This window comes from Pipistrellus kuhlii, unplaced genomic scaffold, assembly GCF_014108245.1.
Source record: "Pipistrellus kuhlii isolate mPipKuh1 unplaced genomic scaffold, mPipKuh1.p scaffold_m20_p_3, whole genome shotgun sequence".
NCBI lineage: Eukaryota > Metazoa > Chordata > Mammalia > Chiroptera > Vespertilionidae > Pipistrellus > Pipistrellus kuhlii.
This window is the reverse complement of record NW_023425529.1, coordinates 57,111,113-57,255,291: the sequence shown is the minus strand read 5'-3', so window position 1 is coordinate 57,255,291 and position 144,179 is coordinate 57,111,113. Positions and strand designations below refer to the sequence as shown.

The 144,179-nt window shown below is 39.2% G+C and overlaps 1 non-coding gene across 1 annotated transcript; it reads right to left on the bottom strand.

Moving 5' to 3' along the window:
* Window positions 1-115,871: 115,871 nt before the first annotated feature.
* LOC118731003 lies at window positions 115,872-115,973 on the bottom strand. The gene has a single exon (XR_004991715.1). It is a non-coding gene; the product is annotated as a U6 spliceosomal RNA (small nuclear RNA).
* Between the last annotated feature and the right edge of the window lie 28,206 nt (window positions 115,974-144,179).

The window sequence follows — 144,179 nt, the reverse complement described above, 5'->3', positions numbered from 1 at the left end:
TTAGGGCATGACCACATGCTTTGGATGGGAACAGACTCGTAAAATTTGCAGAAGCTTTGTAAATAAATCAGTGGCCACAAATAGAGTTTTAGAATAAAAACTCTACTTGACAAAGGTCATGATTCTTATTGGAGCACTCATTTTTAAGAAAACCAAATATTTCCGGAGATCTGGCACGGTCACTCATTAGCTATGTGACTCTGACTAACTCAAAAGGTACTGGGAAGATTAAATGTAATGTGTTACCATTAATTGAAAAGTTGTGTAAATGTGTGATAGTAAAATACTAACACAATTCCAGGAAGGAGTCCTGGAATATTATGGGTGCTGAGATTCATGAACTGTATGTCATGAGGAAATGTAGCTTTTTTTTTTTTTTTTTTTTTTTTTTTTTTTTTTTTTCTCCTTGAGTTTCTTTGGGGCTTAAATGACCAATTAAAGCTGAATTTCTTTAAAACTTTTCAGCTCTAACTTACAAAAGTTGTCTTAAAGAGGATTTTGTGGTTCATTTTAAAAATGTGGAGTGAAATTGTTTTGAATCTTTAGTTCCTTTGTTTTCCCTGTATTCATTTGACTTTGGACCTTCTCTCCCATTGAAACAAACCATTCTGTGCATGTTGTCACAGAGAAGTGTTGTATCAGTGGAAAATGAAGAAAAAACAATCATCCTTTGAGTTTCAAAAGCACAGGATATTAAAAAAAAATTTATGATATAGACAATTTGAGAGAGGAAGCATTATGAACTAGAAGAACAAGGCTTACCCCTGAGAACAATCAAGGATTCCCCTGGCCAGAAGACACAGGAAGAAATAGAAAGAAAGTGATGGAGGAGAAGTTGGTGAGCTCTGGGATAACAAAGAATCTGAGATCATGTGGCCCAGAGCACTCTACCTACCTGGTCAGCCAGTTTCTGCTTGAGTAGTCATACATCACCTAGATTCACACAAGTAGCATTTTTCTAAGGGACATTTTCTTTTTTAATACATTTTATTGATTTTTTTACAGAGAGGAAGGGAGAGGGATAGAAAGTTAGAAACATCGATGAGAGAGTAACATCGATCAGCTGCCTCCTGCACACCCCCTACTGGGGATGTGCCCACAACCCAGGTACATGCCCTTGACAGAAATCGAACCCGGGACCCTTGAGTCTACAGGCAGACACTCTATCCATTGAGCTAAACTGGTTTTGGCAGGGACATTTTCTTTTAACTTCTCAGAAGTTAACTATTTCAGGCTAGAAAAATCTCATCAAATTCCACTATATGGTTTTGTGTTATATTTATCTTTTATATATTTTTGGTTATTTAAAAATATTTTTTATTTATTCCAGAGAGGAAGAGAAAGAAAGAGAGAGACGGAAACATCAATTATGAGAGAGAATCACTGATCAGCTGCCTCTTGCACACCCTACACTGGGATCAAGCCCACAACTCAGGCATGTGCCTGACGGGGAACCAAACTACAATATGATCTCATGGTTTATAGGTTGAAGCTCAACCACTGAGCCACACCAGTTGGGCTGGCTTTTTATATTTTTGCAAATATGATTGACAGTCTTTTTATTCAGTGCCACAGATACGGTTGAAGAATAGTACAATGAATGCGTGCATGAAAGAATAGAAAAAATTCACTTGCTCTTTAATCATGACAATATTAGAATTAATGATTAATGAGAACTATAAATTAAATTTCTGTATCTTTATGTAATTTACACATCCTGCTATGAGTACATTAAGACATTTATTAATACAGATAAAGAACAACAAAACTATAGATAGAGATATGACCATTCTTATGCCTGGTGGAAGCTTTTGTGGGCTGCAGTCTGTGTTTGGTAGAATCCAGGACTGTTCAGAAACCTGTTTCTTGTCATCTTCCATTCTACTTGGGGATGCCCACCATTATTTGCAAATCATTAGAATTAGGAAGGTGAGCTTGTGGCTCCTTAGAAAGTCCCAGTTATTAGCATATTCACTGAGACCTGGGTTACCTCAGCGTACAAATATATTACTTCTGAGACTTTAAAAATATACTAATCCTCTTTGCTGCTCAGATATTCTGAGGACTTGGCCTAGACTAGCGGAAATCTTTCAAAAAAAAATTAAAGCATCTGTGGTGGACTAATAAATGATCTATAATGTAAGCTGTCAGGTGCAGGGAAAATGAGTCAATATTGTGTATTATGGAAAACTTTTTTAAAAAGCTAAACAAACCTAGGGGCAGATAGTGTTTGTTACATGGTTATGTGGGTGGTCCTACTTCTCTCAGATACGTAAAGTAAGAGTTGTATTTAGCTTTGAAGAGCAGATGACATAAAATAAACAAAGATGTTTCAGCAGAACAGACTTCAAAGGTGGGAAAGTGAAGTAAGCTGTTTCAAGGGGAAAGCAAACTCTCAGTTTGCTTCAAAGTTGAGGATGCCCAGTCAAGCTCACAACTCAAAGGAAAGGTGGGAAGAGGACCAATCAGCTCAGTTTACTTTCAGTGTTTGGGCATTGAGATACATATAGGTGAGCAGATCCCATTTTTATTGCTTTCTCAAGCTTATGTAGTTTACATCATTTGTACTTGACTAGAATTAATTGAATACCTTGATGCCATGCTGTTTCCAGAAACCTGGGAAATGAGAAAACTTTTCCACTGCAGGCCATTCAAACACTATAGTTAGTTTCTGGTTAAACCAAATAGAACTCAGTATTTGTCCTAATACATATGCTATCATGAAAACAATTTACCTGAAGGCCTACTACTTATTCACTGAGTGTATCCTACCATGTGCAAAGAAAAGAAAGCCACTAAGGTGTTGCCTATTGGATCACATATACATGCAGTAAAGAGACTAGGGACATTTTAAGTTGGTGGAGGAAAAATGAATCTTTTGTATCTCACAAGATTTTACCTTGTGATTTAGAAAGAAGTGGGAAGTAGACTATTTCTGGAGGCTCTCAAAGGCATACTCAGTGTATCTCAGTAGAATCATGGCTCAAAATTACTTTAATGCAATTGTGAGCTTTCCATGAAGTTTCAAGAAATTTTCTCACATTTTCCAGAAATATGTTCTTTCCATTCAAAAATAATACGAGTAATTAAACTTGGAGCTTTTCTAGGAACTTTGTGATATTCAAAATGATTTTTCAGTACCTTAGGTGGTGAGTCATCTTTGATGTTGTAGTGAAAGTCTCTAGAGAGGACCTTTACTTATTTCATGAGGGTGTGAACAAGCCAAAGAAATTGAAAGAGGAATGCTGTCTGGAGAAGTCAAAACAGAATGATCAAGGGACAGAGAATTTCAAGCAAGTAGGAACGATGAAGTCTTCCCTTTAACCTGCAGGATAGTTTGTCAGATGAGGTCAAAAGGAGTACTGTAGGACCATTATAGAAATCAAGGAAGATAATGTATGTAAATTGTGTGGGGCAGGGGCAACTTTTTATTGCACAGAGCTGTCTCATTCATTGAAGGACTTCTAACATTCTTGGCCTCCCCCCTGTGAAATCCCAGTTGAACCTCTGGAGTCACTGTGACAATTAAAGTTGCCCGTGTACATTTCCAAAATTACTTTGGCACAGGGAGGAAGGATGGTAGGCAACACTCATTTAGCCCTAGGACCATTGAACTAATTGAATTTTAAAGAGCCTCCCAGATTTGCACATCTATAAAATCATAACCTTGCCTTTCTCTTGTTTTTAATTAATTATATATGATTGGTCACCCAGTGGATTTGGCAAGACCATTTCAAATATTTTCCATTCCATTTTTTTTCATTCACTAGCAGTACTATGCACTGAGCAATACACATTAAGGGTACTGGGTACTGGGCACTGAAAACATCAGGGGAATAAGAATCCTTAATATGAGTAACTGCTCTTGGGTGAGTTGGGGAACACCAGACATACTGGGTAGCCTTAGTTGGTTTTGTTTTCATCATTAAGTTGAAGAACCATCACCAGAGTAGAAAATGTTGCCTATTTGTAAAATGACATGTTGGAAACTCTGGCTCAGGAGCCAGGAAATCCCCACTGTCAGTTTTCTTAGGCCGACACATTGGAGTTGAATTGGCCACAGTTGAAGGGGTCAGATTCCCAAGCCACATCAGTCCACAAGTGTGCTCATGTCTATGTGACAACTGATCAATGTAGGGATAAACATCAGTGAAGGCAGCTTGTCATAATGTAGTTAAAAGCAATGATTGCTTCCCTGAGTTCTTTTTCTACTTTATTTTAATTGCTGACTCAAAACTCCACAGATAAGTCAGAAGAGCAGAAAACACATACTCAGAGAAGGCAGCAACAAAAAGGAACACACCATGAATCACTGAACAACCACAAGGCCCCAAAATGTCCATATGATTTTCAAACAGTGGTCTGGACACCTGGGACTTTGCATTTCCCCCCAAAGCATCAAGTTATTCAATTTTAACTTATGTGCATATCAGAGAGAAATGAACTGCTTCATTTAATTTTGATTGGACTTTTGTTTACATGTCAATTTTTAACTTTTAATAATAAGTCTTGTGGTTGCTGCTGTATTTCTGTTGTTTTATTCCCGTTGCCCAAGACCCAGCTTGAGTGACAAAGAAGCCAGCAGAAACCTAGAGAAATAGCTGTTGCCCAGTAACTACAATTTCCAGAATGACACAGGGACCCAGAGACACTCTTGAAGTGGGAAGAGGAGAAAAGAGGGATTAGGAGGAGATTCCAGGGCATAGTCATGGAAAGGCTTATTTCAAGGGTCTCCATTTCTGAAGTGAGAAGAGACTGCGTTAGGAAACAGGTCCTACTCTTATGAAACATTATTTTCCTGCTAGATATCTTAAAGGTCACATAGCTTATTAGCACAAGAATGTTTTTAACCACACAAGTTTCAGTAAAATGAAAATCAAATGCTACTAAGGAAACCAATTTTTTAAAATTATCTTGAACACCAAGTTAGCAAACAAGAAAAAAAAATGCAGCTTATCGATCGGGATGAGTAGCTTGAAGTTCTGAATGGCAGAACAGTGCCAGGAAAACCACAAACTGGGTTGTGTACCCAAAGGTGTGGAAATATGTTTTTCATCTTTTTTTCCTGTCTCAAAGCTGAAACCAGAATGTTGGGTGTTCCAAAACCAATTCGCATACTGCTCACCGAGACAGTGGCACCCCAAACGGCAAAACACAAAGTGACTGTCCCAGCAAGGCAAACTCTAAGCATGGCTGGAGAAGTTTCCTGGCTCTGCTGACATGAGATGGGGTGGGGGTGGGGGCTAGATGTTTACTCTCCGTCTCCTCACTAGAGAAAGTCAGTGGGAAAGAGGTAGTCTTGAAAAGATGACAGGAAACAGCTTCTCAGAAGTGAAATGAGAGGCCATAAATAGACTTATTAGGTGGGAGTGGGAGGGGAGACAGGAAAGTGGGCTGGAGGTCTACTAAAGGGTAAATAGAGGAGGGCTGTAGGTGCTTCACTGGATGGCAGGAAGGCAGGGGCAGGACAGTGTGGTTGGATGAAGTAGATCCCTCCCAGCTTTTGGAAAGACCTGGCAATTCAGGGGGAGCCAGTGGAACTTTGTACAGAGTATGTAAAATAGAGGTGCTCAGAGTACATCTGATTCCCCACCTCCTTGTTGCTGGAGGAGAGTAAAGAAGATAATGCAAGTCACTAAAAATCTTTAGCGCAGCACTTGGCACAAAATGAGCACTTATAATTGAAAGTCATTATTATATCGTTATCATTTTTTAGTTTCGTGTTTTCTGCTCAGCCAATTGGTGGGCACAACGTAGCTTCTTGATTAACACTTGTTGATTGGATGCTTAATTGGAGTAGTCACAGAGGTACTGATGGTAGTAAACACAAATCAAGTAGGTATTTCATCCCCAAAAAGGATTTATTCAGGAAAAAGAAAGGACTGCAATCTGATATGTGCAGACAGGGTTAGCCACATGCATGTAGAGACAGCATGAAGCAGCAGAAAGCCACCTTTTACAGAGCAGAAGAGGAAGTTAAGGGGAGAGGCTGTTACAACCTAGAGTTCTTCCTGTAGGGCTTTAGTGATGATATAGGGTGTGAGAGTTCCTGCCACAGGCTCTCTGATTCCTTTGTAGGTTAAGGTCTCTGTCATAATTTTGACAGGAGCAAACATTTATTTTGTACTGACGATGTGTGTATGTACTTACTATGCACCAAAAATGGTTCTAAAAGCTTCACATGTAACTCTGTAAGAGAGGTATTGTTACTATTGCCCCTTTTACAGATGAGGAAACTGAGACCCAGAATAGCTCAGTTTTAGTAAGTGGCAGAACCAGAGCTCAAATCCATGGAGCCTGGCTCCAGAAATCATATTCTCCCAAGCTATTGGAATTTTTGCACACTATATAAATTGCATGGCACCAGTCACCAATTAGTCTGCTCATATGCAAAGTGGTTAGATTTCTATGGGAAGCATTTAAAATGAGATGCATGGTCTACAATGCATTTTATTTTATGCTATCTTGTACTATCTCTATTTTATCATTCAAATGGATTATCCATTTTTGGAGAAGGACTAATTTATCCTACATTTCATGTATTCTATAAAGTGTTAGCGAAGATACTCAAACAAATGTTTCTTTGTGTATTCAAATGGGAACATACACTGAATGGCCAGATTATGATGATCTCTGAATGCATAATAATCTGGCCACTCAGTGTATATCCTATATAATAAAAGGCTAATATGCAAATTGTCCCCTTGACCAGGAGTTCAACCAGGCCGGCCAACCGCCCATGTCCTTTCCCCCTGCCACGCTGGCCAGACCCCACCCATGCATGAATTCATGCACTGGGCCTCTAATAAATATACTGAGTGGTCAGATTATTATGCATTCAGAGATCATAATAATCTGGCCACTTAGTGTAATAAATACTATGGAAAGGTTCATTTTAGGGAAAAAAAGTCATGAGGGGTATAGTCCAGGGCAATCCGGCCACAAAATGTAATGCTTTGGGGACTCCCACAAATTCAATGCAATCAACTCCAGTTATTGCCACCATCACCCGATCATTAGACTTAAGCCTCTAAGGAAATGAATGAAGTTATCGTCTATTCAACAAAGGTTTATCAGACACCTACATAACCAACCACTATTCTATGCACTGGTGATATCATCTAAGAGGTGATTCCTGAGTAGAAGGAACTCCTAATTTATTGGAAAGGCAGACGTGCAATGTAAAACTCCTACAAAGTTCACTGGTAGTTCAGGTGTGACAGAGTAGTGTTCTGGGAGAGCTGCATTGTAGCAACAGCCTCTCCAATTCACGAGTCATGTACGCAGTTGTCTCCAGCAACTTCTTTCCTCTTCAGGAAGCTTCCCTCCCCTCTCTCCAAAGAGAAAATGTGCCAATGAGACCCTATAAGTCTGTCTTTTCTGGTAAAAGATGACAAACACCTGTCAGAATGATCAAGATGATATGAAGTCTTAAGATAAAAATAGTTATTCAAGGTTTTTTTTCCCTCCAGAAAATAAAGGACCTCAGCCTTTCTTCCCTAACCAATTCTCCTTTGTAAAACAGCTCTACATTACTAACCCTGTCTTCCCAGTATAGTTATTGAATAAAAAAAAAAGGGGGGGGGGTGTCGAGATTTGATCTTAGAGTATTCTTTTCTCAGTAGGTATTCAGGACTGCTTCAAAGAACTTTCCTCTGAAATTAAGTTCAGTTATATTGCCACCATCACCCCACATTAAAATTGGCTGGACTAGAAAATAGTTACTGAGAAAAGAAAAAGGGTAATATAAAGGTAATACATGAAATTCAAGTGTTTGTCACATTCCTTTAAGTTAACACACTGTGTGCTAGGATAGTCATTTTTCTAACGCTGATTGTTATGTTGGGGAGTAATGTCACTGTTTCAATGAAGTTGTACTGGTTTATGCACCATCTATTCCAATGTTTCAGTGTTTTGCTCCACCAGATGACAGCAGCTGACTGTCCGGTATGGCAAGCCTAGTGCAGTGAGCTTCGCAGGAGTACAGCGGGGCTCGCAATGGAAGGCGAAAAACAGTATACACTTCCTTCCTCTGTGTGGGGCAGCCTGGCCCTGGCGCTTCCTGTGCTGCTGGTCAGTCTGCCCCCATATCTTCTCAATTTCCATCACTGCACACAGGAGCAGCCTCTGACCTCCCTTACGCCTCCTGCCAACAAATTTCTTTTTACTATTTTTAAAAGAAATAAGGTCTTGTGTTTACCTCAGGGTTTCTTGCTTTACTGCAGATCTAATGTTGAAAATGGTGTGGCTGTTTTTATTAGAATTGATATTTCTCTTGGCTTCGGTTTCAGGGTTGCATGGTCCAAGTGGTCTCTCCACCCCCATCTTCCCTCTTCAGATACCGTGATTTTTAGTCTGTGGTTTGAGGATTATTTGACATTACTTTATATCCTACCTAATAAAAGATCAATATGCAAATTAATCATCACTCCACTATACCACAAGCCATGCCCACAAAGCCAATCAGGAGCAAATATGCAAATAAACCCAACCAAGATGGCTACAGTCACAGAGAGCAGGAGGGAGGCTTGGGTTTCTCAGGCAATGGAGGAAGCCAAGTTTTCTGCCTGCCCTTGCCAGCCTAGGCCTCCATTCAAAGCTACAAAGTTTCAATTATAGAAGATAAACAAATCCAAACAGAAATGGCAGCAGCCACAGGAGCTGGAAAAAGCCGGAGGCTAGAGTTGCCCCCGGGCAATGGAGAAAGCCAAGCTTTCCACACACCCTGGCAGGCCCAGTCCTCTGCTTAAGGTTACAAAGTTTTAATTATAGAAGATCCATAAACCCCAACAGAAATGGCTGCTGCCACTGAGCAAGGAGAAGGCTTGGCTCCACTCCAGGCTACAAAGTTTCAATAGTAGAAGGTAAAAATTCCAGATAGCAGAGTATCCACTTGGCGCCAGGGGATGTGACCACCACAGGCCCCTTGCTCAGACTGCCTGATGCTCCAAGGGAACCCGCACCCTGATCCAGGACACCCTTTAGGGCAAACCAGCTGGTCCCTACCGATGCACCAGGCCTCTATCCTATCTAATAAAAGAGTAATATGCAGATTAACTATCATTCCAACACATAAGATGGCTTCCCCCATGTGGTCAAAGATTCTGCCCCCATGTGGACACAAGATGGCCACCACAAGATGGCCAGCAGGGGAGGGCAGTTGGGAGGGGCCAGACCTGCAGGGGAGGGCAGTTAGGGGTGACCAGGTCGGCAGAGGAGAGAAGTTGGGGGAAAACAGGCTGGCAGGGGAGCAGTTAGGCTTCAATTAGGCTGTCAGTAGAGTGGTTAGGGCATGATCAGGCTGGTAGGCAGAAGCGGTTAGGGGCAATAGGGAAGGCAGGCAGGTGAGCAGTTGGGAGCCAGCAGTCCTGGATTGTGAGAGGGATGTCTGAATGCCAGTTTAGACATCCCTTGAGGGGTCCCAGATTGGAGAGGGTGCAGGCTGGGCTGAGGGACACCTCAGCCCCCCGGCATGCATGAATTTATTGCACCAGGCCTCTAGTTGAGTTATAATAGAAAAATCTTTATTTCTTTTTAAAAGGATTTTTATTAGGAAAACTTTAAAAACATTTATAGGTGTAGAGACTATATCCTATTGAACATTTAGAAATTCATTATTCTGCTTCAACAATAATTTGCTCATAGCCAATCTTTTTTCTTTTTAATCTATCCTCTCCCTTAGTTTCCTTCCCATAATATTTGGATACAAATTCCAGAAACTATACCATTTTATCTCTAAATACGTATCTCTAAAATGAATATTTCTATAACATAACCACAATTATGTATCTCTAAAATGAATATTTCTATAACATAACCACAATTCCATTATCACCCCTAAAGGGATTAAAATAATTTTTATAAGTGTCAGTCCAATACCTGTACTTGCAATACGTGTGTGTGTGTGTGTGTGTATGACATAAATTAAAATAAAAGTTATTACTGTTAGAAAACAAAATATATTTGAATATTTTTTATTAAAAAAATCTTTATTGTTGAAAGTATGACATATGTCCGCTCCTTCCCCGCTTCCTCCCCCCCACTCCACTGAACCCTTCTAGCCTGACCCGCCTCAGGCCTTTACCACCCTATTGTCTGTGTCCATGGGTTATGCATATATTCATACAAGTTCTTTGGTTGATCTCTTCCAATCCATCCACCCATCTCCACCTTCCTTCAGAGCTTCGATAGTCTGTTTTATGCTTCAATGTCTCTAGATCTATTTTGTTCAGTTTATTTTGTTCATTAGATTCCACATAGGAATGAGATCATGTCATATATATATATATTTTTTTACTGGCTTATTTTGCTTAGCATAATATTCTCCAGGTCCCTCCATGTTGTCTCAAAGGGTAAGTTATTCTTTTTTTACTGCTGCATAGTAAATGTACCACAGCTTTTTGCTGTAAATGTATCACAGCTTTTTTATCCACTCATCTACTGATGGGCACTGGGATGTTTCCAGATCTTAGCTATTATAAGTTGTGCTGCTATGAACATAGGGGTGCATATATTCTTTCTGATTTTTTTTTTTTTTTGCAGGTTTCTTAGAATATATTCCTAGAAGTGGAATCACTGGGTCAAAAGGCAGTTCCATATAAAATTTTTTTTTAGGAAACTCCATACTGTTTTCTATAGTGGCTGCATTAGCCTACATTTCCACCAGCAGTGTACTAAGGTTCCCTTTTTTTCCATATCCTTGCCAGCACTTGTCATTTGCTGATTTGTTGATGGTAGCCATCCTGACAGGTGTGAGGTGATACCTCATTGTCATTTATTGTAAATTTGCATTTCTCTGATGATCAGTGACTTTGAGAATTTTTTCATATGTTTCTTGGCTATCTGTATGACCACTTCGAAGTGTATATTTAGGTCCTTTGCCCATTTTTTAGTTGGATTGTTTGTCTTCCTTTTGTTAAGTTGTAGGAGTTCCTTATATATTTTGGAAATTAACCCTTTATCAGATGTATCACTGCCAAATATGTTCTCCAATACAGTGAGTTCGCTTTTCAATTTTTCAATAGTTTCTTTTGCTGTTATTAAAATTTTAAGTGTTGACTCCTCTCCTCTTTTCATCTCCAAAGTGTGTTATTTTCTCTATTAAATCCAACTCGGAAAGGTATCTTTTTACTCTTTGAAGATACTGGGCAAGAAATATTGTAGCAAGACAGCAACTTATGCAAATGAGTGGCTCTGAGGCTGGAATAGTCAGTAATAACTGTGGCTTCAGCTGACAGACTTCCCAGAGGCCTCCGGGGAGAGCAGGGATCTCTCCAGGAGCCTCCAGATGCCAGCTTGCCCTCAGCAGTTTTGCCACTGAGATTTCTATGATATTTCCAGTCTTCCAAAAAGATGACCACCTTCAAAACAAAGCATTTGGGTCTTCCTATCCAGTATAAAGCATCCTTGCTACTCTCACTTTTATAATAAACAGGGATAGAGCTTAGCACTCAATTTTTCAGTTTTCCCCACATCATCTCACTGATCTCATCATTTTCTCTATCCAAAAACAAAAACAAAAAACAAACAAACAAAAAACAACAACACACTAGCCAGATATGATGTCCTGATATTTCCTCATTTTCCTCCCTGGTGTGTTCTTTGTAGACTTGCTTTTATTTTGTTTGACTCTATTTCAAAATAAGCAAATAGAAATATTACGTATTTATCTATACATATTGACTCTTATCTATCTATCTATCTATCTATCTATCTATCTATCATATATAGCAAATTCTGGCTTTAAACTACATATGCATCATTTACTAACCACATGAGTTTGGGAAAGTTCTTTCTTTTTCTCATTTGTCAAGTGGAATAGGGCTTCTGGGAAGATTACATGAGTGAACACATGTAAAGTACCTAATATGATGTCTAGAACATATTATATGCTCAAAGAAAGTTAATAATATTATTAATGATATTTTAAGTGCCCAATAAATAATAATATTGTACTTTAATAGCTACTTTTTTAAAAAAAACTTTTAAAATTGTCAGTATTAATTTATCCTCATGTTAAAACTACTGATCATGTAGTACTTTCATGATTCATTTATTTTAGCTTCTGTCAGTGGATGCTGCTGATAATAATTACTACTGTGATGTTCTAATCATGCTATTTTTTATTTCACTTACCTTTCTAAGTTTGTAAATTATTTCTTAATTATTTTTTTTCTCTACAGAAGAGTTATCCCATCTCCCCCATTTATTAATAAATTTTTTAGATCAGTGATTTTCAACCTTTTTCATCTGATGGGACACATGTATAATTTAACTAGAGGTCCTGTGCATGAAATAGGCCTGGCAGGCAATCGAAGCACAAGCATCTGGCGTGGAAGGGAAGGTCCCAGCTGACCTCTGGTCCCTGAGCAGCACCTGGGCCCCTCTCTGCCTGAGTCATCACACCCCCACCTGGCTCCCTCAGTGCCTGGGAGCTGAGCAGTGGCCCTGACTTCCTGCCGCTGGTTGCTATCTGTGGGGTGATTGGTGGGGCGATCAGGCCCTGCTTGCACCTGCCTTGGCCTGTTGCCTCCCACTCACCTGCTCCACCATCCCGCTACAGTCTCACTCTCATTGGGGCCCATCAAAGCTGACAGCACCTCCACTGCCACCTGCTGCTAGAGCCACTTCGCTGACACCAACCATGTTCTGTGCCTCTCCCTGGTGGTCAGTGCATGTCATAGTGAACAGTCAAACTCTCGGTCAAGAGGACAAGTAGTATATTAAGCTTTTATTATATAGGATTACTAAAATTTTGCAATACACCAAAAAATATATTATACTTTTTTTCATATTAAAAGTATGGGTATAATTTTGATTCATCCACACCAACAGCTGTTGTTGTTTTGTTTGACAATCCAAGGGAAAAGAGGTTAGTGTTTCTGATTAGATAGTCAGGTATAGTGTTTTAAAAACATTTGCACACCAGGTGAAAATCACTTCGTGGATACTTATTTTAGTGAGTGAGTTATAACCCAATCTCATAAAATATAATTTATTTTGTTGCTATTGTTATTTTAACTTTTGTCAGTGGGATCCCTTTCAAATTGTCTCCTGCTGTGTCGTACATATACTTTCTGGCACCACAAGCTGCTCCAGTATCTTTTCTCTGTCAACTCTGGAATCAACCAGGGCTATATCTTGTTTTTGGAGAATAACATTTAGGAACCAATATCTGGGTACTAGGTATTCTAATTGCTACTGAGATATCATCAATTCTAATTTCCCTGAATGAATAGAAGAAATGAACTACATACATATTTCTATATCTACCTGAATACATATTAAAAATAATACATGAGTCATATTCTAGCCTTGACACTTTTCTTATTTCTAATGTTTTTCCCCAACAGTGAGGAATCTTATTTTTATTATCTGCAATATATCTGTTTTGTTCAAATCAAATTCTATATAATAAAAAAGTAATATGCAAATTGACCATCACTCCAACACACAAAATGGCTGCCCCCATGTGGACACAAAATGGCCACCACAAGATAGCCAGCAGGGGAGGGCAGTTGAGAGGGACCAGGTCTGCAAGGGAGGGCAGTTAGGGGTGATCAGAATGGCAGAAGAGGGAAGTTGGGGGTGACCGGGCTTGCAGGGTAGGGCAGTTGCGGGGGACCCAGTCCTGCAGGGGAGAACAGTTGGGAGGGACCAGACCTGCAGGGGAGGGAAGTTAGGGGCAAACAGCTGGCAGAGGAGCATTAGGCATCAATCAGGCTGGCAGGGGAGTGGTTAGGGGGTGATCAGGTTGGCAGGCAGAAGTGGTTAGGGGCAATCTGGAAGCGAGGCAAGTGAGTAGTTGGGAACCAGCAGTACTGGATTGTGAGAGGAATGTCCAACTAAATGGGCAGTCGGACATCCCTCGAGTGGTCCCAGATTCGAGAGGGTGCAAGCTGGGCTGAGAAACACCCTTTACCCCTGTGTATGAATTTTGTGCACCGGGCCTCTAGTAAACAAATAAAGTAGTAGTGTTATAATTGCAAAGCCATATCCTACAAGGGACAAATTTACCAACTAGAGTACAGTGTTTAAATTCTTTTTGTTCTGAGTCTAACCTAGTCAAAGCATTGTTTTCCAAAAGTTACTTAGATCAGCTCCTTTTTACTTTATCCTCCTCCAGTGTCATTATGCTATTCATTTGTAATGCACACAATCTGTAGCCCATCTTCCCCCACATCTTTTTTAATTTATAAAGAGCAAATTTTTTCAGTGATATAGTTCTATGGGTTTTGCCAAATGCATAGAGTTGTGTATTCTTCATCACATTTCCATTCTATTCCATTTGCCTCCAATCTCCTGTGAGATCCCTTTGTAGACAACCCTTTCCCTCATCCTTCAAGGTCTGACAAGGGCTTAACACTATTTCACTAACCCTCACTTGACCTCAACCAATTAATTGATTATTTTATCTCAACTGTTCTTCCATTTGAAAAATATGAGAATGTTTTTACATGGAGTAATGAAAATCTAATTAATTAGACGTGATTATTTCTGATGGGAATTTAAAAAGCTTTATTGTATTGATAATGGTCTATTTCTTAAAATTTATTTTTTCAATTACATTTTACAGTCAATATTATTTTGTGTTAGTTTGGGTATATAGCATAGTGGTTAAACAATCATATACTTTACAAGTTGTGCTCCTGGATAATTCCAGTACCGACCTGGCATCATACTAATTATTAAATAATATTGACTATATTTCCTATGCTGTACTTTACATCCCCATGACTCCTTTGTAATTACCAATTTGTACTGCTCAATCCCTTCACCTTTGATCCCCAAGCCTTCTCATCTATCAACCATCAGTCTGCTCTCTGTATCTATGGATCCATTCTGTTTTCTGTATCTATGGATCCATTTCTACTGTGTTTGTTCATTTATTTTGTTCTTCAGATTCCACATATAAGTGGAATTACATGGTACTTGTTTTTCTCTGATTGGCTTATTTCACTTAGCATAATATTGTCTAGGTCCATCAATGTTGTCACAAAAGGTAAGATATCCGCCGAAACCGGTTTGGCTCAGTGGTAGAGTGTCGGTCTGTGGACTGAGGGGTCCCGGGTTCAATTCCTGTCAGGGGCATGTACGTTGGTTGTGGGCACATCCCCGGTGGGGGGTGTGCAGGAGGCAGCTGGTCGATGTTTCTCTCTCATAGACGTTTCTGGCTCTCTGTCCCTCTCCCTTCCTCTCTGTAAAAAATCAATAAAATATATTTTTTTAAAAAGGTAAGATTTCCTACTATTTTATGTCCAAGTAGTATTCTATTATTGGCTATTGTAAATAACGCTGCTATGAACACAGAGCTGCATATGTTCTTTCAGATTAATGTTTGGGGTTTCTTCAAATATATTCCCAGCAGTGGAATTGCTGGGTCATACGGCAGTTGCATTTTTAATTTTTTTGAGAAAGCTCCATAGTGTTTTCCATAGTGGTTGTACCACTCTGGATTCCCATCAACAGTGCAGGTGGGTTTCTTTTTCTCCACATCCTCACAAACACTTGTTTGTTGATTTATTGATGATAGTATTCTGACAGGTGTGAGATAATAATAGCTCACTGTAGTTTTAATTTGCATTTTTTAAAAAATATATTTTTAATTGTTTTTTTACAGAGTGGAAGGGAGAGGAGAGGGAGTTTAGAAACATCAATGTGAGAGAAACATCGATCAGCGGCCTCCTGCAAACCCCGCACTGGGCATGTGCCTGCAACCAAGATACAGGCACTTGATGGGAATCAAACTTGGTCTTTAGTCTGCATGCCAACACTTTTATCACTGGGCCAAACCAGTTAAGGCATTAATTTGCATTTCTCTGATGATTAGTGACAATGAGCATCTTTCCATATATCTATTGGCCATCTGTATGTCTCTTTAGAACTGTCTATTCAGGTCCTTTGCCTATTTTTTAATTGGATTGTTTGGGGTTTTGTTTGTTTGTTTGTTTGTTTTTGGTATGGAGCTGTATGAGTTCTTTATGAATTTTGGATATTAACCCCGTATTAGAAGTATTATTGATGAATAGCTTTCTCCATTCAATGGGTTGTCTTTTCATTTCATTGATGCTTTCCTTTGCTGTGAAAAACTTTAATTTGATGTGGTCCCACTTATTTTTTCTTTTGTTTCATTTGTCCTGTGAAATATATCAGAGGAAAAAAAAACTACTTAGAGAAATGTCCAAGATTTTACTGTCTATATTTTCTTCTAGGAGTTTTACGGTTTCAAGTCTAACATTTAAGTATTTAATCCATTTTGAGTTTATTCTTGTGTATTGTATAACAAGGTGGTCTGGTTTCATTTTTTGTTTTTGTTTTTGTTGCATGTATCTATTTTTCTCAGTACCATTTATTGAAGAGACTGTCTTTACCCCATTGCATATTTTGCCTCCTTTGTCAAATATTAATTGATCACATGGTCATGAGTTTATTTCTGGAATCTATATTCTTTTCTATTGATCTACAAACATGTCTGTTTTTATGCTAATACCATGATGTTTTCATTACTATAGCCTAGCTTCACAGAATGATATCAGGTACCATGATTTCTCAAACTTTTGTTATTTCTTAAGATTGATGTGGCTATTGGTATTTTTGTATTCTTTGTTGTTGTTGTTCTTTGAAATACGCCATTTGCATTCTCATAAGAATTGCCTTCAATCTATAGGTAGTTTTGGGAAGTATGGACATTTTAAGGATGTTAATTCTTTGTCTCCATGAGCACAGTATATGCTTTCATTTATATCTATCTTCTTCAATTTCTTTCTTTTGTGTCTTATAATTTCCGAGTTGCAGGTCTTTTACCTTATTAGTTAAATTTATTCCTAGGTATTTTAATTATTTTTGCTGCAATTGTAAATAGAATTGTTTTCTTAGTTTCTCTTTCTTTTAGTTCATTATTGGTATAAAAAATGCAACCAATTTCTGGATTTTTTTTTGAACCCTGCTACTTTATTAAATTAATTTATTAGTTCTAGTAGTTTCTTACTAAAATATCGATATATTTATTTAAAAATATATTTTTATTGATTTCAGAGAGGACAGGAGAGGGAGAGAGAAATAGAGATACAACAATGATGAGAGAGAAACATTAATTGGCTGCCTTCTGCACACTGGGGATTGTGCCCATATCCCGGGCATGTGCCCTGACCAGGAATCGAGCTTTGACCTCTTGGTTCATAGATTGATGCTCAACCACTTAGCCACGCTGGCTGTTGGAATCTTTAGAGTTCTCTATATACAGTAGCATGTTATCTGCAAATAATGATAGTTTTACTTATTCCTTTCCAATTTTGATGCCTTTTATTTCTTCTTCTTGTCTGATTACTGTGGCTAGGATTTCTAGTACAATGTTGAATATAGTTGGTGAAAGTGGACATTCTGTCTTGTTCCTGATCTTAAGGGAAATGCTTTTAATTTTTTTTTTCTGTTGAGTGTGATATGGGCTATGGTTTTGTCATACATGGCCTTTATTATTTCCACTTTGCTGAGAGTTTTTAATCATAAATGGGTATAGTTATTTATCAAGTGCTTTTTTTACAGCTATTGTATGATCATGTGATTTTTATCCTCCATTTTGTTTATTCAGTATATCATGTTTATTGATATGTGGATCTTGTACCAAACTTGCATCCTGCACTAAATCCTACCTGATTTTGATGTATTATCTTTTTAATGCGTTGGTGAATCTGATTTGTTAATATTTTGTTGAGGATTTTAGCATCTATGTGCATCTGGGATATTGGCTTATAATTTTCTTTCTTTGTAGTGTCTTCATTTGGTTTTGGAATTAGGATAATGCTGGCCTCATAAAATGAGGTTGGGAGTTTTTCCTCAGCTTACATTTTTTGAAATAGTTTGAGAAGGATAGGTGTTAATTCTTTGAATATTTGTTAAAAATCTCCTATGAAACCATTTTGTCCAGGACTTCTGTTTGTTGGGAGTTTATTTATTTATTTATTTATTTATTTTTTATGTTATCGCTGCTTCAATTTCACTATTTGTAATCTGTCTATTCAGAGTCTCTGATTCTTTTTGATTCAGTTTTTGAAGAATGCATGTTTCTAAAAATTTTCCATTTTTTCCAGATTGTTCCACTTGTTGGCATATAGTTGTTCATAATATTTTCTTATAAACTTTTGTATTTCTCTGGTGTCAATGATTACTTCTCCTCTTTCATTTCAGGTATATATATATATTTTATATTTATAAAATATATATATATTTAATTTGGGCTCTCTCTCTCTTTTTAATTAATGACTATGTTTAAAGATTTATTATTCTTGTTTATCTTTTAAAAGAACTAGCTCTTGGTTTCTTTCTCTTTTTTTGGTATTGTATATTTAGACTATTTTATTTCAGCTTTGCTCTTTATTATTATTTTTCTTCTACTTACTTTGAGTTTGTTCATTTGTTTTTCTAGTTATTTTTTTTAAGTGCAAGGTTATATTGTTTATTTGAAATTTGTCTTGTTTTTTGACATATGTCTTTAATGCTATGAATTTCCCTTTTAGGATTGATTTCACGTGTCTCATAGATTTTAGATTGTTGTGTACCTGTTTTTATTTGTCTCAAGGTTTTTTATTTTATTTATTTCTTGGTCTTATTTTTAACCCACTTATTGCTTAATAACATGTTATTTAGCTTCCATGTTTTTGTGTGCTTTTTAGTGTTGGGTTTTGTTTTTTTTTTAAATATATTCTATTGATTTTGAACAGAGAGGAAGGGAGAGAGATAGAGAGTCAGAAACATCGATGAGAGAGAGTCATCGATCAGCTGCCTCTTGTACACCCCCTACTGGGGATATGCCCGCAACCAAGATACATGCCCTTGACCGGAATCGAACCTGGGACCCTTCAGTCCCCAAGCCGACGCTCTATCCATTGAGCCAAACCGGTCTCGGCGGGTTTTTGTTTTTTTAAACTAATTAATTTTTAGTTTCATACAATTGTAATAAAAAAAACATGCTTGATGTGATTTCCATCTTCTTAAAGTTATTGAGACTTGGTTTGTGTCCCAACATGTGGTCTATTCTAGAAAGTATTCCATATTCAGTTGAAAAGAATATATATATTCTGCTGCTTCGGAGTGAAATGCTCTGAACATATCAATTAAATCCATCTGATCTAGTGTGTCCTTTAAGTCTGTTGTTTTATTGTTGATTTGCTGCCTAGAAGATCTACTAATTGATATCAATGGGATGTTAAAATCTCCTACTATGACTGTATTACTGTTAATCTCTCCCTTTATGTTCTTCAAGAATTGCTTTGTATATTAGGTGATTCTATTTTGGGTGCACAAATATTCACAAAGGTTATATCCTTTTTTGGATTAATCTCTTCATTATTATGTAGTGTCCTTCTTTATTTCATATTATAGCCTTTGTTTTAAAGTTTATTTTGTCTGATGTAAGTATTGTTACCCAGGTTTTTTATTTTTTTATTTTATTTATTTATTTTTTTTACTATTATCATGTTTTAAAGTTTAAGAACTGATATAATAATTTTATCTAATGTAATGTCCATATTCAAAATTTCCCAAGTATCTTATTATCACACACACACACACACACACACACACACACACACACACACTGGGCACGTACCCTTACCAGGAATTGAATCCTGGCCTCCTGATTTATGGGTCAATGCTCAACCACTGAACCTCACAGGCTGGCTGACTGTGAGGACTGACCCCAACCACAGTGTACAAGTGCTGAGCTGTGGTCACCACACAAAGTGGAATTTACCTCAGCAGAGTCGGGTGCCTGCTGAGATCTCTCTTTGATGTGCTGCTTGTGGAGCTAATTGGATCCTGCTCTGATATTGTGTGAAGCCCATCACTGGGTATGCTGGTTCTGGGGCCTCTTGGGAGGGACTCCATTTCAGGCCAAAGTCAGAATCTACCTATGATTTGCCCTGGGCAACCTGTTGGAGCTACAAAGGGACCACAATTTGTGGCTGTCTCTGCTGAGCCTGGGTATGTTGTGTGAAGAGCAAATTCTGCCCCAAGGGTGGCTTTCACAGCCCTGAGGAAAGGGGCTGGTCAGCAGAAGACCCAGGACCCCCTGATATTTGCTTTTGCCTGCCTCCACCTTCTGGCTGCCTGGTAGGCTCAGTCGCAGGAGACTCTCATAGTACACAAATTGCATGAGGTAGGTTTTCAGTGAGTCACCAGATAGTGATGAGTGGTGTTCACTAGATTGATACAGATTTAAACTCAGTGCCAATGCTGGGTCTGAGGTTACTCATAAAATTCCCAGGGTACACCAAGGCTAGCTATCAGCAGCCAGGTGCCGGTGAACCTGTGCTGTGTGTTGGGGCCTCAGGGAGCAGTCAGGGAAAGCTAGTAGAGTTTATCAGGCCCAACCAGTTGGTCTATTTCTTGGTCTATGTGATGACATACTTATCGTATTATCTTTAATGTCCTTATACATATTTTAAAAAAACACATACAATTAAATGATAAGTAAACACAACAAAATAAAACTAAGCTGTAAACCTTAAAAAAAGCCAATTAAAAATAAATATGTGGGATATTTTTCTCCTTTATATATACCTGCATTTTTATTATTTTTATTTATTTTTTGTTAATACTCACCTGAGGATATTTTTTCCCATTGATTTTTTATTATTATTATTATTATTATTTTTAAGGAGAGTGGAAGAGAAGGGAGAAACACACAGAGAAACATAGATGTGAGAGAGACACATTGATTGGTTGCTGCCTGCACATCCTCCTCCCTGGGATGGGTATCGAGCCTGCAACCAAGGTACATGCCCTTTACTGGAATCAAACCTGCGGCCCTTCATTCTGTGGGTTGACTCTTTACTACACAGCCAAACCAGTCAGGACTGCAGTATTTTAAATTAAATATTCCTATATTATTGTTATACATAGAAGACAAAATGTGTTTTTCAAAAAAGTACAAGCACTAGTCTTACTTTGTAATTACTGGAATTTCAGAATTTTACACATTTCAGTTACCGTTGAATATGAGAGGTCTTATAAAAGCTTCCCTTATTTATCAAAATATCAGGGAAACCAATTATTATTACAATAAAGGGTCAAAACTGAGGCAGAATTTGGGGTTAGACTGATGTGGCAAATTTCCAGAAAGTCACAAATCTTGGGTCTACTTGAATCATTTCCCATGAGAAAACAACATGTTTTGGAGTCAGAAATACCACAATGAAATCTGATCTTCCTTTCTCACTATGCAAAGTTAAGTTTCTCTCCATTTCTATTGTTTTTAGCTTTAAAAACAACTTCCTTGTATAATTATTTTGAAGTTTATAGATATTTGACATATGTGACCCAGTCACACCCCTTGCTTACTGTGTTCCAAACAAATATTCCTCTTCTTTATTTCTTCAACTGGCCTAGCTCATTTCCACCTGAGGGGCTTTGTGCAAACAGTTCTCCTGGCATGGAATGCTCTTCCTCCTGCCGGCCCATGACTGCCTTCTCTTTATCACTCAGGTCTCAGTTCACATGGCATTCCCCTTAAAGAGACTTTGCCTGACTCCCAGTGTAAAGTAGCTTCCAAGTTACTCTCTGCCTAGCAACACTTACTATTCTCTGATATTTTCTCCTTTATTTAGTTGCTTCTCATCCATTACCCACCCTACCCCAGCTTGGCCGGCTTGCACTTCGAAGAATACTTGCACCAAAATAAAGAGTCAATGAATGTGGAAAGAAAAATGAATAAATAATAGTCATCCTTCTTTTGTTAGAAAAGTTCTTAATATTGATTGGGTTCTATAAGATGCTTTCAAGAAATTGGAGTTACTCCTTATTCTTTCCATATCTATATATTTTTTCCTACAGTCTTTTGAAAATAGTTTTGATCAAAGTCTTTTTCCTAGAATACTATATAGAAGTAAACTTTTTCAGGCAAAGGACTTGGAATGATGTACTTGGAAGGAGCCAGCCCAAGAAATGATCTTTCTAGCTGAAGCCTGGAGGTAAGAAGCAGAGAGGCCTTTTGCTGTCATATAAATCATATAGCCAAGTGAGGGAGAGGCAGGAAGCAGGAGATGGAAAATAAGCGAAGGAGAAGAATTGTAATTGATTCAATATAGCAGTTAAGGGATAATGAGGTTTCTGATCTGGGCCCCTGGATGGATAGTAGTGCTATTTATCAGGATAGGAGGATAGGAGCAGCAGGAAAGGAGAAGCAAGAGCTGGAAAATTGAGGAGTTGTAGGTGAGGATCTCCAGGATGTAGGGTGATCTGCTAAGTTTGGTGCTCAGGGTCTGGCCTAGACTGATAGACCTGGGGTCTGTTATCCTTCCGGTGGCAGTTGAAGTCATGTGAATGGTTACATCACTAGGTTGTGTGTGTGGAGTGAGAGAAGAGGGACGGAAACTGAACCTACCGCTAGAGGCAACATTGAGAGCCAGAAAGACAAGAGGAGGCTGAAAAAAGGTAGCCAAGATGTCAGGAGAAACAAGGGAGAAGCATCACAGAAGCAAAAAGAAGAGGGTGTGGTGTGGCTGGTGATGGTAAATGTTAAAAGGATGAGTCCTACACTTGGAAACAAGTCCACTGATTTGCCAATCTGAGGTCACTGGTGACCTTTGGCAGTCACAATTTTAGAGGTGTTGGGGTGTTGGTGGTACAGAACTTACAGAGCAGTGGGCTGAAGAGAGAGGTGAGAGAGAAGAGACAGATCTAGTTTGTCTATGTTAAGATTAGGTAATCTAGTGCATGAAATTTATCTCTCTTTTTATTATTTTTTTATTTTTATTTTTAAAAAAATATATTTTATTTATTTTTTACAGAGAGGAAGGGAGAGAGATAGAGAGCTAGAAACGTCGATGAGAGAGAAACATTGACCAACTGCCTCTTGCACACCCCCTACCAGGGATGTGCCCAGTAACCAACATACATGCCCCTGACTGGAATGGAACCTGGGACCTTTCAGTCCACAGACCAACGCTCTACCTCTGAGTCAAACTGGTTTCGCTCTCTCTCTCTTTTTTAAACCTAGGCAGGCTAGTGTCTTTCTGTCCAGAATGTCTATAATTGACTATTAAAAAACAAAACAAAAAACAAATGCAGGTCTTTAACATTCATCCCTTTCAATAAGCTCCTTGTTAGGTTAAGCCAAGTTTCCTAAATTCATTCTGAAACCTGATTTCACCACTAACCTCTTTATAGTCCTGCCCCCGGGCCCTCCTCTTTGAGCTTCCTGCACCTCTCCCTGGGGAACCGGAGAAGGGGATGCTCCTATTACTACAAGAGAAGAACTGAGCTGAATTTCATTCCAAGGGGGAAAACAACTAAAAACAAAACAACTTTACTAGTTGAAATGTAAACCTGAACTGGAAACCAGCTAAAAGGAGGTTCCTCATAGCAAATTACTACAAATCAAAAGACATGCACCATTTAATGTCCTTGACTAACTTCAAGATCTCACATCCTCGAAACAAAACCCATCATTATAATGTACTTACTCACTGCGTGAGTATATTTTAGAAAGATTTTTAGGAACAGGTTAGAAAGACTTACATTTGAAAGCCAGGGCACCTGCTTGCCTGAGCATTCCATTAATGGAGATTTTACTCTATCTAACGTTGGAGGTTTGTTGTTTTTGTTTTTTAGTTTCTCAAAGCACCATGAAATGATGGTCCCTGAGAGGTAGGTGGGCTACTCTCATTTTCCTCAGAGAAGACCGAGGTGCAGGCAGTCAGTAGGACTCTGTCCAAGGAAGAGAACTCAGATCATGATTTCCTCCCAAGAGCTTTCCCATGGCCTTCCCAGCGCCTCCTAAGATATCTCTAATACACAGTTTTACAAAGTGTTAGGTTCAGTGACTCAAGGAGAAAAACATAGGTGGGAGCAGACAAAACCAGTTTTGTACACAGCTCAGCTGATCGTGTGAAGTTGGGGTCATGAAACTGGGGGACCTGGAGGGCTGGTTACAGCGAGGCGCAGTGTGGGCAGCAGATGCTTCCTCCGGGCAGCTCCGGCGCCCTGTTCGTGCAACAACCACCTCTGCCTATCTGGTTTGTTGTGTAGCAGACACAGAGGATGCACGGGGAAACGTGGGGCAGTGCAGACCGCCCCCCCCCGCCCCCTCCTGGGCGCACTGCCAGCCCGCAGGTTACTGGAGCAGCAGCCCCAGTGTGTTTGGGAACCTGCAGCCGGTGTACACAGACCAGTGGCCAGGAGGCTGGGGTGTGTGCTGACTCATTTAAGACCAAGCGATTGAGAGAGCTGCCGGGCGTGGGTGTGAGGCTGAGCTGTGGTTGATTTTCCAATAGATGGAAGTGGCAAGTGATGAAGTCAAAACACAGTGAGGCGCTGCTCAGAATCTAAACAGTTATTTCCGTTCCAGGTCTGTCTTGTTGGGATCTCCCAGGGGTCAGCACCTGAATCCATACATATTTTAGAAATGTTAAAATAGGAAGAATTAATATTTACTGGTCACATAGCATGTGCCAGGTATTTTTTTTTTTTTCTAAATGTTTTGGGTTCCTTAAGGAACTCCCTGCTTACAGCCTCAGCAGGAGCTGGGATGTTCATTTTGTGGTCAGGGCAGCTGAGCCTTTCAGGATAACTACCCCCAGGCATCCGTGGTGGGGCATGTTGTTCAAACCCAGGTCTGTCCCCAGGCTTGTGTTTGGAACTATGAACTACTCCAGAGGGGTTAGTGCCATTAAGTAGACCTGGGTGTGCTTAATGTTTAGTAGGTGTGGCTTCTGCACATCTTCCTGATTTTTTGTACCTCCATATGTACAAAATAGAAGGAAGTCTGTCTGTTTACTCTGAAAATGGGCACCACATTGTGATTGAGTCAGGAGTGTGAGGAAGGGACTGTACTTTTTATCCCTGTGATGGATGGATGAGTTCCTTTTATCTTTCCAGGTGGGTGAGCCCCATTCAAGGGGGTTCCAAAGGTCCGCTCTTGCTGTGGGAGGGAGAAGCAGGTTTGTGCGAGCTTCTGTGGTCTTGGCTGGGCCAGGTTCCAGGAAAGCTCCAAGTAATTCTTAAGACAGAGTCCCGGGGTCACTGAGAAAATAATTAGGAAGGAGAGGGAGCTGAAGGTAAGCAGGTTATTCCTATTGGCATAATTTCATATTTCAGAATAATATTTGATCACCTATGTCTCAGAGCTATTGCATCTTTTTTCATAGGCACATGCCCTTGAGCAGTCTGAGGGCTGGGGAAGTTAGGGGCAGAGGGCTTTGACCTACATGTCTGAGGCCTCTCCAGTATCACTACAAAATAGAGATATCACTTAAAATTTTTAACTGCCTAAATTATGTGTGTGATCTGCCTCCACTCTTTTTTGTTTTTTGTTTTTTTGGTTTTTTTTTTTTGTCCAAATGCTGGAAATTAGTGCCCCCTGCCTAAATTTTTCTCCCACTACACTGAGAGCTCTCAGTGTCTCATGCTCCCCACCCCAGCCCTTGTCCCTTGTCCTCCCCATAGCAGTCATGGACACCCTGGGGTTAGGCTGCTCTGATCACACCTGTCATCTCTTGGGGGCCATCCTCATATTCTTCTTGACCCCTCCTCTCTCGTTTACCAGCCTGACAAGTGTGGGGTGGCTCTTCTGCTATTCTTTATAAAACAACTGAGACCGAGCACATACGTGGTGAAATTTTAAATCACCTCTCGTCTAACTGTGGTTTTCATTAAAACCCTCAGACTTGCTTAGTTGCCAGTTGGCCTCCACTTAGCAGAGACCAGGTCCTCTCCATCACGCCACCTGTAAGAAAGTCCCAAGCATTAGAAACTCAGCAAAATTCCCCTGGGCCCCAGAGGCAGGAAATAGACTTCCCACATTCTGTCTAAAGCGCACTGCTCTGATCACACTCTCTGTACAGGGATTTTAATGCCCTTTCTCAACGGTGAGTATCTGGTTCCTTAAAGAAGAAGCCTACCCCTACTTGTTGGGATGTAGGTTTAACCTCCAGCTCCTGCAAATCATAAAACCTGAATCAGATATCAGTGCTTCCCAGCCTCTGGGTGCTTCTCAAATAAAGTGTTTGCTATCCTGGGTCCCAAGGCCCCCAAACCTATCAGTGTCTTTTTTATGGTCTTCCCTTCAGCATGACCACATGGAGGGAGGCTCAAGACTGCACTTCCTCCCAACATCTCAGCTCCTACGAACAACTCAAACATCAACATGCCCCACTTTGCAAAGAGGCCCAACCAGAATATAGGTTCACTAGAGCAGAGAAAATGCTTACTGGAAGAAAACATGTCTCTCTCTATAAAGTAATTCACAGGAATACAGGTTTGTCACAAGACACTCCCAGTTGACATTATCACATGGCACACCATGTCTCATTCTCAACAGTGACCATGTGCAGAGGTACTCAGCAAACATGGAGTGAATAAAGGTAGCAGCAACATTGCATTCTGGGATTCTCCAAGAAAAATGTGTGGGTGCCCACTATTTGCACAAAAACAGAATCCCTGCCAAGCATTTTCCCCTCTTTTACTTTTTCCAGACTAAAGGGAGATAAATGTAAATCTCTATCTAGAAGACAATGTGGCTTGCTAAAAGGTCAAATGCTTATTTCCCCCCATTGATTTCAGACATCAGTATTTGCTAATATTTTTATTATTTTGATGTAGTTAAAGTGGGAAGAATACTGGGTACAGATAGGTTTTGAGATTTGGGTTTGAACCCTGAGTCTGTGTTTTATTAGCTTGGTGATGCAGAATGGAACAAGGAGAAATCTATTTGAGATTCGGCCTCTTCATCTTTAAAATGGGAACAGTTATATAATGAAAATCAAATGATAATAAGTATATGATACTATTTGGGAAGAATAAAGAGCTATAAAGATGCAAATTAGAATTTTGTATTGTTGTTATTGTTACTATTGTTATCATTACTCAAGCTTTAACCCATTTCAAGGATTCCAAGTTCTTCATAATTTGAGACAAATTGCTCCAGGAAGAAAGAATGTAATGAAAAACTAACAATTCCTATTTCTTCTTCCTAGTCTCCCTGCCTTGTGCAGTCTTCATCCCAGAGACATTAGCAAAAGTGACAACTGCTTCTTTTCCTTAATTGAACAACTATTCATTAAGCAGTTACTGTAGACCAGATACTAGCCGAGCTGTTGGGGAAAATGTGATGACAGACACTGTTGCTGGTTTTGTGGGGTTATAATCTAGTTGGGAAGACAGACTTTGATCATATAATTACATAATGAACTAAGTGTAATTGAGACAATTGCTCTGGCAAAAACAAAAAGGAACTGAGGCCAGTGTTCTCACGTGGCTGGCCTGACCAGGCTCGGCTGCTGCCACTCTCCCTCATTTCGGGTCCTGGCCAGTGTCTTCTGCAGCTGCCCTGGGTCTTTTTGTCACTTGTGTTCCTACAGAAAGCTGCTGTGTCAGAAGTTCTCAGGAATTTCAACAAGTGTCTGTCAGCCCCCACGGCCTCTCTCCCTTTAAAATGTATTCTGAGTCCTTTGGATCTTGGACACTATATGTTTCCTATGCTGCTGAAGTAAACTTGTTTCTGGGCCTTCTAGCAGCAGCAGCTGAGTCTGCAAATGGTTCCAAAACACTTGCTCAGAACCCTCTACTGTTGCATGGGAGATGTCTGCCAATGTAACCCTCTGACCTGTCTTGGAGTAGAAATTAGGTTTTTTGACCTCTTTCTTGGTTCAGGGTGAGCTATCAGCCTCCCAGAGATCACGAGTGTAGTACCTAGGTTCACCCCTCAAACGCCAATCTGAGCCAGCATAATGACACTATTTTATTTTTAGTCCTTAAAACTAGTGTACTTGTTTCTCTATTCTGCTTTCCACTTTTTTGAATCACGGTGGGGATTATAAAGGCCATTTATAAGCAAAATTTCATAGCTCGTTTAAAAATGTCAGTGAAGAAGACATTTACCCTTTCAGATTCTGCTTTATTTTCTCTTTCTTTGGCCTAGTAAACTTCATTTTAGTAAGGGAGAAACAGGACGAGAGGAGGTGTTGACTGATGAAAACTTTTGGAGCTCCAGGGAGTGATGAAAAAGACTTTGCCTCTGATTGCTCGGGCTTCTCAAATTAGACCAGAGGTAAAATTATATACTTTAAGTTTGACGTATATAAAGAAAGAGTTTTCTAGCTTGCATTGAATGTTTGTTGGGAAGGTAGTTAAAATAATTTATGTGTCAATTTTTACTAATGGATGGTTAGGTTTTTCCGATAGAAAGGTGAATGAAAAAATCAATGCATAGATGCCAGTCATACTGTTGCGGGCAGCAAGGACAGCACCGGGTGTTAGACCAGTGGGGTCAGACTGGACCTGAGTTCAGCAACTTCAATATTTGAGTCTAGCTAGGAAAGAATTCAGAGCCAAGACTCAAACCATAAGAGAATAATCCTTTCTAATAAAAGCCTAAGTGGTCGCAGTGATGCCCTCACACCATCACAAGATGGCTGTGTGCATAGTGGGCGGGCACACGCAGGTAGGTGAAACTGGGCTTGACTCTGTGTGCATGGCACAGAGCCTGCTGGGAGTCCTGCCTCCTCCCAGCTCCACGTGGCTAGGCCTGCCTGGGGGTCCTGGGGTTCTGTGCCGCAGCAGACGCAAGACTTTCAGCTCTGGCCTACCTCTTTGGGGCAATCCATCGAGGAGCCGCTGATGGGTGAGTGGGGTCTACCTCTCTGGAGCAATTGATCAGGGTGCTGCTGTACTGTGACAGGGCACAGGCCAAGCTGGGGGACCCCCACCCCAGTGCATGAATTTCATGCACCAGGCCTCTAGTTTATTTATAAAATCATAAAGGTAGAAGAAATAATCCACAGAAGATATGGGCTTAGGAAACAAGTTATAGAGGCTAAGAAAGGGCCCTAGGAACTTGGGAATGAGGAAGGCAATGGTAACTCACCTGGAAGGAGGGAGGAGGGGAGGGCTCCTAGGAGGGCGAGTGTCCTGGGTCCTCCATCCTAGGGTTTTAAGGGTGGACATCTTAGGATAGGTCCCAGGAGAAGATCTTAATAGAATATTCTGAAGCTTTCCAGGTGTGTCCTTTCAGGGTCTAAGACTCTATTGATTGCGTGGTTGCCACCAGAACAGGGGCCATTATCTAACACAGTTGGTCCTGAGGTCAGCTGGGGGGGTCTGGTTTTGCTGCTTTTCTGAGCCCAGAGCTGAAATTCAGCTGAGGCCAAGATGTTATCTCTAGGGAGGAAAGGTCAGGGGGTCCAAATTGCATGACCAGTGAAGTTAGGGATGCAAAGTCAACCTGGGGATGAGGTCTTACCCTACAATTTTCCTTTGCTAGTCACCCAGGGTTTTCCACCTGGGTGACCTTCTGTACCTGGCCCGTTGTCCTTGCTCTGCTCATGTCTAACTGCCTACCACAGTATTACATATTGATTTCTCCAATGTCCTTTTCCATATTTCCCCTTTTCTTTAGTTACTGATTTTGACTTTATACATATTTTCCTTTTCTAAGTCTTTTTTATAATTTTAGAAAATTATATATTCTTATGGATTTCAGAGAGTAAGGAAAAAGGAAAGAGATGGAAAAATCAATAATGAGGGAGAATAATTGATTGGCTGCCTGCTGCATGACCCCTACTGGGGACTGAAGCCACATAATGGGCATGTGCCCTCACTGGGAAGTGAACCATGACCTACTGGTTCATAGATCAAAGCTCAACTACTGAGCCACATTGACCAGGCATTTTTAAAATCTTGATTTGTGATGTAAATAACAACCTCATATTAACAAAGGAAACTTTTCTTGGTTTTATTTTGTGATTGTTTTTATAGCCTCAATTTTTAGTTTATCATGGAAAGAAGAACATAAAGACCATTCCAAATAAGAGTTAATTTTTGGATATGTAACTTAGTTAATTTGCTTCTGGTGGAAGCCAGCCTGTTTCAGATAATCACAGATTCTGAAACTATTCTTGATATTTTTATATACATCACTATTTTCTTCCCAAGAATTAAATATTAAACTGCAAGCATAATTTTAATCTCATGTGGTCAGGTACAGAGGAAGAACTGTGTCAGGGTTTGCCTTCTGAGTCAGACATCAAACAACAGACACTCCCTTACAACTCATCAGAGTTGTTACTGTTATAACACGGCCTTACCACCTATACCTTATTTATATTTGCACTTACACACAAATGTAAATGTGTTGATTTTTTTGGTAGTTTCAAGTAGAAACATCTCAATACCATTTCCTTTTGGGAACTCTTGGCAGATCAGTCTATTTATGATATAATATCAGTTCTGTTTAACAAAGGAAGTATCCTCTCACTTTTATTGTGAGAATTTTATAAATGTTTCTCTCCACAAAAGCACCTAAATTCTTTTTTATTACCATATATAACTTTCTCTTGCTTTCTGTCTTTTATTCTTCTTATATTTATATTCTGGAGTTTTCTCTGATTACTATCCTTCCTTAGCATCATCTCAAATACATGAGCAGCGAGCTGGTTTACCAGAACAAAGAGGTGGCATTTCATGCAGATAAATTCCACATTTATCATAGAGAAAAGCAACTTAGAACTTTAACTTTCTGCTTGACATGTAGCTGCTGAAAGGATTTCAAAGCCTTAGAATTCTAACATTCCTCCTTTTATCTAAGTCAGTTGACTTCTCCCCTCTACTATTCTCTGCCTTTCTTTTTTTTTCATCAACTTTCTCCTTCCCTTTATAAATGCAAATCAAAATGACAATGAGGTACCATCTCACACCTATTATTGATAGAAGGGCTCTCATCAACAAATCAACAAACGACAAGTGCTGACAAAGATGTGGAGAAAAAGGAACCCTTGTGCATTGCTGGTGGGAATGCAGACTGATGCAGCCATTGTGGAGAACAGTATTGAGTTTCCTAAGAAAACTAAAAATGGAATTCCCATTTGACCCATAATCTCACTCCTAGAACTATATTCCAAGAAACTAGAAACACCAATTAGAAAGAATATATGCACCCCTATGTTCATAGCAGCACAATTCCCCATAGCAGATTTGGAAACAGCCCAAGTGTCCACTAGCAGATGAGTGGATTAGAAAACTGTGGTACATCTACACAATGGAATACTACGCTGCGGTAAAAAGGAAGGATTTCCTTTCCTTTAGTTGTCTCTTGGCCTCAGAAACAATCTATCAGTTAAGGAATGCCTATCTTCATCCCTGAATTAGGATCTGAAGTGAAGTTGGGTTTAGCTTCTTAAGCAGGATGAAATTTACTTGTGTTCTTTTTGGTCTGAACTGAAGCTTTAGATTTTCATTGGAGTTGAGATTCAGTCATTCAGTAAATACTTATATAACAGGTATGTGATATAAATACTACATTCCAAGTGTTAGGCCAAATACGTGGTGGGAATTAAATGGAAAAATTCTCATATCCTCATTGGTCTGTGTTCTGGTGAGGGAATCAGATAGCAAACCAGAGTGTAAACTTGTACTATAGTGGGAGGTGGTGATGAGAGTCAGAATAACACTCAAGCAGGATCAGTTATTAGAGAGAAGGCAAAGTCTATCTGAGGAAATGAGCTTTGAGCAGAGGTTGAATGAAGTGTGTGTGTGTGTGTGTGTGTGTGTGTGTGTGTGTGTGTGTGTATAATCATTCAAATATCTGTAGGAGGAATATTCTAAATGAGAATAGCAATTCAAAGCATCTGGATTGGAGTGAGGCAAGAGTATTTAAGAACCAGCTAGGAGGCTAGTGCATCTGGAAAGCAGTGATGGGAAAATGTGTACAGAAATCAGGTTGTAGACAGCTCAGGGTCAGATCCTACCCTTGAAGAACACCAGACTGAGAAAAATAAAAACAAAAAACATCATGGATTATAGCATAGCATATAATCCAGGACAAAATAAATTATCATAAACAAGAAGCTATTAGATACTTAAAAAGAGAACTCTCCCTGTAGCTTGGGTGTTAGTGAGGAAGACTTCCTGCAAAAGGATGGTGTGAGCTGTTCTCATTCACTTACTTACCCATCTTGCATTTATTGCCAGGCTCTGTGGTAGGTGGTAGAGATATAATGATGAGCAAACCAAAACAAACTCTGTGACCATGAACTTGCTACCTAGTTGGGGAGACAGAAATAAAGCAAAGAATTACACATTATATAATTCTAAACTGTGAATAATGTTCTACAAGTACAGTGTAGCACATGGTGCTGGAAGAGTCTAAGATCTAATGTAACCTGTGGTTGGGGTAGGTCATGGGGGAGTTGACACTCAGGAAGTTACTAGATGGCTGGGAGCTGGCCAGGCAGGGCTGTGCCAGAGGCAGCAGATGGTAGGAAGGGCCAGGCCTGCTCAGGGAACCAAAATACAATCTGTGTGACTGAGAAAAGTGAAAATAGATTGGGGAGATATGGTGGAACTTCTCCAAATGGGGCTGTACCAGATCATGTAAAGTTTCAAATTTTAAATTTTATCCTAAAAACGCCAAGAAGCAATGAAATGTTTCAAGTCAGCAGTGTCATGATTGAAGGTTAAGATGCTCATACTCCAACACACACACACACACACACACACACACACACACACACACACGGTGGGAAAAATTGATAGAAAGGTATTGGAATAGGTCAGATGAGAAAGTGGGGAACCAACTGAGAGGCTATTGTGGGAAATCAGGTCAGGATGGTGCTGGCTCAGGTTAGAGTGGTGACAATCACTAGTGAGATAAAAAAAGGGCAGGTGTGTTTTTAGAATATTTTCATTAGGTAGATCTTTGGTGGTATGCAGAATTTTCATTTGTTTATATAAGTTTTCCATTTGTCTACATAAGTTAACAATGAAATATACTTTAGTTAGAAAACCAGGCATTCTCACTGTAGATCTTGCATGTAAGCAATCATTGTCTTTTATTCCTGGAAAGGCTTTGGAAATCTGATTTACTGTTTTCATGCAAGTTGCAAAATAACAATGCACTTATTTGTACAACAAATAGAACACCTACTATAAGCTAGGAATAGTTATGGGGGTGAGAGAATAGTGGGGAGCAAACAGGTGAGATCTTTTTTCTCAAAGAGCTGGTATTCTAGTAAAACTTACATTCCTGTGTATCCTTTTAGGAAATATATTCTTTTAGCCAAAATAAAATAATAATATGTTTCTTAAATACTTCAGTTTGATGTAGTAATTTTTAATGAGAAGTCCTCCAAAGCTTCAGTTACAAAATATTTTAAAGATAAATAAATTGACAGGCAAACAACTTACTGGGAAAACATTTTTCATCTAACTAATCAAAGAATAATTTATTACTAGATAAATATCTTGAATAAATTATTATATAAAGCTAAGTCTCCTAACAGAATAAAAACATATTAAAGACAGGAGAAATACTTAAAAATAAATAATCCAAATGACTTTTAAAATACTGACTTCAGTAGTAATGAAAGAAATGCAATTTAAATCAACCAGGTAGTATTTGCTCCTCTAACATTAGCAAAGACTTTCCTTTTTTAATCATAATACTTCGTGTTAGTGGGTGTTGCTGAACCTATGCAAATTGTCATAACATCTCTGGAAAACACTTTGTCAAGATGCATGATGAGTCTTAATATGTTAACTTCTTTTACTTAATTCTATTTTTAGAGATATAATCCTATATAATAAGAAGCCAGTGACCATAAGTATAACAACCAGAACCCGCTTGACCAGTCGCCATGAGGTGCATTGACCACTTCTGGGTCCCTCATCCCCCAGCCTGCAGGCTCTGATCGCAGCATGATGGGGAACCATGGTGAGCCAAGGTGAGTGGTGGCAGGGCGGGATTGGCAAGTGGGCAGAACAGCCAATCTCATGGTCCCTCCCTCTGGCCCACAAGCTCCCAGGGTGGTGATAGGACAGAAGATGGCCCTGATTGCAGGCTAGGCCTAGGGACCCTACCTGAGCACGATTTTGTTCACTGGGCCTCTAGTCTAAAATAGTCAGAGATATGTCATCAGAGATTTCTGTACATATAAGGAAGTAAAGACTTCAAGATAAGGCACATATATTGAACTTAGGAGATTAGAATGTTGACTTCTGTCCTGACTTGTAACTAGGGTTTTCAGAGCTTCTAGAGATATCATTTAGACTCTACTGTGAATGAACTGAGAAACCTCAGCAAAGACCTATTATACATCATAAGTGTTGGAATTTCCATCTACTTCTTGGTTGGGAGAAGACATTATATTGATTTATTACCCAAGCAGTACTGCAATGTTTATAATTTTCTTACTCTCTACTCTTCAGAGAGCTGCACAATCTTCTTTTAGTCAAGCCGCAGGTGAGCTGAAACACACCTGCCAGAAGCTCTCTGCTACCATCTCCAGTCCTCTCATCTCTCTGTTTTGCCTTCCAGCTCCATCCCAGATTTTAGAACTCCAACACACACACACACACACACACACACACACACACACACACACACACTCACGGTGGAAAGGTGGATAGAAATAAAACATCAGTGGATTTGAAATCAATAATAATTATTGGTAATTCCTATATAGTATATATAATATGTCAGACATTGCGTTTTAAGTTTATTAACTAATTCAAACCTTACAATAACAATAAAATAAGTGAATGGTATCATGTGCTAGATATGATTCCCATTTTACAGTTGAAGAAACTGAGGCATAGTGATTTGACCAAGGTCAATCAGCTAGTGTTGGCAGAGCTGAGATTTTTGTGTAAGTAATCTGGATTCAGAATTTGCTATTTAAATCACCATATCATCGTGCTTCTTTAGTCAAATGACTGGAATTTGTGTCCTCAGCCTCTCACTTATCAACTGCTGACTAGAAAAGATACCCAGCATTTCAGAGCCTGGGTTTCCTGCTGTAAAATGGGATAGGAATATCAATTTCACTGAAGCGTTGTCATGACGGAGTGAGATGATGGGTGTGAAGTTCCTGACCTTTAATAAACATCCAATTGTTTATGAAATTATCATTTATCAAAACACTGTTATTCCATGGAAGTCTGTACATAAACTTTGCCATAATATTTAATTATCATTTGCAAATGCATTGCAAAAACAAAGCTGTATCTTCTTGCAACATTTTTGAGCCTATTTCTTATGTTGCAGCATTTGGTAGTCATGCAGCTCACCAAAGATTTATTCATCAAGTTGTCCAGTCCATTGGGATACAGGGCTAGGAGAGCAGCAAGTTTGAAGGAAAATAGGATGAATTCAGTTCTGAACATGATGAATTACAAGTATCTGAGAGATTTACAGTTATGACTAATAGGCAGGTGGAAGCAAGGCTGGAATATGAGGCTGTGAATTCTAAGGTCATGAGGTGGTATAAAGCTACCAAGAAGAAGTATACAGCTGTAATGTTCAATACAGTAGCCACTAGTCATATGGGATCATTTAAATTTAAGCATGAATTAATTAAAATTCCACATTTTAAGTGCTAAAAGACTACATGTGGTTTATGGCTACCTTAATGGACAAGCCCAGATTATGAAGCATTTCCATCATTATAGAAAGTCCTATTGAATAGCACTGGTATACAGAGTGAAAAGCAGAAGTTTGAAATATAATGGAACTCTGATATTATTGATATTTGTGTCATCACTGAAAGAGCCCAAGAACACCAGGATGAAGAAAGAGACTTCATCCACTGGGTGATTTTTAATGTTAGTAATGTGTCTTGCTTACTTACCAGGGTATTGGAGCTTCAAATGAAACAGTATATTTGACAGGCAAACTGTGAAGGATATCTATACTAATAAGAGGGTAATATGCTAATTAGACCAGATCAACTGGACATCTTCCAGATGTCCAGTTTCCTTCTGGACAAAGCCATGGTGGCAGGGGCTAAGGCAGAGGCAGTTAGGGGTGATCAAGCTGGCAGGGTAGGGCAGTTGGGGTGATTAGGTCGGCAGGCAGAAGAGGTTAGGGGAGATCAGGCAGGCAGACAGAGGCAGTTAGGGGTGATCAGGTAGGCAGGTAAGTGAGTGGTTAGGAGCGTGCAGGGATCAGCCCTAAACCGGCCATTGGATATCCCCCCACAAAGTCCCAGATTGGAGAGGGTGCAGGCTGGGCTGAGGAACAACCACTCCATGCACAAATTTTGTGCACTGAGCCTCTAGTATAATATATATTATTCCCAAGTGATCAGACAAAGACAATATTTAAACTTCACAGATTGACCCACAAAGTTTTATGCTTTTAGAGGACATTTTGATTTGAAGTTGTCATCTCTACATATCTGGAGAATAGAAAAAATGTATGAGTGTGTGTTGAAGTCCCCCAACCCATCCTTCAAGCTTAACACTTGGCTTTTTGAAGCTGAGATGCATGGGTTTCTGTAGGTAGTTCTGATTTACTCTCTATATCTCAGTCTTTATGCTATCAAAACTAGAAGAAGGAGAAGAGACAACTTTCTCCCTCTCCAAGATGGTTAAAAGAAAAGAAAAATGATTCAAACGTACTACCAAAGAAAGCTCCGAGTTTACAAGATAGATATTTTAAATCATATTGTTAGTCAGATGAGTGTCTAAGTCTAGAATCTGATAAGTTTGTGGAAACACTTAACATTAGTTCCAGAACAAGAAAATACCATGGATTACATCAACTGGAGGAGCCCCAGAATTTTGATTTTGAAGTTAAACTCAGCTAATGATTGAGGGCAGAATGTTTCTAGCAACCACCGTGGTCTCATTAAAATGAAGATAAACATGAGGGGATGTGTATTTGTTATCAGATCACGGAAAACCTGAAAGAGCTTCTTAGGTGCTTCTCGGACTTAAACTCAGCAGCTGAACATATTTTCCTCCCAACAAAAAATAGTGCTAAGCTCCTAACTCCCAGTGTTTAAACACTAAAGTCTCTTTCCATATCTTCCCCAGGGACGTGTAAAGAGACTCCCAGGAGAATCCTTAATACTTTGGGTCAGAACAAATCAGAAGGCGTGTGAATTATTTATCAATAAGGTAATCTCTCACTGTCCTCTGAAACTTCACTAATTGGCCTCAAGGTATATTGAACCCACAGCAAGTTTACTGGAAATGTCAGTCGTTCAAGAGACATTTTACCGTAATTGCATGTTAGTGTCACACAGTTCAGACCACAGGCCCTGGCAGCCCGGAGAAAGGGTTGCTTGTTGCAAACTGTGCACTGACAGGAAGCAAACTTTTAGTGGGTCCCACCACAGTGCTCTGGCCTTCAGCTTGCAAGGGGGAAAAATTACCAACCACCACCCCAGCTATTGCCCCTGAGTTGCTCTCATTGTAACAGGATTCTGAGGGCCAAGTAAAATCCGAAGATTAAAAAGTCTTGTAGGATTTTTAAAAACCAACCCAAAATATTTGTGCTTGAGGTTTCTCATATTACTGATGAACGGTCAATGTACGGTGCAGAGGGAAATCCCTAACCCCAGTTGTTGGGGTTAGACCATCAACTTGGCCGATTCTATTTACTGACATTTTCACAGCAGTTATATGAAACTGCTCCGTTTTCAAATGTGGATTTAAGTTACTGTTTAAAGGCCAAGAATCCAAATCAGTTTGAGTTTTGGTCTCCTGACTTTCAAATAAATAGGAGAGTCAGCATCTTTGCCCAAGATAGGATGCCACTATTGTATAATGCGACTGCAATTCTTGATCAGCTGCTGCATATTCCTAGTCCTACTGGCAGGATTAATTTGGGAAGTGGTGCTTAATTAGCCCTGGTGACAATGAGTTTCTTCCTTCTGTTTAGGGCTCATCCTCCCGACTGTGTGCTTGTCCACATCTCTGACTCTGAGAACATGTTCTAGTCTCCCTTATCTTAAAACACACAGGAAAAGCAAATGGACAAATGATCCTCCTACATGTCCACCAAGAACATATTAAATATAAAACTGAAGTAGCATCACTATCTAAGGAGAAGCATGTTTCTTGTGCACTAACCAGACACTGTGCCTGCTGTATTAGTGTATCTCTGTGTCAGATGAGCCTGCATGCTGTCAGAGTGTATGACTCACACATTAACTGAGCTCAGAGTGTAGACTTAGGCTTCTTCCCTGATTCCAGCCTGTCTGATTCCTTGTATGGCAGCTCAGGGTGCCTTCTATGATGGATGGCCCACCACAAATCCTATAGGGACCAGAACTCCAGGGCCTCGATTAGCTCTTGCAAGTTCTCTTTCCATAGGCCTGGATTCTCATTTTGCCTCTGGTGGGAATGCCTGCCACATATGGAAAGATTTCCTGGAGAATACCATTGTCAGACTGACTGTTACACAAGTCATACAAAATTTCATATGGTATATCAATCATGTTATCAAAATATAGAGTAAATACTATGTGAATAATGGTATTACTAAAAAGAAAATAATGTTAGGGCTTCACTAATCCATTTTTTCCCTCTGAGTCAAATACTAAGCAAGGAAATGACAAACTTTGGCGTTCACAAGAGCTGTAGCCTTGTCTACCCCTCTGCTGGGATTGTTAGATCTGGATGACCGAGCAATTGCCATTTTAAATAAAAAAATGGTATACTGGCTTCCTTTCTGAGAAACCTACTTTGAACCCAATCCTGCTTGGAAGGGAGCCTGGGAAACTGGCCATTCCCGGTCATTGGCACAGGACAGGAGACTCTTTTATTCGAGCACACACTTCTTTTGTACGCTGACATCAGCTTGGACACCACCTGCATTTGTCATGTCTGCCCTCTTCTGTCAAACCTCAAACAAGTTTCCATCTCAAACAATTTGCTTCTCAACTCAATAACCCTTTCATGCTGACACCTGTTTCAGGTGACAAAGGAGAGAGTGCTCGAGTATGAATCGGTTTACTGCTAACCCTCAGGTTGTTAATGTCTCAGGAACTGTGCTGTGAATATTTTTGTGGTTTTTTTTTCTTTTGTTGCTACTTATCAGTATTAAAATTTCATTTTTTCTGTACATTTTATTTCCTTTTTGTTAAATTTTAATTTACATGCCCTGTCCTTTTTGTTTTTAAAGTGTTTGTTTATAGATTAAAGAAAGGTTTAATACATATAAGAAAGGATAAAACAGGGAATCATTTGGTGGTCTGGAACGGATTAATTCAACTTACATTAGTTCGAATGGGAAAAAATAATTTGGTTTTTGAACAGTCCTCTGGAACAAATTATGTTTGAAAACCAAAGTTCTACAGTATAATTTTGGCTGCCTGCAGGTCAGGCAGGGGTCATGCATAAGTTAGCTTGGTCTCTACACCCTATGCCTATCTCTTCCCAGTTTCTTCTCTTCACCACCTGTTCAGTAGGGGGAACAGGCCATCTAGACTTTTCCAGATTAAGTTCAGCATTTAAAAAACATGCAGAAAACACTTTAGTAACCAGTAAAGAGTTAAATGTAGGCATGATGATGGTATTCACTCACAGAAGATGTGCCATCATCTGCTCATTTTTAATGTATCAATAATAGCAATTAATGCCAGTAAATAACTTACATAAGTGCTAATAACTTAAATGTTACATAACTTACATGCTCTGTCTCATTCATTTTTCGTAACATGCAGTGTGTATTTATATTTTCCTTGTTTTAAAAAAGAGGACCCAAGACAACTAAGTCACTCTGTCTAAGCCATAAACCAGGGCTTACTCTAATTTTGTTTAGATTCTATTACCTAAATGCACTTTTCACTTTTACATGTATTTCTGCCCTAAGTATACAAATGGAGTAGAGTCCTCACAGGACTTGATGTTGGCTGGGTAAACAGAGATGTTTAAACCTAATTCTGAGAAGTTTGTATTTGATCCCATAGGCAATAGGTAGTTACCACAGATCTTCGAGTCTGGAGTTAATGTTGTAAAGTTTGAATACTTTAGGGAAGTTGATGGGATACCAATGCATAGGAGAGACTAGCAAATGAAAGTCAGAAGTATAAAGATTATCTGAAAGTTTGTTATAAGAACATACATAAAATCTGTTTGAAAAGGTTATAAAACTTTACATTAAAATGATTTACTTAGGCCTGGCCAGTTTGGCTCAGTGGATAGAGAATTAGCCTGCAGATGAAGGGTTACAGGTTTGATTCCGGTCAAGGACATATACCTTGGTTGCAGGCTGGATCCCCATCCCACATTGGGGCACTTGCAAGAGAAAACCAATTGATGTTTCTCTCTCTGTCTTTCCCACTTTCTCTAAAGATCAATGGAAAAATATCCTCAGGTGAGGATTAACAAACAGTAATAATAATACTAATAAAAAATAAATAAATAAATTTAAGTAACTAGAGAGATATACTAAATCTTTACAGTATTAAAATTTATAGACAAGAAGACACATCACTTAGATGTCAGTTTTTTTTTCAAATTAATCTATAAAATAAATGCAATTTCAGTCAATATTTACAGACATTTTAAATGGATCTTGACAAAGACATTTAAAAATAAATATGGCAAGTTAGGGCCAAGGAAAATCAAAACACTATGGCAGAACAACAACTAAGTGGGTTATAATATATCATGACTTGCGATATGTAATAATTAAGTGGCATTTGTGCATGGCAAAGAAAGACCAATGGCAGAGGCTCTAGCAACAAACCAAAGTATGTGTGGAAACTCGACATATGACAGTTAGCATTTCAGATCACTGGGAAGAGGAGGGACTGTACAAGAAATGTTTTAGAGACAATTGCTTAAATAGAAGTTTGATTTCTAGCTACCTTACAGAAAATTATTTTCCAGATGAATTAAGGGCTTACATATGAAAACAATGCTTTTAAATATTTTAAAAATATACGAAAAACTTCTTTTTGGTATAAAATAATTTTTTAAATTAAACCTTAAATTTCTAAAGTATTGTAAAAGCATTGGATATTAAAGGAAAGAAAAATAACTTGATTATATTAAAATTAAGAACTTCTACTCATCAAAGAATCTACAAGAAAGTAAAGAATAGATTAACTAGGGAAGAGCCACTAACTCCAGTATTACAAATACAGCCTTAGTATCTCAAATATATAAATCACTAAACTGATAAGAAAATAACTTATAAGTAAATAAGAACAAGAAAAAAGTAGGTACTTTACAGAAGAAATATTTATTGTGAATAAACTTATGAAAAAATGGGTGCTTAACCTCATCAGTAATCTGAAAAAGCAAGTTAGAACCATTGTGAGATATCATTTTACATATAATTTGGAAAAAATTAAGTCTGATGGCACTAAATGTTAGAAAGGATGTATATTAATACTTTATTGGAGAAAGTAGCCTGATCACTTTGAAAAACATTCAGCATTATTTTGTAAAGTTATGTATATTCCATGGCCCAGGAATTATACTCATAAGTGTAGATCTTAGAGAAGTGCTTCTCAAAATTTAACATTTATATGGATCATCTGTTGATCTTGATAAAATGCAGTTTTGCATTCAGTAGTCTTAAAAAAGATTAAGTTTAAAAAATTCATACTTGGACATATTGTAGAGAAACTGTAAAACACTATTTACTTACTCATGGAATGAATATTTATGAGTGCAGTGCTTTCTACAGTAGTCTCCCCTTATATTTGGTTTTGCTTTCCAGAGTTTCAGTTATCAGTGCCCAACTGTAGTCCCAAAATATTAAATGAAAGATTCCAGAAATAAGCAATTCATAAATTTTAAATTTTGCACCGTCTGAATAGATCATGAAATCTCATGTTGTCCTGCTCTATTCTACTGTGAGACATAAATCAACCCTTTTCTCAGCATCTCCATGCTGTAGACCCTCCCTGCTCATGATAGTCACTTAGTAGTTAACTCCATTTTTATCAGATCTACTGTTGGGCATCACAATGCTTGTGTTTAAGTAACCTTATTTCACTTAACTTGGCCCCAAAGACCAAGAGTAGTGGTGTTGGACTATGCAATTTTATAGCATTAAGGATACAATAATGATGAAATAGAAGGAAAAACAAAACAAGTCCCTGCCTACAAGGAATTTGCATTCAGATATGCAAAGAAAAGATGTAAAGTGCTTCCTTTATGTGAAAAGGTGAAAGTTCTGCACTTAATAGGGAAAGCAAAAAAAAAAAAAAAGTATGCTGATGTGCTAATATATATAATAAGAATGAATTTTCTATTCAGGAATTTGTGAGAAAGAAAAATAATTGTGTTATTTTTTATGTACTACCTCACACAACAAAAGTTATAGCTGCAGGGTACAAGAAGTACTTAGTTGAAGCATTAAACAAATTACCTATAAATGATTAATAATTAATATTAATGATTAATGATTAAAAAAGGCATTAAACTGTGGGTGGAAGACATGAACAGAAAATGTGTTCACAGTGATGGCAACATGTTGTGCCAGAAAGTATTGAGCCTTTAGGAAGACTTCAGCAAGGGATCCTTTGAGACAAGCGACACCAAACCTTTTACTTCAAGCAAGAGATGGTGACACAGATTCAGAAATAAGTTTGAAATGAAAAAATATAAAAATTACTGGAGAGGCATTATCTATTGATGAAGAAGCTGTTGCCACATTTCTGACAGAGTTGAAGATGTTGATTAGGGTTTGGTACTATCTGAGATTTCAGGCATCCATTGGGAGTCTTGGACCATATACCCACATAAAAGGGGGTGGTATGCAATTTTATAGCATTAAGGATACAACAACGATGAAATAGAAGGAAAAACAAAACAAATCCCTGCCTACATGGACTTTGCATTCTAGTGTGTATGTGGTGGGGGAGGGGGCATTAGGCACTAAATAAATAAATAATTAAATACATAGTATGCCTGATGGTGTGTCTAAATGCTATGCAAAATATTGAGCAGAGAAAGTGGTAGGGAATGCTGGAGCGGTAGTAGCTATAATTTTAAATATAGTTATAAGGAAAAGTCTTTTTGAGAACTTGAAAATTGAACAGGGATCTTAATGAGATGAGAAAGTGAGCCATTATCTGAGGGACAAATCCATGTGCAAAGGTGCTGAGGAATAAATATGTTTTATATGCTGAATGAATAGCCAGGACATTAGTGTGCCTAGACCTGAATAATTAAGGTGAAGAGAAATAAGAGATAAAATCAGAAAGATAGAGGGGGCCAGATTACAGACGAGTCTAGTGGATCATTGAAATGACTTTGGCTTTTACTCAGAGACAAATATAAAACCATTGAAGGCTATTAAGCAGATGAGTGGTATTATCTGATTCATAAGTAACAGATTCTTTCTGATTCCTATCCTGAGAATAAACCAATTGGAGGAAGGCCATATATAAAAGCAAGAACAACTAGAAAGCTATTGTAATAAACCACACAAAAGATGATGGTAAGATAACAAGAAGTGATTGATTTTTGTATACATATTGAATGTAGAGCTGATGGAATTTCTGAAGATCTAAACGTGGAATCTAAAACCAATAAGTACTTTTTGTCTGAAGGTAAAGGAAAAATTGCTATTAAAACGAGGAAGACTGCTGAAGAAACTTATTTTGGAGAAAGAGCTGAAAATCAGATTTGGGCATGTTGCATTTGATATGTGCTAAGAGGAGCAGTTCAATAGACAGCTGGGTCCACCAGCCTGGAGCTAGGAGAGAAGATTGGGTTGGGAGTCATCATCATGTAGTTGGTATTTATAGTCACGAGACTGGTTGAGATTGGTGAGGGAGACCACTCAAAGAGAGGGGGTGACAAGAAAAGGGGTCTAAGGCCTGAGTCCTGAACACTCCAATGTTTAAAGTAAAGGATAGTGGGTAAAAAAAAAAAGACACACTACCTAGAAATGATTAACAATTAGACTTACAGATGACTTTTCAAGAGCAACAGTGGAAGCCAGAAGAGATGGAGTAATATCTTTAAAGTACTGAAAGAAAGAAAGCAAAACTAGTGTTTTGTTTTTTTAAGGAGAAGTAAAGACATTTTTAGAAGAGCTGAGAGAGTTTATCACCTTAAGTGGACCACTCTTAAATAACTGTGGGAAGGACTCATTTCAGGAAGGAGGAAGGTGTTTCTCAGAAAAATGATCTGAATGAAAGAACAACAGACTGGCCGAGGAATAAAGGAAAACCTCAGCTTAGCTGGCAGTATTTCAAAATGTTACTTTAGATAACAACCCATTTGGATGAAATTGGAAATCGTTAGCCAGGTATAAAAACTGCGTATTTCTAGAGGCTAAGCTGCTCAGAGTATAGATTTCTAATTGATCTTGAAATCAATCCTTTGTACTGTCAGTTTTCAGCACAAGTAAAATGTTTATGCTGATTCTGGGTGTTATTAATCATTAGTTTTACTTAAGTAAGTGAATATAATTTACAAAGTTCTAAAAAACAAATTTATGGGAAGCTTAAAAATTTTATGCTAAAATGTTAACTAACTTGAATTCTCTTTTCTAATTACTTGCCTGCAGGGAAAGCATTTCCTATAAATTTTGTGTCTATTCCAAAGAAGGGGTTTGGAATAGACAAAAATCCCTGGAGAGCAAAAAAGAAGAAAAGGCAGGTGTTGATTCATACATAAATATCTACATGGATTAGATAATTATTTATCATTGTGGGGATGCAATGTTTTAGGTAACCACTTAAATAGACCATAAGTGTCATGTTAAGAGCTTGAAAAAAAATTGCAAATAGATTAATAAATTATATTAACTCTTTTGTCAAAACAATTTACTAGTGAAATTCCTTACATTAACTAGATGATAAAACAAAAATAATTTTAATCAATATGGAACAAGCATTTGTTAAACTTTAACATTTGTTCAATTTTTGTAAGCAAACACTTCTTAGTAAACTAGAAACAGAAAAAAATTCATAAAAAAGTACACCAAAAACATACAATTAGCATTATGCTTAATGATGCCACATTCGAAGCATTTCTATTATAGTTAGAAAATATGTCAAGATGTCTTGTATCACAGTTACTGCTAATATTGTATTGGAGAGCCTATACAATGTAATAAAAAATAAAAACATGCGAAAGATGCAATGGTTATCAAAAAAGACACAAGACATTTTTATATACATAACAAGTATGAATTCCAAGAGAACTAATAACAAATTTATTAGAACTAATTGGAGAGATTAAGAAGGGGTATGGATCAGCATATAAGAATCATCAGCTTTAAAAAATAGCAGCAGTGACAAATTAAAAATGTCTTTAAAAAGATTTTATTCATCGTTGCAGAAAAAACAAAATATCTATAAATAAACCCAGTAAGAGATATGTAAGGTATTCATGGAAAAACTAATAAAAACTTACTGAAGAATATAAAAGAAAATCTGACATATTAAAAATAAACATACAGCTGAAACCAGTTTGGCTCAGTGGATAGAGCCTCAGCCTGCGGACTGAAAGATCCCAGGTTCCATTCCGGTCAAGGGCATACTTTGGTTGCGGGCACATCCCCAGCAGGGGGTGTGCAGGAGGCAGCTGATCAATCATTCTCTCTCATCGATGTTTCTAACTCTCTATCCCTCTCTCTTCCTCTCTGTAAAAAATCAATAAAATAAAATAAATAAATAAACATACAATATTTGAGCATGGAAAACTCAGTATTTTACAGATGTCATGGCTACCTAAATTACATTATGAATTCAATGCAATCAAAATCCTAAAAAGAAACTTTATAGAATTTTATAAGCTAATTCTAAAAATTAATATGGAAGGATAAATGCACAAGAATATCCAAGAAAAGGGAAAAACAAACAAACATGAACACAAAGATTATACCTTACCAGAAATCAAAATAATTAACAAACCTATGATAATAAAAAATAATATGGTATTCAGTAGAGAAAGAAATCAAAGAGATAAATGTAATGGATTGAGAATCTAAGAATGAGCCTGTGTATATATGGGACAGTTAGCTATCTGTTATAGAAAATACAATAAAATTATATAAACACCTAATAGCATTTATACTAAATTCTCATGGGTTAAATAAAGAACTCTAACAACCAGAAAATATTAGAAAAAAATATAGGAGCATATATTTATGATTTTGTAGTAGAGTGATCTTTCTAAAGTAAATATGTAAATGTATTATGAATAAAATATATTTTTCAACAAATTATCAAACTTTTGAATAATACAAAAGACTACACACACAAAAATAAAAAGAATGATAACTAGAAAAAAGTATTTGCAACATACCAAAGACAAATAAACAATATTCAGAATGTATGAAGAACCAATGATAATGTATAAAGAAAAGACATATAATCCAATAAAAAAAAAATAGGCAAAGGATCTGAAAACAATTCACAGAGGAGGAGTAACAAATGGACCGTAAACATACCAGATGACTCTACTGGTAATCAGAGAAATGTAACCAACAACGTTGGCACTGGTTTACTGTATTGGAAAATTATTGGAAACTTTGATAAATTATCTCTTTTCCCTACAATGTAATATAGAACTGCAATTAAAAACAGTGGAATAAATCTATGCATATCAATACAAAAGCTTTCCAAGAACATTGTTACTTAAGAAAACTATCTAATGATATGCACATTATGTTAATGTTTATGTAAAACTTGCACACACACACACACACACACACACACACATATATATATATCTATATATATATATTTATATATATATAGATGACATATAGAAATACAATGTCTTATTTGTGTTCATAGAAGCAGAGTCTGGGATGCTGATTCTTGTTCAAGAATTACTGGGAAAATGCTCTCAGGAGAAGGGCAGTGAGAGAAGCAGGGTAAAAGAGGGCAAGGGCAGTGAGAGAAGCAGGGTAAAAGAGGGCAAGAAGATAAAGCAAGGATGTGTCCTGGGTCTGATTCCATAGGGTTGCCAGAGTGGGTCCCATCTTGAGGCCATTTTTTAATCCCTGTGTCAGTCCTTTAGTGAACAAATAGAACCTGCCCCTACCCCCTGGAGGATGGGCAATAGTCATAGCTCCTGTTTAGCCAAGGACAATTCTCCAGAGAAAAGGGAAGCTCTGAGTTACTATCAGCTAACTCTTGCAGCCCAAGAAAAGCAGATCTTGGCACATGCACACATGTGTGAGTATAGACATGTATGCACATATATACACATGCACACTGCGCACAACCCCCCCCGCCCCCATACAGGCTAAAGACTCAAGGATTTCACATAAAATTGGTAATATGGTTACTGCTAGGGACAGGCCCAAGACTGACGGGTGTTGTCAAGGTGGGCTTTGGTTTTTATATTTGCTTTTTTCAATAATCGATATATGTTATATTACTTATGTAATTAGAAAATAAGCTTTTTATAAAGCAAAATTTTACTTTCTCATATAGAAAAAAATTCCATTATCCCATCCCATCAAGTATTTCTTGACTTTCTTATATTTATTTCAAATAAAGTTTATTCAAGGAACCACATTAAGATTCCAGTGAGGTATTTTTTCTTGTATTTTATAAGTCAAGACAGTCACAGGACAGTTTTTCTTGGGCAGATGTCGTTTCAAGTTTCTATTTAATAATGTGATCATTATTCACAGTTCAATTTGTGAAATATGAGAAACACATACATATATTTACTAAAACAGAAATCCAATGAATATATAATGTTCATTCTTCCAGTACTCCAGTCCAGTCAATGACTTTGATCAGCTTCTTTTGTTGACTGTCTTGGTTAAGAACAGCAAATCATCACTTATGAATCAGTGTCCTTTTATCCTAAAAGGGGGAGGGAATCTGACACTCGTTCTTTGCCTTTTGATATCATTGTTGTGAGAACTAATTGCTCTGCCCTCTTATTTGTTTTGCCTGTTTCTCTGCTAACAATGATAAATAGGAAGGGACCTCAGCCTCTAAGCAGAATGCTCTTAGCTTCTCTACCCAACTATTGGTGTGGTTTCATCCAGTCCCATGGTTGAAATACCATGTTTTTTCTTCTCACATCATTCAAATGTAAGCCATTTAAGAACAGAGAACTGTTCATATCTTTAGCATAAATATAGAATGGATTCTGGCACATAATGGGCTTCCAATACACATTAGTTGAGTGAATGGATGAATGAATGCATACAAATACAGTCACTTTGGTAAAAGACATTGTGGGAGATTCATGATAAATATAAGTGTCTCTGTTGCATCTGGAGCTTCAATTCTGCTTGGGGGCCCAAACAATAGAGTATTACATGACAGCAGTAAACAGTATGATATTGACCATAAGTGAGATGTAAGTTCAGAGAAGAGTGTGGGAAATGCAAGGGACCTAAGTTGGGGCCTCAGTTGCAGTATTTGCATACTGCTCCAGTATGCAAAACATTTAACTGAATGTATAGAATTTCCATACCCATCAGTGTGGTTACAGCAAGGAGTTAATGGTGCTAACACTGTCCAGTGATAGGTTATGCCTCAAACATCCTGACCAGATGTTGTTGTTTTTCCAGTGCCTTCTCATTCGAATATGCTTTCGACAGAAATATTTTGAGTAGGGTTTAAGCCTTATCTGAAGGGGAAAAATAATTTAACAGACTTCTGCCTTTTCTAAACAGGATGCAGGTTTGGGATGACCTTGAAAATGTTTTTACATGAATTCTTAGGCAGTAATTAAGAAAACACAGTGAACACTAGATGATACCAATGTACCAAAGGACATTGAGATATTTCTGGGCTTTATTTTTTTCACCTAATCAGCTTACTTTTGGGAGGGGTCTTAATTGATTACACTACTCTCTGAGGTATAGTCTAAAGCTTTTTATAATCTCTTATTACGCTTTTGTTTTAGATTCTTAGAATTAAAGCCCTAATGCCATGGTTAGCCAACTCATACTCTTGTCATTTGTCCTCATGAAACTTGGTGCTCCCTTCCCAGGGAATTCTCCCTATTTTCACAATAGACATATAGTGAACAGATAGTTCCTGCCTGGGAGAAACAAGTGAGCAAGGACGACAGTGGAAGGGGAAGCTGTGTGTTTCTTTATCTTCTTTCTCCTGCGAGTGACCCTAACATGTGAAGACTTCAAAAATTTACTGCCTCTGCTTTTCAAGTAAATGACTTGGGTGTGAAAAGCAGCACATCCGCCCTGTGGTTGAGCATTTCTTTTTCTGTGAGTAGCTTGGCTTTGAACTTCTCTGTAGGGGTGGGCTGGTGGCACCCCTGGCCTCTCTTGGAGAGTCCTTTCTCACTCAATTGCTTTCAGTTTCCTGAAAGACCCCTGGATGATCGAGGAAGACGGCTGGCCTCTTCATTTCCTGACTTCGGCTGCAGCGATCACATCTTCTAAAACAGAACTCTGTTTAGGAAAGTACACCCAGATCCTATTCTACCAGGGGAGGAAGATCCCAATTTATTGCATTTATGACCTAATACAATGAATCCTCCAATAATAGAACCCACTTAACCCAAATCTTTATTAATCAGTATTTCCCCTTTTAAATTCAATTTTTAGGAAAAGAGAAGAGCAAGAATATATTTACTTACTTTAAAAATATTGTATTATGATATATCATCATTATCTACAATAACTAATTTTAAAAAGAAGACTCCAAACTTAGTTCTTTTTATTTGTAATAAATTGGTATTATTAGCTGTTTTATACAATCCTTTAGGGTTCTAATACATAAGGAAACATATACACAAGGATCATATTTTGATTTTCAAGGATCATTTTTGATTTGGCACAGGAGGATGGACTGCATTCTGATGTTAGCTCCCATGTCCCAGGGTGTGCAACTCTCCGCCGGGTGAAAATGTGCTTTCTCTAATCAGAACAGAACATCAAAATATCACTTTATTAACATTGGCAAAAGTTCTCTGATGCCTAAAATGAATAGCATCTAGTAAACAAAAGTAGATCTTAAAAACCAGTGTTTAGCATGTACTTTCCTTCATACAAATAGAGGAAAACAGGCCTGCCATGTGAACTTCTTCACTTAGCCATCAGGTTATATGACATGAAAAGTTGGTCGCCTCTTCCAACTTATACTCCTAATTAGGAAAGGCCTAATACAGAAAGTGTGCAAAAACTTGAAGAGGAGTTATTGCCCTTTGACAGAAAAAGGGCCTTCAATGAGGACAATGACTTAACTTCACTAGCAAAATATGCAGCAAAGGATATTAGGTTCTAAATGATTAGCACAGGGAAGGCACTATTACAAAATTCCACCAAGTACAGAGGAGGAGACAGGCTCACCACATATCATGTATGATGGTACAAGTCCTGTGCTACACTACTGTAAGATGTACAGGGCTTTATTTATATAGACTATGCTGTCCACCAATACATCTTTGAGCTTTATGCAGCAACAAAAGAGAGTCATAAAGGTTCCTTAGGACGTAAGAAACTAATTTTTGTGTTACCTTGGCCAAGTTGTTTAACCCCAATTAGCCTTGATTTCCTTGGTTAAAGACCACTATTTTCCTAATCAGTAATCATTCTCCCCTACTTCCTTATTAATGGACCCTTGTGTCAACAGGGGTAGATTTGTGTTCATATGTTTTTAAAAATTTGAAGTACATTTTCCGGTCTTCCTTGCACATGGCCAATGGGAAATCTATAAATGGAAGTAACTCACCTGGCAGAGAATGCCCTTTCTCTTTTCTCTTTGCTTCCTCCTTCTATCCAGAGCAAGATTGTGATAGCTGAAATGCTGCAACTATAGGTTATCATAAGGTCACCATAAGAACAGAAACCACCCACTGAAAATGATGAAGCAGAAAGAAAGAATGAGTCTCTGAAGTTGACAGAGCCACCAGATCAGACTTGCACTCTTAGGCCTTCTGTTTCCATGAGATGAAAACACAATCCTATCTTGATTAAGCTATTGTTGTTTGAGTTTTCTCTTATATGTATCTAACTTAATCATACTAATGGTTACTTTATCTGTAATAATGCTGTGTGACTGAAGAAGAGTAAGAGAGGAAATACTGGGAAACACTTTGTGAACACTAAGAGGCCACATCAGTATGTGGCTTTGTGGGAATCTGGGCTCAAGCAGTGTCACTTTGAAGTACTGGTGACAAAGACTAACAATGGAGTGTGCAGTGGGCAATTCTTTTCCTGCCCTCACCCCCTGCCCCTGCCAAATCATAGTGTTAGGGGCAGAAATAGAATATTGGGGATCAGCTATAAATATAAGAAATATTAATCATGCTCTGTTAACCATGATTGTTCTGTTCTGATTAGAGAAAGCACATTTTCACCCGGCTGAGAGTTGCACACCCTGGGACATGGGAGCTAACATCAGAATGCAGTCCATCCTCCTGTCCCAAGAACTGCCTATCATTATGGAAAGCTTTATTACCTTATGGCTGGAACAATCTAGACCCAGAGGCACCTGCTCTTTACAACCTCCAGCCCCTATTACCTGTAATCTGGTCCTAGGGCACTCGGAGGTGCCTACCCTGCATGATTTGTAACCTGTAATGATTATTCCATGCCTACTTTCCCATACCTGTCCTACTTTCCCACTCAATCTTTGTCCTTCTACCCAATATAAGCAGCTGGCTTATGGGGAGAAGCGGAGTGGATTTTTGTGGATGATTTGCTGTTCTCCCATACTGCTGGCGTTATTGGAATAAATGCTCACATATGATTTGACCCTGAATTTCCGTAATTGGCTCAAGTAGTGACAGGCAGCCTGGACCATATGGTTGTCTGGTTACAATAGTGCAGCTTCCTGGGGGCTTAGGATGGTCATTTCCTGAGAACAGCTCTGTCTGACCTGGCAACATTCTCTGTACCCACAGGAATCCTTCATGACATCTTTATCAGGAGCTAGTGAGAGAACAAGTGTAGGAATAGACTGGTCCTGAGATCTGGGGATTCTTTCTTCTAGGGTTCCTTATAATAAGGATCAGAGCTACAGTTGCTAACAAGAAAGGTTTTGACACTGTGCTGATAAGACTAGAGACATAAAGATTTCTATACATGACTTAGAGGACCCTTGGACGTTTGGAAACAATACCTCAGTCATACAATTGGTGGTATGAAAAAGTGATCTAGCCAAAACCGGTTTGGCTCAGTGGTAGAGCGTCGGTCTGCAGACTGAAAGGTCCCAGGTTCGATTCCGGTCAAAGGCATGTACATTGGTTGGGGGCACATCCCCGGTAGGGGGTGTGCAAGAGGCAGCTGGTTGATGTTTCTCTCTCATCGACGTTTCTAGCTCTCTATTCCTCTCTCCCCCTCTCTGTAAAAAAATCAATAAAATATATTTAAAAAAATAAAAATTAAAAATAAAATATATTTTTTAAAAAAGAAAAAATGATCTAAAGTGAGCAAAAGAGAGAGACATCTCTTCCTGGAGATGCCATGGAAGCCTCACTCATCCTTGGTCCTAGATGCTGGCCAAGAAATCCACCTGCTCTTGAAACAGGGGGTAAAAGGTGTATCGGTCGGTAAAAAGTGTATTCCCAAGATGTTGCTGAGGGCAGGGGAGCAGGGCTCCTGGAGGCAATTACATGAATTCTTCTGCAATATCTTCAACAAGCTTCCATCTAAACCTTAGCAAGGGAGGTGGAGAGGTTAAGGAAGTACATAGTAGGGTGTATTGCTTTTTAAAGAGACCAATCTGCCTTAACATCTTTCCTTTTAGTTAAATGTTTCTCCTTATGATAAGCCCAAAAGAGTTTCTCTGCAGGTTTTATTCATAGGACACAGACTTCTTTTTGAAGGCAAAAATGACAGTCCAGTTCTAACCATCTTCCAGTCTGTCCTTAGAGCACCTGCTCAGACCTCTCACATCTTCTGCAAGTCTTCTCTTGAGGAAGCTTCAAGTAAAGAAACAAAAAACAAATACTAGTCTTATCTTCCTAATGCTTAGGTGACTTTATTAGTGTATTTAACTTTTCTGAGCCTATTCCCTCTTCTGTAAGTGGAAATAATGATTTCCAACTCCTGGAATTGTAGGAATAATGAGGATGGCAGCCACGTAAATTGTTTCACTTACTCCCAACAAGAACCCCATGATTGGGTAAATTTGTTAGCCCCATTTTTCAAGTGAAGAAATTGAGGCAGAGAGGTTTAGTAACTTACTGATGGCCAGGCAGCTGCACTTACCCACTTATCTATATCGTCTTCCTGTGAGACTGAGTTCCTATTAAGGACTAGGTAGGAATAATTCTGCTAAGCTTCAGAGAGCAGATAAGATGAGGCATTTGAGGGAGGTGAGGTCATCCTATATAATATAAGACTAATATGCTAAGTGTCTGGTAGTCCAGTTGTCCATTCAACCAATCAAAGCATAATATGTTAATGATATGCTAAGGATGCTCAACTGCTCATTATGATGTGCACCAACCACCAGGGAGCAGACAGTCGACCATTCAACCAGTTGCTATGAAGTGCACTGACCACCAAGGGGCAGATGCTCCAACTGGTAGGTTAGTTTGCTGCTAGGGTCTGGCTAATTGGGACTGAGCAAGACAGGCCGGACACATCCTAGAGCCCTTCCATGGTCCTGCCCAGGCTGGCCAACCTCCCATGTCCCTCCCCATTGTGTCCTGGTGGATTCTTCAGTCTGGCCTGTGCCCTCTTGCAATCCAGAACCCCTCGAGGGATGTTGGAGAGCCAGTTTCAGCCTGACTGTGGAATGACCAGTCATTGTGATGCACAGTGACCACAAGGGGGCAGATGCTCAACTCAGGAGCTGCCCCCTGGTGGTCAGTGTGCTTCCACAGGGGAAGCACTGCTCAGACAGAAGCCAGGCTCATGGCTGGCAAGAACAGTGGTGGTGGTGGAGGCCTCTCCCACCTCTGTGGCAGTGCTAAGGATGTCCGACTGCCAGCTTAGGCCCTCTCCCATGCTGGCAGTCAGACATCCCACACTGTGGGAGGGTTCAGGACCCCCCCCCCCTCCACAGTGCACAAATTTCATGCACCAGACCTCTAGTCTCTCTCTCTCTCTCTCTCTCTATATATATATATATATATATATATATATATATATATATATATATACACACACACACACACACACACACACACACACACACACACACATATATATATATATATAAAAGCCTAAGCAACCGAGCAACTGAACAAGTAGTCGACCAGTCGCTATGATGAGCATTAACCACCAGGGGCAGATACTTAATGTAGGAGCTGCCCCCTGGTGATCAGTGTACTCCCACATCGGGAGTGCCACTCAGCTGACTGATCCATTCTGGCAGCCCACCAGCCAAGCAGCAGCCCCTCACTCCCTCAGTAGTCCTGCGGATCCAATCTCAGGCACCACAGCCGCTTCCCCTCCCTAGACTCTTTACAAGGAAGAAACAATGTAAAAGTTTCTTCCTTGTAAAGGAAGGTGGATCCTGACAACCAGTTCGAATGTCAGGAGGAGGGATCCGGATTCCAGGCCAGCAAGGGCATCCCACAACCTGACCAGAGGGCTGATAATGTCCCACTTCTCCCAATCCCCTTTGGGATTGGTGCCAGATGCAGTGCTCATGTCTGGCTAGTTGCCACTGCTGTGGTGTGAGCCTCTCCCGATTGGGACTGACTGAGCACGAGCCCAGGGTAGGTGCAGTGGGGCTGGGATGACTGGGAGCAGCTGTGGGTTTTGGCCCAATCCCCGCAAGCCACCCCGAGGGATCCCACCCATGCTCAAATTTATGCACGGGGCCTCTAGTAGGAAATAAAAGAGCTAACAAAATCAGTGCCTACTGCAGAACTTCCTACATAAATACATTTGGGTCATTTGGCTTTCCCTCTTCTCTGACTTAAGTAGCCACAGTTCTGCTGGGTCAGCTTCAAGGGTGAGTAAAAATCAATTTCAGCTATCTTGGAGGGGATCAGGAAAATATTTTTGCTCTCAAGTGCTCATGATTACTCCTAAGGAACTCCAACTAAGATAATGTAATGTGCCAGATTATGTGCCAAAGTCAGTTAATTGAACATTAACTGGTTTAATCATCCCTGCAACTTTGTGAGGTGGGTAGTATCATTACACTTGCTTGCCACAGGCCCAAGAGCCACATCAACTTTCCCATCTTTGATGGGGACGCCATTCACTGGATCTCCAGAGCTTCACCTCACCCTCAGTCTCTTTTAATCATGCTGTGAAAGGGGAATATAAGTGCTCCAATGAAACTCTATCTTTATTTTAAGGGTTACTCTAATCACAATAAAAACAATTGGAAGGTAACAAATATAATATGGAGCAATTAAAAAACTTTGAAGCTTTATTGAACGTCTCCAGTCATGTCCTGAGAGTGTGAAAGGACCTATTAGCCCATTGGACCTCCGCTCTTTGATTTCATTTTGGAGTGTGGAGGTCTCCAAACTGGGTCTGGCTAAGAGAGTGATCACAGAGTTCTTTGGGTTAATGATGCTGAACCACAGATGTCCCCCAAGATGTGACTTTCATTTTTGGAAACAAAATGCATTTTCCAAACGATATGCATTTCACTGATCACCCTTTTCACAGAGTAGTGGTTCTCTTTGGGTATTTCCTTATTGTAAGGAGGAGATTTTCTTGTGGGCTATCCAGGAACCCAGTTAACATTTATATAATACTTTTATTTAGAAAAAAAAATTTGATGTCTAAAATATTAACTTGCAAATGAGTATTCAAAACTCAAATTTGTAAGTCAGGCATTTATATGTATTGACACACAGTGGAGATGAAATTTCCAGGTAGAATAATATCTATTTTCAGTTTATGTATGAATGCCATTATTTTATTCTCTTCATTTTGTAAAATTGTTCAGTACTTTTGGATAATAAGCCTTAATCTTATAAAGATGTGTTTGGTGAAATATACTACAAATTCTAATCAATGGTATAATCAAATCAATGAAAAAAAAGTTATTAAATAATATAATAGTAAACAGTAATATGGAGAAAAATTAAGTTAAAGCTATGTGCCCAAATAAGACATATGAGATAAAACATTATTCTTTTTTATGTAGAAAAAATATTCTCAGAGATGGATGCTTGTGAGATAACTAAAGCAATAGAAGAAACCGTGAGGGGGAAAGTGAACAGTTTGATTATATAATATTGTTTATAAAATTAAAATTAACAAAAAAGGATTTAATATGATGGGAAAAAATGACAGCCTACGATAGGAAGGAGAGCATTCAGGAGTGGTGGTTAAAGTATGGGCTTTGAAGTCAGACCAATGAGTGCAAATTTTGCTTCTGTCACATATGTGAACAAACATATTCAAATTACTTACTTCATCTGAGATTCAGTTTCTCTTTCTGTAAAGGAAAGCTAATAGTATTTGAATGTAGCATTGTAGGTAGGAGATGTAGGAATATAGATAAAGCACTTAGAACAGTGTCAGACCTGTAGTGACTGTTTATTAATTGGTAGCTATTACTGTTATGATATATGGCAGTGCTTCCTAACCTGGGACAATTTTACCTCTAGGAGACATTTGGCAGTTTCTAAGACACCTTTGGTTGTTGTAAATGGGGAAGTGTGCTGCTGGCCTCTAGTTGATAAAGAGCTATAATCACAGGACAGATCCACAACAAAGAATTGTCTGGCCCCAAATATCAGTAGTGCCAATGGCGAGGAACTCTGCTTTATATTAGTATGCGAAAAGCTCATGCAACTGTCCATGAACTCCAACAATATTCCAATTGACACATGGGAGAAAAAAAAGACTTGGATAATTCACTTAAAATAAAGTTTGGAAAATAAATATTTGGGAAACCATCTCAATTTTCTAGTAATAAAAGTATTAATTCAGACCATGAAGAATTATTTTAAAAATTCAAATGAATTATTAAAATCCAAAGTTCATGCTTTACCAGGGAAATGGATATATTCATACATTGTTGGTTGCTCTACAAGAGCCAGAAAAAAGTGCAAAAATGTTTGGCCCATTGATATCAGTTCTAAAATTTTATTCTAAATTAATTATAGAAAAAGTGTCTTCAATGGGCTAATATGCTTAATGCATACTGTAACATTTCTTACATTAACAAAAATCTGAAAGAAATTTAAATAAACACAAGAGGAAGTTGTGGAGAAATAGACTATTTTATCATGCTGAATTTATGATAAAATAAATAATATAACTCCATGGATATGTAATTGTTCAAAGTAATGCTAAGTGAAAATGAGTAAAACATTTTTATTTTTTTATATTCTATAATTACAATTATATAAAGTATATGCATATACATAAATATGAAAACAAGACAAGTGTTCAATGACAATGGTTGAATAAGTTAAAAACAAACACAGTTGCTGGCCATCATGGCTAATAATTGAGTGTTGACCTATGAACCAGGAGGCCTTTGTTTGATTCCCAGTCAGGGCACATATCTGGGTGCAGCTCAATTTCCAGTAAGAGCGCACAAAAAGCAGCCAATTAGTGATTCTCTTTCATTATTGATGTTTTTATTCCTCTCCCTCTCTCCGTTCCTCTCTGAAATATATATATATATATATATATATATATATATATATATATATATATACAAAAAATAAATATAGTTGACCTTGAACAACATGGGTTTGAATTGCATGGGTCACTTATACACTGATTTTTTTCCAGTAGGAACAGTTGGCATTCCTATCTGCAGGTTTTGCCTCTGTGGATTCAATCAGATGCTGGTGGAAAACACTGTTGTTATATTTCCAATAGCAATTTCACAACGGTGAATTCCCAATCACTGTTTGAAAATGCTGTTTTTGACCCATAGTTGGCTGAATTCCCAGATGTTAAGAGAAGACTGTGAAATCAAAAGTTACACATGGCCTTTTTACATGTTTTTTTCCTCTCTCTAATTTTTTAAAATTACAGTTTACTTTCAATATTCTTTTGTGTTAATTTCAGTTGTATAGCTTAGTTATTAGATAATCATATACTTTACATAATGTTCTCAGTATTTTCAGTACCCAACTGGCACCATACATAGTTATTGCAATATTATTGACTATATGCTTTACTTTATATTCCCATGACTATTTTGTAATTACCAGCTTTCACTTAAAGCCTTCATCAATATGGGGATTTTTAAACTGCAGGAGCAGTGCCTCTAACCTCCACATTTTTCAAGGGTCAACTATATGATGATACAAGGGTAGTATGTCTGCACTTTTTATTTATTAATTTTTTTAAAGTTGTCATATTATTGTCTGAACAAATAGAAAAAGAAAGCAAAATATCACCAGGCATGCCTATATTTTGTGAACTAAAGTTATTGCAACAAGATAGAATCTCAAATGGATGGAGGTCTCCATACATCTATACTCACATTGCCAGTGACCTTCAACAGTTGTGGTATATCTAAGTACATGTGCGTCTCAGTTTCTGTGTTGTTGGCCTTCTCTACAAACTTTACTTTCATCTTGGAGCAGGAAAATTTTCATGGTGCTTTTTCCCCATTTCAATTGGAATCTTGGTAAGTCCTTAAAGAAAAGACATAAACAACTTATTTGACCTGATAAGGACATTTGTAAGGATTAAAAATTAATGAATAGAGATACAATGTTTGTGATCATATGAAGTTGGTCATGGGGAAAATTACATTTTCTTAGGGACTTTTGAATAATAGTCCTTAGAAAAAAATAATTCTTAGGGTAATTATTCCTTACTTAGTGACCCAGTGAACGAAATTCATACACATTAAAAGAGAATTAATTAGAGGAAATATTTTAATATTGCTATTTGCCCTTTATAATAGAAGTGACAGAGATAAAAGAAAATTAATAAAACGTATATGAAAATCTTCCTCCTGTCAGAGTCTGGGGTGCACCATGGGAACCAGAGTCAAGTCCCTGCTCACCCACGTGTGCCTCAAAATCATGTGAGACCCAGACTCGGCTGGCCCCACCCCCATCAAGCCGTGCTGGAGTGGGGGGGCAAAGCCTGAGGTCCCTGACAAGCCTCACCAGGAAGGTGGTGCAGCCTCATGTCGCCTGGCCTGGCAATGGAATGAGGTGCATGGCCTGAGGTCCCCTGGCGTGGGCTGGGGCAGAGAGCACACCTTGAGGTCCCATCAATCTCCACGGGGGGGGGGGGGGGGGGGGGGGGATGTGGCCTGAGGTCCCCCGTCAAATCCCACCAAGTGGGGTGGAGGGGGGAGGTGGCGTGTGCCCGCAGCCTCAGGACCCCTGCCCTGGCCCAGCACCATGCAGCCTCAGGTCCCTGCTGATTGCTCATTAAGGCTTGTTACAGGAACTCAGCCTCTGCTGTGGGTGCAGCCATCTTGTTATGGTGTAATGGCCAATTTACATATCCCCTCTTTATTAGATAGGGTATGGCTTACTTTTTATTGTATATATAGAAGTCAAAGTTTTTGTTTTCTGCAGCAGTTTTCTACTTTAGTCTTATATTTAACTAGGTATCATGGTTTATTTATATATTTACAGATTTTCCAAGCTTTTATCATTGGAAGAGAAAACTAATAGATAGAAAAATGTACAGAGCCACTTTGGAATTGATTCTGAGAATAAGTAGCAAAGAGAAATTCCTACTGATATCATATTTTCCTCTAAGACTGCCAATTAAGGCTACATATCACTCCATTTCATCATCTTCTAAACATTTTTATTTCTGTGGATTATTTTTAGTTACAACAAGCCATTGATTGCTAGAAAGAAATATGGAAATACTTATTTAAACACACACACGCACACACACACACACCACACAACTCTAGTCCTGGCTTACCAATGTTCTTGATAACCTTAAATCCTTAACCCTTTTGGTCATTAGATTTCCTAATTAAAAATAGGAATAAAATGTCACTGCCTGTGCTTTCTGCTCCACTGAGATTTCAAATCGCCGAGAAAAATTTGCCTTCTTCTGAAAATGGGCTAATGGCAATTGAACAGCCATCTGTGAGGAAAAACTGAGTCCATCTCACTCCTACCATACCAAATAAAGTACAGATGAGTCAACATTTAAATGTATGAAATAAAAAACTATACATTACCAAATATAGACCATTTTTATAACTTTAAAGTAACTGTTGGGTTTTTAATACTCACCTTTATTAATTTAAACCTGAACATTCATATGAGGTCGTCCGGGTAAGAGATGCATTTCTTCACTTGATCTTAGCCAAAAGGCCAAGAAGCAATGAGATGCATTTCTTACAATGACTTTACAGTAAATAAAAGTGAGATAACTCACTTATGCCAGGCCTTACCCCTGGGGTGATGTGATAAACACCAGGTAAAATGTCTTACAAATGTACCACCTTCTACCTCCCCAACACCTGTCTTTGAAGAGCAGGATCAAGAAGGAATGGGAAGAAAAGAATTGGAGGACACTGAGTACAAGCAACTTCTTTGCTAGGTTTTGCTTTCAAGGTAAGCAAAGAATTAGGGAGAGAGGTGGGAGGGAAAGTGAGGTTAAGAATTTTTTTAGGATAGTAAAAATTTTAAAAGGCTAATAAAAATACACCATTATTGAAGAAAAAATTGTAGATGAAGAAGGAGGAGGAGACAAGGGCTGGGACATATTACTCAGTCAGCAAGAGGGAAAAGGACTGAGAGCACAGGGTAGTTCCACTGCATCCTTGCCCTTTCCTCAATTATTCATCCTTTCCTTGGATTTCACAATCTGATTAACTTACTCTTTTTTTAAAAGTTCTTTTATATTTGGGTGCTGTAACTTGAAATCATAGGTACATATACTATAGTACAATGTAGGTATTAGAAAGAATGGAGTACTTTATGGATGCAGTAAGAGCTCCATAATATATATCTGGGTAGAAAAGGAAGTTGTAAACAAATATAACCTTACATATCAAAGAGTATATATTTCAAATACATACATGCATTTAGAAAGGGATGGAAGAATATGCCAAACTAGGTTTAACTGTGGGTGGTAAGATTTCTGAGACATTCTTTTTTGCCTTGTTTTTCCATTTTCTGTATTTTTAAAATTTTCTATAGTGGACATTATAAAGATCATAAATCTTTTATATACAAAAGAATAAGCATATCTTCCCCTTACCTAATTTATTATCCTGATATTTGCATTCAAAATATATTTTATATTAGAGAGAGAATAAAGAAATTATGCATAAAATTTCAGGGACTTGTCCCATTACTTTCTCAAATGTTTTAATATATGTGATTGATATCCATCACAATGCACACCATTCCCCAAAACAGCCTACCAATTTACTAATGAAAAACTCAAAATGCAATTAGGACACATATACTCTGAAATGTTCAACTTTTTTTTTTTTTACACTCATTTCCTTCTTCTCTTTTTAGAGAGAAAAAAATACTGGGACTTTTTTATGATTAATGAGATTAAATTTTTTTTCATGCTTCTGGTTGGATATTAAGTGCAGAGGGGAAAAAAATCAATCAACAGTTATCCGTTGAGTAACTGTAATGTGAGAAGCCATGCTAGTTTTGTAGGGAATGCAAAGAAGTATAGTCCTCCTCTCAAGAAGCTTAAAAACCACCTGGATTATAATATAGAAATACTTGGAAATATAACTAGCCATGCCTGATCATGAATGCAAATGACACATAAATTTCAGAAGGGGGAAACAACAGTTTTGACGGGGTTGGCCCAGGAAACTTTATGAAAGAGGCTGAATGCAAACAGGACAGAGAAGAAAGAACAGGTTGGTATCTGCATGTGTGCGTGTGTGCATGTGTGTGCATGTGTGTGTGTGTGTGTGTGTGTGTGTGTGTGTGTAGGTATGGAGGGGGCACTTGAGTGAGCAGAGATGAGCATGTGGGAACAGTATATATCTCAGGGAGCAATGAGATTACTCCAAATGGAGTCAAGGGAGTTACGGTAGTTTGTAACCAGACAGTACAAGGCCCTTTTTGACAGTATAAATAAATTTATTTTAGCTGTTAGTCTAGAATTATAAAAAACATCATTTAGTTCATGTGCCAACCCAATTGATAATGGCTTCTGGATGCTTTGAGAGGGATCATGAAGCAAGTCCTGGAAGAACACTCTGCTCAGTGAACAGTGTCTGGCCAGGGCATGAGAAGTAAGAGTGGCATCAGGTATGCTGAGGTATAATGGGCTCTGCTGAAGACAGTGGGAAGCTCAGTCTTTGCTTTGTTTTTCTCTCATTTTGCCCAATTCTTTTCATTCTGATCCATGCTCAGGAAGCAAATGTTTGATTCTCATGCAGGTTTGGTTACATAGACTTGAGTGTGAAGCTAGCTTTTTGTTTTACTTATGTTTCTAAGATACTTTTGTATTGTTCCACGTGGCTGCAGTTTACTTTCACTGCCATAGGATATGTTGCTAAAACCAATAAGCCAGACCTTCTGACAAAGACTTTGTGTGAAAAGCCAATAATGAAGCTTCTGATTATAATTTGACTTCCATGTGGTCTGACTACAGAGAGAGGACGTGCGAATCATGATCGATGAGCATGTCCAGTGTTTGAGAGTCATAGTTCTTATTAGAAACAGGTCCATTGGCATTCTGATGTCTTCCTCTGGCTCATGCTCCCAACTAAAAACTAACATATCACTAATGTCTTACTTGTAGCGTGTGCTTCCCTATGTCTCTCCCCAAAAGACAACCATTTCTCTACATGTTCTGGTTATCATTCATTTGATGATTTCAGCACGCTGGCACAGATAGCCATGCGGTTGTGTCTGTTTCGAGATGTATTAAAATGGTGGCATACTGTTTGGACTTGCTTTTCCATCTATTACCTTACTAAGACGCATTCATGTTTTTCATGTAGCTACAGCGTATTTTCACCTCTGCATGACATGTCCATTCATGACCATAACAGTTTTTATTTTTCATTCTGTTGGCGCACATTCATATTGGTTGAGGTTTTGTTCCTTTTTCTTTTTCATTTCAAAAATGTGTTTCTCTTCTGTCCCTTTGCAAATATTTCTTTAGAGTATTCATCCAGGAATGGGAATGCAGGGTCATAGAGCGTGTGAATATCCACCTTTCTCAGGTAAAATTGTTTTCCAGAGTGGATGTTACCATTTTATTGTCCGCTGTGGGACACAATAAAAGTTTTGTGTCTTCCTCAAGATTTTGGGCAGGAGAATGACCTAACAAAGTGACATTTGGAGAAGAGTCAGGTGATATTTGTATGTAGGATGGATTTGAAGGAGTAGAGACTTAAATTGGAAACAATAAGAAGGCTATAAAAGGACTCCAGGTCTGAACTAAGATCCTAATTTAGCCCTAGCTGGTTTAACTCAGTGGATTGAGTGTTGGCCTGTGGACTGAAAGGTCCCAGGTTCAATTTCAATCAAGAGTATATACCTCCCAGGTTCAACTCTGGTCAAGGACACTACTTTGGGCCCCTGTGGGAGGCAACCAATTGAAGTGTCTCTCGCAGTGTTGTTTCTCTTTCTCTGTCTCTCCCCTTACCCTTCCCCTCTTTCTAAAAATCAATGGAAAAATATCCTCAGGTAAAGATTGTATATAATTTAGAGGGTAAGTGATGGATTTCATTGACCAAGTCATTATATTTGGTTATATTTTTATTTAACTTATTTGGGTGACATTGATTAATAATATTACACAGGTTTCAGATATACAGTTCTACAATACATCATCTGTATGTTGTATTGGGTATTTACCACCTCAAGTCAAATCTCCTTCCATCACCGTTTATCTTCCTTTACCTTCTACCTGCCCCCCATACTCATACCCCTTCCCACTGGTAATCACCATACTGCTATCTGCGCCCATGGGTCTTTCTTTTTTTCTTTTTTTTCCTTTGTGTAATCCCTTCAACCATCTCACCTAGCCCCCAAATTTCTCCCCTCTTCAGCTGTCAGTCTGTTCTCTGTATCCATGAATCTGTCTTCACTTTGTTTATTAGTTTATTTTGTCCTTTAGATTCCACATATAAGAGAAATCATTGTGGTACTTGAAACAGAATGGATGGACCTAGGGAGTGTTATGCTAAGTGAAAGAAGTCACTGTATTTGGTTATTAAGGTGGAAGAGAACAGTAAACATAATTCCAGCATCCATAGCTTGAGCTGGAATTCATTTATTCAAACAATGAATATATATTGAGAGCAGACTATGTGTCAAGTGCCATATCTATGTTAATCAATAGGAATATAAGGATGAAATACAGAGCCCTCTCCTCAGTGAAGGGAGAACATCAAGTACTGACAGCTATAGCTACAATCCATCAGCATAATAATGGTGCTTAGAAGTCAGAGAAGGGACATCTAATCCATCTGGCGGGGCCTTCTAGAGGAGGGAATACCTGAACAGCCCTATTTTGAGAAGCAGAAGTTATCTAGGAAAAGAAACAGTAAAAAAGCTCTTTCTAGACAAAGACTACAAATTCTGGGAAGGCAAGGATGAGTGGTGAGGCTGCTGCTGCATTTGAGACACTGAGTTGCTCCTTCAAGATGGATGCCTGATTGGAGTATAGGGAAACTATTTTATTTATTTATTTATTTTTAATTTAAATTTATTTTAATTTTACATTATTTCATTTTATGAACAGATTATAGCAGTAGGCAGGAGCTGGATTCTTCCATGCAAAGGAGTTTGGACTTTGTGTTAAGACAGTGGGGGTGGAGGTGGGGCTTCAGAGTTTTAGCTCTGTACCCGCACTCAGCCCCCTAGACATCTTATCCATCCTTTACTTTCAAATGTGGCTCATTCGCATCTTCATGCAGCATCTGGTTATATTCTACTCCTGAAGAAATCACTTAAGAGCCTTCCTGGCTGAGGCATAAATTGCTTCATTTTTTAAGGTCTTTGCACCTCTAGTAGCTTACTGCCCCTGGCTTTACCTATCGCCTAGCTTCCAACTCTCTTCCTTAACTAGACCATCTGTGTGATCTCTTTTTTGACCGGAATGGCCATATAATTCATCATCCAATCTGAGCCTCTTTTGAGAGTGATATCAAGAGCTATTAGTAATTATTCTGTGCAACAAGGCTAAACCAGGATTATCTCTGGGGAAAAGGGTAACATATGGTCACCCCAGATTTATTGATAGTACTTTATCTTGTTGTTTGTGTCTGTTTGCTTCCTATAAGCAACTTGACAAGCTTCTGATTCCCCTAACCCTCTCTTAGTGGCTAGATTTTGTACATTTCCTCAGTTGGGCAAGCTTCCTTGCTTCGAGGCTCCTGTTCTTCTTGATCAAATGTCTTTTAAGTCTCTGGGATCTGCAGTCTTTGCTATCAGACTGGAGACTCCAGGCAGTGAGATGGTCCAAATCTGGATGGTGAGTGTGGTCTTGAGAATGTAAATGCCCTGCTGAAATGGGTAATGTTTTTGTATAACTTCTAGGTGCTAGGCTTCTGACTTGTTACTTCAAATACCTTGTCTCATACCAAGGTTAGTATTGTTATATCAATTTGGATGCTCAGAGACATTAAACAACTATCTAAAATCCTATTGGAGTAAGGATATGACCCCAAAATGTACCTTACACATATGTCCTTTTGACAATATCCACAGGGATTTGGTTTAAAAAGGCAGCTAAGAAGATGTAAGGGCATCCAACCTAGTCAGTAAATAATGAATCAGGAGAATGTCGTGCCAGAAGACGCCCAGGGCTCCCTTTGAACTGTGTCCCTTCAGGGGGGTAGGTGGAAGGGCACGGGCAACTCTTGGAGATCCAAGCAGAGAGGCAGTTGTGGTCCAACTAAAGTTGCTTTCCCATAAGGCTGATTACAAAAGAAATTAGTGAACCATTTTACTAAAGTTTAGGACCACTTAAATAACTTAAATATGTATACTGTACCACTCACAAGATATAACTCAGTAAATAGGTATGCAGCCAAAATTTTCCCAGGCTTCACTAAATTGTGTTAGAAAAGACATTAGTTATGAATATTCAAATTTCCCTGGTTAACTGTTCCTACTTCCTGAAGTTTCTCTCACAAGCCTTTGGGGAGACCTCAGAGAAGACACTCAGAGACGAATCTGCACACCAGGAACCTTTCCGGCATGCATCAGCCAGGTGTTCTCTCAGAGGATTCTCCATGGTCTCCTGAAGATTCTGTGAGCCGCCTGCCAGGCTCCACCACTGAGTCCTGGAGATGGATTTCAAAGTGGGCATAGAGGTCTATAAGCGCCCTCAGGGACATTGTAGGAGCTCCGAGGCCCACCTCAACCAAAGCAGTCCACTTTTATCTGGTTCATAAAGGGTTTGTTTCTATGTTGGATTTTATTAAAGAAAAATTCAAATTTCAAATGGTATTTTGAACACTTTCTCCAGAGCCTCCCTGGGGCCAGGACTCTTCTGTGTTTCAGGGAAAAGTGGGTGAGGGTTCATTGTCATGCTTTATCTTCAGGGGAACAACTTTATCTTCAGGGGAACAAAGTACCGCTGTTCAAACTACTTATTAAAATATTTCTGCCATTCTAGCTTCCAGCCCCCTTTTCCAGAGGTCTCAGGCCTGATCTGTGGGTTAGACTGAGAATAAACACCCACCAATCTCTATCAGAGTCCTCAGTTGCAACTAATTTAATTCTAGCGTGATTATTCTAATAAATAATAGAAAAAGAATTTATTAGAGACTGTAAGATTCCCCAGGAGGCCAGAAGCCAGACTGGGTGGCTCCCCAGCCAGGACCAATGCCCAGAATCACACGAAAGAACTGCTCTTGTAGAAATTGCCCTGTCGTCTCTGAAGGTGCTGGCTCTTGGCTGGTGCATGGCCTTGGCCACTCTTTGGGACTTACCTGCTGTCATTCTCACCAGAGTGGACCCAGGTGGCATTTATTTTTCTGCAGTACATGCTTCTGATTCAAAACCTTGCTGGGAGTATATGATTGTGGAGCTATGGGTCACAGCCCAGTGTCCTCGCTGCAAAGGAGGTGGGGAATTCTCTAATGTAGGAAGCACATTTGTTTGCACTTAGAAGCCCCAAAGAGTAACAACAGGTTCACTTGACAATCACTATTCTTAGATTCCCCCTCACTCCCTACCTCCCCCACCCACAGCCATAGTTTCCCTTGCTCTATATTGAAAACCAAAAACTTCATTAGCATTGAATTCTCCAAGGTCTCTCACCACCCACTCTCCAGACATGCCCATACCTGACAACCCCAAGAGAGCAACCCCCAGGATCAAGATGAAACTTCATTAAGTGTATACATTAAAACAACAAACCATCTGCAAACTAGTGTCTGGAAAACCATGGGGACTAGAAAAAGGCCATCCATAACTAAAAGAGAGCATGGACTTGTTTTCATTACAGTGAAAAGCATTAGTTTAGACTACCACCAATTGGAAAGTCCATAAAAAGTCTGTTTAATTGTTTTTTTTTCTCTTTTATTCTTTATTCCGTATTCAACTTAGCTATTCATTAAATAGAGCTAAGCATCGTTAATGAAAGCAGTAAACAAAACCAAATACCTGTTCACAAAGTACTTGTATTCCCAATGAACAGGAATCATATACATAAATAACAAACTCAGATAGTGATATGTATGGAAGGGAACATAAAGCAGGGTTAAGGGATAGAAAGTTCTGGTTTATACTGGGTGATTTGGACGGTCATATTTGAGCAGAGATCTGACTAATTAAGACACAGCAAGTTTGAAGAGATTTAGGAGAGAAGTCCTTGAGACGAAAACACACCCAGGTGTAGGAATCAGAGGAAGACCAGTGTGGTAGAAAGAAGACTGAAGATAAAATGAAAATAATAAATGGGTCAAAATAGGGAGGGTCTTGTAGGCCACTGTTTGAGGTTGGGCTTTTATTCTAAAAATAATAGAAAGCTATTGAGTGGTTTTAAGACAAATAGTGTGACATGTTCAGGTTTACATTTTTAAAGAATTTTCACTGTGTATAAATAATAGATTACATAGGGTTAGATTGGAAGCAAGGAAGACTCTTGGGGGCTTTTGCTGTAATTCAGGCAGAGAAACAGGTTAACATTGCATGAGAGATGGAAAGCATCCACTATGAATTTCTAGGGATTTACTTTGTGGTTAATAGTTTTCTGCAAAAATGGATATAAAAATATATCCTATTGCATATGCTTTTCTAGAACCTTGCCACTTCCCCATCAGGTGGTGGCATCTATTTCCTGTCCCCTTGAAACTGAGTGGGATTTTGTTACAGCCCCAATATTGGAATATAGTAGAAGTGACACGTAACTTCTGAGGTTAGATCTTAAGAAGTGATACCATTCTGCCTGTTTTTCTCTGTGAGATGTTCACCCTGGTATCTCAGCCACCATGCTGTGAGGAAGCCAACGCTTCATGAGAAAACCAAAAGCTGATGATCATCTTGAGTGAGCCATCTTGGCAGTGCATTCCTGAAGGAAGCCCAATCTTTCTTATTGATAGACTTGTTCCAGTCATTGATTTTATTTACACTGATGTCTCAAACTATTATTTCAATTGGGGGTTGTTTCTTTGTCTCCTCATTTTGGCTGCCTGTTTGGGTTTGTGACTATGTATTAGGTAGATGTGCTATGCCTCTCAATCTGTAGTGCAGGACAATGTCAAATGCTGTTTCTGTCTAATTAGATCAGGTAAAGACTCCAAAAATAAAATTGCAAGCTATAAGTGGCCCTGAGCTCAGCCTCCATTTTTTCATGATTCCTAGAACCTTTCTCCCTATTTTTGTTTTGTTTGTTTGTTTTGTTTTGCTTTTCCCCTCACTCATCAAATAGTACATCTTTGAAAACTAATATTAATCTGGCATTTTGTGCTTTCACTCTGTTCTTGTTTCTCTGCTGCCCTCTAGTGGCCACTAGCCACATTACTCCATTTAGGACCCTGATGTGCCAAGCAAAAAACAATTGGCACTTCATGCCTGGTGAAAAGTACTTTAAACACTTCACATGTAAAAACTCTTTTACTCCTGGCAATCCTATGAGGTAGGTACTACTTTTAGCCTCACTTTAAAAATTATAAAACAGAGATACAAGAATTAAGTAATTTGTCCAAGGTCCTACAATGGCCAAAGCTGGAATTTGAACCAACAAATTCTTGTTCTAGAACCTATGTGTTGCAACATTCCCATCTCCTTTATTATGGCAAAGCAGACTTCTAAGGTATCCACATGAAACTTGTTTTTCTCCATAACTTGTAAAAATAAATTTGCTTTGCAATGTGGATTTTTACCTCCTGTCTGGATTATGGCAGTAGCTGCCTAAGTAGCCTCCCCATTGCTAGCCTTTTCCCACCTACTCTTGTCTCCATAGTAACCAGAGTGATCTTTTAAAAAGTGATAAGGGAATACATTAGCTAAAGAATACTTTATCTTTTCACATCTTCTCTATAGAGGAAAAATATAAAAACCAGTTTTAGCAAAGGGCTAGATTAGTCAGCTAAGCTAATGAGGATCATATAGCCTAACACTCTGAAACCACAATCTAAAATAGAATCTATTATGTGTAGTTATCACAGTTATAATATGCAGTGTTGATCTCTGAGTGCCTTTAGCCTTTATATTGTTCACCATCACACTTATCCTGCAAGGAAGAAAACACATCTTCTCTATTTTAGGAGAAGACATCCCACATTACAAAATAGAGTTCTGGGTTAAAATCACACAGTTAGCATAGCACAGGGTTGGGGCAGTTTTTTAAACTAAAACTGTGACTCCTGAGATCAAAATGGTTTTCAAAACCTGAATCAGTGTGTGCAGTGTAACCTCTTAAATACAACTTGAAACAGAATGTGAACATGTGAAACAGATAAAGCTGCTAGAGTTGAAAGTGGGTATCAGATGACGGGAGTACATGCTTGGCCAGCTGCAAAGACTTTGTAAGCAAAGCTGAGAAACTTCTTGGGCTCAGGTTCATGTGTGTGATGAAGAGCAATTACCAGCCATAGAAAGGGGGTAGGGAGAGAAGTTGCCAGTTCCAAATCTGTAATCAATATTTATACTTGTTTCTCACATTCCCCAATTCCTTTCTTTATCTCTGGGCATTCTAGTTTTCTATGGTATATCAAAGAAAAAGAAAAATAAGGGATTTTGAAATTCCCACCAAGTTACCATGTGGCCTCACCAGGGAAGAGTTCTAGAACTTTGGCACCTTCCAGACATGATCTCCAGTTTTGGTCCTTTGGTTTTTCTTCACTCTTTGTTGAGCAATAAGAGTCTCTTCTGAGGGTTAAGCTCCCTTGCCTGGTGGGTGGAAATGGGAGGAAAGATACAATTGAGGATTTAGCTTATTGAAAGTACATCTATCAACCAGGAGGTCATGTTTCTATCCCAAGTCAGAGTACATGCCTATGCTGCAGGCTTAATTCCCAATAGAGGGTGTGCAAGAAGCAGCCAATCAATGATTCTCATCATTGATATTTCTACCACTCCTTCTCCCTTCCTCTCTGAAATCAATAAAAAAAAATTTTTTTAAGTGTGTTTAGGAGGTCTTTTCTGAAATCAGAGCAGTGCACCATACTTGTCAGCTGGGATGTAAAAAAGAGTCAAAAGAAGCAGCAAGGAAGTCACAAAAGGTTCTTAAAAATCAAAATCCATCCCCTAAACTTCCTGTCTTTCCAGTCCTTGTTGCCAAGAGCCAAATCACTGTTTTTACTTCAGTGTGAATCTAAGTCACTGGGGGAGATGATTTTAGATAAATATTCCCTTATTATTAAATGGATAGTTGTCTGTTTGTTTTTGATGTTTTAAGAAATCTTCTGGGTGATTCTGATGCAAGCAGTTCTCATGCAAATAATGCTGACATACAGGTTGGTAAGATAAGTTGAAATTTATTAAAAACAGTATTAACATTATTTCCTGTGATATTCTTTTAATATTGGTCAGTTGGGTTCCTCCCAAGTTAGTGTGTGTGTGTGTGTGTGTGTGTGTGTGTGTGTGTGTGTTTAAGCATAGGCTTGAGACCTGTGGGAAAAACAAATTACTATGATCATATTGGCTCTGAGGATTGAACTGTCTTCAGATCCATTGGTTTTGGCAGACACAAATGATTTATTCTTGCTTCATTCTGTAATACACCCCAAATGCATTTACCTACTATGCCATTTCCTCCTCTTCATTTTCTATTATGAGCTTTGAAAACCTGTATTTATAAATCTCATGTCTCTTAGACTGATGCCATGGTTGGTTCCTATCTCTGCCTCCCAGCATTGGAAGAAAAAATTGATATTTTCATGACAATATAATTACTTCTACCTCCGACATCCCTGCTATGAAATGACCTCTGTAAGAAAATAACTCAGAAGGGGAAAAATGCACATGTTCGTGGGTTAAAGGCATAACAAACATGCACTGAAATTCTCAGAAAATTTGCGATGTTGAAACAGTTGAAGACAAGGGCGCTGCCTTATGAATGTAATATCACGAGGAATTTTCAAAAGTCTTATGAAGCACTTGTTTTCAGTGTCCCACTACATTTATAATTCTGCAGCTCATTGGTGGGAAATATTTCAGGGGCTGTTTCTTTGTTTTCCATGTCCATATCCATCACGGAAAAGGAAACAACCAGGTTCCTGAGTGGAGGAGCTGAGGATTAAGAAATTAAAGAAAGAAAGAGACCAAGAGGCAGAAATAGATTCATCAAGCTGGGCGCTAGGAGGGCACCATTCTCTCTGATGGAGACGCAGCAGGCACTGAGCCATGCAGCAGGTTTATTTATAGGGTCAAAGGAGCTTATTTGCATTCTTAACTAGGCCCTAGCATTACTGGATTTACATATCTAGACCCGCCCCTGCTGACACCTGGACAAAAGTAAGTCAGAAACTGAGTAATACCCCCAACCCTCTTGGGGGGGTGTAACTGGGACACGGACTCTGCCAGTGCCTCGGGTTCAGCTGACAATTTAAAGGATGTCCATGTACCTTCTCAGGCAGCCTTCTACAAAATATGATGCTCTGAGAGCCAGCCCTGGAGGTGCCAGGGTAGAGTGATGGGTTATTTCCTAATGAAGTTCTCCTCCCAGTCTTTGCACTTCATTTTTCCAGGATATAGGTTTCAAAGACATCTAGTTTGACTTAGAGGAAGTCCTTTTAGGGGTAACTAAGGCTTATGAAATTCAAATGGTAAGGCCTAATTTGGTAGTTTCCTAGAGAGAAGATCAGATTTAGTTATCAATGTTAATAGGTAAATACTTTCATTAATGGCAGCCAGTAGACCATACACACAATAATGTAAACTTAGAAAATTGTACTCTCTGTTCAATTAAATTTTTTCCACTTGGTCAAGTTTAATATAGTTGTCATTTGCTATTCTTATCAGTCATATGAAGGCTTCCCTCAAAGTTGGAAGACTGGCCCAGAAATTTTCAACCCGTTCAGAGTTTAGTCTCAGATTTCCAGGCTGGTATATTTATGAATCAGTTGTTGTTCCCAACCCATCCACTTGGAAGGGAAGGCAAAGAAATGTTACCAGCATTCAGGGCATAGGGATATGTGTTCTAGCTTTGGGAAAGAGCAAATAACAAAGACTCCAAGTCTAGAAAATTGACACTTTTATTTAGATCCTGGAGTCCTTAGACATATTTTTTAAAATATATTTTATTATATTTTTTTTTACAGAGAGGAAGAGAGAGGGATAGAGAGTTAGAAACATCAATGAGAAAGAAACATTGATCAGCTGCTTCCTGCACACCTCCTACTGGGGATGTGCCTGCAACCAAGGTAAGTGCCCTTGACTGGAATCAAACCTGGGACCCTCCAGTCTGCAGGCCAATGCTCTATCCACTGAGCCAAACCGATTAGGGCCTTAGACATATTTTAATTTGAACAGTATTTGTTTAGCATAAATATGAAGCAAAAAGTATGTAGGCAAAAATATGAGTATTTAAAGTATTAGTAACTATTGTTAAATTCTTGTACTAAATCATGATAACCTATATTATTTGACCACTTGACAGTGAACTAAGAACTGGGACAGGAAGTGTGGAGATGATCAAGGGATATCATAGATAGCCCTTTCCCTTAGGACTATTAAAAAAATAAAGAGATAGAGATATTTAAGTACCAAATTGGATGGTAATATCCATGTGATTTAAAAAAATCAGACAAAATAGATTAAAGATTAAAAAACAAATAAAATTGGCTACTTTTCTGCTAATATATTCCCCCCAAATAACTCCAAAATCATTTGGATCTTGGTATTTATGATGATTATTGTTAATAATACTGCCCATGATAATTGACTGATTGAAAAAAAGTTCTTCCACACCCGGGGTTGAGAAACTGCAGCTCATGCGCCACATGAGGCTCTTTGGCCCCTTTAGTGTAGAAAAGTCTAGAAAAATGACATTCCTATTTAGATCCTGGAGTCCTTAGAGATATTTTTAAAAATATATTTTATTTATTTATTTATTTATTTATTTATTTATTTATTTATTTTACAGAGAGGAAGAGAGAGGGATAGATAGTTAGAAACATCGATTAGAGAGAAACATTGATCAGCTGCTTCCACAAAATACCATGGCCTGGGTGAGTCTATTTTGAAGAAGTGGCATTAGAAGAAATTTAAGTTTAAATAACTTGGCTCTCAAAAGAAATGTTAATCATTGTACTGTTGATATTTGGCTCTGCTGACTAATGAGTTTGCTGACCACTGTTCTACACCATATGAGTCATTATGAATATTAGAATTTGTTAATCTGAAATTGTAAGAAAGTTTAAATCAGGAGTGATCCTGAGATGATGCTAATGAAAAGGAAGGAAGAAATGTACCCAACGTTGCTTACTGACCATGTACATTTGCTAGGTCCTTTGAATTACAGTCTTCTCTTTTTTCATTTTTTTTTTTTTTTTTTTTTTTTTTTACTTCTGGCATGACTTGGAAGGAGAATACTTTAACAGCAATTCTCTGAAATGAGAGACAGTTTTAAAGACAGAAGATTAAAATAGAAAAGCTAGCGCCTAGAAAGCCCTTCCTGTTGCCAAGCACTGTGCTAGAATCTTGAAGCACACTGCTTCTCTTTCAAAAACACTGGATACTTGGAGAGCACCAAGATGCCTTCTAACGAGATCCCAAAGCAGGAGGTGCTAAGGAGAATGGAGTTTTCAGGTACACAATCCTGGTTGTTTTAAGTTTTCCTTTGAGGAACAGAGGTTAAAGGTACACAAGAATGGCCTTTGGATGACTGAAGTCACCTTGCCTAGAATTGCAGCCAATGGATGTTTCTGGCTCATCAGTGTTTCTATCTATATTCTTCTCCTTTCCTCTCTTTAAAAACCAAAAAAGACATATTTTGGATGTGTTTTTAAAAATAGAAATCAAAGTGTGGCTGTTAAAGCCCAGTCTTATCTTCAACCAAGGAGACCTCAGATACCTCCTGAAATCACAATGCCCAGGGACCAGCTTCCTCAGCTGCCAACACAGGAACATCGGAACTTCAGCCTTCCCAACTGTGGGCACTAAAAACTCTGTCTAGAACACATGTGTCAAACACAAGGCCCGCGGGCCAAATCCGTCCCGCCAGGCCTTGCAATGTGGCCCGCACTGCGCTGTCATCACTGCACTCCGCTGCGTTTCCATCACAATGACAGTTTATGACTGTTCAGTAAACCATTCGGCCCGTGATTTAGGCTGGATTTTAGATTTTGGCCCCTTCTCTGATTGAGTTCAACACCCCTAGTCTAGAGGAAGACAAAGCAGTGCAAACATGTGGATGAGCCTGGCACTTTCTCACAGAGCAGATAGAAGGAACAGCTGAATTGAATAACATCCACCTAGAATTGGCAAATTAAACACGGATGGTGAAGCAATCTGTAGACAGAAAGGTCACCTGTCACCTAGTAGTGTTTCCCAAACTTCTCTCATGATGAGAATCACCTGGTGGAGTTGTTAAAATACAGATTCCTGAATCCCAACTAAGAAGTGCTAAACTAGAATTTTTGGGAACATATAGGTAAAATTGTATACTTAACTTAGTGCTCTGTCTTAGAGCATATAGGTAAAATTGTATACTTAACATACAATTTTACCTATATGTTCCCAAAATTTCTAGTTTACAATTTTACCTATATGTTCCCAAAAATTCTAGTTTAGCCCTTCTTAGTTGGGATTCAGGAATCTGTATTTTAACAACTCCACCAGGTGATTCTCATCATGAGAGAAGTTAGGGAAACATTGACCTAGAGAAAGTCAATGCAGGAGAGAGAGCGCTACATAACCAAACACCCAGAGAAGAGCAATCATGGGAGACAAAGAACCCCCAAAGACAGACACCAAGACACATTATAATTAAATTGGCAAACACCAATGACAAAGTAAGAATCTTAAAGGCTGCCAGAAAGACTGAAAGTTACATATAAAGGATCTCCCATCAGACTAGTGACTGATTTCTCAACAGAAACACATCAGTCCAGAAGGGAATGGAATGAAATATAAAAATCATGCAAAGCAAGGGTCTAAATCCAAGAATTCTGTACCCAGAAAGACTATCAATCAAAATTGAGTGTGAAATCAGGAGCTTCACAGACAAAAAAAAGGACTAAAGGATTTTATAACCACCAAACCAGCAATTCTAGAAATTCTAAAGGGACTGTTATAAAAAATTAAATAGGAAGGGAAGAAGGGACATAGGCAAAACAATAAAAATGGCGACAAACAAGTACCTATCTATAATAACTTTAAAGGTAAATGGATTAAATGCCCCAATCAAAAGAAATAGGGTAGCTGAGTGGATAAGAAAACATGACCCATATATCTGCTGTCTACAAGAAACCCACCTCAGAACAAAGGACTCACATAGACTGATGGTGAAAGGATGGAAAAAGGTTTTTCAGGTAAATGGAAATGGAAAAAAAAAAAAAAAAAAGCTGGGGTAGCAGTACTTATATCTGATAAATTAGACTTCAAAGTGAAGGCCATAACAAGAGATAAGAAAGGCCACTTCATAATACTTAAGGGAGCAATTCAACAAGAAGATATAACCCTTGTAAACATATATACAACCAATTCAAGAGCACCCAAATACATAAAAAATCTTCTGTAGGATATCAAGGGAGAGAACCAGCAATATAGTCATAGTAGGGGATTTTAATACCCCATTAACATCATTGGACAAATCCTCTAAAACAAAAAATAAGCAAAGCAACATCAATCCTAAATGACTCACTAGATCAGAAGGACATAATTGACACATTCAGATTATTTCATTCCCAAATATACATTCCCACAGAATATACATTCTTCTCAAGTGCACATGGATCATTTTTCAGATATAACATGTTTATATTTGAAACATGTTTATAGCAAAGTATCTTCAAATTCAAGAAGATAGAAATCATATCATCATCTTCTCAGATCATAGTGGCATAAAACTAAAAATCAACTACAATAAAAATAATAAAAAAACAAACAAACACATGGAGGCGAAATAGCATGTTATTAATCAATGTCTGAGTTACCAGAGAGTTCAAAGAAAAAATAAAAAACATCATGGCAACAAACGACAATGAAAACACAATAATTCAAAAATCTATGGAACACAGTTTAAGCAGTCTTGAGAGGGAAGTTCATAGCTCTACATACAGGCCTATCTAAAAAAAACAAGAAAAACTGATAATAAATTATCTAATGCTACAACTCAAAGAGTTAGAAAGAGAGCAATAAGAAAAGCCCAGTGTAAGCAGAAGGAAGGAAATAATAAAGATCAAAGCGGAGATCAATGACATAGAGACCAAAAAAGCAAAAACAAAACAAAACAAACAAAAACAAAACAAACAAAAACCCAAAACACACACACACACAAACAAACAACAGTAAACAAAAACAAAAAAAATACAAAAGATCAACAAAACCAAGAACTGATTCTTTGAAAGGATAAAGAAGATTGATGGATCTCTAGCCAGGCTCACTGAGAAGCAAAGAGAGAGAACCCAAATAAACAAAATCAGAAATGAAAGAGTTGAAGTAACAACCAATCCCACAGAAACACAAACAATTCTGAAAACATACTATGAACAGCTATATTCCAACAAAATGGACAACCTAGATGAAATAGACATATTCTTAGAAAAATACAAGCTCCCAAACTCAATTTTGGAGAATAAAAAAACCCTGAATAGATCGATAACTTCCAAGAGAACTGAACCAGATAAAAAATCTTCCCAAACAAAAGCTCTGATCCAGGTAGCTTTACAGGGAAATTCTACTAAGCATTCAAAGAAAAACTAAAACCTCAGACTATTCCAAAAGACTCAAGAGGAAAGCACAATTCCAAGCTCTTTCTGTGAAGCCAACATTACTCTATTCCATAAACCAGATAAAGTCAATACACAAAAAAGGAGAACTACAGGCCAATATCCTTGATGAACATAGATGCTAAAATCCTCAACAAAATTCTAGCAAATTGGATTCAGCATTCATTAGAAAGATCATACACCATGACCAATACACCTGGGAATTATTCCAGGGATGCAAGGATGGTACAATATCTGCAAATCAATAAATGTGATACATCACATAAACAAACTGAGAGAAAAAAATCATATAATCATATCAATCAATGCAGAAAAAGCATTTGACAACAGCCAACATCCTTTTTTGATAAAAACTCTCATCAAAGTGGGAATAGAGGGATCATACCTCAACATAATAAAAGCCTCATATGACCAACCTACAGCCAACATCATACTCAATGGGCAAAAATTAAGCTCATTTCTTTTCAAGACAGAGATGCCCACTTTCACCACTACTGTTCGATATAGTGCTGGAAGTGTTAGCCATAGCTAGTAGACAAGAAGAAGAAATGAAAGGCATCCAAATTGGAAAAGAAGTAAAACTGTCTATATGTAGAAGACCCAAAGACTCCATCAAAAAACTACTAGACCTAATAAATGAATTTGGCAATATAGCAGGATATAAAATTAACACCCAAAAATCTATGGCCTTTTGATATACCAATAATGAACTCACAGAAAGATAAATGAAAAAAAATCCCATTTACCATTGCACCAAAAAAATTAAGACTCCTAGGAATAAGCTTAATTAAGGATGTAAAAGACCTGTACTCAGAAAACTACAGGACATTGAAAAAAGAGATAGAGGAAGACATAAACAAATGGAAGCACATGCCATGTTCATGGATTGGTAGAATCAACATCATTAAAGTGTCCATACTACCCAAAACAATCTACAGATTCAATGCAAACCCCATTAAAATACCAATGGCATATTTCAAAGATCTAGAACAAACAAGACATAGATTCATATGTAATAGTGCAATAGATTAATATCTAAGATGTATGTAAAAAACAAATTGCATATTAATCACTTTATATGTACACACAGATACATACATGCTATGTGTATATGCATATATATACATTTTTATATTTAATTATGAGAATTGTGAGGTAGAGATTATCCAATTAAACTTTATTTTCTTCTAGTTGTATCAACAATCATAATTTCCCCAGTAAATTGAAAATGTTAATTTGTCATCTATCAAATTAACATAGATAATTGGATTTTTTTTCTGGATGCTACTAATTTGTCTCTCCCTTTGGTAGTATCACACTAATCTAATCACAGTAACTTTGTGGACAGTTTTAATAGCTATACAATAGCATCCCATCCTGCCATACTCAATTTCCTTTTATATGAAAATTTCCAGATAATCTTCTACATTTATTTTTATACTAGGGGTCCAGTGCACAAATTCATGCACCTTGAAAGGAACTGTGGGTCACGAGGCTGTGGTGGGCACAGGGGTGGGTCTCAGCCAATCCTCTGTGCCCCCACCTGTCCCCTCCTACCACAGGGCCCAGTCCTCTCTCTGCCTGCAACCCTGCTCCCATCACTGCTGCTCCCATAAGCTCACCATGACAACCTCGCTCTCACCCACTGAGGGCACTGAGTGATCAGGGCTGGTGCCAGATGCCAGCAGTGGGTGTGAGCGGTGGCTCTGGCACTAGCAGCAGGTGCAAGCACCAGGTGGAACTGTGGTATGCAAGAGCAAAGAATTTTTAGTAACCACTCGAAGCTTGCCCTGATAACAGCAACTGGTGAACCACCTTGGTCTGGAGCCCCTGCTCATCACTGCGGCTGATGTCTGCCATGTTCTGCTCTCTGTTGCCTGCTGCCTACATCCTCCATGTTCATGCACACCCCCTGGTGGTCAGTGCACATCATAGCAACTGGTTGTTCGGTTGTTTAGTTATTCTGCCATTTGGTCTATTTGCATATTAGGGTTTTATATATACAGATTAATTTACGGCTTTATCTAGTGTTTTGCTTTTTTTAAGCTCAAATATTGTAATGTGATTGAAATTGCATTATATATTAATTAATTTGGGAAGGATTTATATTGTTATAGAAACGTTTTTCTGATAACTGTCCCTCAGTATAATCTTCTTATAGGTTTTTTATATTCCATCCCTCTTTGGGGAGGGGATAGGCTGTTTCTCTCTATTCTTAATTTTAATTTGTATTTATTGATTATAGAGAGAGAATGGGAGAGAGAGAGAGTGAAACACATCATTTTGTTGTTCCACTTAGCTATGAATTCAGTGGTTGACTATTGTCTGTCCCCTGACCAGGGATTAAACCTTCCATCTTGGTGTCTAGGGACAGTGCTCTAATCAACTGGGCTACCCAGCAGATCCCCTTTTGTTTTCTAACTGGTTAATGCTGCTATAAAGGAAAGCTATTGATTTTTATTTATTTATTTTATATGAAGCACTTAATAAACTCTTATTTGTTCTGCTATTTTCTATTGTTTTGCTGATTCTTCACCAGTCTTGTTGGAAAAATTTTGTGGTTCCTTTTAAGCCTGAGTTAGATACAGAAAGGATATAGCAAATGAAAAACCCTCTTATAATCAATTTTGAATGAGTTTCACTCTTATTTTTTTTTTGTTTTCACCACTCCTAAAGCCCCTTTCCAACCTCCAGGGGAGGGAGGGAAGGAAAACAATATACGAGTACATGTGTGGCTGGGCCCTCCTCCTCTCACTCTGTCCAGCACGACATGACCACCAGATTCCTGAACTGGAAATTCCCATGGTCAGTTGGGGGAACAAACAAGCAGTTGATGCACAAGAATCCACAGCCTTGAGAGTCCTGTCTGTATCCTACCAGGTGGCTAGAAGCTGGGAAAGGTAAGTGGGTTTCAATCTTACAGAGCCTATTTGAGTAGTGGAGGCCAGCTTCACCCATCTCAATACTACTCATTCTCCACCTATTATACAAATGTTAATGACCTGAACCTAATGGCCATAGATTCTACATACATCTTCACAAGGCAGTAGTCTCCAAAAAGATTTTTTCAGAAAGAGAGATGTAAATTTATTCAGTGTAGCTGGCTCAACAATTTTGTAAACTAATTTCAAGGTAAAAACTTTGATTTTATTTTTTTACATGTTTTGTATAAACCAGAAGAACAAAGGGAAATAATATGTTTTTGTCCAAGGACTTAACTAGCATGTGGAATTGATTTCTTGACACTTTTCTTCCCCTAACCTCTGTGCTGCACTTCGTGGCCTTTGTCCCATCTGCACGTTGTATTTACCATTCATCATTCTATCCATCCATTCACATAGATTTCAGAGAGCTGTCAGGAATCGCCTCCATAACACACCCGCCACTACCATAACCAACAAATTGTGTACAGACGGAGTTATTTTATAAGTCTTTAAAACTATCTATAATAATAAAAGCATAATATTCTAATTAGACTGGACAGCCGAATGACCTTTCGGACATCCTTCCAAATGAAGCCATGAGTTAAGGAGCCAAGGCAGAGGCGATCAGGCAGGCAGATGAGAATTAGGGGTGATTAGGCAGGCAGACAGAGTGGTTAGGTAGTGATGAGGCAGGCAGGCAAGCCATTAAGGGCAATGAGGCAGGCAGGCAGAGGCAGTTAGGGGTGATCAGGCAGGCAGGTAAGGAGTTAGGGGTGATCAGGCAGGCAGGCAAGTGGTTAGGGATGATGAGGCAAGCAGGCAGAGTGGTTAGGGACTATCAGTCAAGCAGGCAGGTGAGCAGTTAGGAGCCAGCAGTCCCGGATTGCGAGAGAGTGCAGTCTGGGCTGAGGGACCACCCTTCTTCCTGTGCATGAATTTTGTGCACTGGGCTTCCAGTATTGAAATAAGCTCAAATGCCTCCATGAACTTCTTCTTTAAAGAAAAGAGAAATAGATGGAATTTTTTTTCTGAAGCACATGTCACATACATGATCTTCCTCCAGGCAAAGTTCCTAGTAATTCAGTCACACTGTTTCTTCAGTTGAATTGCATAGCATTCTGCAGCATATGTCTCTGCTGAAAATATACATTTCAGTTGTTTGTTTGTTCTTTGCTATAAAAATTTATTCTGGCTTTGACTCATGATGGCTGTGTAACAACTGTTTTGTTAGTAAGCATTTTAAACTGATGGACCACGGATATTGCTCTGCTCTGCCGCCTCAGGAGATCCCAATGGATGGACATCATCTTTCCTCACTGAGGTACTGTCGCTCAAGCAAACTCTTCACAACAGGCAGTGGAAGTTCTGATGCCAGCTGGCTCAGTGCACAGGATTTAAACTTGCCACAATCTGGGAAATATATGTTTCTTAATTGCTATAAATGTGTTGTCACTTTTTTCTATCAATTATAAAAATAAGTAATCATTAAAGACATTTAAAAAATCTAGACCAGGAAAGTAATCACAGCCTCATTATTCAGACACAAAGATCTCCATTGTATCATCTTTGCATTTGCATTGAAATACTATTAATATCAGCAAAGCAATGCTATCTCAGTATTGTTTTATTTTGTGCTTACATTATTAATAATTAATGTGTTTTGTATGATTATTGATTAGTTATAATCAATAGATTATTTTAATTTTAATTTTTGTATTTAGTTAGTTTTGTATTTATTTGTATTTCCCCTGTGTTTGTTTTTTTTCCTGTGGAGTTTTTGGCCAAGTAATACAAATGCATAATATAGTAAAGATATTAATGTTTTTAGTATTTTAGGGATTTCCACAATTTTATACTAGAATCATGATTTTCAGAGTTCATACATTGAAGTTTTATATTTTCACGTAATCTTTAATTTTCTCCTTATATCTTTTATCATTTCTAAGCTTAGTAAATACTTTTGCTTCTAGACATCCTATTTTCTGTTGTTTGTTTTGTATGCTTACTTTCTTAATTTATCTGAAATTTATTTTGGTGTGTAAAATGAAAAAGTTTATAAGTAGATTTTTTCCAAATTGCTAACTGATCACTCAGATAGCTTTATTGATGAAACTTCACTTTCCCTTTGACTAATGGTGTCTCCATTATTGAATACTGTAACACTGTATATAATATGTTCTGGTTCTGGACTACAACTTCTGTTTATTTTTAGCTCAAGAATAAATTGTTTTTATTTCAGAGGCTTTAGAACATATTATAATAGGTTACATCTGATAAGATTAATTCAATCTCAGTTTTTGTTCTTGTTTTCTTTATTTTCTTACCTCTGTTACATTCCTGATTTATTTTAGAACAATTTAGTCGTGTGTGTGTGTGTGTGTGTGTGTGTGTGTGTGTGTGAGTGAAATTTTGTTTTGATAGGAGTTATTTTGAATACATAAATTTATGTCAGAAGAACTGGTATCTTTATAATAGCCAAAGAAAAAAAATATTTTTTTCATCTTTCAGACTCAACAACTAGCCATGATATATGACAGTGCTATTCAGAGTTACACTAAGATTTAGAATGGAAAATGCAAACAGGTTGGTTAATATTGTAAATTAATCTTCACAGAACCACAAGTTCTATAGCAAGATCCTATTTGCCATCATTATTATCACCATCATAATTTCACAGTAAGCATAAAATTATCATATCATTCTCACTACAACTACAAGGTCAACGGGCTGAAACTCATCACTGGTAGGTGCTAGATATAAGATTAGGGATAGCAGAAGGCAGAAGACTTCTTCATTATGGCATACAAGGTTCATTGTGCTCATTTATGCCTCCAGGTTTTATTCCTTCTGCCTGAAATGTTGCTCTTTCTTCTTCTCCCCTTCATAAATTATTTCCAATCTGCCCAAATCCAGGGCTTAAGTAACTTTCTCTCAATCTGCAAAAATCCCTGGCAGTCAGTCACTTCTTTCTCTTTAACCCCGAGTACTGTGTTCATACTTTTCAAATCAGCTTGTCTCTGGGAATTGCAGCTACTTGCATACGCCTCTATCTGTCACTAAATTGAAGTCCTTGAGTGTAGGGATCTAGGTTTTTCATTGGTACAAACTGTCTGAGTGCTAAGTATTGAGGATTGACTTCAATACTTGTTAAGTGGCTGTATTTACAAATCAATAAAAGGAAAGATTTCTATTTCACAAACATTTCTGTAGGAAAAATATTAATTTTTGATATGCTTCAAGCATTCTGAAGCTATTCAATAAAACTTGATGAAACTAAAAAAAAATACTAAAAACTGATTGTGCGCATGCGTGTGTGTGTGTGTGTGTGTGTGTGTGTGTGTGTAAACGTGTTTTGTAGGCAGTAATTTCCTCCCACAATTTCACTATGACATGTGTGGATTCGTTGGCTCATCACTTTTGCTTTCCAAATAAAGCTCAGCTGTAGAAAACACCAATTTAAAGCACCCCGGCAGCCAATAGGTAACTTTGTGAGCTGGAATGAAAGGTCACCGCCAAGCTGGACTTCCCCAGGTGGAAGGCCTGGGTGCTAAACAGAAACTGCAGGGTCTACCTGTGAAAAGCGTTTGCATGTCAGCACTATTGACTTGCTATGTGGATGAGGTAAACAGTTCTCTGCACAGTATTTACTCCCTCCCAAAAAACCGTCCCTGTCCACCTGCAAAGGAAGCTGATATTCTCACCGTTGTATTGTTTTTTGTTTTTTTTAGGAGCGGTAATAACAAAAAAAAAAATAATGATCTAGAACATTACATTAGGCATATGTTGGATTATGTACTTTTAAACCATTCAGTTCAAATGGCCACCCTAGCCCCAAGCCTATTTCAAATGCTTTGTAAAAGAAAACTATATTGTGAATTTTGCATCCACAACCTTGTCCATAAACACAATCCTGAGTCCAACCTTCCTGGACATGAGCTTGTTAGCCTCTGAGGCTTTACATCTTGGGTTTGATCCTTGACTTCATTTACCTGGTTATAGCCTTGGCTCTTCTTTCTCAGTCTTTCTGGCTCTCCGCTTCCTGGAAACCTTTAATTTATCTCTGGCCATTGTAGATAAACATCATTTTCAATATGTTCAGGCCCTGAGAACGCACTTCCCTGTTATGCCCAGTAGTGGATGGAGGAAGCTTCTGGCTTACTCTGGCACTTGGAATTAAATTCCGCAAGACATCTCTGATACCATCCATCAGGAGAGCAAGGGCTGCAGGTGGCTGGTTCAGGGGAGACCAGCTCTTTGGGAAAATGTTAAATTGTGTGATTTTCTTCATCACAGTCAAGTCAGGACCTAGCATAGCACGTTAAGGAATGGCATATCATTCTAGGGCCCCACCATTCAGCATGACATTTTGCTTTGAAAATAAAGCTCAGGATCATGTAATAAAAGGGTTTGGTGAACTCTATTACAAGGTCGCTCACAACCAAGCAGGGATCCCCACAGTCCTCGGAGACCCCTCTTCACCAAAATGTATTCTATCAGAAGACTCTTATTTGTAAGAAGTATATGTGGAGTAGCTCATCAGAAATGGTACACTATGACTAAGAAAGGGACTAAGTTATTGTAATATTGATTAAATATTAATAATTTACTTGTTTATAATTTACAAAGCACTTTGATTATTATTTGGCCCCCTCTGAGTCCAACTGTACTCTGGTAAAATATGTTTTCAACAAAATGCATCGTTAAAACAGTCAAATGATCTATCACTTCAGTGTCCAAAATGCTGTAATGTTTTCCCAAGTTTCTCACTCAGATTTGTAGTCCAAGTCCTTACAAAGAGGGTGACAATTTTCTCTGTAATATTCACCGTCTTCTGCCCAGATCTTCCCTGCCTGCCTATTAAAGGGCCTCAAGTTCTCACCATTAGTATGCCCCATTTATCAATAGTTTAGGACTTATCAATTAAGTCACATGATCTGTAACACATGGTCTGATTCCCTTTACTTCTCAGGCCTCATTTTACTTTCCCAGCTCACTCAGTCTAAGCACACCAGCTTCTTTGCTCTTCCAAAATGTACTCCTGGGATAAATCCCACTTGGCCCTGAGCTCTTATCCTCTTTTTAAACTGCTACATTCAACTTGCTGAAGTTTTATTAAGAATTTTTATATTTGTGCTCAAAGGGAATGTTGGTTTTTAGTTTTCATTACTGTCTTTGCCTGGTTTTGGTATCACAGTAATGGTAGCCTCATAGAATGAGTTTGGGAAGTTTTACCTCCTCTTTAATTTTTTATAAGAGTTTGTTTATAAGAGGTATCATATCTTGCTTAAATATTTTGTAGAATACACCAGTGAAACTATTTGGTTCTAGGGTTTTCTTTGTGAAAATGATTTTCATTCAACTTTTTGAATAGGTTGTACTTTAAAAAATGGGGTTAACTTCTTAATAGATACAGAAGTTATTTTCTATCTATTTCTTTGTGAATGAATTGTAGTAGCTCATATTATTTAAAATTTTATACATCTCATTGCATTTTTTTAAATTTATTGGCAAAAAGTTCATAACATCTCTTTATTTTACTTTTAATATTAGTAGAATTTATAGGGTCACTTCTCTCATTCCTGATTTTGGTTGTTTGTTTCTTTTCTCTTTTTCTGATCTCTCTTTTGAGAGGTTTGTCAGTTTTATTGATTTTCTCAAGAACAAGTTTTTTATTTAATTGATTTTTTTAAAAAATTATTTTTCTGTTTCATTATCTTCTACTTTGATCTTTATTATATACTTTCTCCTCCTTACCTTGTTGTTTACTCTTTTTTACTAGTTTCTTAAGGTAGAAACTGAGGTGATTACTTTCAAACCTTCCCTCTCCTTAATATTGATGCTTTAGTTCTATAAATTTAACCACATCTTACAGATTTTGACATTATGTGTTTTCAATTTCATTCAGTTTAAAATGTTTTCTAAGTTTCCTTTTTATTTCTTCTTTGATTCATAGGTGATTTAGAAGTATTGCTTAGTTTCCAAATATTTGGGGATTTCCCAGAGATGCTTTGCGTTATCTGTTTTTATTTATTGAATTTATTTTAACTTATGTCCACTGTGGTCTGAGAGCATATTTTTAATGAATTGAATCTTTTCAAATTTACTGAAACTTCCTTCTTGGCTCAGAAGATGGCTTTGCACACTATAAACCTGCTCTTGCCTCAGCGCCTTTGCACTTGACCCTGTGACTGGAATGTTCTCCCCCCAGGTGGCCATGTGGCTCCTTCCCCTCAACCCCTTCAAGTGTTTGTTCAAATGTCATCATCACTGTGAGGCCTTCCTTCCATGACCACCAAATATAAAGTGTGCATATGCATTGCATTACCTACTCTTTACCCTCTTGATTTAGTTCTCTCTATTAGACACGTGTGTGTGTGTGTGTGTGTGTGTGTGTGTGTGTGTATGTGTGTGTGTGTGTGTGTGTATAACTAAACATCTTACCTTAAGTAAAGCATAAATTCCAGGAAGGCTGAATTTTTTGCCTATTTTACTAATTAATGTATTATTCCCAGTACCTGGAACAGTGTAATAGTACCAAACACATAGTAGGTAGTTTATAAATATGAAATGAATTTGCTCTTTTAAAAAACCCAATAAACTTGTGAGATAGGTAAGGCTGATTTTATTATCATCATTTTATCAACATAGTAACCAACTAGTAAAATGTAAAATCAAGAATCTTTGTACTCTCTGGTTTATATAACAATTCCTTCCAATTCATGCAGCTGCTTAGTAGCTATTATGTGCCAGACACTGTTCTAGAGTCCAAGGAGTCCAAGGTGAGTGAACACAGTTAAAGCCTTAAACAGATTATTAAAGCTGGAGCTCAAGCTGCATGGTGAGAGTCACTAGAGGGGAAACTGAACAGTAGTAGGGCCTTGTACAGCATGCTAAATGCTTGAATTTCACCCAGAGAGCCGTTGGAAGTCACTGGAGGGCTTATGAAAAAAAGTCATCAAATTTTTAAATTAGAATGGTTTAAATTGCATATAATATTTTTGTTCAACTAGTATTTATGAGTATCTGTTTTGTGCCAAAGGTCATTTTTAGTGCTAGAGGTACAGCAGATAAAAAAAAACTTCATGAAATTCATAGTCTAGTTGAAAGGGACCTGGAAAGTATTGTGCTGAGTGAAATAAGGCAATCAGAGAAAGACAAGTATCACATGATCTCACTCATATGGGAAATCTAATGAACAAAATAAACTATTAAACAATATAGATCCAGAGACATTGAAGCACGGAATAGGCTGTTGAATCTCAGAGGGAAGGCAGGGGTGGGTTGGTGGGTGGGAAGAGATCAACCAAAGGATTAGTGTTCATATGTGTACAACCCGTGGACACAGACAATAGGGTGATGGAGGCTTGGGGTGAGGGGTGAGAAAGGGATAGAAGGAGTCAGTGGGAGGGGGGAAGGTGGTCGTATATAATACTTTGAACAATAAATATTTTTTTAAAAGACTATCAATAAACTAGTGAATAAATAAAATTTTATCATAGTTTCAGGTAGTTGTAACTGCTTTGAAGAAAAATAAAGGAGGGTAAGGGAGTTGAGAGCCATGGGGATGGAGTATGTTTCAAATAGGGAGCTCTACTAAGGAAGTTACATTTGAGCGGAACTATAGTGAAATTAAAAGGGAAGGATAGTTCAACAGAAATTCAGGCAGAAGGACAAAGACCTCCACATGCTATGGTTGTGACACAGAAATAAGCTTTGTCTGCTTTAAGAAAATCGAAAAGTCCAGATGCCTAAAGTTAAGTAAATGATGGGGAAGACGGATAGGCAATCAGGCCAGAGAGGTAGGTAGTGATAGATTATGACAAGTCATAGGTTTTATTCTAAGTGTAACGAAAAGCCATCAAGTGTTCAAATCAGGAAAGCAATAGTGTCTGACCTATTTTTTAATATGCCTCAAGTAGACATATGAAAAATAGACTGTGGAAAGTCAAGGAGGGAAGCAGGAAAACCAATGAGGAGGCTCGTGCAGAAGGGCAGGCATAAGATGGTAGCAGAAACCATAGAGGTGGTAGGACAGGGAAGCGGTAAAGCTGATTGAGGTAACTTGCTAATGGGCTGGATGTGAGGTGTGAAGGAAAGAGGAATTTTAAATGATTCCAAAGGTTTTAGTCTAAGCAATTGGTCAGTGATAGTGCTATTTCCTGAAATGGGGAATATTGTGAAAGGAGTTAAGAACTGAATCGTCCTGTGTTGAAACCCTAACCCCCGGAGTGACCCTGATGGATATATGGTCCTGGAGGAGGTGGTGAAGGTTAACTTGACATTAAATGAGGCTCTCGTCCAGCATGACTGGTGTCTGGATAAGAAGCAGCAGCCTGGATGCATGTGCACAGAGAAAAGGCAGGTGAGGACACAGTGAGGAGGCCATCTGCAAGCCGAGACCGAAACAACCGTGTTAGCACCTTGATATGAGACCCCAGCCTCCAGAACTGTGAGAAAATACATGACTGTGGTTGAAGCCTCCCAGCCTGTGGCATTTTAATATGAGAGCAATACTGCCCTAGCAAGCCTAGAAAACTGATACAGAAGGGAAGAGAATGGTGAAAAACATTCTAGTACACAGGTTAAGTTTAAAATGCCTGTTCAACTTCCAAGCAGAGAAACTGAGAAGGAAGAGAAATATATGTCTGAAGCTCAGGAAGAGGCTGTAGCTATAATGAAAAGTCATGATTCCTGTTGTAGGCGGAACACACACTCCCCGATCTCTATGTTCCTTCAGGAACCTCCTGACTTCTCACTGTTCCCTTAGTCACTCTTCCCTAGGGGAGGAGGATTGACATAACTGATGGGTCTGTTTGAAAGAAAGAACCCAGTATTCATGGGTTGTTGATTTCTTTGCATCTTTTTGAGATGTCTGCCTTCAAGAATACACATTTTAGGGAGTGGCTGGGCGGGAGGAAGGGCAGGTCAGCTGAGACCATGGCTGAAAGTGAAGCTGGTAAGGATAGTGGGAGGGTCAGGGTTAATGCAGCACAGAGGGCTACTGCTTTCAATGGACTGCAGCGGCAGACATTTGAAGACCCCCAGTGACAACCTCACTCAGGCTGGCCCCGCCCCCAGCAGATCCAGGGCCACCATCAGGGCAGGCCAGCCAGTCCCCACTCGTGTACCAGGCCTCTATTTCTATACAATAAAAGGGTAATATGCAAATTGACCCTAAAGGTGGAACAACCAGTAGGACCGCTGGACCACCTGTCAGTCCCTTTCCCAGCCCGGCAGATGGCGAAAAGGGAACCAGGGTGGCGGTGTGGGGGAGGGAGAGCAGGGCCTGGTATGGGCAGCCGGGAAAGATGGCCCTGACCACAGGCCAGGCCTAGGGGTCCATATCTGTGCACAAACTTCATGTGCTGGCCCTGTAGTTGGTTGAATCAAGTCACAAGACCAGGTTATGTTTAAGAGAAGGGGAAATACACTTTATATCTTAATAGGAGGAGTGGCAAAGTTGCATTACAAGGAGGCATGTACACAAGAATCAGAATTGTAGCCTTCTTTGTAAAAACGGTTGAACAACAGTCCAATAGCACATTTCATATGTCATTACTGAAGGGTGACCAAATAGGAATTCAAACGTTTAAATTCTTCCTACCCCCAAAATAAGCCTTGTGCATGGTATGTGTGAGATATGGTAAGGATAAGAATAAATAAAGATGCAAGTTGGGACAGAGTTTATATTCTGATGTGATATTACCTATTGTCAAATTTCCCTTCATGAGAATATGGGTGGCTGGCCAACTGGACCAAGTCTGAGGGATAGAGCCAGCAAAGAGACTATTCTGAGACCCAAGAGCTGGAAAGAAGCCAAGGCAAAGCTATATATTGGAGAAATCTAAGTCAAACACCGAGAGAGGACTACATAGAAACAAAGCCTCAAAGACCAGGGCGAAGTGCAGAGGGGACCTGTGGTACCTACAGCTCAGCCTGCTTTCCAGTGAGGCTGGCTTCAAGAACTCAAATGAAGGCAGGTACTTATTGCAGGGGTTGATGGGGAACTTGGTACCAGAGAATGATATCAGATCCGCTGATGCTCTATTCTCTGCTTTAAAGTCTTCTGGGGCATTTAGACTGTTCCTCATCCCTCTTTTCACACACCTATCACAGCTTTAGCTAAGCAGAAAGTGAGAGAGGAGTTCACTGTTTAGAACTTCTTGAGTGGGTCTTGAGTGGAAATGTCTTCCGTTTGGGAGGCTTTTTCTACTTACTACCACTGTATTACTTTACTCACAACCATTTTCAAGTCTCAATAAATGATAGCACAGCAAGACAGACAGCGGAGGCAGAGGCCCAGGATGCCATGTTCATTTTGGTGTCCATGTCAAAGATGACACTTGCTCTGATGAATCACAAAATCTTGCAGAGATCATGGAAGTTTATTTCTCAATTGTTTTGAAAAGGCAACCTTCCTTGACCCCAAATCTTGTCTCCGTTTCCTAGGTAGGGCCTCTGATTTTCAACTCTGTTTTTCTTTTGGAATTTGAATTCAAGGGAAAAATATATTAAATTGGAGCACAGCTCTGGTGTCAGGCTGCCTGAAATCATGCACTCACTGGCTATGCAACTGTGGTTAAGATGATTAACCTTCCTGTGGCTGAGTTTCCTCAAGTGTAAATGATAAGAGTAACAGTATCTATCTCATGTAATTGTGATGATTAAGGGGGTTCAGATACATATAGCTCTTGAAACAATGGTGAACACATGGATGGCACTCTAAAGGTCCTAGCTATTATTATTACTATTGTTTTTGTTTTTAATTTTTACATGCCACTTAGGCCTGATGGAAAAAAATACAGAAATATACCCCAATATTCCCATTATTAAAATGCTTACAGTTGTATTGAGGAAACAAACTACATACACATAAATTATTTAAAAGTAGTTAAAAGGCCATCTTTGAAAAAATAAATATTTAGGCCACTTACCCATACTCATACTTGAGAAAGAATAATACAGGGAAAGAAATTCAATAAGAGGACATGCCACTTAGAAAGTGGGTCTTGAGAGGGACCTTGAATAAATTGGTATTAGGTTTTGGGTTATGTAAGTGCATCAATGAACACTATGACATTAAATTACTCAAGCTTCCATTCTCCCAAGGCCAAATGAATATTGTGGGGAAGTGACAAGTTTCTATTTAAACTTGATTCTTCTGAAACATTCTCTCACTCCATTTTTCTGGGTTTGTGGGTCAAAAGTTCATTGACTTGTCATTTTGACATAACCAGTTTACTCATATTGCGTTGAAGTTTTCAACAATACTATCAAATTCTTTTTAAGGAAATATGAGAGCTAAAAAAAAAAAAAAAAAAAAAAAAAAAAAAAAAAAAAAAAAAAGATGTTGGCTCTTGGTGAAAAAAGCAAGGCGCGCTTCTTAGGCTTTGAACAAGTTGTTTGCTTCTTTGCTTATTTCATCCTCGGTGTTCAGATTCCGTTCTCTGGTGGAAATATGTGCGTAATTACCTTTCTTTGCATCTCTGAATTTTTCTGTGGCAGTTTTGCTAACTACTACAATTTCTTAGTTTAATCTTCTTTAGAGGTAGTAAAGATTTGTTTCCACCGCTGGTCTAGTGACAAATAACTTCTGGCCCTTCCCTCTTATGGTTTTCATATATTGGTGTATATTTTAATATATTAGAATACAAGAAAATCGAATGGTCCTTTATACACTCTACCTCAAACGCAGTCTCCCTGATGCCTGGGCTCTTTACTTTAATCCACAGGCAGCACTCCAGAAATTGTCTTCTAAAGCATAGGCCAGATGATCTCATTTTCTTTCAAAAACTCTTAATGGCTTCCAGAATCAAGCACACTTTCCATAGTGTGACACTCAAGAATTTCTTCCCAGTCCAATTTCCCAGGTCTTCTTCATTCTTGCTGTAGTTTAGTGCCTGTTCTTCTCTAACCCTGGGTGAAGTGAGTTCTCACACCCGGGGCCTTTGATCATGCAAATTTCCCTCATCACATTAGTCTTCCTTCTTCTCTTCCTGGAAATGTTTTCTTCACCCTTCAAGGACTTTTCTAAGGTCTAAATAATTTGTCTTCCTCTGGGCTTTCCCAGCTTTTGACTGGCACCTTTCTTTAGCTGATTGTCACCTACTGGTAGGCTTCTGTTGGTAACAAAAGCCACCATTTATTTAGAAGCATCGGGAGAGTTGCTTTATAGGATAAGACTGTTTTCTGGATCAAATTTTAAAAACTCCACTTTATCCAGTCCATGCATATATTTGCTCCTCCTTTGCATTATGAAACCTCAGAATTTTATTTGCATTTTCGTAGAGTTCTGGTAGTAGGAGGCTGCAAGTTGAAAACTAAAAGCACTTGACCTAATCTGTGGGGTCTAGGATTATACAGACATTATCTTCTTCAGACCTTATTCAGGTTAGGCCTCATCACACCCACTATACAGACAAGAAAACTCAGATTACAAAAGTCAGATTATATGCCTCTGAGCATATGGGGCAGGAAAATGCAGTGGATATAAGCATGGGTCTGGATTTAAGTCCTATGTTGCCTGGGTTTGTATCTGGCTCTGCCATTTACTAGCTTGTACCAGTTACTGAACCTTTTTGTGCCTTAATTTCCTTTATTGTAAAATATGATAGTAGTGTCTTCCTTGTGGGTTTCATTTTTCTTGATAATAAAGTAAGTTAATATATGTAAGCACATAGAATAGAGTCTGGCCTGTAGTCAACATGTATTAACTGTTATTATTATCATCATTGTTACCAACTTTAAGGATCACAGAACTAAAAAGTAAATGAGTCAGGATTTGGACACAGGTCTGTTTGGTTCCAAAAACTGTCGGCTCATACATGTCAAGGTGGTCCCTACTATGCCCATTTGCCTTGAGATTAAAGAATAGGAGTGAAAAGTCCTTTTTAACTTTTATATGCTCAGGGTTATAAACCCTTTATTAAGTGATTTTTAGTTTAAAATATATGATCAGTACCTTCTGCATCTTTTCTGGAGATTGAAGGCTCCAGAAGCATTAGCATAAGTGAGATAAAGCTGTGAAATTATTTTGGCTTAAAATGTATGACCACTATGGCATTCATGCTTTTTGGAGGTTGAAGGCTCAAGAAACATTAGCATAAAAGAGGTACAATTCCGCTCCCATGCAGGACATGGCAAAAATCATGGGTCCTGTTACAAAGGTTGTTCTGGGGTGACTCGCTGATGCCTGTAATATTATTGGTATTTGGCCTACTAGAGTTTGGACCGTCTATACCAGGCTAATGATTAGAAGGATCCAGATTAGCCCGAGCATGCTTGTTCAGCACATAGTGATTTTGTAAATCCAGCACATAGTGATTTTGTAAAATTGTAGGAGTGTATCTCTTCCTCTCCTTCCTTCCTCCTTCTGCTCCTCAGAAATGCAAGGGCCCCGCATTGGTCAGGACGAAAGCAGAGGTGAGAGGAAGATAAGAAAGGTGTTATGTCTGGCATGACTGGTATCAGCTTAATGTTGGTCCTCAATAGCTATTTAGGGTAAATTTTTTATATCCCTTGGGTGTAACTTGCTGTGTCTGCATCCATATGATACCATCTAATTAATTAAGCAAGAGAGTTTGTGAGATGCGTTCCCGGCGGGTATCATTCTTTTAATTTTGCTAAATTCAATTAAATCCAACAAATGCATTCTGGGCTTCAGGCTATGGCATCAGACTATGTTCTGTGGATATAAACTTGTATTCAGCAAGGCCAGCTATCTCCAGGACATCTCAGCCTTGCTCAGGAGACAAACAAACAAGTAACTCTGACATGACAGTTGAGTTTTATGATCAGGCAAGCATGAGAAATGGCTCAGATGATTGGCTGGGGTCAGTGGAGGTAGGGGGTGTAGAAAGTGAAGGACAGCTGTCTCTGAAGAGAATAGAGAAAACTGCCACATGGACAAGGGGAGATGAACACATCAAGCAAAGAGAAGGCAAGAGCTTAGAGATGTGAGAGCACCTCGCTTATTCAACTGACTTATCTAAAATTGGTAGCTTGGAAGTGCTTAAATGTTTTATAAGATTAACACCTTACAACAGCCCAAGGAGGTAAATTCTGCTGTTATTTCCTTTTTATAGAGGAGGAACCAAATTTACCTAGTGACAAGACTTAAACAAGGCAAGCTCTCTCCAAAGAAAAATAATTATTAGTCATTAGCTTAACTACTATTCTCTATGCCATCTCTCTAGGCTGGCTCTCCTCAACCAGCTAGCCATCGAATAACCTGGTGATTTCTAGAGCCATAGATCCCTCAGGGGGTGATTTAGTGCCTTTTCTTGGTAAATGGCTCTACTATCCGAATATTTGCTCAAAACTGAGTTTGGGAGCAATTTGTGACACCTTCTTTATTTTCCCCATCCAATTAATCTCTGAATTCTCTCAATTCTCCACTGAAAATGTATCTTCAAATTCTCTTATTTGTGTGTTTGCATCCATTTTCAGTATCCAAATCCGAACTCCCCAAACCAACTGATATCTCAACTTCTCTTCTCTTTCCCCTCCTCCCCCTTCTAATCCATCCTCCAAATCACAGCTACAGTGATTGGCTCAAAATCCTCCAATGGCCCCAAGTTGCCTTTGGAATTCAGACCAAACCTTCATGATGATTTATAGGGCTTTGCATGGCTAAGCCCATGCCTGTTCCTTTTACACCACCCTTCCTCTTGTGCAGCCACATAGATGTTCTTTTATTTCCTTCAATGTGACAAGTATTTTCTGCCTCATGGTCTTCCCACATGCTGCTGATCTTTCTGTGGGAATGACTCTTTCCATACCTGACTTGTCTGGTCTCAGACATTCTAAGACCCTCTTTGATAAATTATCCCTTCTAACATTCTCTTTCTAGGCATGCTGATCTTTTCCTTAATTGTATAATCCTATATAATAAAAGGCTAATATGAAAATTGACCAAACAGCAGAACAATTGGTCGCTATGAAGCACAGTGGCCATCAGGGGGCAGACGCTCAATGCAGGAGCTTCCCCCTGGTGGTCAGTGTGCTCCCACAGGGGGAGTGCCACTCAGTCAGATGCCAGGCTCAAGGCCAATGAGTGCAGCAGTGGTGGCAGGAACCTCTTCTGCCTTCACAGAGGTGGACATTCCCCTAGGGTTCCTGGACCGTGAGAGGATGCAGGCAGGACTGAGGGATCCCCCTCCTTCACCCTGCCCTCCCGTGCACAAATGTCATGCACCAGGCCTCTAGTTTGTTGATATGCTTCCCTGTGGTTACGTATTGAAATCACTGTCTCAACACAAGCTTGGAAGCTCCATGAGGACAGGGATTACACATGCTGTATTCATTATTCTACACCTTATATCCATCCTGGTAAGAGACACAGAGCAGATGAACAGTACAGATACAATGAATAAATAATGGACAAAACAGGTACAAAACTGCATGAAAGATTGGAAATGAGGTAATTGGATTTAGCAAGGAGGCCACTTATAATATTTGCTTGGCTTTTTTTCAGTAGAGTGATGAGAGAAGAAACCAAATACAGTGAATCCCAAAACTGAATGAGAAAGAAAAGAGGAAATAAAGGTAATGTCTTATAGCGGAGACAATAATAATCACTATGTTCATCATTTCCTCCTTATAAGGTTTATTCTCTCCATGCTTTGGATAAAATAATCTCAAAAAGATTAAGTAATATGCCAGAGTCACATATCTAGGAAATAGCAAAACCAGGCCTAACTTCAGAGTTTATGGTCCTAACCAGTAAGTCATGGCAGTGATGGCTTATTAAAACTGCTGTCATCAAGAGATTGAAATTAGTCCTGGCTGGTGTGACTCAGTTGGTTGGAGTGTCACTCTGTATACCAACAGGCCATGGGATCAATTCCCAGTCAGGGCACAAACCCAGTTATAGATTTGATCCCCAGTAGGGATGCATGTGGGACGCAACAGATCAATGTTTCTTTCTCACATCGATGTTACACTCTCTCTCTCACTCACCCGTCCTTTCTCTCTAAAATCAATGAAAAAAAAAAAAAAAAAAGAGAGATTGAAATTAAACAGGTGTGAATAAGAGTATAGAAATCTTCAGTTTTAACAAGCATTTCAGGGTTCTGCTCTGTGGAGCATCACTCCCATGTCAGGTTACATAAGAGAGTATATCTTAGGTTACTTATAGCTTTGATCTAATCTTTAAGGCCTCTAAGACTCTATTACATCTATATATTGATTATTTTCTCATAAGCTTATGGTGATTATATGAGACTAGAGGCCCGGTGCATGGAATTCATGCACAGGGGCAAGGGGGGTTTGTCTTTCAGTTCATCCTGCACCCTCTCCAATCTGGGACCCCCTCACAATCCAGGACTGCTGGCTCCCATCTGCTCACCTGCCTGTCTTCCTGATTGTCCCTAACTGCTTCTGCCTGCCAGCCTGATCACCCTCTAACCACACTCATGCCAGCCTGATTGATGTCTAAATTGCTCCCCTGCCAGCCTGTTTGCCTCCAACTTCTCTCCTCTGCCGGCCTGGTCACCCTTAACTGCCCTCCCCTGCAGGGGTAATTGCCTTCAACTGCCCTCCCTTGCAGGCCTGGTTCCTCTCAACTGCCCTCCCTTGCAGGCCTGATCCCTCCCATCTGCTCTCCCCTGCTGATCATCTTGTGGTGGCCATCTTGTGTCCACATAGGGGCAGGATCTTTGACCACATGGGGGCAGCCATATTTGTGTTGCAGTAATGGTTAATCTTCATATTTCTCTTTTATTAGATAGGTTAGAGGCCTGGTGCATGGGTGGGAGCCAGCTGGTTTGCCCTGAAGGGTGTCCAGTATCAGGGTGGGGGTTCCCTTGGGGGTGTGGGGTGGCCTGAGTGAGGGGCCTGTGGTGGTTTGCAGGCCAGCCATGCCCCCCCCCCCCCCCCCGCCCCCAGTGACCCAAAAGGAGGCCCTGGTATCTAGGATATGTTTACTTTCTACAACTGAAACTTTGTAGCCTGGAATGTAGCCAAGCCTCCTGCTCATCCTGTGGCAGCAGCCATTTCTGTTTGGATTTGTTTACCTTCTATAATTGAAACTTTGTAGCCTTGAGTGGAGGCTTAGGCTGGGCAAGGGCAGGTGGAAAGCTTAGCTTCCTCTTTTGCCTGGGAAATGCCTTCCTCCTGCTCTCTGTGGCTGTAGCCATCTTGGTTGGGTTTATTTGCATACTCGCTCCGATTGGCTTGTGGGTGTGGCTTGTGGGCATGGCTTATGGAGCGGAGTGATGGTTAATTTGAATATTACTCTTATATTAGGTAGGATAACTTACAGAGTGCTAACATTCACTGGACCGGTGCATGGTAAATGTTGGCTTCCCCTCTGTCTTCCAGGCTTTACTTTTAAGAACTAGGTCAGGAATTAGAGAAACAGCTAATAATTTTAAGTTGTGTTAATTTCTGGGAAAGTTTTATTGCCCCCTGCTATGATTCCCATTTTGTAGAGAACCAGAGGCATGGGGCAGTTAAGTAACAGGACCAAGGTGACAGCTATTAAATGGCAGCCCTCTCAACCTCCACACTATGCTGGTGACAAAATTAGATTTGGAAAGAAGTCTGTAGTCAATACTTGTTGAATTGCATTTCAAACATAGCCAGTTTTTCTACTATTCATCTGTTAAAACAGAATATACTCTCCCTACCCCTTTATTTGTTGACTTTTGTCTTTGACTCCTTTGCAATGTATGTTTTTATTATAAACACCAAGTTCTCTTTAAGATACCACGTAGTATTAAAATCAAATAAATGTAGTCAATATGTTAGGTGATGGGAGGACCATAGGCCCCATTAAAGAGAACAGCAGTGTTCAGATGCTTAGAAATTGCTAATAGAGGCCGTAAGGACCGCAGAGGCCTCCTGGTAGCATGTGCAAAGGGAAAGTGAAGGCTCTGCTCACAAGGCATGACTCACTCCTGGTACCTTGTCTCAGGGAGGTGAAAGGGTTAGCAAGGGTCCTGGAGCCTTGTCTCAGGCCTTTTCCTTCCAAACCTGTCTCAGGTTTTGCACTTGGGGGGTGGCTTTTCTTCGGTTTCTCTCAGGTTGTATCTTTACCATGCAGAAGCACCTGACCCAACATCAGAGCATGAGCACATCAGCCAGCCCCAGGTTGCAGCCTGGGTCGGCATACTGGCTAAAAGCTTCACATATGTCAGGCTAGATAAGATCTCACTAAGACTCAAGATTTTTTTTTTCTTTCTTTTCATTTGATGTTATGATCTCTTAATTCTTATATTGGTGCTCTTGCATCTAAAATTTACTTTGTTTGTTCTGACGTGTTTCATATTTGATCTCAGTGCCCAAGTTTTTAACTGTCCTTTACTCAGAACCTGTTGTTTAGCACATTAGAAATATGTATGCTCTTTTTTTGCCATGAAAAACAATTAATCTGACTACATGGAAATAGACTCCATCCCATTTTCCAAATTCATATTAACTTAGTGCATTAGTCAGGTACTTCCAGAGAAACAGAACCAAACATAATATAAACAGAACAGAATGTGTGTGTGTTTGCAATCCCCACATCCCTTTTTCTGATGCTTAAATAAATACATATAAAGACATTTATATTAAGAAAATGGTTCATGTGAGGCTTGGTGTGTCAGAAATCTGATGGGAATGGTCAGCAGGGCAGACTCAAGAAAAAGTTGCAGTTTGGGTCCAAAGGCAATCTGAGGACAGAATTCCCTCTTGCTCATGGGAAGTCAGTTTTTTGTTCTATTTAGACCTTCAACTGATTACATGAGGCCCTCTAACATTAAGGAGGACGATGTGCTTTATTCAAAGCCCATTAATTTAAATGTGCATTGCATCCAAGAACATGCTCACAGAAACACCCAGAATAATGTTTGGCCAAATATTTGGGCACTGTCCTGTCAAACTGACACACTTAACCATCATACTAATTTTCAAATTGGACTCTGCAGAACAGTACTCTAGATGTTAACATGTTAGCAGGAAAAAATGGAGAGGAGCAGCAGTTTAATGATTAAATATATTTCTGATAGGTCACTGATGGTCCCTCTCCATTGGAGTGTCATATTTTCATTCATTTGTTAAAGACTTTGAGCATTCACCAGGGCAGGGAAATTTCTTACTTTGGTAAATGCTGCCCCAGGAACTGGCAGGACAGCCCCATGTATTTCTTCACTTGGCAGCCCCATCTCCACAAACACATTAGTAGGAAGTGGAGCTGGGCTTGTTCCCCTATAAGTCTCAAATCCTGAATTCTGGTACTCAGATCTAAATTGCACAGAAATGTTTGTCTAAGGGCTAAAAATATGTGCTACCAACTAATCCAGTAAGATAGGACAACCGTTTTATGTTCAGCTGTCCATGAGCTTTCAAATAACTCTCAGGCAAAATGGTAATGGCATCTGTTTGGTGAGGCTGAGCTATCAGTGACAAAGCATGGCCATTCCAGTTGTACCACCATTCTCTCCTTTCCACTTTGCTTTCACTGCTCTGCCCCATGCCATTAACCTCCATCTTTTACTACTCCATGCTTCTTCTCTATCCCTAAGAGAGCTCTAATCAAAACCAAAATGAAATATACCATGAAAATTGCAAAACTTTCATTGTTTTTATGTAATGCATGCTGTTATCCTTCTGCACGTGATGGCTAAGCCTTTCTCATCCTGTGCTTTGCACCATCAGTGTTGTCTTTCCTTAATTAAGCCACCCACAGGCTGGAATTATGTTGTGCATGTGAAGTGATGATTATAGATATTATTACTGGTGTATACACATATTCTTGTTTAATTTAACTGAATTTGTAAAAGATTTATCCACTGGAGGAATCCAGACTCCACCTCCTTGAACCACTGGCCCAGGTTAGATCCATGACTTTGACATGTTTCCCTTGAAAGGTTCTCAGGAGAGAACACTGATTGCGAATGCTCCTCTCATTCCTGCCGTTCCTCCATCATAGGGAGAAGTAGAGGCAGCATTCCCTTGGTTAGGCACAGTCTCTTACACCCCTTCAATAGTCACTTCCCTGCTGAGGCTGACACATCTGCATACTCATTTCCTCTCCCCACCCAGTGTCTGTCATGTCCCCAACTCAAGGCAACTCTTTTGAGGGTCCATCTTGTGAGGAACCTCCTATCTCAGCTCTGTCCATTGTCCAGGATGTCTCGGTTCCTGATGGCTCCCATCTCCACACCGAAGCAATGACCAGACCCTACATCTGGAAATAACTGGAACTCTTCTATCTCGGAACTTTAAAATCCCCCTCACTCATTGTAGTTTGTCTTTTTTGTACTTATTTTCTCCTTAATCATATATTTACGTCCGAAGAGTTTAGTACTTCCATCTGTCCTCAAAGGACAACTATTGACCTCTCACTCTCCCTAAGTCCAACATCCTCCAGGACAGGTGAAGAGGTAAATGTCAAAGCCTTTCAGTGGGGACATCAGAACAAAACTCCTCAGGCCATGAAGACCTTCGATGACTGGGGAGAGAAAGACTAGCTCACTGACTTCTCTTCCTCAGCCTTACCTTTGGCTCCAGGCTAGAAAGAAAGTGAATGCTGTCTGGAGGACTGAGGGTTCCAAGTAGCAGGTTCCAGAAGGGGGTAAGGTCTCCTGAGGCTTTGGAATAGAGAACAGATCCTTTTGGGTGCTGGGTGATGCCATGGCCAAGGCAGAGCAGGCAGCCCTGACACTTGAGGCCAAGAGGATGGCATAGAAAGGAAGTTTGGGGTTCATTCCTAGCTCAGAACTTTAAGGGAGAACTGGGAGTGAGGTAGGGTTCCTCCTGGGCCACTCTGTATAGTCTCTTAGGTCAGAACAAAAGGCAAGGACCCAGTACTTATGCCCTGCCCTGGAGTCAAGAGTGTGCTGACTCTGGGACATTCCGGAGGGAACCTAGCATGGTGGTTACGGTATGGACTCCAGAGTCAGACAGTTTCATGTGACTTTCGGCAAAGGCCTTTATCTCTCCTGGCCTCAGTCTCCTCCTTTGTAAAACGGAAGTACAAATAGTGACTAGTTGGGAAGCATTCAAACATGTCGAGGGCCAATGGCCACCATTTCTCTGCATTCCTTTTATTCGCCCAATGGTGGCGATACAGCCAAAGAAGGCAGGTGACAGGGACGTGCTGAGTGAGCCAGGCAATGTTATTTGATTGAAAAGACAGACTTAGACACAAAAAATCATTTTTGTTTTGTTTTGTTTTGTTTTAACAGCCATTGACATGGAGTGTCCAACATCTCCAAAATATCAATTTCTCTCACACTTTTAATGATCACACAATAGCTTAGGGCCCAGGTAGGGGTACTTGCCAGGGTTGTGGCCAGAGTTGAAGCTTCAAAGCCTCATGAGTCAGGCACTCCCTGGTCCTTAAAGGTCATTGCTACAAGGGTCAGAAAGGACCAGTCTAGGAAGGCAGACTTTTCCTGAGAGATAAGCAGGAGGCAGTGGATTTAAGCCTCTGAAGTTGGGGGACTGGAGCTGTGGAGGTGAGAGGAAAACACTATAGAAACCTACCACTCTGGGAGCATCAGTGAGGGCCTCACGTGGGCAAAGCATGATGGTAAAGCATTAGCCAAACCATCTGTCCAGTCCTAGCAAGTGGCTGAGACCAGCTTTCCCTGTTACTTAAAATAAAACAAAATAAAACAAAACAACAACAGTAGCAAGATCTTTAGTTAATGTGACTTAACACACTTGGCATGAGCGTTAAAAACAACCAGGAAAAAAAACAGAAAAAGAAAAACAACCTGAAAACCACAATCTAGTGTCTGGGGCTGAGGACCCTGAAAAGAAATGTCAGAGTGGGATGTGCTACATTTCCACACTGTGCTGCTGAGAGCAGGAGGCTGCCTTTTTTTTTCCTTTTTTTCTTTTTTTTTCTTTCTTTTTCTAATGAATTGAACACCCCCACATAAAGAAACTTCAAACCTTTCCAAACTCAAACTCAAAACAGATCACTGTTCTAACATCCCTGAGTAGCTGAGTAGGCCTGTGAAACCCAAACAGGAAACGGAAAAGCAACAGCTCTCTCTTGCTTTGGAATCTGGTGTGTAAACCTTGTAAACCTTGTTTCTATTTAAAACGCCTTCTGCCTTGTAGACTTAAGCAGGGGTGTGGCCAGCAGGTCAAGGCAGGGATGACTCTTGGCTCCTGTAAGTTTGAACCATCTCTTATCTCCGCACTTCGGTTACATGGTACCATTGGTGGACGGAACAATAGCCAGTGGATGTTGACTTGCTGTGGTCTGACTTCCTCTTGACACCAGCACCCCTGGGTTCAATCTGTGTACACTCATGTTTGTGTATTTATTAAATCGGCACTAAACAGTATAGATTATTATTTGTTTAGCAACAGCAGGGCTTCAACCCTATTGGCAGACAATAAACCCAAGGAATGACACTTGGAGCTTGAATTAGCTGGAACCTCATCTCGAGATTTATTCCAGGATCCCTCCAAATCCACACCGTTTGAAATGTGGTGTCTTTAGGAGCACAGCTCCCTCTGCATTTGCAGGTTATTTGGGAGGAGTTATAGTGTGTACATGGCAGTGAGAAATAGCAACATTCGTTTCTGAGAGAGACCACAAAAAGAAAGACTGCATTTATAGTGGTTGTTAAACACTGTTTAAATTCTTAGTAATCAATTGCCAAATAATTGAACCACAACCCACATTTTGATTAAACTAGGTCAAATTGAAGTTTGTGCCGCTTGACTTTTGGTAAAGGGGGCTGGTGTGGCAAAGAACCACCACAGAAGTGCTGCTAAACTGAGCGCACAATGCTGTTTGTTCCAAATGTGCCTCTACTCATAACAGTTTTCTGTTATTACTGTACTTTAGGAAGCAAGTCATCAACAGAGTCACTATCATCTGGAAACTCCAAAACTCCACGAACTGTGCTCAAATTGATTGAGCCACTTAATCTTCCTTTGCTTCAATGTCCTCATCTAGAAATGTGGGCGTGGTGCTAGGCCCACTTCCTGATGAAGTTACAAGGTAAATGAGATAATACATCTAATACTTAACAGAAAACCAGCACATAGTAAAGACCTAAGTAAATAGTAGCTATTATTTGAGTCTAGGATGAATGCTCAAGTAAACTCCCCAAGGCACCAGGGTGATACATGAAATGACACCATGAAGCCTGGCATATGGAAGGTACCTCAGATGACACCCTCCCCCTCCCCCCCAACACACACACACTTCCCTAATAGGTTGTCTATCAAGGCAATAAGTCAGAAGCAGAAAGCCTACTTATGTGAGAAGGTTGGCCACAGTACTGTGAATGAAGCATATGGTGAAGGGGAAGAAAGCAGGTGCTGATGGGCTATCAGGTCAGCAAGAGTTCATCAAACAAGAACAAGGCCTGAGAGGTAAACTTGGAGGACTCAGGGAAGTCAGAAGGAAGGAGACATGTTTTAGATGCTTATTGAGGGGGAGGGGAGGGAAACAGCACAAAACATTTGTGAATATACCAAGTGGGTAGCAAGTGTGATGTTTGAAATCAGGAAAGTTGGAAAATGGTGGAGAAGCCAAGGGAATGAGACATAGAATGCTCTTAGTTATTTTAACCATGAATGTATTTCTCAAATTGGGATCTGAAGATAAGGCCAGGGATATATTCTTGTAGTAAAAATTGTTGTAAAAGAAGTCTGTGCACATAAATTGTTTGTGAAAGAAGTCTGTCCATAACTCAACTTTTAGAAATGCTAACCAAGGACCATTCTCTGATTCTGTTAGATGACTGCATTGATTAGACAGCATCCTCACACCAATCCAGACTTCAGGGCAGGTATCTGTGTTAATCATTTCAGTTATACAGAATTCAGTCCCCTCGTGATGGCACCACTTGCTTCAAAGGATAAGCACTGCACAGGGTGGGTCCAGTTCTGAACCCTAGTGTCCTTTGGTGTAGTGGGACACTTTTACAGTGGCAAAAGTTAAATCTGATAGTATCTCAAATTCCCTGAATTGAAATATGTAATAATCAAATTATTATAAATCTCAACTTGAGAGTTATACTATCGATACCAACATTTTCAATTTCTTAATATATTAAGATTACTTGTATTTTTGAATTGAAGCAATTTTTCTTTCTGTGAGCTACAAATATTCTATACTGAGACACCCAATTCTTAGCTCAGACCATATCACATACTACATTTATAGTGTCTTCACACTATGTGAGTTGATGATAAAGATCTAGGGTATGGGTGAGCCACCAGATGGGAAAGACTGGCTCTCCGAGTGACCAACAATTTTTATTGATCCAAAAACAATAACTTATTTTTTATATTAAATAAAAAATTCAATCCACTTGGGAATTCAAGATGTACTTCTCATGATCAGGATTTCAGTTCATCTGTTTTCTGCCTTTCTCCCTCCCTTCCTGTTTCTCTTCCTCCATCCCTACTTCCCTCCTGCCATCCCTCCTTATCTATTTGTTGTCTATCTTCAACCCATTTGCTTATTTATCTGTCTTTTTGCTTATCACAGCTAAATTCCCAAAGCATGTTCTTTTAATTTTATTTTATAGATATAGGATTGTGTAATTCCTTGGAAATAACATATAGCAATTACAATACAAGAGTTCAGCAGCTGTTCATGCATTTTACTAATTGGTTTGGAACTATGACTCATCTCCAAATCTTAGGGGGGTAAGCATTTTTAGACATCCAGCTATTTTTGTAGTTTTCAATTGTGATAATAATTTTTTATGTTATTTTATCCATTATTTAATGATTTTTTTTTTACTAAAATTGATTATTGAAAATCAATACAGTGGCAAGTTTGATCTCTTTATCAAATGCCTTGGGTGTTTATAATAGGATGACACTGTTATTTGTTAAGAGATATATGAAGAAAGCCTTTGATATATTTAGTCCATTGGTAATTAGTAAAGAAGTATATATAAGAATAGCTAATGTTTTACAGCATGCTTAACTGCATCCCCTTCTGGGGACTTTGTATAAATTAGCTGTTTAATCCTTAAAATAATCCTATGAGTTAAGCCTCATGTTTATTCTCATTTCATAATGTGGAAATTGAGGCACAGAGCATGAAGGTTACATAGCAAGTAGTGGTGGTGTTGGGATATGAACCTGGCTTTAGGCTCTGTGCCTTTAAACATTGCATACACTATCTATTTGAATAGGTAAGTATTGATTTCATGTGATTTTTCTTATCATTCTACTAGGGACCCGGTGCACGAAATTCGTGCACTGGAGAGGGGTCCCTCAGCCCAGCCTGCCCCCTCTCACATACTGAGAGCCCTCAGGGGCTGTCCTACCAACCCAGTCTGGTCTCCCTTTGATTGAGATGACCAGGCTGATCAGGGGAAGGCGCCAGCCCCATCACTCTGCTGCTGCAGCCACTGCCAGTCACCACAGCCACCAAGTTATTTTCATCAACACGGACTCTAGTCCCTTCACCATGAAAAAAATGACAACTTTCTTTAGGCATTTTTAAGATATGTCTTTCATGGGATATGACATTTCTTTCTCTATTTTTCTTTTTATCCTCACCTGAAGATATGTTTCCATTGATATTTTCCTCTTCACAGGCTCAGCCCCTTTCCAAGCCTAAAGCCTCCATCCCAGGCTGTAGGCTTGGGAAGGGAGACCCCAGGCACCTCCCCAAGCTAAAAGCCTCTGTGCTTGGTTTAGGCTTGGGAAGGGGTGCCACCACTCCCCGCACCTCCTATCACAGGTTCTGCCCCTTCCCAAGCCTAAAGCCTCTGCCTGATGGCCTACTGTGAGTGACCTGGGTGCTGAGGAGGTTCCCTGAACCCAGATATGTATGCAAATTAACCACCATCATTGTTGGGATAATTTGCATACTCACTCTGATTGGCTGTGGGTGTAGCGAAGGTACGGTCAATTTACATGTTTCTCTATTATTAGGTAAGATGGTTATATTAGTTTTCTATTGCTGCATTACCACAAATTTTGGAGCTTAAAATCACATACACTATTATCTCACAGTTTTCATGCATCAGGATCCAGACTTGGTTTGGCTTGGCTGGGTCCTCTGTTTAGGGTGTAGTGAAGCTGTAGTCAAGGTATTGCTCAGCTCTTGGGTCTCATTGAAGTTTCAAATTCCTCTTCCAAGCTCACATAATTGTTGGAATATCTCATTTCCTTATAGCTAAATGACTTATTATGGCAGCTCACTTCTTCAAAGCCAGAAAAGAAATCTCTTTCTGATCTCAGTGAAATCAAAACCATCTTTTAAAAAACATTCTACTGATCATCAGGTTCACCTATGATAATCTCCTTTCTGATGAATTTGTCAACTAATTTGAGACCTTAGTTAGATCTGTGCAATCCCTTTATTCTTGCTATATAATGTAATCTAATCCAAGATTTAAACTAATCATGTGTGTAACATTGGTGGCAGAGAGCAGGGGGCCATCCTAGAATCCTATGATCACAATGGCACAATGGGTATGTCTGATCCCTTCTTCCATATATAAAAAAGACAGGTAAATACCATCATACTTCTACAATGAAATGATATTTCCATTAGGATGTGACTCATCAATCTCAGCTTATAAAAATATCAAGGGCTTGTTAAGGGAAGTTTTATCTGTAAAATTTTGCTTCTTTAATCTTTTTCTAGAACTCTTCACACTGAAGGAAAGTTGATAGTATAAATTAATTTAAAAAAAATTATTGTGAATGTACTCTGCTGATTAATTTTCCAGTCATTTCTTAAAGTCACCTAGTAACTTTTGTCCTATGATCACTTACTGGGCAAAAATCAAACTCCTTAGTGTGGCAAATCAAGATCCCTCATGCACTAACTAAACATACCATGTTTAGTTAAAACTAAACTGCCTTTTCTCCCATTGTTTTACTCCAAGTCCCTTTCATGCCTCTGGATCACTGTACACAATGCATCTATATATGTACAAGCTTAATTTTGTCTGGAACAACCTTTCTCCCACCCCACATAGTTGCTGGTAAATTATCTGGTTCTTCAATACTTGGCTCATATGTCATTTCTTTTGTGAAACTTGCCCCAATTTTCGAGCTGAAAGGTAGGAGTAAAAGCTGCAGAAAAAAGACTTGAGTTCTGGATTCAGCTGGAGTGTAGAGATATTGATCTGAATCCCTTCTGAGGAGCCCTGTATCACCTTCATTTAAGTATATTGTACAAAAAAAAAATACTTTAGGAGAAAATAAAATGAATTTAGAATATCAAAGCTAAGCTAAAAATTTAAAAGTGAACAATTAAACATGTTCTATCCCTAAAGAGGTTGAGCAATAAACCAATGTCAAGTGAGTTCTCTAATGTCTGGAACTCTGCTATTTCTTCTAATTCTCCAGTAACAGGAATCAGAGCTCTTGGAAGACTATGTGATCATTTTACTCTTGTGTGAATGCAAGGATGCTTTAAAATACCAGGGGTAAAGCTGAAAGGACAATGGAGTCAGCTCTGAGGTATTTCCACTATCCAACTTGGAGCATTAAAGAATAATTATTCATAAGCAAGTTGAGTTTATAATTCCATAAATCCATAATGATATTCAAAATGGGAAAAGGTAAAGTTCACAAAAGACATTATCTTACAAAAAAAAGTTGTACATAACTAGATATGCTTGATTTTTATTAATTTTAAGAGAACTGTGGTGATGACATGTGTGTTCTGTTTCTTCTATTAACTATGTGGCCGTTTATAAAACATAGATGTACACTTTTCTTCACCTTTATATGTAGTCATGTAAAGAGAATTATGAGTAATCAATCCCAGGAGTTTTGAAAAAGTAAAAAATATACTAAGATTAAAAATACTGTGATCAGTAGTGCAGGAAATAATGTGTTGAAAGAGGATAGATTCATCACATTACCCAAGAATAAATTCAATTTCTCATCTTTAAATTCAGAACCTCTTGGGTGATTTGGACTAATTATCCAGAGATGCTAATAAGGCATTATAGGTTCTAATGCTAACAAATCATGCCACATTATTTATAACAATAAAAGGACATCAGTATGTCTTGCTAGCCAAATAAACCTTTAAGAGTGTATTACTTGCCCTAACCGGTTTGGCTCAGTGGATAGAACATCATCGGCCTGCGGGCTGAAGGGTTCCAGGTTCGATTCCAGTCAAGGGCATGTATTTTGGTTGTGGGCACATCCCCAGTAGGAGGTGTGCAAGGAGGCAGCTATGTATGCTTCACTCTCATCAATGTTTTTAACTCTCTATCCCTCTCCCGTCCTCTCTGTAAAAAAATCAATAAAATGGGGACATATGTAATACTTTCAACAATAAAGATTTTTTTTAAAAAAAGTGTATTACTTTATTGTACTAGACTTCCCTCTTATCAACATCCTCACCAGCACTTGTCATTTATTGATTTGTTGATGGTAGCCATTTTGGCTGGTGTGAGATGATACCTCATTGTCATTTTAATTTGTATCTTCTCTCTGATGATTGGTAACTGAGTAGCTTTTCATGTTTCTTGGTCATTCTGTTTATTCTCTTTGGAGAAGTATCTATTTAGATCCTTTACTGATTTTTAATTGGATTGTTTGATTCCTTTTGCTTAGTTGTATGAGTTCTTTATATAGTTTAGACATTAACTCCTTATTAGATGTATCATTGGCAAATATGTTCTCCTTTTCATTTTGTTGATGCTTTCTTTTGCTGTGCAGACCTTTTTATTTAGATGTCCTATTTGTTTATTTTCTCCTTTGTTTCCCTTGACCTAAGAGATGTCTGAGATTTTGATGCCTATTGTTTCACAATTTATATTTAAGGCTTTTATCTATTTTGAGTTTATTCTTTGTATGGTATAATTTAGTGGTCTAGTTTTATTTTTTTGCATGTACCTGTCCAACTTTCCCAACATTATTTATTGAAGAGATTGTTTACACTGCTGCAAACTGGTGCAGCCATTATGAAAAACAGTATGGAGTTTTCTAAAAAAAAATTAAATATTTTTGACTCAGTGATCCCTCTTCTAGGACTATATCCCAAGAATCCTGAAATACCAATTAGAAAGAATATAGGCACTCCTATATTCATAGCAGCGCTATTTACAATAGCTAAGATCTGGAAACAGCCCAAGTGCCCATCAGTAGATAAGTGTATAAAAAAGCTGCGATACATTTATGCAATGGAATACTATGTAGCTGTATGATAGCATGGAGAGTATTATGCTAAGTGAAAAAAGCCAATCAGAGAAAGATAAGCATTACTTGGTCTCACTCATATGTGGCATCTAATGAACAAAATAAACTGATGAACAAAATAGATCCAGAGACATAGAACAGTGGAATAGACTGGTGAATCTCAGAAAAGGGGGGAGGGCATGGGAAGAGATTAACCAAAGAACTTATATGCACATATGCATAACCCATGGACATAGACAATAATGCAGTAAAGGGCTGGGGTGGGCAGTGGGGAAGGGAGGAAGAGAGTCACTGGGGATAAGAAGGGGATACCTTTAATACGTTCAATAATAAAAATAAATTTAAAAAATCTAATATTTCAGAAAAACAAGACAGATTGCCAGAAACCAAATTGTGAAATGTGTGGGCTTAAAAAAACAACAACATTGAAATAAGTGACTTTAAAAAGAGGGAGGGAGGTTGGGAATGCAGAAAGATGCTTATTGGATGAAGTTTAAATCACTCTGGAAGTTTTAATCAGGACCCAGATTCTAACTAAGAATTAACTGGTCAGTTATTAGAAATCTGTAACTTTAGCTGGCCTGAGAAAATATGTATTTATTTTCTTGGTGGTTAAAGGTTGCTTTAACACTGGAAAGTATAAACTTTTCTCTCTGCAATCTGTCCACCACTGTGGCTTTAGGAAAAAAAGACTACAAAATACTACTTCAGAAAGGATGTAAAGAAATGACACATGAAGAGGATATAAAAAGAAGTCCCTACAGGTATTAAAAAGAAGTGGGATGTTTACCCTCCTGTGCAAGCGGACTACAAAGGAGAAAAACTAGAGAAGTAGATTTTTAGTTCCTGTGTCTTACTCAGAAAGTTCAAAGGAGAGTTCAGTTCTTCCTATCAGTGCTAGATCTCTGGGAGGAAAGGGCCATATCAAAAGACTCTTAGTCAACATGTGAGGTGATGGAATAGAGGTGGCCTTGCCAAGGGGACAGATGAGTGAGGCAAAACTCTGACTCCTAGTGGTTCTACCTCAATGAGTGGATGTGTTGGCACTTGGAAGACCAGAGAACTGGCAGAATCCTGAGAATGCTCAAAGAGCTTTAATGTTGAAGGCAAACACAGAAGCATGGAACAGACTGATTAATTTCAGAGAGAAGGGGGAAGGAGGGGTGAGAAGTGATTAACCAAAGAACTTATATGCATATATCCTTAACCCATGGACACATAGACTCATGAACTGAAAACCTACTTCTCCAGTTCTCCATCCTTTCTCCTTTTGTAGCCCACTGGTCAGGACCAGAAAGTGTGCCAGCAAAATGCTCTAAGACCCATGTGGACTCCTGACACATAAAGTGGGAAGGGACCTGACCATTCACTGAGGAAGTAGGGGGCTCTGGCATACCTCACCCTCAAGCCCTACAATCACATCAGCCCAAGTATACCTTGTCTTTGGAAAGAGCAGGAGAAGAGAGGGGAAGTTGGAAAGATTCAGCATTTATCCAAAAGAAAATGCATCATGGAAGAGGCCAATTGAAAGAAAAGAGTCTTTTATATCTAATATTGACAAATTTAGAAGAATGATTTTCACCTCCTGCTACCCAGTGAGGTGGATGTTTATGAGAAAATCTATTATAGAAGATAAAGAAGCTGCACTTCCTTCATATATCTAAGTAGCATTTGAACTTTCCACCCATGCTACCCAAGGGACCTATCCAAGCTTTTCCTGGTGTGAGGAGTGTAACCTCAGTCTCAATTGTATCCCAAGGACAGAGCATTTTCCAGTATAACCCAGCCTCCTGTTCTCAGACATCATCGAAGCCTGGCTACCCTACAAACTTGCTGCATATAACCTAAATAACCTCAAATAATCCTCTGTGTGCATCAGAGCAAGGGAGAAGTTCAAGTCTGGAAACCCATCTGACTCCTTCAGAAAGGGGAGAATGTGAAGGCGAATCATCTAGGGGCACATGGACGTACAAAGGAGTGACTGGGATGGGAAAGTGAACTCTGATAAGCTCATGGTGTGGTCTTTTTTTCTGTCATTTCAACATGGCCCTTTCTTCTAGGAGCTCTGGAATTAATAGTGGGAAACCTGAACACTTCTTTGAACTTTTTTTTTTTTTTTTTTTTTTTTTTTTTTTTTTTTAATAATCAATGCAAAAATATGGGGTCAACTTCAATGGGTAGATACTCAGCAGATCCTGGGTGGCCAAAATGTGATGCAAGCAAGTTTTGCTTTTGAAACCCACTCAAGTCCATTAAAGAAAAATTTGGCTTCCAAAGGAGCCCAGCAATATAAACAGTCAGAATTTGCAGATTCATTAGTGATTCTCATGTATCAATTAGACACAACTGGTGCTCAACAACACCCATATCTAAGGAGGAAAACTAATAATAAAGGTGATTAGAAAGCTGAAGGTGAGGAAGTAGAAATAAAACAATGAGCTATATTAAGGCAAAATTAGACTTTAATATTTTTAAGATAATGCAGAACATTTATATAATAGTTATTTCTGGGCTTATTCTGAAAAAGTAACCAAGATACATCAAAATCATTGCAAACATATTAAAATAATGTAAATAAACATTCTAAATAATGCACATCCTCCTTCCAGATCCTGAGCCCTTAGACTGAGAATTATTGCCTGGTATTCTGAACTGAACTGTTAAGATGGTGTAGCTCTCTAGTTTACTTTCACCTGCTTAGAGGGATTTGGAAGCAGCATGGAAAAATGTGTGGTGCACTTGTATGTCCAGCTGTACAAATGCAGTAGTGCTCAAGATCATCCTCAAATCAACAAGGACTGTTTGTGATATAGAAATATCATATTGATTCCAACTAATATGCCCCGTTTCCTTCCAAATTCCTCATCTGTGAAAATGGTACTAGGGATTTCGATGCAATGGGAAGAAAGGAACTCTATGTAATGGGTAAGGTGCCTTCTCATGCAGAAGATGGGAGTAGACCAGTTGTGTTCTAGTCCAAGCCTAATATCACCTGCCCATTTAGCTGTTTCAGCAAAAGTATTGGCAGAATTTGAAATCTATTTTAAACCATTAAAAAGTCTAGTAATTCACCACCCCGTCCATATATGTACTCTATCAGAGGGGGAATAAAAAAGGGTGGTCGTTATGGTGAGAAAGGAGTATTTGAGGGAATGATGGTGGGAGAAACAGGAGAAGTTTGATTTATGTTTCTCTGAGTAATTTCTAACCTCAAAGCCAAACACTATCTGTCTGTGAGGAGATCTCATTGACCCAACATCACTTCGAGTCTCTGGTGTGGAGCTGGATTGATGTCTGTGCATTTATACTCTCTCACCTTTCCCCCTGAGACTCACAGTGTGCGTGGCCTGGCTAGAGTGAGGGGGGAGCCTTGATTTAGAGAGATGGTCACCGATCCATACACAAATTGAACTCAACACCTTGGCCTCATTGATTCTGAGCTAGCTCATTCCTTATTTTCTAGACAAGGTTGCATTAATCAGCTTATATTTTTTCTCAAACATCACAGGGTGAAGAAACATTGTACACATCACAATTTATCATTGCCAACCTATTTCAATGTTTAATTGAATGTTTAACCTAAATCAATAATATAGTTAATAGATGTATGTACATGAGCATTCATGAGAACATGGTTGAGGATTTCATTCTTGTAAAAAATGATAGTGTTTCACTCTTAACCTCTTTCTATCCTCATTGCATATATCTTACTTATCTTCCAAGTGAGCTCATTTCTGGAAATTGTTACCTAGAAATTTCAGACCATGAAATCTCAGAATCTCAGAAGCAAGGATTTGTTTGCTGTATTTCTTAACATCTTATGCCCTCTGGTGGCCAATCAGGGGGCTTACTGTATTTTCATCTTAATTCTCCAAAGAAAAACATTTCATTACAACAGAATAAAAAAAACCCAACCAACCAACCAAACAAACAAACAAAAAAATCCCAACATTCATTATAATTAGCTATGTATTGTCAATAAATATCTTTTAAGGAAATAAAGTACTTCAACATAGTTCGTTTGATACTAACTGATACTGTGAGGTAATTATAGATCAGTGCAGAGTTCTATGGTTGGCAAAGGTAGCCTAAACTTTCTAGAGCAGGATTGCCAGGCCTTTATCTTGGCCCCCATTTCTCTACCTTCCTTTTCAAAATATAGAAGAAAACTTCATAACTGCACATGAGTGCTTGTTACATGTGAGCCAAGTAACTTCTTTGTTGCTAAACTACATCTAAGAGCTTGGGTAGAAATGGAATTCCCTGAAATCTGTTCCTAGAACAATATATACATAAAATTAGACTGTAGGACACTCAACACCCACTGGGGTAAATTTATCACTAGGAGTTAATTTACAGAAATATTACCTCATTACCTGGATCATGTTTGATCTGAAAACGAGCAATAGTTGGAAAGTTAAAATAAGGGGTCAGAGAGAGGGAACATATTGATCTGGGGAAAACGTATACATATTAAAAATATATCTTCCGTGCATGTTGTTTAGCTTTTTATAAAGCAAAATATGTTTAACATTTGAGAAGAAAATATTTTTTTTATTTTGAGAGAATATTAACTTGTCCTTTTTAAAACACAGTTTGTAACCATGAAATACAAATTAACTACAAAGGAAAAAATAGTTACTTTGGAGTGGAGAAATCCAGCATACACTACTTTAATCAAGTGATCAAAATTAACATCTCCAATAATAAGATATTAACATCTTGGACTCCCTGATATGATATACTAAGACACAACATCACTTGTGTCATATTTTTACCATACTTATGTTAGAAGCCCATGTATGGCAAGATTTTTAAATTCCTTTCCTTTCCTTTTAATATTTTTTATTTTAAAACTTTTTACTTTGAAATAATTTTAGACTAACAAAAATTGCAAAAATTTTACAAAATATACTTTAAAATTCTCATATACCATTTATCCAATATCCCCAAATGTGAACATCTTACTTAAGGATACTTTTCAAAATCAGGAAAGTAATGATGATGCTATACTATTAACTAATCTATAGACATTATTCATCTTTTTGCTAGTTGTCCCAATAATGTCTATTTTAACAGTCCAGGCTCCAGATTGTGATCAAATTCATAGCGATTTAATTAGTCTATAATAATAAAAGGATATATGCAAATTGGTCAGGAGACCCTCACTATAACTACCAAACAGCAAGCTGTGTGGGGCGACAAGGCTGGCAGGGGGGTTAGTGAGGGACAACCAAAAGACTGAACAACAGGCTGTGTGAGGCGGCCAGGCCAGCAGGAGAGGCATGAAGGAGGGGTGACCAGGTCTGGAGGGGGGGCAATTGGGGGAAACCAGGTCCACAGGGGGGGCCGTGAGGGGCAATCAGGCCCATGAGGGGGGCAGTTGGGGGCAACCAGACTGGTAGGGGAGGCATTTAGGGAAAATCAGGCAGGCAAGCAGGTAAGCAGTTAGGAGCCAGTGGTCCCAGATTATGAGAGGGATGTCTGACTGCTGGTTTAGGCCCAATTCTTGGGATTGGACCTGAATCAGGAGTTGGACATCCCCCAAGGGGACCCGGATTGGAGAGGGTGTAGGATGGGCTGAGGGAACCCCCTCCCCCCATGCACAAATTTCATGCCCTGGGCTTCTAATATAAGTATGGTAAAAATATGACACAAGTGACGTTGTGTCTTAGTATATCATTTCAGGGAGTCCAAGATGTTAATATCTTATTATTGGAGATGTTAATTTTGATCACTTGATTAAAGTAGTGTATGCTGGATTTCTCCACTCCAAAGTAACTATTTTTTCCTTTGTAGTTAATTTGTATTTCATAGAGCTACTTTAGGAGTATGTAAATATCCTGTTTCTTTTGCTATATTGGCCACTAATCAGTAAATTATGTTTTTTCTCATAATTTCTTTGTCATTTATTAATTAGAATTCTACTGTGAAGTAGAGAGTTTTCCTTCTCTTCCATTTATTGGTTATTTAATTATTTATGTACTAGAGGCCTGGTGCACAAAATTCATGCACTAGGCAGGGAGGTCCCTCAGCCCGGCCTGTGCCCTCTCACAGTCCAGGAGCCATAGGGGGATGTCCCACTGTTGGCTCCAGACATCCTTAGTGCTGCCATAAAGGTGAGAGAGGCTCCTGTCATCAGTGCTGCACTCGCCAGGCATGAACCTGGCTTCTGGCTGAGTGGTGCTCCCTCTGTGGGAATGCACTGACCATGAGGGGGCAGCTCCTACATTAAGCATCTGCCCCCTGGTGGTCAGTGTGTGTCATAGTGTGCAGTCTTTCTGCCATTTGGTTGATTTGCATGTTAGTAGTCTAATTTGTATATTACGCTCCCCTGCTGGCCATCTTGTGGTGGTCATCTTGTGTCCACAAGGGGGCAGCCATATTGTGCATAGGAGTGATGGTCAATCTGCATATTACTCTTTTATTAGATAGGATAGAGGCCTGGTGCACGGGTCAGGGTCTGCTGGTTTGCCCTGAAGGGTGTTCTGGATCAGGGTGGGGGTTCCCTTAGGGTGTGGGGTGGCCTGGGTGAGGGGCCTGTGGTGGTTTGCAGGCCAGCCACGCCCCCTGGCGACCCAAGCAGAAGCCCTGGTATCTGGAATTTATTTACCTTCTACAATTGAAACTTTGTAGCCTGGAACGGAACCAAGCTCCCTGCTCCCTACGTGGCTGGCAGCCATTTCTGTTTGGTTTTATGTATTTTCTATAATTGACACTTTGTATTCTTGAGTGGAGGCCTAGGCTGGCCAGGGTGTGTGGAAAACTTGGCTTCTATTTCTGGGGAATCCCAAGCCTCTCAACTGCTCTCTGTAGCTGCAGCGATCTTGGCTGGGGTTAATTTACATGCGTGCTCTGATTGGCTGGTGGGTGTGTCTTGAGTGAAGTGATGGCTCATTTGCATACTACTCTTTTACAAGGTAGGATGTACCAGTACCATCCTGTTTTAATTAGGAAAACTTCGTAGTATATGTCTGATAGAGCTAGTCTTTTTTCCTAGTCTTTCCTTTTCAGTGTAATTTGTCTATTCCTACATGTTTATTTTCCCACAGGATTTCTCCTTGAATCTGGGTGTCAGCCTTGCACAGGAGCCATGTTAATCTTCTTTGTATCATTTCAATTTCAGTATAAGTGCTGCCAAAGTGAATATTCCACATGATTTTCAAAATGTTTTTATTGATTTTTGTAGAGAGAAGGAGACAGAGAAACACTAATATGAGAGAGGAACACTAATCAGTTGTTTCCCTCATACAAGATGGAGCCAACAACCTGGGCAAGCACCCTGACCAGGAACTGAACCAGTGACCTTAATGACATTGGTTAATAAAATTATACAGGTTTCAGGTGCACAATTCTACAACACATCACCTGTATCTGTATTGTTGTGTTCACCACCCCAAGTCAAGTCTCTGTTCATCACAATGTATCTCTCCTATACTCTCCTCCACCTCCCACTTTCCCAGCCTCCCCCAGGCAATCACCATACTGTTGTCTATGTCCAAAAGAGAAAGACAAATTCCATGTGATTGTTCTCATATATGGAATCTAATGAACAAAATAGAGATAGTCTCATAGATAGAGAGCAGTCTGACAGCTGTTATGTGGGGGGATGAGGTGGTTGAGGGGGGTGAATGGATTGAGCAGTATGATCTTTCAAAAATAAAAATAGTTAACAGTAGAGATTTGCAGTGAGAAGATGGCAGCCATATAGTGAAAGCAAACACACCTCTTCTCGGCACCAAACTGAACCTACAGTTAAAATTTAGAGCAATAACCTGAATTAACAACAGAAGGACACCTGAACTCAAATACTGTATTCAAGGATTAAAAAGGGGAAGCTACACAGAGACTGATAAGCAAAGTGGAGACACTGAGAGGGTTGGTCCCTACACCCAGCGGCTGTGGCTGAAAAGCCAGAGAAATATTGTGGCTGCAAAAGACCCCCAGAGGAAAGTGGGGCCTCAGTCCCATGCTGGGACCCCCAAGCCAGAAAACCAAGGCCTGGAAGAAGAGCCTGCATAACACTGGCAGCAAAAATAAGCAGGGACAGTTTACTATAATAGGGGAGGCGGACGCTTGTAGCCCAGCACTCTCCTAAAGGCTAACTCATAGGGACTGGCTCTTGGACACTCTAAAGGTCACTTTTATATCTCTCTTTGTGGGGCTCTGGTAGAGGGGAGGAGACTCAGGGCATTCGGAAGCCAATGGGAGCAGATCTGGGTGACATAGCGCTGGAGATCAGGAAGGTAGGCTTCTGAGGTCCCAGTCCTGAGCTAACATTCCACACTCCCCTAGGACACCATCTCCCAAGGCCCAGCACTTCTATTCTTACAGAACCAGCTGGAAAAAGTGCACTCACCCTGTCCTCCAAATACTGGCAACACCACCCTGGCCAAGCATGAGTCTGGCATAAAGGATTCTTGGCTGTACCCACAAAGAACCTGAGCTGTGCCTTTTTCCTCTGGAAAAACTATTGACAGTCGTAGATGAATATTGAACTGTGTAGTTTGGAAACATGAACCAGTCTTCCCTGCTTCCACGTGGGTTAGGTTGGCACCATCCCCAATAGAAGGCGCCATGGTGAGGTCTCAGGCTGCAGGCAGCTGCAGAGCTAAGGGGAGGCATGCACTGGCAAGCCTTGCTTCAGGATCTCTGACAGGGCACCACCAAGCCAAAGAGCGAGCATCTAACTGCCCTGCTGAGGATCTGCACTGCTCCCAACAAAGGGCCACCAGGATTTGCATCCCCCCAAAACCTTCCCACACCATCAGCTAAGCACAGACCCTAAGTGGGGAGGAATTGCAAACCAGAACTGGGGTGGAGGTCTCCACCAGGGCCTCTGGCAGCAAGCTGCAGAGACAAAAGGGGATGATAAGCTATCTCTCCCCCCACAAGAACCAGCACCTCCCCAAGCAGCGGGGGCAGCCTTGATCTATTACTCCAAGCACCACCTGCACCATCCTACATGTGAATCCTTGCAGGATAAAGAGGTCACGACTTAAACTCTGAAATCTAGTGTAACCTCCCTTCAAGAGCTCTGGAGGGGCATGGCTGAGCTAGACACCAAGTGGGCCAGGGGCCTGTACCGCCCCCAACAAAGGGCCACCTGAATTTGCATTCCCCAAATCTGCAGGATCCACCAGTCAAGCGCAGACCCACAGCAGGAAGGAAGTGCAAACCAGATCTGGGACAGCTGGAGCCACTCACCAGAGGATTTTATCAGGGCCTCTGGCAGTGAGCTGCTGCGATTGAAGGAAGCCAGCAGCTCTCTCCCCTCCCAAGGGCAGCAACTCAGAACTGGGGAGTCTGGTGTGATCCCCTTGGGGCCTCCCTGTCCGTAGGGGCTCTGGCATGGAGCTAGAAGAAGAGAAGCCACCTCCCCTCTTGAGGGCTAGGAACCCATGCTACCCAATCAAAGGGCAGGTTAAATTTTCATTCCCAGATTCTGCTGGCCCTACCCTACTAATCTCTTATCCACTGGAGGAAGGGGACACAAATCAGAGCTTGGACATTGGACCTGACTTAGTTGGAGCATCCTAACAAGGTCTCTGGCAGTGCCCTGCAGAGATAGGAGGCGAGCAGCTCTCTCTCCCCTAAGGGCAAGTGCCACCCCAAGTGGAGGGGGCAGCCTTGTTCTCTTCCTCAAAGCCCCACCTGCACTTCCCTGCTGGTGCAGCCTCACAGGGGAAAGGGGACTCAACTCAGACCTGGGTTAACTGGTGCCATTCTTTCAGAGCCTCCCCTCAGGGTCTCTGAGGGGTACCATTGAGGTAGAAAGCAAGCAGCCAGCCTTCCACTCAAGGTGTGAGGCCCCTTGTCACCCTAATAAAAGGGTGGGTTTGATTTGTGCTTCCATTTCCAGCTGGCCCCACCTGACTAAGTTTATTTCCATGGGGTAAAAGTTGATTCCACCCACAAATGGGCCAACAACTATCAACTCCCAGTTACAACAGGAAGGCCCACATAAACCACATAAACAACATTCCTACATTATTGAGCCCAGGAGATCAAGGAGATTTGACCACTGTGTTCCATAGTACACTAACTACATAAGGCCACCCCACAAAGCCTGGGAGTCATACCCGTTTCCCCGAAAATAAGACAGTGTCTTATATTAATTTTTTCTCCCAAAGTTGCGCTAGGTCTTATTTTTAGGGGATGTCTTATTTTTCCATGTACTAGGTCTTATTTTCGGAGGATGTCTTATTTTCGGGGAAACACAGTAGTAGTTCTATGTAACACACAGAAACAAATACGAAGATTCAGGTAAAATGGGGTGGCAAAAAAACAACCGCCAAGTGAAGGAAAAGGAAAAATCTCCAGAAAAAAGAACTAAGTGAAATGGAAACAAGCAATTTATCAGACACAGTTCAAAATAATGGTTATAAGAATGCTCAAACAACTTAGTGAGAACTATCTCAACATGAAAAAGGAGGTAGAAATTCTGAATGAGAGCCAGTCAGAAATAAAGAATATCATATCTGACATTAAGAAGACACTTCTCCAAAGAGGCCATACAGATGGCCAACAGACATATGAAAAGATGCTGTTGCTAATCATCAGAGAGATGCAAATTAAAACTTCAATGAGGTATCAACTCATACCTCAGAATGGCTACCATTAATAAATCAACAAATGACAAATGCTGGTGAGGATGTGAAGAAAAGGGAACCCTAGTAACCTCCTGATAGGAATGCCGACTGGTACAGTCATTATGGAAAGCAGTATAGAGTTGTCTCAAAAACTTAAATATGGAACTTCCATTTGACCCTGCTATATTCCTAGAAGAATATCATGAGAAGTTACATATCTCACTTCTAGGAATATAGTCCAAGAATCCTGAAACACAAATCAGAAAGAATTTCACCCCTATGTCCATAGCAGCTCTATTGACAATAGCTAAGATCTGGAAATAGCCCAAGGGCCCATCGGTAGATGAGAGGATAAAAAAGCTGTGATACATTTACACCATGGAACACTCAGCAGCTGTAAAAAGGAAGGATTTCTTACCCTTTGAGACAGCATGGGTGGACACGAAGTATATTATGCTAAGCAAAATAAGCCAGTCAGAGAAAAAATATCACATGATCTCACATGTAGAATCTAAGGAACAAAAATAAATTGATGGATGAGATAGAACCACAGACATGGAAGCATGAATCAGACTGACAGATATCAGAGGGAAGGCCTGAAGGAGTGTGGGAAGAGATTAATCAAAGAACTTTTAAGAATATGTGCATAGCCGATACCGGTTTGGCTCAGTGGACAGAGGGACTGAAAGGTTCCAGGTTCAACTCCGGTCCCCAGTGGGGGGTGGGGGGGGTCAAGAGGCAGCTGAATAAGTGATTCTCTCTCATTGATGTTTCTGGCTTTCTACCCTCTCTCTTCCTCTCTGTAAAAAATCAATAAAACATATTTTTTAAGAAAGAATATATGCATAGCCCATGGACACAGACATAAACAGGTGAAGGCCTCGGAGAGGTGGAAGATGGGTGGAAGGGGGCAAAGGGAGGGAAATGGGGGACATCTGAAATATTCTCAACAATAAAATAAAATTTAAAAAGTAGTTAACTGTCATTCTATTTTTCTTAAATCTTTTAATGGCTTCATGTTGGTCTCATGAATAAAGTCAGAACTTCTTCACATGTCCTCAGTTTACTGCCCAGGCCCAACTTTACCCTACACTTTTCTACCCTGGCAATCTAGTTATAGTGATGTACCTGCAGTACTTCATCCTTCTGCATCCCATTCAGGCAGGGCCTTCTCCAGAATGCCTTCCTAACCCTGCCTTATAGACCCTTTCCATGCCTTCCGCAGTGCCTTGTTCTAACCTTTATCACATTGCAGTCTAATCCCTTCAGTATTGTTTATCTCCTCAACTCTTGAGGGTACAGACTTTATTTATTTATTTATTTATTTATTTATTTATTTATTTATTTATAATATATTTTTAATGATTTCAGAGAGAAAGAAAGAAAGAGAGAGAGATAGAAACATCAATGATGAGAGAGAATCATTGATTCGCTGTCTCCTGCACGCCCCTCAATTGAGATTGAGCCTGCAACCCAGGCATGTGCCCTGACTGAAATCAAGCCATGACCTCCTGACTCATAGGTCGACACTCAACCACTGAGTCATGCCAGTTGGGTCAGACTAAATTATTTAATTTTAGATCTAGATTCTAGTACCAGGCCTCATAGAGTAGGCACTTAATATATGTTTGTTGACTGAAAGAATGAGTGAATATTTTTTTCTCACCTTTTTTTTTTTTTTCTCACCTTTTATTTTATTTCATGGCACACTCTTATCTCTTCTTGCTATATTTTCTTCTTTGCTGCATGGGAAATGATTTTCCTATATCCTCAGCATTGTCACCATAATGAGCTGTGGGCTGTCATGAACTTTTCAAGCTCTCAAGAGAAACCTCATATCAATGACGTAAGATTTTTTTTTTTTTTTTAAAGAAAAGAATCAACTTGTGTATTTTTTTCTTTCCACTTATTTTCTTTTCCGTATGGGAAAGATTTGCAGCTGTCATTGGGATGAGTAATTTCCAGCCCTTCATAAGATGCAAACCTGAAAATGCTCTTTGAAATCTGACCATGCCATTTCCAAAAGGCATTACTTCCTGTCAAACGCCTGCTCCAGCTCTGGCAATCGATATTTTACAAGTATCAGATGTATTCTCTGAACCACTTTTCTTGACATTTGGCAGCAATAAGAGCTATTGTTTATAGAGTTCTATCCGTGTTAGACACTCTTCTAAGCATATGATGTGTAAGATTAATTTATAAAGCAGATTTAATTTCAAAATTTTTCAGATGAAGAAACTGAGGCATACAAAGATTAACTGACTGTGTCTAAAGCCCAAAGTTCCTTAGACACAGCCAGTTTTAAAGAAAGGGAGATTAGATTTTCAGGAGAGCTAAATCCAGAGTCCATATTCTAAAATTGCAATTAACCACTTTCTCCTACTTCACTTCCTGGAATATGCAATGTTGTTTGTGTGCAACATGTGTGTCTACTATTATCTCCCAAACAAAATCCTAAGCTCTTCCTTCAGAGGGAGTGTCTTATCTCTTTAGCCTCCGCAATAATTAATATAGTGCTGAATACATGGCGTGACCATTTCATAAACATGTGCTCAATTGCTTTGAAAACTTTAAATTCTTCCCCTGATTTTAGAAAATTGTACATATGGATTTTTAGCAATTTAGGATAAAGTATCATATTAGAAACGTCTAAATGTGTTTATTCAAGAGATTAATTTATGATTATAATAGAAGTAATAGGAACTCAAGAAGGGGAGGAGATCCCCATGGCATCACCCCTTTCCTCCCTATCAGGCTGGCAGATGGAGGTAATAATGCTTTGATGGACACCAATGAAAGTGGGTGCCTTCCGTCTTGTTTGCTTGGTACCAATACTGCTTCATTAATTCTCTTTTATAGCTTCCTGTACTGAGGGTCATGGCATTCTCTGAAAGAGGAGTAGAAAGCCTGTTGTCACTGTATGAAGGTGCACCTGAGTTCTTCTTTAGCTCGCAGGGTACCTTCAACTCAGCTTGAATTCTCTTAACTCTTCTGTAATAATGAGAATCTTTAGTAACTGCAATGCCTCCCAATGCTTGGGAGGTTAAAATAGCCATCCATGTCACAATAGATGGGCTTTTGGGAAGAAAATAATAATCTTTCATTACCAAGATCCTTTGTCTTTCATGCAAATAAGCCCCAACATGCTACCAAATTTGCCAGTGCATATCTGAATTTATTGAATGTATATATATAAAATACTAGTGGCCCAAGTGCACGAAATTCGTTCATGGGGGTGGGGGAGAGGGTTGTCTCTCAGCCCAGCCTGCACTTTCTCCAATCTGGGACCCTCAGAGGATATCCCTCTCACAATCCAGAACCACTGGCTCCTAACCACTCAGCTGCCTGCCTGTCTGATCGTCCCTAACCACTCTGCCTGCTGGCCTGCTCACTCCTAACTGCCCCCCTCCAACTGGCCTGATCGCCCCCATTGTCTCCCCCCTACCCCCATTGGCCTGCTTATCCCAATTTCTCCTGTTACTGGCTTGCTCACCCCTAACTCCCATCCCCACCAACATGATCATCCCCAACTGCCCCTCGTGCTGGTCTGCTTGCACTACTTTCCATCCCCACTGGCCTGCTCACTTCCAACTCCCCCCTGATGGCTTGCTCACTCCAAACTCCCCCCTCCCCCACTGTCCTGACCACCTTCAACTGACCTCCACTGATGGCCTGCTCACCCCCTATTGGCCCCCTGCTGGTCTGCTTATCTTCCAGCCCCTGCTGGCCCATTCCCCAAGGTCTCAGCTCCTCCTTTTTCTCCTTTTCTTTCAGCATCTCCTTGAGTGGAGACCAGGGCCAGCTGGAAGCAAGTATCTAGGATTTATTTATCTTCTATAATTGAAACTTTGTAGCCTTGAGTAGTGACCAGGGCTGGCCAGAGTGGGCAGGAAGCTTGGCTTTCTCCATCATCGGGGTAACTCAAGCCTCCTGCTTGCTCCAGTTCTGAGGCTGGCTGCCATCTTGGTTGGGTTAATTTGCATACTTTCTCCTGATCGGCCAGTGAGTGTGGCTTGTGGGTATAGCAAAATGATGGTTAATTTGCATGTTTTTCTTTTATTAGTGTAGATTAGAGGCCCACTGCACAAAATTTGTGCACAGTGGGGCTGTCCCTCAGCCTAGCCTGCACCCTCTCCAATCTGGGACCCCTCAAGTGATGTCTGATTGCCCTTTTAGGCCCAATCCCAGTAGGATTGAGCCTAAACGGGCAGTTGGACATACTTCTCACAATCCAGGACTGCTGGCTCCCAACTGCTCACCAGCCTGCCTTCCTGATTGCCCCTAACCACTTCTGCCTGCCAGCCTGATCACCCCTTAACTTTTCCCCTGCCAGGCTGTTTGCCCCTAACTGCCCTTCCCTGCAGGCCTGGTCCCCCCCCCCCCCCAACTGCTCTCCCCTGCAGGCCTGGGTTCCCCCCAACTGCCCTTCCCTGCAGACCCAGTGGTCACTCCCAACTTCCCTCCTCTGCCGGCCTGGTCACCCCTAACTGCCCTCCCCTGCAGGCTTGATCGCCCCCAACTGCCTTCCCTTGCAGGCCTGGTCCCTCTCAACTTCCCTCCTCTGCTGGCCATCTTGTAGTGGCCATCTTGTGTACACATGGGGGCAACCATCTTTGACCACATGAGGGCAGCCATATTGTGTGTTGTAGTGATGGTCAATTTGCATATTACTCTTTTATTAGATAGGATACTTGAGTATGATAGAACTATTGAAAATCAGAAATATATTTTAAGTAGCTACCATGTTTCCCCAAAAATAAGACATCCTCTGAAAATAAGACCTACTTACAGGTTTTTTTCTGAGTGAAATATAAGGCATCCCCCTGAAAATAAGGGCCCCCCAGGCTCTGTCTCAGAATGCTATTGCTAAACATGAGAGATTTGGTCCACTGATTCTGAAAGAAATGGAGTCACAAGAAATTCACCAGGAAATTCAGGAATTGGGTTGTTATGATGATATTCCAGAAGATGATATGATTGTCATTGAATAAATGAGTAAATTCTTGATACTGTAGGATTCACAGTTTGTCTGGTTTGTGTTGACAACTACCGTACTACTGTACCATATACAGGTAATAAATTTCCTTTATTTTCATTTAACAATAAATGTGTACCATATTCTTCTTCATGGAAAAATAAGACATCCCCTGAAAATAAGACCTAGAGCATCTTTGGGAGTAAAAATTAATATAAGACACTGTCTTATTTCTGGGGAAACAGGGTACTAATGAATAATCTCTTTACTCAAAAATACCCACTGCTAATATTGGGTTTATTTTCCATTGTTTAGATAGATGGATGGATGGATGGATGGATGGACTGCATGATAGAAACATAAAATAATAATAATAATAATATATGTAATTTCTCACTGACTGAATCTTATTTCATGAACATTTTTCAGATCACTTAAGATTATTTATTTATTTATTTATTTATTATTTTAAAAAATATATTTTATTGGTTTTTTACAGAGAGGAAGAGAGAAGAATAGAGAGTTAGAAACTTCGATGAGAGAGAATCATCAATCAGCTGCCTTTTGCACACCCCCTACTGGGGACCTGCCCACAACCAAGGAACATGCCCTTGACTGGAATCGAACCCGGGACCTTTCAGTCCACAGGCCGACGCTCTATCCACTGAGCCAAACCAGTTTCAGCTCACTTAAGATTATTTAATTACCTTTAAAAAGGATTTACAATGTCTATTGTATAACTATATAATGTTCTACTTAATAATCTGATGCTGTTGAATATTTTGATGCTTTCACTGAGACAAATACCATTATTGGCTCTTCCAAATCCTGTCTGAATAAGTATATCATGAACTGCATAGAGACAGAGGGAGGTTTTCTAAAGGAATGAAGCCACCTTCATCTGCCCAATAAAATCCTGGAATTAAAACACAAAGAAAAAGATTTATTTTTTCAGAAGAGCCAGAACCTTGATGGTTATCTGAGCTTCACCAAGTTATTCAAGTCCAACAGAGTCTTGTTTGCATCTGAAATGCTCTCCAGTGTATCAGGGCAAGGAAGCGACAAGAGGACATCTTTATCAGATTTTCATCTACTTTGGTTTCCTAAGCCAATCTGCAAATATCACAAAAACAACCTCACATACAGCATTTGGCTGCTTGCTTTGCTTATCAATTGATGGGAAGACTAAAGGGAAAGAAAACTGAAGATCAAGCGTTATTTCCAAATGTTAAAATTGGGACAGTTTTATTACCTCTGCTTATGCAGATAATTTACTTTTTTTCTGTTACTATGAGATGTAAATACCTGCTTTGAGATATTTACCCCCACTCCCCCCAAAAATGGTGACTAATTGTCAGGCAAAAGATCATAGACATAAAAGAAGTAGGGCCTGGCTGGTTTTGCTCATTGGTTCGTGCATCAGTCTGCAGACCAAATAGTCAGAGGTTATATTCCTGGTCAAAGGCTCACATACCTTGGTTGCCAGTTCAGTCCCAGGCTCAGTCACGACAAGTTCGGGAGGCAACCCATCAGTGTGTCTCTTGTGGTGAGGTTTCTCTCTCTCTCCCCCTTCTCCCTCTCTTCTACTCTTTCTAAAAATCAATGAAAAAAAAAAATTCTCTGGCGAGGATTAAAACAACAACAACAACAAAAGGAAATAGGTTCGCTCTAAAAGAAATTAGATTGGGAGATGTAGTGAGAAATAAGAAAAAATACCTCATTGTAGAATTCTGTGCAGTGGAGCATAGCTTTTATAGCATGGAAATGCAAAGTAAAGTATATACTGTTGTACACATATCATATTGAAAAGAAGGGAAATATTGAGTGTGGACAAAGATGTGGAGAAGAGGACATTCTCACACAGTGCTAGGGAAGCACAGAGCAGTCATGTGGCATCCTGTAAAGCTAATGGCATGCATGCTTTCAACAGAGCTGAGGGGAAGTCAGAAAAAAATAAAGGTGTTTTTGTTTTGCTTTTTTTTTTTTTTTTTTTTAAACATAACGAGATTGACATGATGATTAAATGTCAAGCTCAAATGCACTGCGTCCTTGCTAAGGCTCAGAAGAGAGACAGGTCTGGAGCAGGGGTGCACAGGGGCAGGGCAGTGGGAGAGTCCACCTCAGGCTCAGGCCATAGAAGATACTTTTGGCGAGATTTATAAACAGAAACATGGCCACCAGAAACGCAGTCTGCTATCTCATTATGCCAAAATGCCAACATTTCTAAACACTATTCCTCTCTTTTAAAAAGCCTTTTGTTTTCCTACGTTCTTGACAATTGCTGTGGTGATTGCACATTTTTAAACTACTTTGGCTACCCTTTATCATGTTTTCTATACGGAAGAGAATTCAGAGAATTTTCAGTTATGCAGACAATGCCTGATACTTGTGGACTCAGCTACATAATACTTCAGGGATAATGGAATTACAGGGTGGATGGCACCAAGTTGGTAGATAAAGGGAAAGGAGTCTGTGGACAGGAAGAGATTAAAGGGAAGTGTGGTATATAATTAATGCATCAAAGTCTAGAGGCTGTGGTAGCTGTGCTTCCCTTTTATTCACATCCTCAGTGACTCTGGGCCTGACAGTGACTTCGCTTCACCAGTGGGACAATAACACATGTGACACAGAAAGCAACTTGTACTAGTTAAGTGCTTGCACTCAGGGCTTGTCCTTTTGTGACCCTTGAGGGATGTTACAATCATTACTATGTGAACAGGCCTCTGGATGATGAGTGACATGTGACCTAGCCACTTTAGTCCCCCCGACTGATATGAGGCCAATTTCCAGACATATGAGTAAGGTCATTCTAGACCATCCAGTTCCAGACAAGCCTTCAGCTGGCCACTGAGGTGTGAGTGAGTGCAGCTGAAATTAGCCCAAACAACTGGCCCGCATGAGCAGAAACATCTGCTTACCTTTACATTTGTGAGCAATGGTATATATTGTTTTGTCACTAAGTTTTGGGGTGGTTTGCTATACAGCACAAGGTAACATATAAAGTTCTTAAGTAGGTGAGTGAGGATGGGATAGAAGGCAGAGGTAGAAGGGACAGGTTGGTCTTGGGTATGAGATAATATATATACATATACGTTCAAATCCCCACCCACCCCCATCTCCACTCCTTCCCCCACTTCCCCTCAGGATCAGAAGACATGCAGGCTCTGATATGAGTGTTGCTAAATTTAAAGTGTGACTTTTTTCCCGTTAGCTGAGTGATCTTAAGCACACATCTTACTTATCTATAAAATAAAGATAATATTTACCTAAAGAAGTTGTTGGAAAGATTAAGTGACAGCATATATGTGAGGGTCTACCTCTTAATAAACATACTTTAAGTGCTAGCTAAGTATAAATACCTGGGTAAAAATACAGCATAAATTTGTGATGAAATAATAAAGTTGTGGGAGTGGGTATCAGCAAGTAACATAAAAACCCTCAATAATATAGAATGTAGGTTATCCTTAAAGAGTAAAAGGTAGAGCAATAAGAATTTGAGGAAAGAGAAAATGAACGGTGGTGAAAATTTAAAGGTGTGTCTATAAAAGAATTTTTTTTAAATGGTTGAGGAATAGTTGAATTGAGGTTTTAAAAAATGTATGGGGGCACACTCAGCATAGTTTTGATTTTCTACTACTGTGCTCAGGAGCTCAAGGGTAGAATTAGAGAGAGCATATAATGGGATTATTGGATGGCAAAGGATGTGGAAGATGAAAACAATAACAACAACAACTAATAATAGGGTCTAGACAGCTACTACCAGAAGTATCCTGTTTCCCCAAAAATAAGACAGTGTCTTATATTAATTTTTTTCTCCCAAAGTTGCACTAGGTCTTATTTTCAGGGTATGTCTAATCTTTCCATGCTAGGTCTTATTTTCGGAGAATGTCTTATTTTCGGGGAAACACGGTAATTGGCCATGGGGTCTGAGTTGGCCTGAAGGCAAGTGAGATCATAAAGGAACTGACTGGCTGAGATAACAGAATGGGGTCAAAGAGTACAGAACAGGAGTCTGGTAGACATACTTGTCAATAGGAAGCTGCAACTTTCTTAGTTGGTGGATAATATCATTCTGTCCTTAGTGACTTGCTTCATTGCCTCGAGCCAATGTCTGGGTCTTCTATGATTCTGTGTTGTTTTATTTCAAGAAGAGTTACTTTCTGAACTTCTTTAAGGGAAACCAAACTATTTAAAAGAGAACTGATTGGATAAAGAAGGCTTGGTACATATATAGAATGGGATATTACTAGGCCATAAAAAATGAAATCTTACCATTTGCGACAACATGGATGGACCTAGAGGGTATTATGCTAAATGAAATAAGTTAGAGAAAGACAAATACCATATGATTTCAGTCACATGTGGAATCTAAAGAACAAAATACATGAACAAACAAAACAGAAATGGACTCCCAGGTACAGAAGATAGACTGATGGTTGCCAGATAGGAGGGGGACTGGAGGGATAGGTGAAAAAAGGTGAAGGGATTTAGAAGTACAAATTGGTGAAGGGACTTAGAAGTTGCAAAATAGAAAGATACAAAGTACAGCATAAGGAATATAGTCAATAATATTGTAATAACTATATGTGGTGCCAGGTCGGTACTAAATTTATCGAGGGGTCACTTTGTAAATTATATAAATGTCTAACACGATGCAGTATGTGAAACTACTATAAAACAACATTGAATGTCAAATGTAATTAAAAGTAAAATTTTAAAAAAGATCTTAGGCCAGTGTGGCTCAGTTGGGTGGGTATCACCCTGTGAACCAAAAAGTTGCAGGTTAGATCCTGCTTGGCATGGCTCAGTGGTTGAGCCAGGAGGTCATGGTTCGATTCCCCTTCAGGGCATAATGCCCAAGATGTGGACTCCATCCCCATTGGGGTATGTGCAGGAGGCAATTGATCAATGATTTTCTCTCATCATTGATGTTTCTATCTCTCTCCCTCTCTCTTCTGTTCTGAAATCAATTTAAAAAAATTTTTAAAGAAAGGTTGCAGGTTCGATTTTTGGTCAGCTTGGGTTGCAGACTGGGTAGGGGCATGTAGGAGGCAGACAATTGATGTCTTGATCTCACACAAGTAGTTCTCTCTAGCTCTCCCTTCCTCTCTCTCTAAAAATCAATAAAAAATATATTTTAAAATAAAAATAATAAAAAATAAAGAGAGAGAGAGAGAGAGAGAGAGAGAGAGAGAGAGAGAGAGAGAGAGAGAGAGAGAGAGAGAGGGAGAGGGAGGGAGAGAACTCTGGGTTTAAAATCCATCACATCTTGGTGGATCTCCTCTCAAGATGCTGTGCCCATTGAATAATCTATCTTAGCTATAATACTACAACATTTGCAGATGTGACCATTATTATCCTTGCATGGTATGGTAGCAAAAAACGGGATTTTCTCTAGCACTCAGGTGTCTGTCTGAATCTAGCCTTATTTGAGCATCTTCTGGTTTGCTGAGTGAGTGTGTGTACTCTTGCCCCTCTTCCATTTTTTAGCCCCAGCCCATCTCTTAGCCCCATGGAGTCTTTCCCAATTGTTCCAGCCCTATACAACGTCTTCCTCATCAGAACCATGCAAGCTACTCATCTGACACTTAGCATGGCCTGTCTTTTATTCCAGCTTTCCCTAAGCTCTAAGAATCAATATATTTTGAACTAGAATTGGTTTCAGAGAACACCCAATTCAATTCCCTCATTTTGCAGAGGAGAACATGGAAATTCAGAAACAGTCAGTGACAAAACCACGCCTAGAATCCAGCCCACCTTGATCCTTATCTACTGTGTTATTTGAGTGTTTTGAGAGGATGTGAGTTTCCTAAAGAGACGCACTTTGAGTTTATAGCATTTACTTTTGGGTGTCTTCAGTAGCTATTCAGCCACAGTGACATGACACAAGCTACATGACACATCTGAGAGAGGAATAAATTCATGAGTAGAACAGATTTTACTGTTAAAAAAGTATTCTGTTTTTCAACCCTTAGAAGCACATTTTTCCAAATAAAATGTATTAGAAAGTTTATATTTGTTATATCAGACGTTTAGGTGTTTTCATGTTTATTACAAGCAAAATGAAGTTAACAGATCTTAGACCTGCTTCCTTAGTTCACCACTCAGGGTGGTCTAATTTAGGATGTACATGGACCAGTTCTGACCAGTGCAGGTTACAGGTCCTTGTTTCAATCCCAGCCCTGCTGCCAGTTAACTGAACGAAACTTACCGTTGTAGTTATTGACTGCAATTTCATTTTAGAAAAAAAAATAAAACAAAACATCAAGGAGTCAATTTCATAAACAAAGCACTTATGCAGTTTAACTTAACTTGGCAATATAGGTTGGAAAATATAACAAAACAAAAGCAATATAAAAACACTTATTGGCAGCTGAACAAATATATTGTTACCAGAAATTACCTATTTCTCCCATTTTGAATTTAATTATATATTTTTAAAAAATCAAGCTATGACCAAGATTATCCAGAACCTATACTAGGTGACTTGGCATGGGTCGCCTTAACAACTTCTCTAACCCATTTGAGAACTGAGTGCGAAGCCTGGCTTTCTCATTCCAACGGGTCCACCCACAACCACCCTGAGAAGAAACTCCCCAGCTGGTTCCACCAGAGCTCACTGTGAGCACTAGGGCAACTTAATTAATACTGAGATGCTCATTTCAAGGTGGTGGTTCTGAAATCCCAGGAAAGGCTGCGAGCTTTCTGAAATAGAAAAGTTCTTCTAGTAATCCTTCCCCTGAGCTCTGTGGGGGCATTCCAGCCCCCCCTGGGCCTCCTTCCTTCTCTCCCCCTCAGCCTTCCTACCTTTTGCTCCCTCCCTCGCATCAGAGAAATGACAAATAACACCCACTTGCAGTTGATTCACATAATGCTGCCCACAGGAGCCAAAAGCCTAAAGAAAACACAGCTATTCCTTTCAAAATGTAACGTACAGACAGAGTTTTCACAGAAAAACGTTCTCACCCTCTTGGTGCTAGTTTGCTGTGTATTTTTCTTCCAGCCTTGCTCTTCCCCAAATGACTACAGCCTTCGCTGGCATTTCTCTGAAAGTAAGAGTCAGAGAAGCTACCTGCATGTGCAGGCAGCTTCCTGTTGGGCTCACGTTTTGCAGAAGGCAGGCTTGATGCACAGAAGGTGGGCAAGGTGTTTGAAAAAACAGGAAGCGCCTCTAAATGTGAGACTTCATTCCTGGAAGCAGGAGCTCCCTCTGAGATGGCTGACGCTTCCTACTGCCTCACCTGGGAGCATTTTGGAAAACCCTTGAAGGACTTGGAAGAGCATGTGAGGGCCTTCCACATGGCAGGGTTATTTGGAGAGCCTGGTGCATCCATGGGCATGATAGGAACTCACTGTTTCTCTATGTTTTCATATGCAGGTTTCGCTTTTTGGCTACAGATATTGATATGCATGAAGATCAAGGTAGGCTTTTAAAAACTATTGAGTAGAGTGGCGAGTGACACATACCAGTAGCATGAGTCTACCCTCTTAACATACTCTTAGTGTGCTGTGTAGCACTGTTGACTATAGGCACCGTGGCATGTAGCAGCTCTCTAGAACTTTATATATATATATATATATATATAATTGATTTTTACAGAGAGGAAGAAAGAGGGATAGAAAGTTAGAAACATCGATGAGAGAGAAACATCGATCAGCTGCCTCCTGCACATCTCCTACTGGGGACGTGCCCACAACCAAGGCACATGCCCCTGACCAGAATCGAACCTGGGACCCTTCAGTCCAACGCTCTGTCCACTGAGCCAAACCGGTTTCAGCACCTTCACGCCTGAAACTTCATTGTCATTTAACAGCAACTCCCCATTTCCCCTCCTCAGCCCCTCACAACCACTGTTTTACTTTCTGCTCCAATGAGTTTAACGACTTTCGATACCTCATATGCATGGAATCGTGCAGTATTTGTCTTTCTGTGCCTGGCTTATGTCATCTGGCGTATTTCTCTTCATGGTTCATCCGTATTGTAGCATATGACAGGATTTCCTTCTTTTTATGGCTAATATTTTAAGAATCTACTACATTTTTATTCCATCTATCTGACGATAAACATTTGGGTGGTTTCCATCTCTTGGCTATTGTATATAATGCTGCAATAAATATGGGAGTGCAAATGCTCCTTGGAGACATTGATTTCAATTCTTTTGGATATGTACTCAGAAATGAAATGTCTGGATCCTATGGCAGTTCCATTTTTGATTTTTTGAAAAATCTGCTATACTGTTTTCCAGAGCAGCTAGCTGCACCATTTTACATTCACCAACAGTGCACAAGGGTTTTGATTTCTCCATATCCTCACCAACACTTGTTATTTTCTGTTTTGGGGATAATGACTATTTTCATCAGTTCAGGTTGCTATAACAAAAAATACCATTAGTTGCGTAGCTTAAGCCACAAACACGTATTTTTCACAGTTCTGGAGGCTTAGAAGTCTCAGATGAAGCCATGGCAGATTTTGTGTCAGGTGAGGGCTCAAGTGCTGACTCAGAGGAGGCTGTCTGGTCATTGTGTCCCCTGAGGCAGAGAGAGAGGGGAAGGGGTAAGGCTGGACTCTGTCCTCTTATAAGGGGGCCCTGCCTTCAAATACTGTCACAACAGGGATTAGGCTTCAATATATGAGTTTGGGGGACAAACAAACATTTAGTTCATAGCAGTGTCTATTCTAACAAGAGTGGTGATATTTCATTATGGTTTCGATTTGTATTTCCCTGATGGTTTGTGATGTTGTAGCTTTTTTTATATACCTGTTGTTGGCCATTTATGTCTTTTTTTTTTTTTTTTTTTTTTTTTTTTTTTTTTTTTTTTTAGAAATGTCTGCTCAGTTTTTAATCAGATTATTAGCTTTTTTGTTTGTTCGCTATTGAATTGTAGGAGTACCTTATATATGGTGGTGATTAACCCCTTATCAAATTTATGGTGGAAAAATATTTTCTCCCATCCAATGGGTTACCATTTCACTCTATTTTTTCCTTGGTCATACAGAAACTCTTTAGTTTGGTGTGATTCCTACATACATATATATTTTTCCTGTGCTTTTGGTGTCATGTTCAAGAAATCACTGCCAAGAACAATGACATACAATTTTCTCCCTATGTTTTCGTGTAGAAGCTTTATAGTTTCTGATCTTATGTTTAGTCTTTAAATCTTTTTTAGTTGATTTTTGTTTGTGGTGTAAATAGTGGTCCACTTTCTTTCTTTCTTGTTTCTTTCATGTAGCTGTCCACTTTTTCTTCACACCATTTGTTGAAGAAACTACCCTTTCCTCATTGTGTATTTTTAGCATACTTGTCCAACATCAGTTGGCCTTATATAATGCCTGGGTTTATTTCTGGGTCCTCTCTTCAGTTCCATTGGCCAATATGTCTACCTTTATGCCAGTACCATACTGTTTTGATTACTGTAGCTTTGTAATATGCTTTGAAATAAGGAACTGTGATGCCCATGTTTATTCCTTTTCAATATTTGTTTGGCAATTTGGGGTTCTTTTTGTTTCATATGAATTTCAGAGTTGTTTTTTTTGTTTGTTTGTTTTGTTTTGTTTTCTATATGTGTAAGAAAATGCCATTAAGATTTTTATAGGGATTGCATTGGATCTGTAGATGGCTTTGGATAGTATAGCTATTTTAACAATAAATGTTGTAATCCAAGAACACGGAATGTTTTGCCATTTTTGTGTGCCTTCTTTAATTGTTCAGTAATATTTTATAGTTTTTAGTGTGTAAGTCTTTTGTCTTCTTGGTTAAGTTTATCCTGAAGTATTTTATTGGTTTTTATGCTGTTGTAAATGAGATTGTATTAATTTTCTTTTTGGATTGTTCATTATTAAAGTATAGAAATGCAACTGATTTTCATATGTTGATTTTTTTATCATGCAACTTTGCTGAATTCAATATTTTATTTTCTGTCTGTCTTGGGTAAGCTTGCTTCTGCACTCACTATCATATCACCAGCTTAACTCTGGGACTCACACCATAGGAGAGTCAATTTTGTCAAGGAAAAAAAAACAAACAATATGAAAAAGGAAGGGAAAATCTGCAAATCACAATGTTATCAGGAAAGGTTGAAACACTGAGGATATATTTGCCTGAAGATTCTTATAGCTGTCTTCAAATAACTAAAGTTTGGGTGGAATTTTTTCTCCTATGTAGTTGTAAGTGTGAATAGTCAAGTAGATGGGCTGAATCAATAGGGGATTAAGTTTTAGTTTAATATATGGGAGAAGTTTTATTATCTTTCTGAAAATGGCATGGACTACTTGAGAGAATCTGCTCCTTATCACTGGATGCTTAAAATATTATCCAAGAGCCTCTTATAGCAGGTTTTGTAAGAAGGCTCCATTTGCTAGATAAAGGGCTAAACTAAGTGGCTTCCAAGTTCCTTTTTTATTGCAAAGATTATGCTTCTAAGAACCATCGCATCATATATTTTAGTTTCCTAAATTACACTTTTCCTCGCTTAAATTTTTAAAAACCCAAGGCACATTTGTGATGCAGAGCAGCGTGGGTGCAGCTGGGCCAGGTGCAAGGTCTGCAAATACCCCGCAGAACCAGTTTGGACTCGGGCTGACACTGTTCTCCTCTTCCACAGTCACGGTCAAGCACAGGCAACGGCGAGCTGAGCATGGTGCATGCAGCACACGGAGGTTCAACCGCTCATTCATGCCACGGAACAGGTGGCTCCAATTAACAGAGCTGCTGCCGCTAGGGGAAAACAGGGAAATAATCAACCCACCCAGGAAACAGCGGCAGGTAGATGGGGTCGGCCTTGGAGGCCTCTGGAACATCGGCAGAGAACACAGTCCCATTAGACCAGCACAACAAAGATTAATTGGAGAGAAGAGCAATAAAGCATTGTGTACTCTGCCACAAAGCTGACTTCCCTTTCAAAGCTTTAAAGCGCAGGGGGGGAAAAATAGAATACACACACACACACACACACATACACACACACACACACACACACACACACACAGAGGTTGCTACTTAATGGGATGGCAGAGAAAGAGATGTGCTTGAGATAATGAGTTCCAAATTGTGAATGAGCCTGTAAAACCTAAGCACAGCCCATCTGACGACACTAGACTGTTGCCAAAATGCTCTGGGGCTGTGGTGCCCACATGCCGGCTGGAGGACATGTCTGATTTATTTGCTGAAGTTAGCCTCCGACACTGCCTCTCTCCCTTTTTAAGTGCCATGGCAAAGAGAATGTTCTCTTAGCACACCGCCAGGAACAGGTTGTTTTAAAAGCATGTGGGTTGATTTTAATGGAATGGGATGGAATAATCAAGAAGGAAGACAGATCAGGATATCTTTGGTCAGCAGCTGCTTTATTTCATATAAAAATAATCCTTTTTCAGAGGCTCTGATCACAGGAACATTTAAAAAAAAATCACTTTTTCTCAGAGCAGATCCTATACAATGAAAGCACACAAGAACATTGTTTCAGTCGGTGCATTTGCTATAGCAAAAATATCATAGCTTATAAACAACATAAATTAATTTCTTACAGTTCCAAAGGCTGGAAGTCCAAGATCAAGGTGCTAGCATGGCCGAATTCTGGTGAAGGTTTTCCTGCTGATTCATAGCTGATGTCTTCTCACCGTGTGGGAAAAGGCTAGGGACCTTTCACATGGTGGAAAAGGGTGAGGATCTTTTTGGTCTCTTTCATAAGGCACTAATTTCATTCACAAGGATTCACCTTCATGACCTAAGTACTTCCCACCGCCCTCAAAGACCCTGCCTCCTAATACCAAACCATTAGGGGTTAGAATTTTGACATATTCATTTTGAAGGGACACAAATATTCAGTCCATAGCAGCAATGGTGACTTAGGAGCTATGTCAGGGAATTCTCACTACCTTTCTTGACAAAATAGGAATTAAATCATTAATAAGCATGACACTACAAACCTGGTATCTACATATATATAAAAGGCTAATATGCTAAATGTCCCTCCCTCCATCCAACCTGCCACTATGGTGCACACTGACCACCAGGGGGCAGATGCTCAATGCAGGAGCTGCCCAGCTGCAGTGACTTGGCAGCAGCAGTTCTCGGTGACGCACCCTGAAATGAAAGGAGGGAGCCCAATTCCTTGTGGTGCCGTGTGATTCCATCTTTGGTCATGGATTATATTGTTGCTGGGGCACTGTTGGCCCTGAATCTGGCTTACCGAACACTTGCATTTGCGTTCCACACCTTGTACCACAGCAACTTTGCAGAGTGCCCTCTCACACTCCAGGTCCCCTCAGGGGATGTCAGAGTTGGTGTCAGCCTAGACCCCACAGGCCAGGCTGAGGGACCCCACCTGCTGGAAGGACCCTGCTCACTCTGCAGACACCTTGCCCTTTGAGCCACAGAGCCACCCCAGGTGAGGCGGCCAGGGAGGGACCAAGGGAGGTTGGCTCCAGGGCATGTCAGCCAGTGTCACCTGGTCCCTTCCCACTGGCCACCTTCTAATTAATTCCCTTTCAACATGCATGAATTTGTGCACCGGGTTATGAATGTTAGATAAGCACCTTCTGTATTGTTTGGGATTGATAATACAAAATGTCTGTGAACTGTGAGTAAAATGCTAAGTCAGGTGGCCACTCATTTACCCTTAGCTGTAACTAAGCCTGTGCAGAGGAGACATGAGAAGGCTCAGACACCATTTGGTTAGCAGCACCATGAGGCCACGCGGAGCACTTCCATGTTCTCCAGGAGCCTCAAATACAGTATTCCCTTTCTGTAAAATGTTCCTTTTTTGGAACTCAGATAGCTCAGAACATCCCTCTATAATATGGAATTGGTAGTCACAACCATTTCAGGTCCCAAATACAAGAGTTTCTGATCCCTTATATTAAGAAGGGGTTGGGGTGATGGGTGAAAAAAGTGAAGGGATTAAGAAGCACAAATTTATTGTTACAGAATAGTCATGGGAATATAGATAGGGAATCCTGTCTAAAAAAGAGATAATATTCAAATTGACCATCACTCCAACACACAAGATGGCCGCCCCCATATGGACACAAGCTGGCCGCCCCAAGATGGCCATCAGGGGAATGCAGTTAGGGTTGGCCACACCTGCAGGAGAGGGCAGTTGGGGGTGACCAGGCCTGCAGGGGAGTGCAGTTGGGGGTGACCAGGCCTGTATGGAAGGACAGTTTGGGGGGACCCAGGCCTGCAGGGGAGGATAGTTGAGGGGAACCAAGCCTGCAGGGTAAGACAGTTGTGGGGGGCCAAGGCCTACAGAGGAGGGCAGTTATCAATGATCAGGCCTGCAGGGGAGGGTAGTTAGGGGCGACCAGGCAGCCAAGAGAGGACAGTTAGGGATGACTTGGCCAACAGGAGAGGGCAGTTGGGGACAACCAGATCTGCAGGGGAGGGCAATTGGGGGTGACCAGGCCTGCAGGGGAGGGCAGTTAGGGTGGACCAGGCTGGCAGGGAAGAGGTTAGGGGATGATCAGGTGAGTGGTTGGGAGCCAGCAGTCCTAGATTGTAAGAGGGCTATCCAACATCCCTCAAGGAGTCCCACAATGGAGAGGGTGCAGGCATTTGGGGGCAACCAGGCCTGCAGGGACACCACCCCCCTATGCACAAATTTTGTGCACCAGGCTTTTAGTATAGTCAATAACATTCTAATAATTATGTATGATGTCAGATGAGTGCAAGATTTTTCAGGATGATCTCTTAGTAAGTTATATAACTGTAATTAAAAAATAAAAATAATTTTAAAATGAAAAAAAAAGAGAGAATGTAGAAAATAAGGGCTGAGAATAGAAAATAAAGAAAAGCAAGCAAGTTTTTAAGGAGAACCAGAATTTATGGGGAAAATTCAGGACAAGAGATAACAAACGAGGTCTGAGTTTCCTATAAATTAGTACCTTCTATGAGGATAGTGGGAATATGAACTTTGACCTGAAAGATAATGCCAAAATTAAAGATGACTCTATTGTAATTAGGATACAAGAAATAAAACCAATTTCTTGTATTCTAATTACAATAAAAGGGAATTTTCATGAAACCATGAGACATTAACAAAAGTGTGTGTTTTTATTTGTTGTTGTTGTTGTTGTTTATTTTTCTGGCTTATTTCCTTGACCATTTATTTATTATGAAAGATAGTGCTAAGCTAAAGTTAGATGTTATGCCCATTGCTTCCATCCTCTGCCAATATAATAACTAATCCTGTCAACACAGTCAAGGGTTCCTGACCTCACATGACTTCCTTCTCAGAGACACCTAGCCCTCTCTCCACAGCTAAGCCCTGTGCACATGGCAGAGCCATTATTTCGAATGAGGAGATCTTTTCCCAGGAAGAGCTCCTAGGCTCTTGGTTATATTACAACATCCTTACTACAATCCATGGCCTCACAGTGACATCTATCCCCTGACACACACACCACTTACCCCTTTCCCCTAATATGTACAATCTCCTAAAGGGCTTTGCATTAGAGATTCTGTCTGAATTTATTGTCTCCTCCCTCAGTATGTTCCATTTTCTCAGAAAGAGGCATTCAGAACTAGAGTAATTTCCTTAAGAATAATTGATGAAATTCACACCTTACTAACTTTATGAGCTTCTCAAGAGAAGAGAAAACAATTACACACAGAATATGAGGAGATCTTTAAGATAATAACCAATGTTATTTTATTTTACGATAGTAAAAATATACTACATGCTCATATTATAACATTTTGCAAATGTAGAAAAGCATAGAAGAAATAAATAAAAATTACCATTTAAGAGAATCAGGTAGAGTCAAATCCTGCTAATGGTTTTGTTTTTTGTTTTGTTTTTGTTTTTGGTATGACCTTGAGCTAAGAAATACTTTGCATTTTTTAAGAATTGCAAATACCACCAGCAGCAGGACCACCACCATCACCATAACCATAACCACAGCCAACACGCACACACACACACACACACACACACACACACACACACGCACACACGGAAGAACAAGCAGCAGAAAGCTTATATGGCACAAAAAGCCTAAAATATTTACTGTCTGATCCTTTACAGAAAAATTTTCCAGACCCTTGATCCAGAAGATAACTACTATATTTTGGTGCCTTTTTACCTATACAAATTTTTAAGAAACTAAAAAAATCTGTGCTATTATTCTTTATGATTTTGTATCTTGCTCATCTCCTGTTTTAATATTATATCGTAAGCATTTCTCCATGTCATTATTTTTTAAATCAATAAAATAAATTGTAATTATACAAGCCAAATGTAAACAACTACCTTCATGGAACAAGTAATTAGTCCTATTTCCCAAAGAGTTCAAAAATTTGAAATGAACATATGTTTATCTTTTTAAAACTATGTTTGTGTTACAATGCACATAACATAAAGTTTACTATCTTAAGCATCTTTAAGTGTACAGTTCAGTGGTATTAAGTACATTCACATTGTTGTTCAACCATCATCATCATCCATCGCTGGAGCTCTTTTCATTTTGCAAAACTGGAACTCTGTACCCATAAACAATATCTTCTCATTCTCTTCTACTCCCTAAAAACATGTTTTTTAATAGCTCTTTAACATTTATTTTGGTGTTACAGTTTCTGGCTCTTTTCATTTGGTATTTTTCTATTAACATGGGGAATAAAAGTTTGTTGTTATTTTTTTGATCCTTGATTTGTCAAGTAATGAAGGGAAAGTAATACAAGTATTATAGAACTGTCAACAGTGTTTATGACAGCAAATTTTTAAAAATTGGTTTACGCTAAAAGATAATTCATAGTTCAACTAAAGGTCATTTTGGGGCTTAATATACAATTGTAGAAATGTGGTTAAAATTCTGGCCCTGTGGTATATTGACTTAAGATTTAGGATTAGTTAACTGCTTGAGTCTCAGTGTTCTTACCTGAAACCAATGGTAATAAAACTGATAGAGCTGAAGTGATATTTAAATGAGATAAAGCATGTGAAAAATCATTTAAAATAACATAATGTGATGCAATATTAGCTATTATTATGCTGTAAAGACACTTGATATCAAACAAGTAGTCACTTACCAGAGAAAGAAACATTTGAATGGATATTTTTTGAGTAGCAAGGTCATTACACTGAAATAATAAAAAAAACATGACAATTTTAGAAATTACTTTTTAGCAGCTCGATTTTCCCCTGAAGATTTACTATTGTTCTGGGAATATCACATAGTTCAAAAGCTGAGCACTTCTACATGGCATTTAATTAAAATGTATCCCAAACATGCTATGTGAAGAATTTTAAATAGTCTTGTTCAATATTAAATACTAGAAGCTCAGAGCACCAATTCATGCATGGGTGGGGTTCCTTGGCCTGGCCAGCAATCCAGCCAATCAGGGCCTTCTGGCCAGGGGGAGGAACCACAGGAGATTGGCCAACTAAGGGCGGTTGGCTGATCAAGGATGGTTGGCCAACCAAGGGCAGTTGGCTGCGGAAGCATCTGCCCCCTGATGGTTAGTGTGTCGTAACAGTGACTGGTTAACTAGTCATTCATGTTTAGACTTTTATATATATAGACTAGAGGCCTGGCTTCTGGCTGAGTGCACTGACCACCAAAGGGCAGCTCCTGAATTGAGTGTCTGCCCCCTGGTGGTAAGTGTGCATCATTGTGACTGGTCATTCCCCTATTTGCATATTACCCTTTTATTACATAGGATGTCCAATGTCAGCATATTATGTCTTTTTTACTAATAGTTTATTCATCAGGATGTATCGGACAGTCAATCTGTAAAACAGTTACAAAATTGGAATTTTGTAACTTTTGAAATGCTTCTTAATCTACTAATTCTGTTTTGTGATAAATTTGTAGTTATTGCCCATTGCATTTGCAATGGTATAAAATATAAAATATAAATATTTTTTAAAATATTACCAAGCTTTACAAAACTGAATTCTCAAATTTCCAATTTTATAAAATAAGATAAAAGAACCTAAACAAGAGTTGTTTTTTTCACAAGTACAAGTATTTAAAGACTTTCTTCCATAAAAACAAAGTAAATTAGATTTTTTTAAAAATTGCTTTTGTTACATATTAAGCATTTACTAGATCAGCGTTTTTCAACCGCTGTTCCGCGGCACACTAGTGTGCCGCGAGATGTTGCCTGGTGTTCCGTAGGTGCAGACAAGACAAGAATTTTATAATTTTTCACTATTTTGTTTACTTAATATTTCATAATAAAGTAATTATAAAATACTTTCTTTGTGTTTATTTGATTCCTATTCAAGAGAATTACTTTATATATAGTCAATATAGGCACAGAGTTAAATTTTTTAACATTTTCTAATGGTGGTGTGCCTCGTGATTTTTTTCATGAAACAAGTGTGCCTTTGCCCAAAAAAGGTTGAAAAACACTGTAGTAGATAGTCAATTATCCATAGCAATCCCTATTGTTAATAAAGTTCACCAGATAATTGTACAACTCAACAGCTGTCTATGGCTTCTTATTTCTACACAGCAATATGGAAATTAGAATTCAGGAATCAGATGGTGACAAAGGCCCCTCAGAGTTGCTAGAATCCCCAGTAGGAGGATGAAACTAAGTTTGAGGGTCCTTATTGTCTATATCATTTATTTTGGGAAAATAATTAAAAATAATATAAACATAGCAAATGTATACTTATTTCTAAGAGGCTCAGCCTAGTAAGTGAGGGATCCCTGAAGCTTCATCCTCTCAGTACATACATCTGTCTGCCCAGGAAGATGATAAACTACTCCTTTATCTCCATCCATCAGCTTCTGCCTGCCTCTTGCCCTGGTGTGAAGAATTCAGATGGCGATTGTACAGAGACAGACAAGAGGCGTGTGCATGATCAGAAAGTTCATGAGGGTGCTCACTGAAGAGCTAAAGCAAATGGTTCTAAGATTTCAGCTTACGGTTGGTGGAACAGAAAGCCAACTGAAAATTCACACCAAAGGCACAAGTAGAACTTGGATCCAAGAGAGACATTCGCATCATGGTTTCTTTGTATGAAGATAGGAAAAGCTGGCAACCCATGACTTTGCCACTAGTTCTTGAGCTAATTCCTTATAAATGATGTGCTGAAGTGGTTGTGCTGGGAAGATATCAAGGTCACTGTTGGTTGCTTCCTGACTACAAGCTATGGCCTGTGTCAGGAGTGTATGGGGTTGTCTTTTTTAGGAAAAAGATGTCTGGCTTGTTGGGTGGGTTAATTTTCACCCTAGCTTTGAAGTAAGGACTCTTCAGAGAGCTATTTGGGTGGCAAATTGCACAGATAAGATGGCATTTCTTTCCTGTCTGAGTGACAACATGCCAAGTGGCAGTCTGGTTGTGATAATGGCTGGGACACTCAAAATAGCAAGCTATTCTCCTTTGAAGTACTTATAGCTGTTTCTATGTAAAATGACAGGAGTTATGTAAGCAAGGAAGGAAATTATTAATAACTTTAAAACTAATAAATGCATAAATTTTACTGAAAATTGTGTATGTGAATATTTATTTAATGCTACATTTTGATGAATGATATCCAAAGTAAGGCTGTGAATCCGTTTATTAAAAAAAGTAAGATTGCATTATTTTGGGGGGGGGTGAGTATTTAATATATTTCTATTTTGACTTAACTTCATAGTCCTTTTCAATTAAATTCTGGCCTTCATAAATATGATTGTCTAAGAGTGTTATGTCATTATTCCATGGAAACAACCCATTCAAACACAACTTGAGGTTATGCTGGGCATTATATAAAGGAGGTATTAGGCAGAGAAATAATGGTAAATTAATCAAATTTTATCTTTTCATATCCCTCATTTTTTCCATTCACCTAATTTATTTATTTCTCTTTCCTGGCCTTCATATTTCACCATTCCTCTACCTGTCATCACTCCCTCTGCCCCATAATCTTCTGCTGAAGTGTCAACTGATGAGGTGTTATCGGTTCATTAAAGAGTAAGCCTAATTCTCTAATGTGATGCTTAGTGAAATTGACAAAGCCTTTACAACTTGAGAAAACAAAACTATAGTGGCAGAATGATAGTCAATAAGATTTGAATTTGGGGGAAGAATTTTCTTAGTTTCCTTTCCATAGAATCATGGGATTAACTTTCTACTTCACTCCCTAGTTAGTTTAAGTATTATAGAAAACCTTTTATAAAGTAATAATCTAAAACAGGCAATAAAGTAAACTCAATATATAGAGAGGCAGCCAAACTAGTTAGCAAATGTATGTGTTAGGTGGCGACAAGTGCTAGGAAAAGAACAGCAGGGGTGGGAGTGGAGTGGTTAGGAAAGGCCTTTCTGATAAGGTGACAAAGAGCAAATGATCTCATTTGGTTTCCATGGCGTACATGTTATAAACCTTCTTAGAGACTCTACCAGGGAGTATCATTGCCTAGAGGCAAGCAGTTCCATGGGTACTGTATTGGTATTCCATGTAGCCAAACAGATTTTCTACTTATGTGATCCTTAAAATTTTTTGAGGCTAAAATTATGAACATGATACAGAACATTATGGCCTTGTTTTCTCATTCATTTCTGACTTACAGTGGATTTAATAAATGCTTTTTCTAAGGAGAATAATAGCCTGACATATAGGTATTACCTTAATTCACCTCCAAAGGGAGAACTAATGAACAGTTTTTAGTGAGATACCATATCATAGATATTAAGAATAACAATTTAAGACACACAGTTCAGTTTTGATTTCTGGTTCTTCCACTTCTTGCCTGTGTGACCTCGAGTCTATTACTTAACTAAATCTTTCTGTTTGCTCATATGTAAAGTAGTGATGGTGGAAATATTTAATCCATGAGAGTTTATGAGGCTTAAATTAACTA